The sequence below is a fragment of the Panthera pardus genome, unplaced genomic scaffold (genome assembly GCF_024362965.1).
Source record: "Panthera pardus isolate Hobbes unplaced genomic scaffold, ASM2436296v1 HiC_scaffold_11, whole genome shotgun sequence".
NCBI lineage: Eukaryota > Metazoa > Chordata > Mammalia > Carnivora > Felidae > Panthera > Panthera pardus.
In genome coordinates, this window is record NW_026526666.1 from 13,661,996 (window position 1) to 13,793,967 (window position 131,972).

Here is a 131,972-nt window from a genome sequence, read left to right on the forward strand (position 1 = left end):
GTTTTCTATTTGCCTTATAGTTCCCCCCCCCATCTCCTGCATTACTGTCTTCTTTTGTGTGTAGTTGACTTCTTGTCATTACAGTGTTTCTTTCCCTTCTCATTTCTATTTGTGTATATTCCATAGCTGCTTTTCTTTGTAGTTCCCATGGGGATTACATCCAACATCCTAAAATATAACACTCTTATTCGAACTTACATGAGATCAATTTGAATGACACTCAGAAACTCAGCTCTTACACATCTCTATCCCCTTTCTTTGATTATCAATGTCACAAAATTACATCTTTATGCATGTGTGTCCCAGAACATATAGTAATAATTTTTTTTAATGAACTAGTTTCTTAAATTATGTAGAAAACAAAAAGAGAGTTGCAAACCAAGGTTGTAATAGTACCATCTTTTTATCATTATCCAGGTACTTACTTTTACCAGAAGTCTTTATTTCTTCATATGGTTTCAAATAACTCTAGTGTCCTGTCATCACAATCTGCAGGACTCTTTTTAGCATTTCTTGCGGAGAGGTCTAGTGGTAGCAAACTCCCTCACCTTTCATTAATCTGAGAATATCTTAATTTCTACCTGATTTTTTGAAGGATAGTTTTGCCAGATGTAGGATACTTGATTGACGATTTTTTAAAAACCACTTTGAATATATCAATCCACTACCTCCTGATGTTAAAGGTTTCTGAGATAAATCTTCTGATAATATTTTGGGGGATCTCTTGTATGTGACCAGTTGCTTCGTTCACATTCCTTTTAGGATTTTTATCTTTGTCGTCATCTTTTGGGAGTTTGATTATAAGTGTCTTGGTGGGAGGGTCTGAATTTATCCTAGTTGGAGTTTGATGAGCTCCTTGGACATTTATATTCATGTCTCTGGGAGGTTTTCAGTCATTATTTCTTTAAAAAATCTTTACACCCTCTTCTCTCTGTCATCCCCTCTGGGACTCCCACAGTCCGCTCAGTGGTATCCTACAGGTCTCTTAGGTTCTGTTCACTTTTCTTCTATTTTTTTTTTCTTTCTTTTTCTCAGATTTGATCATTTCAGTTGTCGCTTCTTCAAGTTCCCTGATTGTTTGTTCTTCCTGCTTCAATCTTGTTTTGAATGCCTCTAGTGAATTTTTGATTTGGGTTTTCTATTCAGCTTTGGAATTTGTTTTTGGTTCCTTTTTATGTTTTCTATATCTTTGTTGATATTTCCACTTCATTCGTACATCATTTTCTTGACTTTGTCCAGGTCTTCTTTGAGCTTTTTGAGAATCTTTAAGACTGTTGATTTAAAGTCTTTGTCTAAGGGGGCCTAGATGGCTCAGTTGGTTAAGCATCTGACTTCGGCTCAAGTCATGATCTCATGGTTCATGGGTTTGAACCCCACACTGGGCTCTGTGCTGACAGCTCAGAGCCTGGAGCGAAGATTCTGTGTCTCCCTCTCTATCTCTGCCCCTCCCCCACTTGTGCTCTGTCTCTGTCTCAAAAATAAATAAACATTAACGTTTTTTTAATAATAAAAAATAAAGTCTTTGTATATTATGTCCACCATTTCATCTTCTCAAGAATAGTTTCTATTTTTTTTTCCTTTGAATGGACCATAACTTTCTTGTGGTTTATGTCTTGTGTTCCAAAAAAAAAAAAAAAAAGACCTGGACATTTGAATCTTATAATGTGGTAGCTCTGGAAATCAGATTCTCCCCCTTCTCCAGGGTTTTCTGGTATGTTTGTATGTGTGTGTGTGGGCGCGCGCGTGCACACGTATGTTTTCATTGTTATATTGTGTCCCTTTGCCAGAGATCATCCTGAGGCAGACACTGAGGGTCTATGTGGTACCTTTCTAAATCCCTCCATATATGTGGTTGCCTTTCAATGTCCTAAACCTTAAATGACTGGCTTCCAAAAGGAGAAAAAGTGAAAAATGAAGTGGGGAAAGCCATGGCAATGGCCCTTTCAATCTCCCAGATTTAAAGGACCCAGTTGGTGGGTCCAGGTAGCCAGGAGGCAAAAGACAAGACCCAATAGATGTGGCTCAGCCTGTACCTGGGGATCAGACATGTCTAGAGCTGGGACCAAGTCAGCTGCTACAGTGCACAGTAGTGAAGGGCCCACTTGGCCATGAAGCCTCCACAGTAGGTTGGCACTGTCCTGGCAGGGCAATGGAGAGGGGCCTCAGAGCTAAGTATAGCAGGTGAGAGGTCTATTTGAGTTCTTCAAAGCAGAGTCAACCACAGGATTTGCCCCAGCCCCTCTCCTAAGTCAGGGACCTATTCCTAGGACAAGGTCTCTACCCTTCACCTCACCTCAATAACCCTGACAGCAGAAGAGAACATCCAAATGGGACAAGTGCAGAGAAATGTATTGAAGGCAGTGGGCAGCTGAGGTCTCAAAGCACTCCTAGAACTCTCCAGGGCTCCAGGGTCAGCTATGTTCTGGCCTGGAAGGAGCAGCGGGCTTTCTGCAGGCAAAAATTCTTCTTTAGGCTCTGAGATTGGGGACGGGGAAGAGCCTGACTCAAGATGTGGAGCCCATCAGACTTCCAGCAGTGAAGGCTTTATGGAAAGCCCAGGGAGGCCAGTCACTTGAGCTTCCAACTCTTGATTTCAGCTCAGGTCATGATCCCAGTGTCGTGGGATCAAGCCCCATATTGAGCCTGCTTGAGATTCTCTCTTTCTCCCTCTGCCCCTCTCCCCTACTCAGGCTCTCTCTATCTTTCTCTAAAATAAGAAGAAGAAAAAAAAGAGTTGTGTTATACAATGTGGTATCCACCGGCCAGCCACATATGGCAATTCAGAGCTTGAGATGCAGCAACAGAGGAACACAAGTCTTCATTTGATTTAATTTCAATTAGTTTAATTTTTAAAACTGATACTCAATTTGGTTATTGAAAAGCTTTTAGGTATGTTTGGGACATGCTGGGTATGTGAATCAATTTTTTTAACTATAAATGTTTTGAAATCTAGATACAGGTCAACTATTTCCCATGAAAATGTAGGGTCCAAAAGGAGATATGCTCCAGATATAAAATAGACATCACATTTCAAAGACTTAACAGGGAGTGGGGGGGAAGCTTGTAAAATATTTCATTAATAATTTTTAAATTGATTTACATGTGGAAATGATACTATTTTGGATATATCAGGGTTAAATAAGATATATTACTAAAGTTACTTTCTTTTTTTTTTTCTTTGTACCCAGTAATGTGGCTACAAGAATATTAGGCAGGTGGCCAGCATATTTCCATTGCAGAGTGCTGGTCTAGAGCATAAGAAGATCAACAAAGAGCCACCTGGTGTGGCAGTGCTGGGAGGGAGCCCAGGGGGGTTGTGGAGCCTCTGGACATCACAGAGAGGGAAAGGAACAGGACTCATAAAAAGCGGGTACTTGGAGTTCCAGCAACCCCACTTTGGCTAGTGGGCCCTGGGAAACTACAGCTCACCTTCTTTATGGAGCATAAAAGGAGGACATGTGGCTACAAATACCTTATTTTATCGATTCTATGATGACTCTCTCCCCTCGCATTCTATCATCTAACACTCTAACGTCATCAAATCAAGTGATTTCAGAATCAGGATGTCTTACAATCAACAGTACGTTGTAGTTTACACGGCAGCATTATTCCGATTTCTTATTTATCCATAAAATAATTAACGCATCTTGCAATTGATGGACTAGAGTCCGTATGTATGCTTTCTTCCCCTGATACGGCTTTTTTGTCATAGTCTGTTTCTCAGAGCAGACTTGTTGTACTTTAATATTTTGTGATGCAAAGTGTGTGGGAGGTCTAGAACAACATTCCAGTGCAGCCGCAGAACAGCACATGTTCCTTTAGTGGACCTCAGGGCCACAATGGTCTCAGGAACACCAATCCAAGGTAGTGACAGTCAGTTGTGTCACATGTACCATCAGTGAGGCACCTCTACCCTGTCCCTTGACGGTACTAGGCAGCTAGTTGCTCAATCCCTTCACACTGAATAAAGAAGACTTCCTTCATCTGGAAAATAAGGATTATAATACCTATTGTTCAGATCAAGTGACATATCTTCAAGCCTTAAAGGGTTATGCCCAATTACAAAGTACACAACAAAGACAGAAAGCTGTTGTTTACATGGGTTAGACTAAGAACAAGAAGATGGAAACTATGTGAGAAAGACACAGGCAATCCCTGGCTGGCTCTTCAGGCATGGGCTGTGGTTGGGTTGCTTAACTTTTATTTAAAAAAAAAAAAAAGAAAGTCTGGGGCTCCTGGGTGGCTCAGTCAGTTGAGCTTCCACCTCTTGATTTTGGTGCAGGTCGTGATCCCAGGGCTGTGGGATCAAGCCCTGCATCGTGGGGTTCATGCTCAGTGTGGAGCCTGCTTGAGATTCTCTCTCTGTCCCTCTGCCCCTCTCCCCTGCTTGTGCTGTCTCTAAAATAAAATTTAAAAAAAATCAACCTTTCCCCAGCTCTGTTGACTTAAAAGTAGTAATTTTCAACCTTGTCTGCACATTAGAATCACCTGGAGAACTGTTTCAACAGTACTGATGGCCAAGTCCCATCACAAGCCAACGAAGTCAGAACCCCAATGAAGGCAGTGGCCTCTGTAGTTTTAAAAGCTCGCCAGACGATTCTTTCATGGGCCAGGTTGAACAGCTGTTTTACAGTACTTGCTGTCTCCTTAGCAGAAAGAGAATATCTGCACTCCAGGATTTTGTCAGAAGATGGAAACCTAAACCCTGCTACTTGATACTTGTCAAACACTCTGCTGCAAGAAATAATATTCCATATATTATTTCTGCCATCTGTTCATTCCTTTAGACACATTAAGTTGTAACCTTGGGTTAAAACAGACTTCGAGAGGGACGCCTGGGTGCCCCAGTGGGTTGAACATCCGACTTCCGCTCAGGTCACGATCTCACGGTTCATGGGTTCGAGCCCCGCGTGGGGTTCTGTGCTGACAGCTCAGAGCCTGCAGCTGCTTCAGATTCTGTGTCTCCCTCTCTGCCCCTCCCCCCTCCTCAAAAATAAGTAAGCATTAAAAAATTTTTTTAATAAAATACAATTAAAAAAAAACTAGACTTTGAGAAAGTGAGTCTTTAGACCACACTTTAAAAAAAATTGTGGAAAGACACATAACATAAAATTCTCCATCTCAACCTAGACCACGCATATGGGGCCCCTCACAGAATGGCTTTAATAGAACAGAGCTGTGGCATTTTGACACCTGCCTGATTTCTGGGGAGACCCTGGGGAAAAAATCCCTTTTAGGGACTTGAGCCCTCCTGACATCTCCACAAAACACTCAAGCAGAAGGGATTGATAGCCTCTGGCTATTGTTTATTGCTGTTACAAAAGGTACTCTGTGTCTCTTCCCAAACCCCGTAGATCCTTGGCAAAGAAAGAACATCAGAGAGTCCTTATTGTGGTGGATCCTAAAACACTTCCTTAGAAGGATGTTGCAAAAGAGAGTCCCTTGAAACCTGTCATTGGATTTTCCCTCATGGATAATATAGTTGGTATTCACTACATTTAGTGGGATCCTGCAAGAAACATTCTTCCAGGGGTCATTCCTGGAACAGGGTGACTTTCCCCAAGCCACTGGTTCACTTTCTTATTTCATAGCACAGAATTGCATAACACATTGTACTTCATTCTTGTCTTGAGTTCTAGGCATGCCACAGCCAAATTGTGTCATCTGGAAAGAACACAGGATCTCATGACGTTCAATCTGTGTAAATCTGGCCTCTGACCCAATGCTATTTCTTATCTTTTTATTTCACTTTTCCTCTGATTAACTCACTTTTTATAATTTTGTCTTTTTTTAAGACTCTTGAAATGCCTCTTGGAAAAAAAGACCAACATAGGAGAGAGACAGTCATGGACATCTGAGAAGTACAATTATTTTTAAATTAAAAAAAAATTTTTTTTTAATTTATTTGAGAGACAGAGAGAGACAGAGCATGAGCAGGGAAGGGGCAGAGAGAGGAGGAGACACAGAATCTGAAGCAGGCTGCAGAGCCTGATGTGGGGGCTCAAACCCACAAACTGTGAGATCATGACCTGAGCCAAAGTCAGACGCTCAACCGACTGAGCCACCCAGGCGCCCCTAAATTTTTTTTAATGTCTATTTTTGAAGGAGAGAGAGACAGTGCAAGCGGGGGAGGGGCAGAGAGCAAGAGAGACACAGAATCCAAAACAGGCTCCAGGCTCTGCGCTGTCAGCGAAGAGCCTGACGTGGGGCTCAAATTCACAAGCTGTGAGATCATGACCTGAGCCGAAGTCAGACGCTTAACTGAGAAATACACTTATTATGAAAGAAAGCAACAACCTGAACAACATTCACCGTCAGACACAGCATTGCTTTAATATATGGGCCAAGAATGTTGTTATTTTTATTTTTTTATTTGAAAGAGAGAGCACACAAGCTGGGAAGAGGGGCAGAGGGAGAGAGAGGGAGAGAGAGAGAGAGAGAGAGAGAGAGAGAGAGAGAGAGAGAGAGAGAGAATCTGAAGCAGGCTCCATGCGCAGCACGGAGCCTGACACGGGGCTCGATCTTATGACACTGGGATCATGACTTGAGGTGAGTCCAACACTCAACCGATTGAGCCACCCAGGCGCCCCTGGGCCAAGAATTTTAAATAAGTGTGATGGACACTGTCACTGCCCTCCAGCCAAAGACCACCAGGAACACAGAGGAATAACAAGCTGGGTTTATTGGTTCTTGCAGGCCAGGGAGACCTCACAGAAAACCGGAGTGTCTCACGAAGAGAGTGTGAGAAACACCCTGTTAGAGGATTCAGGTTCTGGTTGGGTGATTTGGGGGAAAATCCCAGGAAGCGGGGCTCACTCTAGATTGGATGCTGTCAGAAAATTACGGGGAGGGGGGGAGTTCTGTGGTTGGGTATTTTGTCACAGTGATCTTTTGTTTGTAAGTAAAATCATAAAGTGATCTTGTGTCATTTTATCATGGTCCCAGAGTAACTGGGAGGTTGTTACTCTGTGGGATTACTTGTCCAAGAGGTGAACAGAATGAAGAGGCACAAACTTCCAGTTATAAAATAAATATGTCCTGGGAATGAAAAGTACAGCATAGGGAATACAGTCAGTAAAATTTTAATCATGTTGTATGGTGACAGTTGGTAACTACGCTTACCATGGTGAGCATTTTGTGATGTATATAATGTGTCCAATCACTATGTCGTATATCTGAAACTAATGTCATCTTGTATGTTGACTATAAGTTTTACCACTAAACAAACAAGAGGAGAACAGAGTTCTGCTGTATCAGCACACCTCTGAAAGTCAGAAATCAGGAGCCACTTTATTTCTTTCTCAGGCCCCACCCCACCTTTGGGCCAATGACAGAGTCAGACCGCGGAGCACTAATTCATGAAATCCAGATTTCTCCCAATGCTGAGACTTTCCTAACCAAGATCAGAAGAGTGTGCAGGTAGTGTAGTGTTATAACTAAACCAGAACTCATCCTTCCTTCTCCCTCGATTGTAGGATGAGTCGTTGAACTATCTGACATGACAGTGGCCATGCAGTAACATTTAAGGGCATGATACATTTGCCAACTGTAAAATAGGCAATTATCAGAAACAAATGACGATGCATCCTTGTAATCGGTCTCCACGCCAGAAGGTAAAGGACTGATTTCCTTTTCATGAAAACAAAGTAATGAAGTTACCCATTTTTAAATAGGATTGATGCACTTAGTTTTTAAATTGACCTAAATCAAATCAGATTGTTAATCTCAATCCAAAGTCCTGAGCGGAAGCTGTCTACTTCTGAAGTAGCATTTTCTAGAAGATTCCTGAGAATCTCAGTTTCAGAGTTCCAATAGAATCGACATCCAGCAGTCAGGAGGAAGTATTGTGTATCTTTTGAGCTGGTAAATATTAACCTAAGGATGAATACTTGAAAATTTTGGTACCGGATCAGTTATTAACAGAATATATAAGATTCTTTTCATTGAAGCTCTCTAGGGCCGTTTACCTCAGGGGTCTTTTCCAGAACACAAAATCTGTTGTTGATCGTAAGTGAGCGGTTGGGAAAGGCAGCTCAGACCTGTTGATGATAAAGCTAGAGTTACTTTATGAGTCCCTTCCAGAATGTAATCATATCTCAATGATATCCTGTAATAGAATAGAATCTAAGATCGGAGGCAGGATTTTCAAACACATGGACCAGCCTCTTCTTAATTTATGAGAATATAACCTGTGAGTCCCAGAGGGGGTTGCTCTTATACACATTAATGCTAGTGGTAATATTTTAGGCCATGGAAGTTTAAGGAGGCTTTGCTAATTTGTTTTTAGAATTCCATTAGTTTTGTTTTTCTTAAGGACTATGGATGACAAGAATAAATAGTAAAGGTTTTTGGGTAAAAGGCAAACTTTATAGTGTTTCTTAGTAACAGTACCAGTAAAATGAGTGTCTGTCATTATTAGAAAGACAAGTGGAAATTTCCCAGGGCAGGAAAGGAAATCAAGCAAAAAAAAAAAAAAAAAAATGTTTTTTTGCTACAGTTAGAGCCATAGCTCCCTGGCAAGGAAAATCTTTAATCTTCTCTGAGAAGAAAACAGAAAATAACCAAAACATACTTCTAATCCATTGCAAGGGGTCATTGTATAAAGTCCATCTCCAGGCGTGAAGGGCTCTCAAGACTTCAGTTCTCGTCCATATGCCACCTTTATGTTTCATCAGGATCATATTGTCAACAGTGTGACATGTTCTTAAAACATCCTTGGCAACGCTTCTAAAAGACCCCACTGATGTTGGTTTAATATTGTTGCCAGTGTATCTCTATTATGAGTAATGTCATGAAGCATTTTTGCTAAACTCCGTTTAAAATTATCTATACATTTTATATGTCAGCTGATGTTATACATCAGTCATTCTGAGAGCACAAAAACTATCCTTATGCAATTTTTCCCACTTCTGAGTTTTTCCACTTTCCAGTTTTCCAAATCGAGGATTTGTCTATGATGGTGAAAAATAGCTTTGGGGCACCTGGGTGGCTAAGTCAGTTGAGTGTCTGACTCTTGATTTCAGCTCAGGTCATGATCTCACAGACTTGAGATTGAGCCCCTCATCATGCTGAGCATGAAGCCTGCTTAAGATTTTCCCTCTCTCTCTACTCCTCTACCCCACTCAGGCTCTCTCTCTCAGATAAAAAAATAAAATCAAATTTAAATTTTTTTAAATGTTTATTTAGTTTTGAGAGAGACAGAGTACAAGCAGGGGAGGGGCAGAGAGAGAGGGGGAGACACAGAATCCAAAGCAGGCTCCAGGCTCTGAGCTGTCAGCACAGAGCGCAATGCAGGGTTCGAACTCAAGGATCGTGAGATCACGACCTGAGCCAAAGTTGGACACCCAACCGACTGGGCCAGCCGGGAGTCCCGAGGCTTCTCTTTTCAATGTCATCACTGGAGCACCGTCTTGGGGAATGCTGCTTGTGGAGCAGGGAGGTCAGCCACAGCTGACTCTCATTACTGTGAGATTCCCAGTCTTGGTGTTTTGAATGATGTCCCGCTCTTATTATAGCTATTTCCTTAGGTAACAGCAAATCAGCTAAAACCTTTTTTTTAACTTGTCTAATTTGTATAGGTTTTGTCAAAGTTAGAAAGCTCTTCCTTTCTAAAGCATTCCAAACTTGCAGACTAGAGCAAAAGCACATCTACTAACAGCAGCTGGCAGGCCCAGGTAAGGGCAATTATCTTAGTCTTTGGAACTGATTTGATTTCTGGAACGGTCTATATTTCAAGTGTGAATTTAGGTCCTATGATAGCATTTTAAAATATGAACAAATACAATGAGTTCAGGGCTATCCAAGGGAATTTCTAATAAAATGATTTAAGAGTGTGGGAAAAGCGTTGAAGGTTATGAGAATCATTTGGTGAAGAAAAGGAACCTCTACTTACCTGCGTGTAACAGAACCTAAGCATTTTACATAAAGGACCCCAATACTAATTTTACTCCTAAGGTATGTTATTTTTGTTTTTTTTTTAAATTCTTTTTAATGTTTATTTATTTTTTGAGAGAGAGAGAGAGAGAAAGAGAGAGAGAGAGAGAATGAGCAGGGAAGGGGCAGAGAGAGAGGGAGACACAGAATCAGAAGTAGGCTCCAGGCGGTCAGCACAGGCTCCAAGATCCCAAGTAGTTCTACACAACAGAAGAAACAACAAAATGAAAAGGCAGCCTATGGAATGGGAGATAATACGTGCAAATCATATACCTGATAAGACAATAATATCCAAAATATATAGGGAACTCATACAACTCGAGGTGGGGAAATGCCCCAATAATCTGATTTTTAAATGGGCAGAGGACCTGAATACACCTTTTTCTAAAGAAAATATACGGATGGCCAACAGGTAAGTGAAAAGATGCTCCACATCACTGATCATCAGGGAAAAGCAAATCAAAACCACAATGAGATAGCACCTCACAGCTGTCAGAACGAGTGGTATCAAAAAGACAAAAAGTAACAACTGTTGGCAAGGATGTGGAGAAAAGAGAACCCTCGTGCATTGTTGGTGGGAACGTAAATTGGTGTAACCATTATGGGCAACGGTATGGAGGTTCCCCAGAAAGCTCGGGTGCCTGGGTGACTTAGTCGGTTGAGCATCTGACTCTTGACTTCAGCTCAGGTCATGATCTCAGGCTCATAGGATCGAACCCAGGATTGGGCTCTGGGCTGAGCATGGAGCCTGCTTACGATTCCCTCTCTCCCTCTGCCTCTTCTCCTGCTCGCACTCTCTCTCCCTAAAAATGAAAAGAAGGAAAGAAAAGTTAAGTATAGAGGTACTGTATGACTCAGCAATCCCATATATCTGACAGAAATGAAATAACTGTGTCAAAGAGATGTCTACACCCCCCTGCTCGCTGAAGCATTATTCACAATAGCCAAGAAATGGAAACAACCTAAATCTCTATCAACAGATGAAGACATAAAGAAAATGTGGTGTATTTATACAATGGACTATTACTCAGCCATGAAAAAGAAGCAAATTCTACCATTTGCAACAACTTGGATTATGTTATGCCATTATGCAAAGTGAAATAAGTCGGACGAATACGTATGATCTCACTCGTATCTGAAACCACCACACTCACAAAATCAGAGAACAGATTGGAGGTTGTTAGGGGCTGAGAGGTGGGGGAAATGAGATGTTGGTCACAGGGGACAAACCTATAGCTCTAAGATGAAAAAGTTCTAGGGATTAATGTACAGCATGGAGACCATAGTTAACAAAACTGCATTGGCCACTTGAACATTGCCAAGTGGATCTGAAATGGTCTCTCTACACCCAGAAAAAAATGGTAACTGTGTGAGATGATGGATGTGTTAACTAACCTTATTGCGGTAACCATTTCGCAGTCTCTAACCATGCACCTTAAACGTACACAATGTTATATGTCAGTTATATCTCAGTAAAGCTGGAGGAGGCCAAGTGGGCCCCCTTAGTGCCTTAGTTCTTTTCACAGAATCAGCGCCGTAATCCTAGATACATCTTGTTTCTTTTTCATATAACCCCGAGTTAAGGAAACCTAGCAACAGGAAGAGCAGCCTGTTAATCAAGGCTGTGCATCAGAACCAGTGGCGGAAGAGAAGCTATTATTGTAGGTTCCTGGGCTCTGCCCAGACCTGCTGCCTTTGAATATTGGGTGGATGGTGGTACAGGGCACTTGCGTGTACATTTTTTAGCCCCATAAGCACTGCCGTTGGGCAGCGAGGGTTGAGAGCCTCAGACTGGAGAAAGCATCCCTGGGCTGGGTGGGGTACTACCTGAAGTCCTCCAGGATCTTTTTTTTTTTTAATTTTTTTTTTTAGTTTAATTTTTGAGAGACAGAGAGAGAGTGAGCAGGGGAGGGACAGAGAGAAAGGGAGAAAGAGAATCCCAAACAGGCTCCACACTGTCAGCACAGAGCCTGATGCGGGGCTCACACTCACGAACCACGAGATCATGATTTGATCCGAAACCAAGAGTGGGAGGCTCAACTGATTGAGCAACCCTGGCACCCCCTCTTTTTTTTTTTTTTTTTTTTAGAGAGACAGCATGTGAGCAGGGGAGTAGGGCAGAGAGAGAGAGAAAGAAAGAGAAAGAAGGAGAGAGAATCGTAAGTAGGCTCCATGCTCGGCATGGAGCCCCCACACAGTGCTAGATCCCACGACTGCAAGATCATGACCTGAGCTTAAATCAAGAGTCGGGTGCTCAATTGACTGAGTCCTCCAGGATCCAGAACCAGAGAGTGAGCCTCTGGAGGTGAGGTGGGAAGGGAAATAGTGAGAAGTAGGTGGAGGGGGAGGAGGAGGAGGGGCAGAAGCAGAGAAAAGAGGACCTGAGCTGAGGCAGGGACCCAGCCACACCGGTGGCTGCTCGACTCCTGGCTTGTCCTTCTTTATTTCTTTCCAAGTTTGTTCTCAAACGGGTGACCCCTCCCAGGCTTCAGGGGGTGGGGGATGGGAAGAGCATGTTCAGACACCATCACATTCATTTCTCACACCCTCCCTAAACATGCAGAACATGCCTGGACAGTCCAGGACTTCTCACTTTGTGTAAGGGCTTCAACCGTGGAAATTGAGTTCCCTTCAACACCCTCTTTGTCTTGAAAAATCAGAGTCTGAAATACTAATAAATGAGGCCCTGAGGCTGGGAAATCAATATCGGGTGGAGCTAAGTGCCCCAGAGGTATTTTGTCTGGGTTATGCAAATGTCTACAGACAGCCAAGGTAAGAAAACTCCAAACAAGCTGATCAACGAGAAGGAAAAGAAACTGGTCAGACATTCAGTGAAATCAGGCAGGAGAAAGACTCGGAATCTGGAGGCAGCTTCTCATGGTGGCATGGGTTCAAATCCTAGCCCTGCCCTTTAGCAGCCAGGGGATCTGGGGCATGTTACTGAATCCCTGTACACCTGAATCTCCTCCTCCGTTTACAGTAGTACATACCTGCCTCGTAGGGTTTGTTTATTCACCACATTTTTACCAGGCACCTAATTAATGTGCCAGGCACTCCTGTGAAATTCAGCAGTGACCAAAATAGACAAAGTTCAGACTTTACAGAGCTTTCATTCGGTGGGAGTTGTTTTGGGGATTAAATCTGCTAAGACGTGAGAAGCAATTAAGAGCCACGCCTTGCACATAGTAAATGTTCAGTAAATGTGCACCATCTTCCCTCCATGTCTGGCTCCGCTGCCCTCCCACAGCTGTCAGCATATTTGGGCGGAGGGGTTCTCTTCCAATGTCCCTTGAGGCTCTGTTGTTCTCTGACATTTGACCTCACATTTGGCTGTGGGCCTTACAGCTAATACTTCTGGGAAAACACTGCCTCTGCCCAGAGGGCTCTGCTCCTCAAACCAGCAGAGGCTGGGAATGGTTTTTCTCGTGCTTTTTGCCTGAGGCTGCAGGTCCCTAGCACCAGGTGGTAGCCCCCTTCCCCTGGCCTCTGCTCCTGGATGCCTCCAGGAACGAGGAAGGATAACTTCCTGGCAACCAATTTAAGTGTGACAAAGGTGTTTAGGAAAGAGCACTATTCCTCTTTATAAAAGGGGCCTGTTGGCTGAGATGGCAGAGAGCATGGAAGTTCTCGCCTTCTCTCATCCCTGAAATGCAGCTAGATCAGCACCAAGCCATTTGCACACCTAGAAAATTGATCTGAGGATTTACACAACAATCCGCATAACTTGAGCCACAGAACTCGGCAGGTACGCGGTGCAGAGAGGTGAACTGGGGGAGAGAGAAGCCGTGGAGGGTAGGGAGCTGTTTTTGTGGAGAGAGAAGAGAGAAAGGGGGGAGAGTGCAGGAAAAGCACTCCCCCCGCAGGATAGCACTCCCCCCACAGAGAAAGAGAGAGAGTGGAAACGCCCACAAGCGACTGAACAAGAAAGGGAGAAAGGAGGAGAGGGTTTCAATACCATTAGGACTGTATAAACAGGGGAGCGCAGAGTCTGAAACCCCATAGCTCGATACCTGGTGGAGCTCTGGTGGGAAGGGCGAATCCCCAGGAGCAGGCAGCGAGGTCTGAGGCGTCCACGGGCCACACGGGAGAAGCAGTTCCCCCGCTAGGAAGGCATCCGGTAGAGGCCGTAAGGCCTCCCACAGGCAAAGGTCCCGGCAGACCCCGGAGAACAGCCACGTTTGCTGGTATTGGAACAAAGATGCGGTGAAACCGCCCCGGCTGTGTGTTGTGTTTTCCCATAAGCTCTGAACTTCCGCCGCCTCATGATCCCGTGAAATTTCCCTGGGGCAGGCAGGCACCTGGCCACAGTCGCTGAGGAGGCTCTGCAACAGCACAACTGCACAAACGTTCCCGGGGGGCAAGCCGGCACCTGGCCATTGCTTGGCGATATCGTCCCCCAGAGGGTCAGAGTGGGCCCGAGCCACAAGGCTCTCAGAGGTGAGGGGTTTGGAAACACAGCCCCAAATGAGATAGAATTCAAGAGGGAGGTGCTGCCTGGCAGGCTGACAGCTTGCACCTGGACAGTGTAGAAGCGGTGAGTGGACAGAAGCTGGCGTCAAAGGAGGAGTGCTTGATTGCCGGTCTGTGAGAGCACAGAGTTCTGATACCAGAGACTGGGAAGCTGGGTGAAGCCACTTTCACCTCTCCCACAGGTGCACATACATGGGCATGCGTACCACACTGATCCACCCCAATAAGCTAAGTAGTGCCACCTAGTGGAGAACAAAGCCATTACACCAAGCCCGGTCCAACTGAGTCAACCAAGTTCAGGACTTAGAGGACCACCACAAGTCTCCCCTCCTGCCTAGTGTACAGACTATAAAGGGCTTCATAGTTAGACTTCTAGGGGAAACTAATTTCTTTCGGATTTCATCTGTTTACTGGTCCATCTACTCGTTTCTTTTGTTTTCTCTTTTTCTTTTCTTATCTTGGATACAAAAAGAGAAAAAAAATTTTTTTATGGGGTGCCTGGGTGGCTCAGTCAGTTGAGCGACCAACTTTGGCTCAGGTCATGATCTGACGGTTTGTGAGTTCGAGCCCCGCGTCAGGCTCTGTGCTGACAGCTTAGAGCCTGGGGCCTGCTTCGGATTCTGTGTCTCCCTTTCTCTCTGCCCCTCCCCTGCTTATGCTCTGTCTTTCTCTCTCTGTCTCAAAAATAAATAAACATTCAAAAAATTTTAATTGTTTTTATTTTCCCTTTGAAATTTTGAAATTTTTTGATTAAATTTTTTATTTTTTGTAAATTTGTTATTCTATTTTACTTTCTTCACTTCATTTTATTCTATTTTATTGTATACTTTTTTATTTTTAAAATTTTTCTTCTCTTTTCTTTCCCTTTTTTCCTCTATTCTATAAAGCTTCTTTCAACAACCAGACCAAAACACACACCTAGGATATAGCTTCCTTCATTTGATTTTTTGTGTTGTTTTTAATTTTTTAATTTTAATTTTTTATTTTATTAATTCCTTTTCTTCCTCCAAAATGACAAAACAAAGGAATTCGCCCAAAAGATAGAACAGGAAGAAATGACAGTCAGGGACTTAATCAATGCGGATATAAACAAGATGTCTGAACTAGAATTTAGAATCATGATAATAAGAATACTGGCTGGGGTTGAAAAAAGCATAGAATCCCTTCCTGTGGAGATAAAAAGCACAGAATCCCTTTCTATGGAGATAAAAGAAGTAAGATCTAGCCAGGATGAAATTTAAAATACTATAACTGAGATGGAATCTCGAAAGGATGCCATGGCAAAGATGGATGAAACAGAGCAGCAAATCAGTGACATAGAAGACAAAATTATGGAGAATAATGAAGCAGAAGAAAAGAGAGAAACTAAGGTAAAAGAGCATGATATAAGAATTAGAGAACTCAGTGACTCGTTAAAAAGGAATAACATCCAAACCATAGGAGTCCCAGAAGATGAAGAGAGAGAAAAAGTTTAGTTTTTTAGAGAGAAAAAGAAAGCTTATGTGAGCAAATCATAATGGAAAGCTTTCCTAACCTGGGGAAAGACACAGACATCAAAATCCAGGAAGCACAAAGAACTCCCATGAGATTCAACAAAAACCAACTATCAACAAGGCATATCATAGTCAAATTCACAAGATTCACAGACAAGTAAAGAATTATGAAAGCAGCAAGGGAAAAAAGTCCTTAACCTATAAGGGAAGACAGATCCGGTTTGCAGCAGACTTATCCACAGAAAACTGGCAGGCCAGAAAGGAGTGGCAGGATATATTCAACGTGCTGAATCAGAAAAATATGCAGCCAAGAATTCTTTATCCAGCAAGGCTGTCATTCAAAAAAAGAGTTTCCCAGACAAACAAAAACTAAAGGAGTTCGTGATCACTAAACCAGCTCTGCAAGAAATTGTAAGGGGGGCTCTGTGAGCGGAGAAAAGATCAAACAAACAAACAAAAAGATCAAAAGCAACAAAGACTAGAAAGGACCAGAGAACACCACCGGAAACTCCAACTCTACAAGCAACATAATGGCAATAAATTCATATCTTTCAGTACTCACTCTAAACATCAATGGACTCAATGCTCCAATCAAAAGACATAGGGTAATAGAATGGATAAGAAAGCGAGATCCATCTATATGCTATTTACAAGAGACCCATTTTAGCGCTAAAGACACCTTCAAATTGAAAGTGAGGGGATGGAGAACCTATCTATCATGCTAATGGTCAACAAAAGAAAACTGGTGTAGTTTGATGTCAGTATGGCTACTCTGGCTTTCTTTTGGCAACCAGAGTAACCATACTTATATCAGAAAAACTAGATTTTAAAATAAAGACTGTAACAAGAGAGGAAGAAGGGCATTATATCATAATTAAGGGGTCTATCCATCAAGAAGATCTAACAATTGTAAACATTTATTCCCCCGATGTGAAGCACCCAAATATATCATTGATTATATAAATCAATGAATCATAAACATAAAGAAATGCATTGATAATAATACCATAACAGTAGGGGACTTCAGCAACACCCCACTTATAGCAATGGACAGATTTTCTAAACAGAAAATCAACGAGGAAACAATAACTTTGAATGACACACTGGTCCGGATGGACTTGACAGATATATTCACAACATTTCATCCTAAAGCAGCAGAATACACTTCTCAAGTGCACATGGTACATTCTCCAGAATAGATCATACACTGGGACACAAATCAGGCCTCAACAAGTACAAAAGATTGAGATCATACCATGCATATTTTCAGTCCACAATGCTATGAAACTTGAAATCAACCACAAGAAAAAATTTGGAAAGACAATGGATATTTGGAGATTAAAGAACATCCCTCTAAAGAATGAATGGGTTAACCAAGAAGTTAAAGAGGAAATTAAAAAGTACATGGACGCCAATGAAAATGATAACACCGCAGCCCAAAATCTCTGGGAAGCAGCAAAGGCAGTCATAAGAGGGAAGTGTATAGCAATCCAGGCCTTCCTAAGGAAGGAAGAAAAGTCTCAGATACACAACCTAACCTTACAACTTACAGAGCTGGAAAACGAATAGCAAATAAAACCCTAAACCAGCAGAAGACAGGAAATAAAAAGATTAGAGCAGAAATCTATGCTTTTGAAACCAAAAAAAGAGTAGGACTGATCAGTGAAACCAGGAGCTGGTTCTTTGAAAGAATTAAAGAAATTGATAAACCCCTAGCCAGTTTGATCAAAAAGGAAAAGTAAAGGACCCAAATAAATAAAATCAAGAATTAAAGAGGAGAGGGGCCCCTGGGTGGCTTAGTTGGTTAAGCATCTGACTTCAGCTCAGGTCATGATCTCACGGCTCATGAGTTTGACCCCCATGTCGGGCTCTGTGCTGACAGCTCAGAGCCTGGAGACTGCTTCAGATTCTGTGTCTTCCTCTCTCTCTGCCACTCTCCTGTTCATGTTCTGTATTTCTCTCTCTATCTAAAAAATAAATAAAAATTAAAAAAAAGAATGAAAGAGGAGAGATCACAACCAACACTGCAGAAATACAACCAATAATAAGAGAATAGTAAGAGAAATTAAATGCCAATAAATTGGACAATCTGGAAGAAATGGAAAAATTCCTAGAAACATATAAACTACCAAAACTGAAACAGAAAGAAATAGAAAATTTGAACAGACCCATAACCAGTAAAGACATCGATTTAGTAATCAAAAAGTTGGATGGCTTTCGGGGGGAATTCTACCAAACACTTAAAGAAGAGTTAACACATATTCTTTTGAAGCTGTTCCAAAAAATAGAAATGGAAGGAAAACTTCCAAACTCTTTCTATGAAGCCAGCATTTTGATTCCAAAACCAGACCAAAACCTCACTAAAAAGAACTACAGACCAATTTCCCTGGTGAACATGGATACAAAATTCCTCAACAAGATAATAGCCAAACAGATCCGACAATACATTAAAAGAATTATTCACCATAATCACGTGAGATTTATACCTGGGATGCAGGGCTGCTTCAATAACTGCAAATCAATCAATGTGATACATCATATTATCATATTAATAAAAGAAAGGACAAGAAACACATGATACTCTCAACAGACGCAGAGAAAGCATTTGACAAAATGCAGCATCCTTTCTTGATAAAAACAATCAAGAACGTAGGGATAGAAGGATCATCCCTCAAGATCATAAAACCATATACAAAAGACCCACAGCTAATATCACCCTCAATGGGAAAAAGCTGAGAGCTTTCCCCCTAAGGTCAGGAACAAGACAGGGATGTCCACTCTCGCCTCTGTTATTCAACATAGTATTGGAAGTCTTAGCCTCAGCAGTCAGATAACACAAAGAAATAAAAAGCATTCAAATCAGCAAGAAGGAAGTCAAACTTTCACTCTTCGCAGTTGGCATGATACTCCATATGGAAAACCCAAAAGATCCCATAAAAAACTGCTAGAACTGATCCATGAATTGCAAAGTTGCAGGATACAAAATCAATGCATACAAATCGGTTGCATTTCTATACACCAATAATGAAGCAGAAAGAGAAATCAAGGAATCTATCCCATTTACAATTTCACCAAGAACCATAAAATACCTAGGAATAAACCTAACCAAAAAGGTGAAAAATCTATACACTGAAAACTATAGAAAGCTTATGAAAGAAATTGAAGAAGACACAAAAAAGTGGAAAAAATATTCTATGCTCATGAATTGGAAGAACAAATATTGTTAAAATGTCGATATTACCCAAAGCAGTCTACATATTCAATGCAATCCCTATCAAGAAAACATGAGCATTCTTCACAGAGCTAGAACAAACAATCCTAAAATGTATATGGAACCAGAAGAGAACCCAAATAAACAAAGTAATGTTGAAAAAGAAAACCAAAGCTGGAGGCATCACAATTCCGGACTTCAAGATGTATTACAAAGCTGTAATCATCAAGACAGTACGGTACTGGCACAAAATCAGACACTTAGATCAATGGAACAGAATACAGAACCCAGAAATGGACCCACAAACGTATGGACAACTAATCTTTGACAAAGCGAGAAAGAATATCCAATGGAATAAAGAGAGTCTCTTCAGCAAATGGTGTTGGGAAAACTGGACAGCAACATGCAGAAGAATGAATCTGTACTACGTTCTTACACCTTACACAAAAATAAACTCAAAATGGATGAAGGACCTAATGTAAAACAAGAAGCCATCAAAATCCTAGATAAGAAAGCAGGCAAAAAAACTCTTTGACCTTGGCCACAGCAACTTCTTAATACATCTCTGGAGGCAAGGGAAACAAAAGCAAAAATGAATTATTGGGACCTCATCAAGAAAAAAATCTTCTGCATGGTGAAGGAAACAATCAGTAACACTAAAAGGCAACCGACAGAATGGGAGAAGATATTTGCAAATGACATATCACATAAAGGGTTAGTATCCAAAATCTATAAAGAACTTACCAAAGTCAACACCCAAAAAACAAAGAATCCAGTGAAGAAATAGGCAAAAGACATGAATAGAAACTTTTCCAAAGAAGACATCCAAATAGCTAATAGACACGTGAAAAAATGCTCAACATCACTCATCGTCAGGAAAACACAAATCAAAACCACAATGTGATGCCATCGCACATCTGTCAGAATGGCTAACATTAACAACTCAGGCAACGACAGATGTTGGCAAGGATGCAGAGAAAATGGAACCCTTTTGTACTGCTGGTAGGAATGCCAACTGGTGCAGCCACTCTGGAAAACGGGATGGAGTTTCCTCAAAAAACTAAAAATAGAACTACCCTATGACCCAGCAATTGCACTACTAGGTACTTAACCAAAGGATACAGGTGTGCTGTTTCGAAGGGGCGCACGCACCCCAATGTTTATAGCAGCACTATCAACAATAGCCAAAGTATGGAAAGAGCCCAAATGTCCATCGATAGATGAGTGGATAAAGAAGATGTAATGTATATAATAATATATAATATATATATAAATATATATATCAAAAAGCAATCAATCAGAAAGAATGAAATCTTGCCATTTGCAACAACTTGGATGGAACTAGATAGAGGGTATTATGCTAAGTGAAATTAGTCAGAGAAAGAGAAATATCATATGACTTCACTCATATGAGGAGTTTAAGATACAAAACAGATGAACATAAGGGAAGGGAAGCAAAAATAATATAAAAATAGGGAGGGGGGAAAAACATAAGAGACTCTTAAATACAGAGAACAAACCGAGGGTTGCTAGAGGGGTTGTGGGAGGGGGGATGGGCTAAATGGGTAAGGGGCATTAAGGAGGACACTTGTTGGGATGAGCACTAGGTGTTCTATGTAGGGGACGAATCACTGGATGCTACTTCTGAAATCATTATTACACTATATGCTAACTAACTTGGATTTAACTAAATTTTTTAAAAAGTAAAATAAATAAATAAATAAATATTTTTAAAAAATAAAGAAGGGTCATGTTTGTATTTACTAATAATCCCAGCTATATTTATTGAGTGCCTATTACATGTCTACTGCATATACTTTCTCACTGAATTTTCTTTTTTTTTTTTTTAACGTTTATTTATTTTTGAGACAGAGAGAGACAGAGCATGAACGGGGGAGGGGCAGAGAGAGAGGGAGACACAGAATTGGAAGCAGGCTCCAGGCATCAGCCCAGAGCCCGACGCAGGGCTCGAACTCATGAACCGCGAGATCGTGACCTGAGCCGAAGTCGGACGCTCAACCGACTGAGCCACCCAGGCGCCCCTCACTGAATTTTCACAACATCTCTTTTAACTACATATTTCTTCCCCCATTTTACAGGTGAGGAAACTGAGGCTCAGAGAAATTAAGTAACCTGCCCAAGGGCACACAGTCACTGAGGTACATTGGACTCAGTCAACCCCAAGGTCTGGCTCTACACGGGGCACCACACTGCCTACAAAAGGCTGCAGAGTGAACCCACAAGACTGGAGGATCCAGCAACAATCCAAGACTGTTTCCAAACCCCGTGGGAGCTGACATTAGATAAACTTGGCAAGTAAGCAAAAGGCCCTCACATGCCAAGCACAGTGGATGTTTCTTAGATGGCTTCGTGTCCTTTGCATTCATTATCTGCAACAAACTCAACTTCACAAGGCCAGAATATTTCAATGTAACATAGAGCTTATAAACACTCCAAGTGGTGTAAACACGGCAACAGATATGCCAGAGAGAGACTATAAGCCAGAAAGAATGTGCTGCAAACTTCAGAACAGTGCACCCGGGGTCAAAAGCATCACTGAGTTGCCAAGAGGCCCCTCGTATTAAACCTCAGGGCTTGTGGATAATGTGAGAAGATTAGCGGAGTACTAAACACAAAGAAATACAAAGAAAGTATGTAGAGAAAGGGTGGGGCCAGGTGCGGAAGGCAGTGAGCCAGATCTGGCAGGAGCACAAACCAGGTTATAGGCTTGGCCCCGGGAGACTGAAGATGGCCTCACCTACAGTCAGGAGATGTGACCTGGAGCAGGGGAGGAGCAGGGATCTCCAGGCGGTGCAGATGGTGGTGGTGGTGGTGGAGTTGGTGGTGTGGTTCGGGACGCTCTGTCCTGGTGGAGCATCAGGGGTTGGGGACCTGATCAGAGGAGAGGCCATGAGAGCTGGGGCCTCGCTGGGCCATCTGAGATTCCAGGCAGATTGCAGCCTGGCTGAAAACTGCCTGATGAAATATGAAGCAGAGGTCGTGTGAGCTCATGCAGAAGGGGCCGGGAGGGAAGGGGAGGCTGTGGCTTAGTAGTATGGAGGGATCAGGACACACTTTGGATCCCCAGGTCTCTGAACCTTCAGCTAGGAGACCAGGCCCCACCCACCAGCTGCTGGGTGGGAGCCTTCTCACACTGGCCCGGCCCTGAAGGCAGAGGGAATGCCGTTAGTGTAGCTGTTGGGGGTGAACTGTCTGCTGTCCCCTCTGAGCTCACTGCCTGCACAACAGAAGGTGCAGTAACCCCTTTACTCTGGAGGGAGCGCAGGCTAGAGAAGCACAGAAGAAGAACCTAGACGGATCATCTGGCTTCTGGTAAGCAACGTGAGAAGGCTGGGGAACCCCGACACATCGCATGTTTAGTAGGCTGCTCGGTTACCAGGAGGGTGCAAGCTTAAGTGTTGATACTCTGTAAGGCCTAAGTGTCCTCGCCCCATTCCTGGGCAGGACAGCTCCAGAAGCGCCCCCTTGTGGCAGGACGTGCACCAGCCCTATCCTCCCCCCACCCTCCAAGGCGGGGAAAAGCCCCGCTTCGCCCTGCGGCCCCAGAACCCTCCAGGCCTCTCACAGAGCCCTGGGCGGCTCCGTTCCCCATGCCACTCTGATCCAGGGAGGGGCACGCCCGTGTCCGCTCTACCGGGACAGCCCATTTGGGCGCCACCTGTAAACTGCAGCTCTTTGGGTTCTTTCGGGTTCTTTGCCCAGGTAGGTAAGCCTCTCCCCCAACCCCCGGCGTTGCAGGAAGACTGAGGCGTCCCTGATGCATCCCTAGTAAGAGGCTCTCAGGGGACCATGGCTGCCCTTTACTGAATGAAGACCTGAAGGCCAGCCACTTTGCACATACTGTTACTCCCTACCTCCTCCCATGCGGTGAACAGTATTATTGGCCTCTTTGCACCAGTAAGAAAACTGAGGCTGCGTGTTTCTCCTCACTTCCTTTTTCTACCAAAGTGAAATTCACATAACATACAAGTAAACGTTTTAAAGTGAGGGCTTCAGCGGCAGTCCGGACACACACAGTGTTGCGCCACCACGACCTCTAGTTCCACAACATCTTCATCACCCCTAAAGGACCCCGACAGCCATTAAACCGTGAGTCCTTCCCCATTATCCCTCTTCCTCAACCCCTGACAACCAGCCATCTGCATTTCGTCTCTTTGGATTTAAGTGTCCTGGGTATTTCATGTCAATGCAGTCACGTCCCACCTTTGTGTCTGGCTCCTTGCGCTTAGCGTAGTGCTTTTGAAGTTCACCCTTGTGGCCTGGGTCAGTACTTCAATCCTTTTTGTGGCGGAATCATATTCCGTTGGAGGGATAGAAGGCATTTTGTTTCTTCATTCCTCTGTTGGTGGGCACTTAGGCTATTTTCACTTTTAGGCTATTGTAAACAGTGCTGCTCTGAGCATGCTAGTGCATATATTTACTTGAGTAACAATTCTCAATTCTTTGGCACAGATCCTAGGAGTGGAATTGCTGGGTCAGATGGTCGTTTTATGTTTCACTCTTTGAGGATGCATCAAACCATTTTCCACAGTGGCTACACCATTTCACATTCCCACCAGCACTGTATGAGGGTTTCGATGTGTCCATGTCCTTGCCAATGCTTGTTATTCCACCCCCCCACCCCGTATCTTTTTTTTTTTTTTTTTTTAATTATAGCCATCCTAGTGGTTGTGAAGTTGTACTGAGGTTGATTTTTTTAAAGTGAATTAACTACATATTTAAAGAAAACTGGGACGCCTGGGTGGCTCAGTCGGTTAAGCGTCCAACTTCAGCTCAGGTCATGATCTCGCAGTCCGTGGGTTCAAGCCCTGCGTCGGGCTCTGTGCTGACAGCTCAGAGCCTGAAGCCTGCTTCAGATTCTGTGTGTGTGTTTCTCTCTCTCCGCCCCTCCCCTGTTTGCATTCTCTTTCCCTCAAAAATAAAATAAAAACATTAAAAAAAAATTTTTTTAATGAAAAAACTGTTAAGAAAATAACAGCATGGCAGTGTGTGGATAGGGCAGGTAAGACTGGCAAACCCAAAGCCTGTAGTTTGGAAGCAGAGAAACAGATGTTCGCCTGTGGGTCACACTCCTCTGGCCCACCCTGCCTCCCCCCCAGCAACCCAAGCCAAACCCAACCCTGACTCTGCAAGAGGATGGCAAATCTCCTCTATCCCCTGCATGAAGGTAAGTTCCAGGCTGAGGCAAAACTCTTGAGTTCAAAGGGCCCTCATTGTGTCTCCCATCTTAATACTGCAGAGAAAGCCCACACCACCTCTGCAGGCCCTGTGGTGGGCCTGTGCGCAAGAATGCCCGGATGTGGTTCACCAGCGCTCCCCAGTCAGGTCTGTGGGCTAGTCCCACCCTGACCTCTCCCCTGTGATTTTGGTTTTTAACTTCTTATCCAAGTATAACGTACAGAAACTGTAAGTCTATATAGTCTGATGTACTTTCACGCACTCAGATAATAACAGTACATTATCGATACCCCTTAAACATCCCCCCAAATTTGTACCAACCCAAGAGTAAGCACTAATTTGACTTTTTTAAAAAAGGGTTGTTTTTTTTTTTTTTAATGTTTCATTTGTTTTTGAGAGAGAAAGCATGAGCAGGGGAGCAGCAGAGAGAGAAGGAGACAGAGGATCCAAAGCTGGCTCTGCACTGACAGCAGAGAGCCCAGTAGGGGGCTGGAACTCATGGACTGCGAGACCATGACCAGAGCCGAAGTCAGATGCTCAACCGACTGAGCCACCCAGGCGCCCTACTGGTCTTTCATGGATGAGGTTTGCCTTGAGGCTTGCATAGATGGGACTACGCAGCACAGACTCTTTTGTGTCTGGCTTCCTCCATCAGCAGTGTTCATGTCGTGTCCCTTCATGCTGTTTTGTGTAACTGTAGCTTGTTCATTTTCATTGCTGTCCGGCATTCCATTGTGTGGCTGTGCAGGTGACGGGCATTGAGCGGTCTGCAGCTTTGAGCTACATGACTGGGGCTGCCGTGACATCCTACCTAGGGCGGGGTTTGCAGGGCGCCGGTCTGCCCGCCCGTGCTCTGCTTTGACAGGTGCGACCAGTTTTCCGTAGCCTCACCGATTTACGCCCTCCCCTGAATGCATGAGCATTCCCACTGCCTGTCCTTACCACCACTTGGTGTTGTCAAGCTTTTTCCTTTTGGCCATTTTGGTGGGTGTGGGGGAGTAGCTGTTTGAGGTCTTAATTTACATTTCCCCGATGGCAAATAAAAACGATCCCCTCTTCGTGTATGTATTGGTCATTTAGATATCCTCTTCTGTGAAATGCCTAACCAAGCCTTCTGTTTATTTTTTTTATAAATTTTTTTTAATGTTTAATTTTTTTTTTTTTTTTTTTTTTTGAGAGAGAGAGACAGAGCACGAGCAGGGGAGGGGCAGAGAGAGGGAGACACGGAATCTGAAGCAGGCTCCAGGCTCTCAGCTGTCAGCACAGAGCCCAGCGAGAGGCTCAAACCTCTGATCTGATCTGAAGTCAGCTGCTTAACCGACTGAGCCACCCAGGCGCCCCACTTCTGTTTGTGTTCGCTGTCTTTTCCTTACTGATTTGGAGTTCTTTATTCTGCATACAAGCCCTTTATTATCCACTCTCATTCTGTGGTTTTTGATAAATAGAATTTCTTAATCTTTTTTTTTTTAATTTTTTTTTTAACGTTTTATTTATTTTTGAGACAGAGAGAGACAGAGCATGAACGGGGGAGGGGCAGAGAGAGAGGGAGACACAGAATCGGAAGCAGGCTCCAGGCTCTGAGCAGTCAGCCCAGAGCCTGACGCAGGGCTCGAACTCACGGACTGCGAGATCGTGACCTGAGCTGAAGTCGGACGCTTAACCGACTGAGCCACCCAGGCGCCCCTAGAATTTCTTAATCTTAATAGAATCTAAGTGATCATCTTTCCCCATCATGCTTAGTGCTTTTTGTATCCTGTTTAAGAAAGCTTTGTATTCCATGGTCATCAAGATGTTCTTTTATATTTTCATCTAGAAGTAGACCTTTAGGACATATGGAATTGACTTTTGTATATGGTGTGAGGTTGGACCTGGCATTATTTCCATATGCATACCCGGTTGACCCAGCACCAGTTATTGAAAAGGCCATCCTTTCCTGACCTCGTTTTGGGGTAAGCGACGATAGCCGTTTCTCTCTGAGTGAAGGCAGGAGTGGGTGGAAGACATTCTTCTTTCTCTAAGTCTGGGAAGAGGATTGTACTTGGGACTATGTCTGTCATAGCCACATGAGTAACAAATAGTCCCTAGGAGAAAAGAACCCTGCCCAGGAGCCAGGAGGCTGTAAGGAAGTGAAGGGAAAGCACCAGGAACCGATAGAGACATATAGGTGGGACATTCGCAGGGAGTTCAGGGGATGGGGTTTGGGCTTGGCAGGTGTGAGACAGAAAATGGGGACCAAGAATTAACTAACTTTGGGTCACAGAGCCAGGGCTGCCCCAGAGAGCAGGGGTGGTGACCAGGGCCCAGAGCTGCAAGCACAATCAGGATGTCCCACATGTGGAAATCTACTGAGTGGAGCTGGTAAGGCCCAGGACATAAGCCAGCCTCCCCCCACCGTCTGAGGGATCAGTCCCCATCCTGCCCAGCCATGTTGGGCCCCTTGGCCACCTCGTTCACAGAACCCAAAGGAAGGAGGGTGGGCACAACGGGGAGAGCATTGCGCCACATCCTGGATCCACCACTTACTAGCTGTGTGACTGTGGGACGGTTACTAAACCTCTCTGTGCGTTTGTTTCTTTCCCTGTACATGGCAATAATAATAGTGCCTACTTCATGGGGCTGATCTGAGGATTAAGTCAGATCACACCTGGCATATGGTAAGTGCCCAATAAATGTTAGCCATTGTTATTATCCTTGAAAGCTAAATTCGGGCCCCCAAACTCCCTGCCAGTGCTATTTCCCGAGCACCCATGCGGAGCAAAATGGAGCGGGATCTAGAACAGCACAACCAAAGGGCCAGAATATGCATCTCCAGCCTTGTCCAGGAGAAACCATGTCCACATCAGTTGGCCCCTGGGCAGCAATCCTTCTATGGGAGTCCTGGCTTAGCCTAAGCCAAAACTCTCTGGGGGAATTCCTATGTGAGCCAGCCTGCCTACTGGATTGGTGGGGTGGGGCCCCACAGGTGCCCACTGCATGAGTTAGTGGATATGGGTGCCCAGAGAGGGTGCCCCAGCCCAGCCCCAGAGCCAGAACCTGCAGGAGGAAGCCAAAGCTGGTCTCACGAAGGTCTCAGTACCGTCACCCTGTGGACACTGCAGTTGGACACTGCAGTGGGCCACCAGTCCAGGAGCAAGTTCAGCAAGAAGCTGGAAGGGCTACAACCCCCTGGAGGGAGGGACACTCTTTTCCCTATCCTAAGATACCAGCAGTTCTGTGAGCGATCAGGGTCACATCTGCCCAGAGGGCCCACCTTTTCCTGACTCACACGAAGGTGACATTCAGGTGAGCATCAGCCCTGGGTGTGTGCAGGACCCAGGTGCCCGAGCAGCTACACAAGGTAGCTGGTGCACCAGGACAGGATATGCCAGAGGGGGAGGGATAAGAGCCACGCGCCCGGATTATTCACAGTGCGGACTCCAACGCCCCAGACTGCCCCAGGGAAACCTTGGCGTGATATGTGCACTCCCATAGCAGCATTGAGGCACCCGGACAACTCTGTGGGCGCTGAGCCTTGTTCAGCTACGGGGCAGGATTGGGGTGGAACAGAGGTGACTGTATCTTCATATGATTTATAAGCCTCTGCAGGATGCTGCTGGGAACTCCTAGACCCAGCTGGGGGACATCCTCCAAGAGCAGGTGCAAGAGCTGGTAATACAGTCGCTCGTACACCCTCAGGCTGCAGGCTCGGGGTCAGGTTGCCACCTAAGTTAGGGAGGCTTTGCACTGATAAGAGCCCCTGAGTGATCAGGGAGCCAAAGCAGACTGTTCTCTGCTCACCAAGCTGTTCTCCCCAGCACGAGGCTGTGTTGACCCAAGGGAGGGGCATCTTTTTCTAAATGCACAAAGGCACTCTATAAGCTAACATGCTCTGCCCGGGGGCATGTGGGTGCAGAGGAGGAGGCCTAGGGCCAGTGAGGCGGTTCAAAACCCTGCTTCCAACTCACTCTTCACCAAGCCACTGCTTGCTGACTTCTGGGAAAAAAAGAAAAAGAAAAAAAAAAAAACATGCTTGGTACTTTGATTCCCCTGTTACAAGCTGAAAAGTAGCTTGCCTGGTCTGGTGCACATTTCCTGTGAGCTGAGTTAGTGGGAGTCAGTTCCTGTGGACTGGTCATCTCTGGGGGCTGGGACAGACTGAGCATGGAACCTGCAGGACCGCCTCCCCCAGCAGGCTCTTAAACCCCGTCTCCATCTCCATCTTGACCTCTGCTAATACATTTCCCTGCCCGAGGCCCTCAGTGAGAACTACAACGCAGTCTCCCCTCCTTCCTCCTCCCCTCTTCCTCCTCCTGCCTCAGCACCAGCCTTCCTCCCAGGCAAATGTCTTTCCAGACTCTGGGATGTGAGTATCCATTATCCACCATGGATATAGAACATCTTTAAATTCCTGTTTGGATCCCACCTTATTTCAAAACAGTTTTAGTCTCCCGGTAGGAGTAAGCACACCCCTGTCCAACTCATAAGGCTGTTGCAAAAATTAAATGAGGAAAATTACAAAGCAAGTGTGATGTTGTTGCTATTTTCTCCAGAAAGGAATTAGCCCACCCTTCTCTGACCGCCCCCTGTCCCAGTGGAGTTGCCAGTGGTAACTCCATAATTTTCCAAGTCCTCTGGGCTGAACTCAGGCACCATATAAGATTTTCTCCTTCCCCAGAGTGGAGCATTAGTTTCCACTGAGGCTTTGTGAGTTTCATGGATGCACTGAGAGTTTTCTGTGCGCTGGCCACTCTGCTGAGAGCTGTGTATTTAGCATTCAATACCAACTCAGTAGACCCTCCTATCCCCATTTTATAAGAGAACTGAAGCTCAGAACTCATATAATTTACCCAAGATCTCACAGGGAAGAAGTGAAAGAGCTGTATCATGAAATGGTGATTTTTATCCCGGGGAACACAAACTCGGATACCTCCCTGGCAGTGTGTGGACTGGGTCACATGTAAGGCAACAGGGATTGGGGGTGGCCTGTGGCAATCGGAGCACACACCTGCCTCAGGGCATTCACAATCTCAGTCTTTCATCCGGCCATTCTGCCACACTTGTATTAACCACTGGTCCTAACTGCCTCCTCTGAAAAGCTGCTCTCCATCCCCGCTGCCACCACCCAGGTCCTTGTCACCCACACCTGGGATGTTGCAGGAGCCTCCTCCGTGGCCTCACTGGTCCTGCCTCTGCTCCCCAGAGCCAGACACCATCCTTTCCCTGAGCACCCAATCCTCCAGAGACCCACCCCCGCAGACACTCGGCACTCACAACCCACCCCCAGGGACCATCAGAGAGCGGAAGGAACAAGGACTTAACAACCAGGCAGTTCTGGGTTCAAATCTCAGCTCTGCTACTTGCTAGCTGGATCACCTTGGATAAATTACTTAACCTCCTTGGCCTTCAATTTTCCCTAAGAGGAGCGTCATGATGGTAACCAGCATGGAGTTTTTAGCCACACTAGATGTATTCACGATCGTGAAGAGTTCAGCCCAGTGCCGGCCCCACTGTGGGAAACATGTGGTGGACACACAAAGCTGGGAAGGGGGTGGTACCCTCTCCCCTTTGTATGTCACCCCCAAATCTTGGAAATCAGGGGTGACTGGGGACTTGCCCTGTTAATAAATGGAACACTCAGGTTTCAAACCCAGGGCAGTCTCTCATCGGCAAAACAGAGACAGAAACTCCAGCTACCTGTGGTCTTGCATGGATCTAGAGAAGACTGTGGCAGGAGTCATTTGCCTGTGGCAGGAGCAGGCGCCCCAAATCTGCATAGCCTAGTTAGGGAGGCAGGAGAGCCAGAGGGCCAGCCTGCGGCAGAGGTTGGGCTGATCCCTGGACCGGAACAGGTGCAGGGCGGGGCCGTTTCCAGCCCCTTCCAGACCCTGCCTCTGATTCTTGGACGCCCCACCCTCCACCACCAACTAAAACTCATCGCATCCCTCATCAAAGATAACACTGCTTTGCTTTAAATGTAACAGGGCTTTGACAAATTTGCTTTTGACATTACTTAATTACGGGTAAGTCATTGAATTTACTATTGGCTATGATTTCTCTTCAATCATTCTGCATATCCTGGAACTCTTGCCAAGAATCCAACTTACAAATTGTTTTCAAATATAATGACATTTGTACAGATACCAAAGTGAACAGATATTAAAGTTGACATGCTACTTTCTGAAAGCACTTGATTAAACATTTACCCATTTTGATACGGTCTATTTCATATTTTTGCAGCCCCCCAAAGCTTTTCTTTCAGGGCTTTGACATCTCCCAGGTCCCTGAGAGCCCGCCCCGGCCCCTGGGCAGGGTGAGAGGGTTTGCTCACAGAACCAGGTCACTCGAGTGCACCCAGGCTCCATATCCACAGACTGCCTTGCGTGTTCTGCTACAAGATCCCCAGGGCACCTGGGTGGCTCAGCCAGTGAAGCATCTGACTCTTGATCTCAGATCAGGTCTAGATCTCAGGGTTGTGAGTTCAAGCTCCCTGTTGGGCTCCATGCTGGGCGTGGAGCCTACTTTAAAAAATAATAATAATAATAATATCTGCCTGTCCAGGGCTACCTGATCTGGGCACGTTTATCTTCAGCTCCAAAACAAAATGACTTGCCAAACATTGGATTAAATGTGATTTAACACTAAAGCTTTTATTGGAGTTTCATAGAATGAATTTACAAATGAGGCAATACCTTGATGGGGCAAATGTTCTGACATAGGCTTTATAAATTAGGAGGACTGTCACCCTAACCAAACACTACCACCATCCCCAATGTGGGGGCACAGCCAGGACCCACCCTCCTCTCCATAACTCCTCTAGGGGGCACTGGGAAGGTGAATGCTTTGTGATTGGCAGGTCAGACTGGATGAGGTGGGTATTGCAGTCTGGGGCCTTTTAAAATAGACCAGCTTTGTCTGTTTGTTTTTGTTTTTTATGAAGTAAGCTCTGTGCCCAGTGTCGGGCTCAAATTCATGACCCCCAAGATCAAGAGTCACATGCTCTATCAACTGGGCCAGCCAGGCGCCCCTAGAGCAGACCTGTGTTTTAAATCACCTCCGCTGCCCAGCCTCATTCCCCACCTCTCTCTACACAAGGGGCAGGCACCCTGGCTCCTGACTCCTACCACTACTAGGCTACTCCAGAGCCAGGAGCAGAGGAGGGATGGCTGCCTCCCTCACAGAGACGTCCGCACACCCCTGCCACGCAGGGCACAAGGAGGGGTGTGAGATGATTCCAAGAAAAGGGAAGAAGGTGGCAGGATGACATGAGAGGCATCAGGGAGGCAAAGGGCAAGGAAAGGACTTTAAGCTTGGTTTACACACTTTCACTCATTTCTACCGAAAAGCAGTAAAAAATTTAAAAATCACATCTTGGACCTGGTCATTTCACTCATAGGCATCAAGACTGGGGAAGTATCTGTAAAGCATGTAAGGATAACAACGATTAGTATTTACTGAGCACTTAATGTTTTCTATCCAGAGATGGGATTGACTGAACGAATCCAAAATCAACACACGAGGACAGTGCTATTATTATTCCCATGAAATAGGTGAGGACTTGGAGGCACAGAGAGGGGAAGTAGTTTGCCTTAGGTCACACAGCCAGACAGCAGTGGAGCAAAATTCAAACCCTGGTCGTCTGACTCCAGAGCAAACACTGTTAGTCATGACATTAGGCCATAGCCATTCTTAAATTTTTTTTTTTTTTAACGTTTATTTATTTTTGAGACAGGGAGAGACAGAGCATGAACAGGGGAGGGTCAGAGAGAGGGAGACACAGAATATGAAGCAGGCTCCAGGCTCTGAGCTATCAGCACAGAGCCCGACGCAGGGCTAGAACTCACCGACCGCAAGATCATGACCTGAGCCGAAGTCGGCCGCCTAACCGACTGAGCCACCCAGGCGCCCCAGGCCATAGCCATTCTTAAATAGAGAAGAGCCGTGATGGTAAATTTTGGTGAGGCTTACCATAGGACAGCGTGCTGTAATTAAAATTTATACAGGTGTATCTCGTTTTATTGTGTCTTGCTTTATTGCACTTTCCAGATACTGCATTTTTTTACAAACTGAAGGTTTGTGGTGACTCTGCCTAGAACAAATCTATTGGGGCCACTTTTCCAAAAGCTTTTGCTCACTTGTATCTCTGTGTCACAGTTTGGTACCTCTTACAATTTTTCAAACTTCTTCATTAATATTGTTTTAATATTGTAATATTATCTTCATTAATACAGATCATGGTGATCTGTGACCAGTGATCTTTTATGTTACTATTGTAATTGTCTAGAGCAGCACAAACCATGCCCATATAAGACAGCAGACTTGATAAATGTGTGCGTTCTGACCTCTCCACCATCCAGCCATTCCCATCTCTCTCCCTCTCCTTGGGCCTCCCTACTCCCTGAGACACAGCCATATTGAAATCAGGCCAAGTGACAACCCTACGATGGCCCCCTAAGTGTTCATGTGAAAGAGTCGCCCGTCTCCCATCTTCAGTCAAAAGCTAGAAATGATTAAACTTAGCGTCGAAAGCCAAGATTGTCTGAAAGCAAGGCTTCTTATTAGGAAGTTGTGCATGCAAAGAAAAGTTCTTGAAGGAAATTAAAAGTGCTCCTACAGTGAACACATGAATGATAAGAAAGCAAAACAGCCTTATACATGGAGAAAGTTTGAGTGGTCTGGATAGAAGATCAAACCAGCCACAATATTCCCTAAAGCCAAAGTCTCCTGTTAGGGGCTACTGCAGCTGGTGACTTTGAGTGGAAGCCAGCGCTCATCTAACATTCCAGAGGTCCTCAGGCCCTTAAGAATTAGGCTAAATCTACTCTGCCTGTACTCTATCAATGCAACAACAAAGCCTAAATGACAGCACATCTGTTTACAAGACGGTTTACTGCATATCTTCAGCCCACTGTTGAAACCTACTGCTCAGAACAAAAAAGATTCCTTTCAAAATATTACTCACTGACAATGTGCCCGGTCGCCCAAGAGTTCTGATGGAGATGAACAATGAGATTCACGTTGTTTTCATGCCTCCTAACACAACTTCCATTTTGCAACCCATGGATCAAGTCATTTCAACTTTCAAGTCTTATTATTTAAGAAATGCACTTCGTAAGGCTGTAGCTACTGTACATAGTGATTCCTCTAATGGATCTGGGCAAAGTAAATTGAAAAACTTCTGGAAAGGATTCACTATTCTAAATGCCATTAAGAACATTTATGATTCATAGGAAGAGGTCAAAACAGCAACATCAACAAGCATTTGGAAGAAGTTGAATCTAGGCCCCATGGATGACTTTGAGGGGCTCAAGACTTCAGTGGAGGAAGTAGTGGCAGATGAGGTGGAAACAGCAAATGAACTAGAACTATAGGTGGAGCCTGAAGAAGGGACCGAATGGCTGCAATCTCATGCTCAAACTTGAACAGATGAGGAGCTGTTCTGATGAATGAGCAAAGACAGTGGTTTCTTCTTTTTTTCATTTTTTTTAATGCTTGTTTATTTTTGAGAGAGAGAGAGAGAAAGAAAGTGGGGGAGGGGAAGAGACAGAGGGAGAGACAGAATGCGAAACAGACTCCAGGTTCTGAGCCCTCGGCACAGAGCCTGATGCAGTGCTCGAACTTGGGAACAATGAAATCATGACCTGAGCCAAAATCAGACGCTTAACCGACTGAGCCACCCAGGCATCCCAGGACAGTGTTTTCTTGAGATAGAATCTGCTTCTGGTGAAGATTGTTGAAATGACAATAAAGCATTTAGAATATCACACAAACTTAATTGATAGAGCGGTAGAAGCGTTTGAGAGCATTGACTCTAATTTTGAAAGTTCCACTGTAGGTAAAGTGCTATCAAAGAGCAGCACTTGTACAGAGAAATCATTTGTGAAAGGAGGAGTCAGCCAACGGGGCAACCTTCACTGTTGTCTTATTTTAAGAAATTGCCACAGCCAGCCTAGCCTTCGGCAACCACCACCCTGATCAGCCAGCAGCCATCAACATCCAGGTGAGAACCTCCACCAGCAAAAAGGTGATGCCTTGCTGAACGCTCAGATGATGGTTAACATTTTTTAGCATATTTTTAAATTAAGGTGTGTAGTCCGTTTCTTAGATATAATGCTATTGCACACTTAGTAGACTGTAGTATAGTGTAAACATAACTTCTATATGCACTTGGAAACCAAAAATTAATTCAACTCACTTTATTGTGATATTCGAGTCCTCACAGTTGTCTGGAACCCAGCCCGCCAAATCCCTGAGGTATGCCTGTATTTATAAAGAATATTTTAATAAAATGTGGACTTACATTAAAATATTTTAGGAACACAAAATTATACATATTATGATCTCCACTTAAAAATTCCTTTTTAGAAAAGAACCTAAAGGAATATATGTATATATATATATATATATATATATTCAAAATACATAAATAGATCACAGACAGATGATCTGTATGTTGAAACTGGTGGATTGTGAATGGATTTTCTTCTTCCCATTTTTCTAGATTTTCCAAATTTCTCTAAATGAAATTTTTTTCAGATAGGAAAAACTATTAAGGCCTTACTGTCTTAAAATTACTTGCTCTCAGTAAATGTTTAAAAAGAGAAATTTCTGAGAAACTAAAAAACCAGAAACAAGTCATTTTTTTAAAAAAGTGGACAGGTTGCTAAGAAACTCTTTAAATTGGTAGTATTCTTGGGGCACTTGAGTGGCTCAGTTGGTTAAGCGTCTGATGTCACCTCAGGTCATGATCTCACCATCGTGGGGTTGAGCCCCACGTTGGGCTCTGTGCTGACAGCTCAGATCCTAGAGCCTGCTTTGGATTCTATGTCTCCCTCTCTCTCTGACCCTCCCCTGCTTGCACTCTGTGTCTGTCTCTCTCTCTCAAAATAGTAAGTAAACATTTTAAAAAAAAATTTTTTTTTTTTTTTTTTTAATAAATTGGTAGTATTCTTAGGGCTAGGCCTCAGCACACACTCAGAATGTACCAGCAGTGAGAAAACGGAATGGATTCTGTTATATGGAAAAGCATCGTTCCTTGGGTAGACGAGGCCCAGTGTGGGGTTGGGGAGCCCTAGACCATGAGCTCCCTAGCTTCCAATCCAGGTTCTGCCACAGACCACTTGCACCTCCTGAGCCTGTTTCCTGAACCAGAAATCAGCCACAGTGGTACAGTCTCTTGCTCATCACTCTGCTCTAACATTCGATTTTACCATGTGTAATGGGTAGAATGAACTAGTGAATGACGCCTTCTAGAGACTGATGGACCCTTGTCCTTGTCTGGGAGCAAGGCTGGTGGCTAACGGCCCTCAGGAGCCAGGGGCATCAGGAGAGCTTCTGCCCAGAGGCCCCGGGTGAGGTGCAGATGCACTGTCTGCCAAAGGAGAGGCAGGGCTGGGGCAGAGCCAGCTAACAGGAGGGGAGGAAGCCAGCCTCCTGCTCCCTCACCAGGCCCTCGATTACACACACTCTCGCTGTTCCAGGGCTAATTGTTTCTGAAGTGCAAGCCCATCCACTCCCCACTTGGCAGCAACAGCATCCATAGGCTTCTCTGTCACTCACCCAAGACCCAGAGCAGCACAGGGCACATTCCACTTTTCTCCTTTACTTGGGCAACACACTCCAGCAACCTCTATGCCTTGGAAGGTGGTCCAGAGAGTGTGCATTGAACATGGACTGAAGCCAAGTTGGTTAAGCCTGGATCCTGAAGGCACAGGCTTGCTCCAACCCTTCTAAGAAAATGTGCCAGGGAGCTTGCATATGTCTGTGCCACACCTCCCACCCACGGACAGAACCTCTGAGGGTAGGACCTGGAAATGGCATTTTATTTATTTTTTAAAAAATGTTTAATATTTATCTTTGAAAGAGAGAGACAGAGCGTGAACGGGGGAGGGGTAGAGAGAGAGGGAGAGACAGAATCCGAAGAAGGCTCCAGGCTCTGAGCTGTCAGCACAGAGCCCGATGCAGGGCTCGAACTCACGAGCTATGAGATCATGACTTCAGCCGAAGTCGGACGCCTAACCGACTGAGCCACCCAGGCGCCCCTGGACATGGCATTTTAAACAAGTTGATGTCCCAAGTTCGAGAACCACTGGCCTCAGGTCTGCTTGGAAATAACATGTTCCCACATGTACCCGGCTGTCCCAAAAGGCTGGAAGTGAGAAAGTAGGAGGTGGAAGGGGATGCTGGCCCCCTCAAAGTGGTACAACAGGGGTGTGCCCTAGACCTGGGGTCAAGTGTCTACTTCAGGGGGGACAGGCTGGATGAGAGCCTGGGGCAGCAGATGGGTCCCTGGTGGACCTCTCCTCCCACCCAGCTTCCTTCATCAGTTTCCACGTGTGCAAATACACATCGGCCAAGCCCAGTCACCCACTTTAGGATTCGCTGTGTACCTCTACCCACAGTGCTCCTGGATCTACCCTCAGCCACCCCCACCATGACTCTCCCTCTCCCAATAGACATCCCACCTGCCTCATTACTTAAATAACCTTTATTTCTCATGCACTAGGAAAGATGGGATTGTATGAAACACTGCATTTCACAGCAAAGACCTCAGTCCAGAACACAACACAGGGGACCAAGTGGATTCAGGTCTGGTCAAAACTCTGGGGATCACAGTGGGGATACCACCTCCAGGGCTGGTGACAGATTCAGGACCCTCCAGCTGCAATGGCTCCAGATACAACACAGGGCAGCTGCCCCCTCCCACAGAGGCACAGGAAGCTGACACCAGAGGAGCATGTAGACCGGAGGAAGGACGGAGAAGGCTGCTAGGCAGTGACTTGGTGGAGGCGGTGGTCCAGCACCTCCGAGGCCCGAGTCCAGGCAGCGAGGGCTGTGACCGAGTTCAGCCCAACTGTGCTCACCACAGAGCTGCTGGAGCTCCACGGACCCTCAGCAGGTATGCACGGGCCCCACCTGACTGCTCCCCGGACACACACACACGACAAGATCTGCCCAGGCAGGACCCCAAGGGCTAGAGGGGCCAGCCCCCCTCAACCATCCCTAGCCCCTGTGGACACTTAGATGCCCACAGGACAGCCAGGCTTCAGAGGGTCCTGGGACAGGGCCATTGGCAGGGCAGCCAGCAAAGCCAGGCCTTCAGGCCCAGACAAGGGCAAAGCAGATTCTGGGCACCACTTTCACAGAGGTGGCACAGGGACAGATCCAGGCTGGAGACATGCGGGACAGAACAAAGAACAGACACATGCAGACACAACAGGGTGGGAGGGGTCTGAGAATGAAACGTGGTCGAGGTGCTGAGATGCAGGGGGCCCTGTGTGGGCCAAGCTCACTGAGGCCCCGGGCTTGTGGTGACACCAGCCTCCTCCGGGATGGTCTCCAGCGTCTCACTCTGGACAGCCTGTGTGATGAGCGCCAGCTCCTGGCACAAGGTCTCATAGCGGTAGCCCACACGGATGTCCGGCACGTTCGTACGGCGAATATCATTGCCCTCAGGGCCCTCCTTGGTATAGTTGGGTCCCAGCCAGTGGCTCTTCACCTGCGGTGGGCACGGTTATCAAGCAGGGCCTTCAGGGGCCACGCCCCAGCCCTGAACCATCCCAGGGCCAGCACCCCTGGGACCTCCCCAAATGCAGAGAAGGAGAGGAGAGGGTGTCTGCCAGGTTCCGGGCGGGCGGCTGTGGTACCTTGTGGGAGAAGCCGCTCATGAGCACACTGTTGCGTGCCAGCTCACACATGTCGCAGGAGCTGAGCTTCCACACCTGGGTAGCGATGCTATATTCCTCCATCAGTGGCTCCTGCACAGGCCAGTTTCCCTCAGACAGGTGCACCCGGGCCTGCCACCCAGTCCCTGCCCACCCCTACCCTCATCCTGTACCCGCGCCCCACTCTCCCCGGAATTTGCCATGACATGCTGCACATTCCACCAGCAGGGGGCAGCACCAGCCCTGAGGCCCAGGCGGTGGCGGGGGAAGGAAGGGGGGGACCTTTGCAGCCTAGAACCACCGCTGGCCTGGATGCCCTCCAGATTCTGACCTTGGTGAAGTGGAACTGCAGGGGATCGTCAGTGGACAGCGAGACCATGAGACCACGAGACAGGTACTCAGGCAGCGGGTTCCGGTGATAGCTGAGGAAGAGGCTGTTATTGCTGAGTGGGGACATGGCGATGCCAATCTGGGCCAGGTAATACAGGTACTGCAGGACTGGGGCCTGGGCAGGCAACAGGGAGGGAGGACCTGTCAGAAGGCCTCAGGGCTGGGGAGGATACCCGGTTCTGGAGGGCACAGGCCACAGGAAGAGGAGATGGGGGAGTCCGGGCTCAGTCTCATGTACAAAGAATCATTTATGGCCAAAATCCAAGCTGGGGCCTCCCTGTGGAGGCTGGGGTGAGGCAGAGTGCAAACTGAGGGTTTGGTGGGAAGGAAGATAAGCTGCTGATGAGGCCCAAAGGGTTGAAAGGAAGGTGAGCAATTGGGAGGGGTGGCTGCAGGTGCACACCCTGACCTTACGCAGAAGCAGCCCGTGAGAGATGTTCTCCGCCAGCATGAAGGCCGACACCAGGTGGTGGATGGGCCCGGCTTCCCCACAGTGCGGCCTCAGCACAAATGTGTGGAAGCCCCTCTGCCTGGGGGCATAAAGATAGTGTCAGCTCCCGAGCCTGGGCCCCTGAGTCCCCACCCAGTGACCGTGTGGGTCTGGGACAAGGGGCCAGGGGCAGATTCTTGGCTCTGAGAGCTGAGCCATGGAGCCCTGAGGGCGTAGAAAGAACGCACTGGGTCCAGGAGTTGGGGCAGGAGGAGGGTCAGGGCTCTGGTGGCCCCAGGCCAGGGAAGCGGGAGAGACAGTGGGGGGAGTAGAGACCCTACCCTGGTGGAGCACGCACCTGCGCAGATGGTTCAGCATGGCCATGTTGGCAAAGGTGTAGTACAGGTAGTAGGCATAGGGTGGATTGTCCTCCTCCACCCAAGCCTCGGGGAGAGGACTCTCCAGGTTGAAGACGTGATTCTCGGGCTTAGACTCATCATCCACACTGTCAAAGCCATCCACCTGACACAGGACCCCAGGGTCAGGCCCAGAGCTACAGCCGCACCTGAGGCCAGCAACCCTCCCCACACCCCGCCCTGTGCCGCCCCCTCACGTGCTCCAAGAAGAGGTGCAGCTCGGGGTGGCTGGCAGGGTGCACAGTGGCCTCAAACAGTGGCAGGAAGATGTTCTCCAGCATCTCTTGGAAGTTGGCCAGCTGGCCCTTGGTACGGTACACGTCACTGCAGGCGGGACGTACGCACACAGGACGTGCAGGTCAGTAGGCACCAGAGCTTGGCCCAAAATCAAAGAAGCACTTTTGAACCACACTGGGTGGGCCAGGCTGGACAGACCATGAGTGGAACCGGGCAGTTCCTCTTCTACTCAGAGGGCTTGGCTGGGACGGGGGGGTCAGCCATCCCTGGCGGGCAGGAGGTAGGCCCTGGCCCCTGGAACTCTGGCCCCCACGCTCCCTCCCACTCCAAGGGCCACTCACAAGAGGCGGGGCACTTGCACGAGCCAGCGCACGTTGGGGGAGTGTACTTTGTGCTTCACGGCCCAACAGGCCAGCTTGTCCCACTCGTCCCTTGAGCGCCCATAGATGGAGAGTCGCAGCTCCGCGTTCTGGTATTTGCTCTCCTCCAGGTCTGACATCACCTCCTGAGAGACACACATGGGGCAACCATCACACTCAGGCTCCCACCGTCCCTGTCTCTGCACCCACCATGTGTGCTCCGTCACACGTCTTCATGCCTCTTACCCACCTTCCTCACCTGCCTCCCTGACACCAGACTCCCACGGTCTGGGGAAGGGCTGCTCAAGGCTGCTGCCCCTGCACATGGGCCCTGGCAGCCACTCCTCCTCACCTTGATAATGTGGGCAAAGTACTTTCCAGAGACCCTGTTGTCGGTTTTGATGAAGATCTCTCGGAGGACAGACTCCCCAATGGGGTTGTATTTGGCATTGAACTTGTCAAAGCGATGGAAGGTGTTTCTGTCCTGGGGAAAACAGGCAGGCCCAGGTCACCCCTGCCCCTGGTTCACATACTGACCCGGCCCCCCCGCCCCTGGGCCACCAGGACAGACCGCGTGCATGTCCAGCGTGTCCACACTCAGGTCATAGGCAGTGAGATTCATGCTCTCAAAGACCTCCCGCAGCGTCTGCTCGCGGCCCTGCTCCACGTGCACGATCTCCTCCAGGTGCCACTTCATCGCCCGTTTGATAAAACGCAGCAGGTGCTTCTGGTTCATGCAGGACGAGGCGTGGATGTGCGTGTCCACCTGGGGTGGAACGGGGCTGCTGGGTTCCCTGGAGGCCAAGAGAGCCTGGGGCTTGGGCTAGGAGAGGACTCTGCACAAGGAATGCTGGGCAGGGGGTCCAGGCCCTGCAAGGGAGGCCAGGCAGGGGTGCAGGACCGGACATGGTGTGGGGGCCCACCTTGCGGATGTTGTAGAAGTCTCGGTGTGGAACCTTCTTCTGGGCGGCCAGCTCCTTCATCTCGTTGAGCAGCACGTGCATCTGGAACTTGGAGCTCAGGTACTGTAGCCGACGGTAGCAGAAGGACTTTCTGGGCAGGAAGAGAACACGGCAGGGCTCTAGAAGAGGCACCTGGGGAGGGCCTGGGTAAGGAGGCAGAGAGGGAGGGGGTGGGAGGGTGCAGGACTGAGACTGCCCAGGGGGCAAAGACAGAAGGAAAGTCTAGGACTCAGTGACTGAGAAGGGGTGAGAGATGGTGGCAGGTGACTGGGGCAGGGCTGAGGCTGGAGAGTCCAGGCTGGGAAGGGAGCCAAATGTCCGGGACAGGCAGGGACTCACATGGGGCCATTGATAATCAGGGCCATGAGCACGTTGACATCTGCCACAAATTCCTGCAGGTCAGGGTACGGCAGCTCCATCTCTGAGCAACTGACACATAGTGAGAGCTTAGGTGAGAAGAGCACGTCGTGCCCCATGGAACCCCCTAAGCCAATGCAGCCCCCACACAGCTCCCCCCGCCCCAGCACTCCCCACACCGGCTTACTGATCATCAGGTTCCCTGCGGGTGTAGACGTGCACCACGCCCTGCACCATGCGCAGACCCAAACCCAGGTCCCCAGGCATGGTGCTCGGCTCACAGTGCTCATATGGGTGCTGCTCCAGCGCAGGGGGGTGCACCGGGGCATCTACAGGGATAGGGAGGGTGGAGTCAGGGCCAAGGCTCCTCCTGGCCACCCACTGCCCAGCCCAGAGGCTCCATAGAGGGCGAGAGCTCCTGCCCCTGCCTCCACCCACCATGTACGGAGAGGCTGGAATGAGCCTGGGTGGGAAGAAGCAGGCAGGGTGGAGGTTTCTAGGCACCAGGCTCAGGGAGCCTGGGACACCAGGGCACTTAGAGTAGGGCATGAATGGGGGTCCCACCAGCAGACACAGGGGTGTCAGGGCCCTGCTCATAGGTCCGTGTCTCCAGAGGCTTCTCAGCCAGCTGCTGCAGATACCGCCGGGTGGTAGGGCAAAAACTCTGCAGTGACAGGGCCATGTACTTCTCCCGGATAAAAAGTGCCCGCACCACACTCTTGGCTGCATCCAGCAGGTCTGTGAATGGCACCTGGAGACAAGGACATGGGGTCACTCTCCTTGGTCTCAGACCCACACCAGGCCCACCCTCGCCTCTTCCCCAAGGCCTTGACCCTAGAAACAGCACATCAACTAGCTAACAGCCAGACCCTCTGCCCCTCCAGCTTTTGAAACAAGAAATGCCCACGTAGGCCCACCCAGTTCCCAAGCTGGGGGAGCCGGCCAATGGAACACCGTGGAATTGAGGGGAGTGAGACCCAAGGCCCTGACCACACTGACCCCACACTTCTCCTCGCCGGAGATGGTGACCCGCTGAAATTCCCGCTCTAGCACCACGTCTCGGTCCCGCAGGCCCCGGTCACCTTGCCCCTCGCTCTGCTCCTTGAAGAGCCTACAGGGGGAGAGTAGAAGGGAGGGGGCTGGAGCCAGCGGCAGGACAGGCCCCAGCCCCACACCCCCACATCCCCTGTGCCCCTCTGCCCTCCTCACTGGAAGTCTGATTCACTGTCTGTCTTCAGGAAATCTTGCTTGGCCCGAAGCAGGATATCTGGCTCCAGCCTAGAAGTGAGAAGGGCAAGAGGTCAGGCAGATGACAAGAGACAGCCCTTGTTCCCAGGTCCGCAAACCGTGCTGGCTGCCGTGCACATGTTGTTCCTCATGGCCTCGTGGGGCTGTAGAACCCTGCACTGTGGGTGCTGGCTTGCCCGCATTAGATATGAGAAAGCACACCCAGAAGTTGAGCAGCATGTTCTAGGCCACTCTGGTGGGTAGAAGACAGAACCAGAATTCAACAGCCTAACTCCAAAGCCTGTGTTTCAGACCGCTGCTCTATGCTGCTCCCTAGTGGGCCCCAGAGAGAGGGACAGGATGGGAGAGGGACAGAGACAGGGCTCTGAAAGTGTCCCAGTAGAGACGGAGGGACACTGGGCAGATTACCCTGTGCCCCCTACCCCCAACCCTACAGCTGTCAGGCTGTGCCCTCTCCTACTGCTACCTGGCTGTGTCCCCCTACAACAGTGGCTGCCAGGCTGTGCCCCACCCCCCCACCCCTGCAGCTGACTGTGCCTGGTCCAACCCATAGCTGCCATAGCTGGGGCTGGGGGCTTACTTGACATCCTGGCTGATCTGCCTCTCCAGGCGCTGCCTCCGCTCCTCCAGCTGCTCAATGGGGCTCTCCTCAGGGAACTCGTACGGGGCACTACGGAGCTCGCTCTCAGCCAGGGAGCGGCTGAACAGCTCCTGGTGGGAGGGAAGGAAGGGTCAGTGTGTCCTAGCCCTCAGCTGCCGGGCCCTCACTTGCCGAGTCTAGGGATGGGGTAAGGGCAGCAGGAGCTGGAGGTACCTGGGAGAGGCTAGGGATCAGGGCACAGCCAAGCGTGAAGTAAGGGGACAGCTGAGATGGAGGGGTGTGGGGAGCAGAGACAGGGCATGGGGACAGCGGTGGAGGGACACAGGGTGAGGTGTCAGGCGATACCTCGGCAATCTCCTTGCATTTGTCATCCATAGACGTGCGTAGGTCGAGTGGGAAGTGCTTGAGGCAGGGGGCAGGGCCTGGCAGGGATCGGGCAGACTGCAGCGGAGGGGCCCCCAGCCCACCCCGAGCCTCTGTGGAGACAGTGATGCCAGGGTCAAAGGGTGGAGGGCAGGGCCTGTGCGCACTAGAAGCGCTGGGTCCCCACAGGCCCCAGGCCTGCCCCAGAGAGAGGCCAGGGCTTGGAAAGTGGGCAGTCCCCCCTCAGAGACTGAGGAATGGGCCTGCGTGTGGCTCCCAAAGGATCTCACCCTCACAATCTAGCACAGGGCCCCTCACGCATTCCAGGCTCAGGAGTGGGGGTCCTGAGTCTGCCCCTAGAGCAAGTGGATTCCCTCACTCCAGGAATAAGACTGTGAATCCTGGACTAGAAACCACTGCCTCAGTAAGCAGGAGACCCTGTGCAGGCAGGCACACGTACACACACACACACACACATACATACATACACACACACACACACACACACACACACACACACACACACACGGTGCTCATTAAGGACCCGGTGGTCACGCTAGCAATCCCCAGCCCACAGCTTCCAGGCCGGCCAGGCCAGGAGCAGACCTGCCCCTGGCCTCAGCAATCCTCCTCAAGAAACCAGGGCCTGCACCTGATAACCCAGACCTACACAGCCCAGGCAAGTCACAGCTGCCACTTAGCTCTGAACTGGAGACCAGACCCTAAGGGAAGAGGAGGAGAGGAAGTGGAGGACCTGGTTGGCAGCAGTAACCCTACCTCCTCCCCAGTGGCCTGCCTTCTCCCCCAGGACCCCAAGGCTGCCAAGATGTGGCCTGGCCCCGGCCCGCCCCTCCCACTGCTGGCTGCCCCTCCAAAGGGAGCTGCCACAAACAGTCTGCGCCACTCGGAGGCCCCAGGATCTGGGCCGGAGGCCCCAGGGAGGGCCTGGGGAAGGGAGTGTCAGAAGCCAGGGCCTCTCCACATGGAGGACAGAACTCCTCAGCTGTACCACCAGGAGGCTGGCACTAAAGGCCTTGAAGCTGCTAGTCTACAGGGGCTGCCTGAGCTCCCAGCCAACCCCGAAGGACCCTCCTTGGGCTCACCAGCCCCACCCTCCCCACCAGGAAGCTCTCCACACCCTACTGGGCTTTCCCAGCCAGCTCTGAAGGATATTCCCTTCCAGCAGCCTCCTTTCCCCTCTCCACCGTGTCTCAGGGACAGATTGGAGGCTCTGCCCAGGTAGCATGCTTTAAAGTCTGTGGACCCACTTCATGATCCCCCAGAGTAGGGTCCCAAGGCTGGACAAAGGGAAGAGGAGGTGCCTGCGCCAGATCCAGGACCCAGCCCCTGCTCTCCCGGGTGCCTGCCTGGGTCCTACCTGCAGAGTTCAGGCAGCTCCAGCCAACGGCCCTGTGCCCCTGGCCCGCTTGTTTGCTGAGTGGAGCTGTAGCCAGTCCCCCAGGACAGCTCAAGGGGCCGGCACGGGCTGTACCAAGTGCAGCAACATGCAGGGGAGACCCTAGGATGACAGCAAGCAGGGGGCTAGGGAAGCCCAGGGGAGCCAGAAATCAAGGAAAGGAGCATCAGAGTTGGGAAATGAGAGGAACTGGAGAAGTGAACAGGGCCTTAACCTCTACAGTACCAGGGCCCAGCCTAAAGTGGAGCCCCCAAGGGGGTGGACCAGGGTAGGCTGATAAGGGCTGGGCAGTCTGGCTGGGAGAGGCCAAGCCTCCTTAAAATGCACTACCATTGGGGATAGTGAGTGGATAGGGCCCTGCTGGCCAAAGGGTAGGAGGGGAGAAAGGTAGGGGTGAGCAGCCCTCATTTCCAAACACAACAGCCCCAGGCCACTTCATCTGCCCAGAGGCCTTGTTTTGCTCCCCACAGTCCCCTGGGTCCCCTAACTATGGGGTTCCTTGAGACAAACAAAGCCTCTTCTAGGGAGAGAAGTTGGGTGGCAGTAAGAGAAGTGACTCACTCCAAGTAGGGACCAGTTACTGAGTTTCTCTGCGCCCAGCGGGGCTGGTTCACAGCTGCCCAGACTGCTAACCCCCCGTTTCAAGCTTATCACTGGGGACGAACAATCCAGGAGAAGCATGGGAGATAAGGGACTAGAATTTGGAGAACTTGAGTCTGACTGTTCCCACTTATAGCATATCTCTGCCTCCCAGAGGCCTCAGGTCCTATAATAATGGGGTGATAAGTGGGTCCTGCCCTGCCTAGCCACAAACTGCCACAAGGCTCAAAGAGATACGTTTCTGCAAGTGTTCTGTAAAACACCATAATCTGTGATTATGAACTCCAGGGGCCCTCCAACACCTCTCACTTTCCCACCTACTAGAGAGGGTGAGAGGTTCTGAGGCCCAGCTCAGACCAAAACAACCAAGCAGTGAATGGCAGCAAAGAGGACAGAACTTGATGGGGGTGGAGACGGGTGTGGGGGCGGGGGTGGGGTGGGTGGAGAGACACAATCTCATACTTGGAAGAGGGCAGAGCAGGAAGAGGAAAGAAAACTGGGCACTTGTTCCACACAGAGGGTGTAAGACAGAGCTCAAGGTTCTTGCCTGCCCCAAAACCTTGATCCTACACAACTCCTCACCATTCTAGCCCCCTGCAGGAGAGGCCAACCACAGACCTCCGGGGCTGGTCTCTATATCAGGTCAACAGGAGCTGAATCCAAGGTCCTAATCTCAACTTCCTCTCTTAGCAGGGTGGCCTAAGATCTACACTGAAATGCAGGGGACACCAGGACAGGTTCCAGCAGCCAGAGCCATTCGTCCAGGCTGCAGGCCCCTGCACAGGGCTGCTGGGGTTCACTAGAGGTATATACTCCCTGAGGCCAGGCCTAGAAGACCCAGCTGCCTGTCTGCTAGTCCCATCCCCTGAGTCTGTGCCACTGCAACACACACACACACACACACACACACACACACACACACGCACACAAGCGGAGTCCACCAAAAGCCAGAAGGGACTGCTCCCATCAACTCCAAGATCTTGTCACCTCATCTACCCTCTGCCCTGGAGCCCCCTCGCTCACTGCCAAGACTGCCTTAGTAGGCAGAGAGGTGTCCGAGGCTTTGACCCATAGATATCAGATGCTCCCACCGAGTGACCACCCAAAGGTGTACAGATCTAGCTCCAGGGTACACACTGTCTGGATAGCCCAGACCTGGACACAGAAAACACAGACCCTCAGGACTACTTTCCTCAGGTCAGGATCTTCAATGGCATAAGAAAACAGAGGCGGTGGATGATTAGGCTATAGGTACAGACTGCTGCTGAGGGGAGGGGGTGAAAAGACTGGCTTGACCAGGTCACCAAAATGGGGGCGGTCCTTCCTTAGTCAGGAAGCCTGGGGACAGCAGACGGCAGGTAGATATCCCTCAGCAAGCACAGACTCAGGCAGTCTAGCCCTCGGGGAGATGGGCACAGCTACTCCACGCTGCCTGCTCCAAATGATGCAGAGATGTCTATCAGAATAGGAGCCAAACCAAAGGGTGTAGGAGCACACACAGGCAGGCAGTGGCCCCAGCCTGAGCCCCCAAACAGGCCTGGCCCGAGGACACCCCATACTTATGAGGAAGCTCACAAGACAAACCAGGAGAGAGCAAACAGCAAATAACAGATACCATTGAGCCCCCAGCCCTGGGATGCCTGGTAGCAACAAGCGTGCCCTAACATCAGACCCCCAGGAAGGGGAATACGGACCTCGGGTCCTAGGAAGGGGCACTAACCACAGGACAGCCTGAGACTGTCTGGTGAAGCCACAGCTGCCAGCAGTGTGGCCAGCCCACAAACCAGTCAGTCCCACACATCTCCCTCTCCATTCACACACACTCCACATGCAAACGGTCTTAAGCACATCCACATGCTGACACGTGTGCAAACACACCTCTTGCTGCACCCACACCCGCACCCACTCCTCATTACAGAGGGCAGCACCCCCAACATAGAACATAGAGACCTGTCATCTTCCACCCCACCGCCCTCTCTGCACCACCTCCCAAGCCAGCCGTCCCTGGGATAGAGGACAAGGGGCACCACCGCAGAGAGGGCGCAGGAGAAGGGGTACCCCCTCTGATGGGACCAGTAGCCAGGGCCAGCGGTGGTGGAGTAGAGCCAGTGGCTGAGGCCAGGAAGCACACACTCACCTGGTACTGCAGAGGAGGCCTGCAGGCTGGCCAGCTTCTTAAAGGGATATTTGGCCTTGGGACTGCCGGCGCCAGATGGGTTGGATGCCATGGCTCGCGCCGCGGAGATGGCGGGGGGAGTCTGAGCCGCACCAGCTGGGCCTGGCTCTGCCACATCCAACCCCTTCCTCCGCCCCGCCCTCAGCGGGAGTGACTGATGCAGGAAGCAGAAGCCCCGCAGGCGGAAGAGGCCCTGGCCACGATTTCTGATGTTGTCTAGGCAACCTCGGGGAGGGGGACCTCCATCCCCGCCTCTTATCCCTTCCCTTCCCTCCTCAGACCCCGGAGTGACGCGACTGATGGGTGCTGGGCCTGGGGGGATGGAGGTGAGCAAACAAGATGGGGAAGGGCCAGCCCTTAGCACTCCACTGACCCTTTCAGAGCCCTTGCCCCTTGTCAGGGATCTGGGGCAAAGGAGTCAAAGTCCCGGCTAGCTGGTCCAGCCAGCATGGGAGAAAAAAATCATAATAAACAGGAATCCAGCGCCAGCTCCAAGCTCAGAACACACTTCTTTCAGAGCAGGCATGCTCCGTGAAAACCCAGCCCCTCTGGGACACAGTCCCCTTTTCTCTTCTCCGTCAGACACCCAGCCCCAGGGGTAGCCCAGCTCTGGGAGGATGGGGTAGAACAGAGAATCCCAACCCAGTAGGGAGGAGCCTGTCTTGGGAAAATTCCACTGGTCGGCAGGCGCTACCTTCTAGGAAGGCAGAGAGGCCAGGAAGCAGGGGCGTCTCTGGGGGGTCTGGGAAGGAGACCCAGCGACTTCTGACTTTTCTGTCTTTTCCGCACTCAGGTTCTGCTTTCCCAGGCCTGCCCCAGGAGGAGACGGCCACCTTCTCTAGGTCTGCAGACTGTGCTGAGACCCCCACCCTCTTGTCTCCCTGGCCATGTACTTCTCTGTCCCAGAGACCCTCCCCCCCCCCCCCCCCCCGACACAGGCACAGACACTCACCTGAGGCCATACTGCCGGAACCCGGAGGGGTATGTGGGAGACTGCCCGCCAGGGTCCGCACAACCGGGAAGCTGGGGTCGCAAGGGAGGGGAGGAGGGCTGAACCCAGACCCTGGCCAAATCGCTCCAAGGATCCCTGGCTCTGGCACCGAGATGGAAGAAGTAAGGCAGTCTTTCAAAATTGCCCGCAGGCGGGAGACGGACCTCCGCGGACCTCGGCCGCTGAACTAGCCTCGAAGACCCCGGGGAGTCCCGACTTCCAGCTGTCTGCTCAGGAGGCGAGCAGGCCACGTGCTCCCCAGAGAGCAGGACCCGGAACTCGTCTGTGCTTCTTTCAACACTCTCTGGGTGTTCAGGATCGGACTATCGTAGCTGGACTGTGGTGGAGTCACGCAACAGGTGCGACCCCACCGAAGCCTAGCCAGCGCCTCAGGGCGTCTCAGCCGCCCCAGGCCCCGCTGTGCCCGAGGCCCCGCCCCCTCCGGGCAGGCCCCGCCCCCGCCGTGTTCCTCTTCCCCTCGCCACGTGGGCAGCCGCCACTCCGCAGTTAGCCAGGCGGGTCTTGGGCAAGCGTTGTGCGTCAGCTTCCTCATCAGTGAAATGGGGCGGTGTAATTGCACTCAAGGGAGTTGTTCTGAGCATGAAACGTTAAGCACCTTTGCACGATGCCTGGCACAAAGTCGATGGCCCATAAAAGATAACTAGTATTGTCTCAGGACTCATTCATTTTGTTTTTTAAGATTTTATTTTTAAGTAATCTCTACACCAAAGGTAGGGCTCGAACTCACAACCCCAAGATCAAGAGCCACAAGCTCCACCAACTGAGCCAGCCAGGCACCCCCATTCATTCACTTTTAGAAGTCATTCCTGGGCATTCTCATTCCGGGTCCTCTGCTTTCTTCTGGCAGGCATAGATAAAACAGGGTGTGTCCTGCAATCCAGGCTCTCCTTCCTACATTTACTTATGTATTTATTGGTTAAAAGCTTAGGCTCTGTAGCCAGAATGCCTGGGTTCAATTCCAGACTCTTCCACCTACTTTGTGATTGACGGGGAAGTTACTGGACTCTCTGTGCTCCTATTTCCTCTGGAAAATGACTGTAAGAGACCCTGCTTTGTATAGTGGTCGTTAGGATAAATGAGTTAATATAAATTAAGTGCTTAGAGCAGTGCCTGGCCTGTAGTTACTACTCAGTTATTGTCTGTGTCTTATCATTGCTATGTCCTTGTCCTTAGTTCCCTGTTGACAACCTCATATGGTGATGATTCTCTTGGTGGCCTAGAAAGAAGTGGAGTTGGGATGTTTGGAGAACTGCAGACACCCCACCCAGCCAGCACCCCCACTCCCAAGTAACACAGAATCCTACCTAAAGGGAACGGGGGGGAAAGGGGGGAGCTAAGACTTCACTAAACATAATCAAGTGTATTAGCAGTAATTAATCTTTTCCCTATTTCTCCACCTGTGGGAGCCCTTTGTTCCCCACACCCAGTTGTATTAATGCTGTTTGTCCAGCTCCTCCCAGTTCTCCCCTACAGCCAAATTCCTTCCCAAACTCTGCCTCCCCCACCTCTCCCCAAGCTGGATTCTGGACCCTGGACCCTACTATCTGTGTGTGTCTGGTGTCACATCTATTGATTTCTGCCTGCTGCTCCTCCTTACCCTGGGCAAACTCAAAAAACTATGGCCTCCATAAACATGGCGGTGGGGGAGTTCACCTCACAAAGAAGCAATCAAACCAATAAAACAAAGGAAATAACGATGTTTACCCATCAACTTAGCAAAGATTAAGGGGAAAAAATCCTAATACACGCAAGGGTGTAGTGAGATGGGACACACATACACTACTGGACACGAACATCAACATAATCTTTCTGAAAGCCATTTGGTAATACATAATCAAGAGTCTTCCAAAAGTTCCTATTATTTAACCTAGTAATTCCACTTTCAGGAAATTGTTCTTCTAAAGAGCTGCCAGAAAAATATGCACGAATTTGTTCATCACTGCAATGTTTATCATATAGAAAGGCTGGAAACATAAAGGTCCAACAATAGGGAAATGTTTCAATTTTGTCATATGCATGCAATGAAATACAACAATTAAAAATTGTTCTTGGAGAATTTCTTAATGAGGTGGAAATGTTTACAATGTAAAGTTTGGTTTCAAAAAAATGAATGTAAAAATCTGTACATACAGTATGGCCCTAATTATATGACATATATGCATAGAAAACAGACACACCAAAAAGTTTACAAATGATTATCTGTGGGTGGTAGAATTGGGAATTATATTTCCTTCTTTATACTTAACTGCATTTAAAAAATTGTCTACCATGCATAGCCATTACTTTTATATAAATCAAGGGAATAGGAAACAACAAACAAATCTGTAACAGCCTCCACACCCCACTCCCAACAGACCCTCCTGGGTCTTAATCCCAGACTAAATTGGTCTTGGGATCTTTAGGAATCTTGAAGCTGTTGGGCTCTCAACAATGAATGACAAAATAAATCTCAAAATTAAAAATCAAGCAGCAGGTAACCATGTAGAATGTCAACTGTACTCTGATAAAATGCATATTTTGACATAGTTTTAAGGGGCGGTAGCTTGCATTGGGCTAGGTCTCATTCGGATTCTCCCTTAATCCGGACCTACTTACCTAACCAGCCCATAGGTGGCAATCCCTGCCCTCCACCCTACCCAGGCAAACCGGTTCACTAGTCCCTTCATGCTCCTCCCTAGTCCCATCTGCAACACACCCTTCACCCCACAACCCTCCCCTATTTCCAGGCCATTTGGTACACAGTGCCTGCTAGGAAGTGTGTCCTGATTACAGCTAAGCATCGATCTCTCCACCTACACAACACCAGTAAGAATCTAAGCGGGGTTCACTGTCTACGCAAAAACAGTTTGGAAAGTGAAGGAGTGAGTCATCCTCTTTGGCCTCCAGCTTCTTTCATGTTGGGGCCATAATGTTGTCTTTGAGCCTCTGAGATCTTCCCTAGCTCTAAATACAGCTCCCTCCCTCCTACTCTATTCACCAGATGGTTCCTTAAATGGCCCTCCCTGAACCCTGGGCCCCCACTCAAGTATGCTCCTTAATTCTCTGAAGAAGGCTTCTCTTAGCCCCTGGCCCGCAGCTCACTTGTGATGTCAGCCTCCCCACTAGGCCAGACCACTCTGCAGACACCGGACTCTGGAGAGAACACCTCCAGCCTCACAAAGATCCTTGGCCAGAACAGTTTCCCAAAGCATCCCCTATGCTTAGATCCTTCTGGAACCAAGCTACTCGGTTCTGGTTTCTCAGCTTGTTCAAGCAACCTGTCCCCCAGCATTGTTTACAACTCCATACAGCTGCATCCACCCATACTAGTTTGTAAGTATTCAAATGGCTCTAGCCATGCCCTGTCATTCCAGGCCCTCACTGGCTAGCCCCAATGCCCCTTTGTTGTCCTCTCCCAGCCCTCCTCTCCACGCACCTTTCCCTGCACCTTTCCCTCTCCTGCCCCACCAGTCACATCTCATTTCCCAGTCTTCCCAGAGCACACGTTGCACCTCGGGCCTCCATGCATTCTCTCATGCTTTCTTTCCTCTCCCCAAAATGCCTTACCTCCGTTTATATTGTTGTTCTGCTTTCTCTGTTGCAAGTCTGTTCATTTTAGTTGCTCCCTCCTTTCTTCTACAGAATTTTTCAGTCTGACAGTTAAATGTGTTTATAATGGTCTTTCCTACCAGGGGTGGAGGGTAGGTTTTAAACAGCTTTGAATTCTCCAGCACTAGCACAGTGTTCCTTCAATTCAGCTGCTTCTCTGTGAATTTACCCCACCTCTTCCTTTGGACTGGAAGGTCCTGAGGGCAGTTCTTCATTCATGACCTCCCTACTCCAGCTGAGACAAGGCTTTCTCCACAATCCCCATCACTGAGGGTAAGACAGATCCTGAGGTCTCCCCTTAGCTCAGGAAACAGGACCAAATTTGTTGGGAAATGGTGAGTCTTTCTTCACTCAAAATGATTGGTTATCAGGCTGTGAGTAGGACTCCTGAGCTCTAGCTGATTTTTTTTTTTTTTTTCAACGTTTATTTATTTTTGGGACAGAGAGAGACAGAGCATGAACGGGGGAGGGACAGAGAAAGAGGGAGACACAGAATCGGAAACAGGCTCCAGGCTCCGAGCCATCAGCCCAGAGCCCGACGCAGGGCTCGAACTCACGGACCGTGAGATCGTGACCTGGCTGAAGTCGGACGCTCAACCGACTGCGCCACCCAGGCGCCCCAAGCTCTAGCTGATTTTGATGCTAATTTGTTTATTAATGTGAGGATCATATTTCTGTGTTTCTAAATGGGAATAGCACGTACATGCTTTTCCTACTCCACCAGGTCACTGAACCCAAATGCAATAATAAAGTAGAACAGTCACAGTTTCGAAAGGCATCAGAGCTGAAGACGGCAGGCAGGAGGTCACTGGCATCAGGATGGGTCAGCACAATTAGAGGCCAGGCAAGGGTCAGGAGCTCTCTTACTCAGCTTAGTAGTCGGAATGGGAGCCCAGCAAACTACAAAACAAGTAGGAGCAGCACAGAAGTTTGCAGAGGTGGTAGCTGAAAAAGGAACAAGCTCGAACATTTTCTTCATGCGTCAAACAAGTTAGTGGTTCCTTTAACATTGCAAGTGCTACTGTTTTCGAGCTCATGCATGTTGCCTGTTTCCTCCAAGTGTTCTTTCACTGGCTGCTTATGTGGGGGTCGTGGGAAGAAGGATCACTTGATTTGCTCATTAAACTATAGGACCTTGAACAGGTTACTTACCCCTCAAGTCTCAGTTCTCTGGTCTGTAAACTGGGGACAGAGCACTTACCTTGAAGTTAGTGTGAGAATGAACTGATAGGAGCCACATTAACTCGGCCAGCACAGTGGCTGGCAGTCCCCTGCTCTGAACACAACAGGCTTCAGCACAGCTCTGGCCTAGGTGTAGGTTACCAATATTGTGGGTAGGCTAGGGCTGGGCTGGGGAGGTATAATTACTGAAACCTTATAGCCAAGATTCCAAGACAATCACAATTTCAAAGACACTCTCCTGTTTTAAGTCAAGAAGCACTTGCCAATTTTTGATTGGGAAAACATGATCACTAGGGAAGGCACCGTGGCGGCTACCTATTTCTCCATCAGCCCTGAGAGTCTGGGCTCCAGGCCCAGGGCTTCTCAGCCAGATGCTCAGATATGCAGCTGAAAGGTGGTGGAAGGAGGAAGGAGCTCAGCAATGGCTCAGGGTACCTGGTAGGTGGGAGGCCCTGGGGCTCCCTCCCAGCTTCTCAGTCCAAATGCACAGGCCACTACAGTGCAATTCCACTCTAAAAGGAAAGAACATGTTAAGCCCTTCAAGCTCAGGTTAACTCCTCAACTCCTTGGCTGCGCATTAGAATCACCTGGGGAAATTTGGAAATCTCCACACCTAGACTGTATTCCAGACCAATTAGATCAGTATTATTTTTTAAAGCTCTCTGGGTAAATTCCAAAGTACAACAAAAGTTGAGAACCACTCTTCTGGATCAGGTTTTTCCAAACTTGCCAGATGATGATAATCACTTGTATTAGTTTAAAAGAGTTTCTCAGGATCTGGAATTAGCACTATTGCTGGAACTTAATGATTCTAAAGCACACCCCTTTATAAAAACATATAGGATATTTTAACATCTTTGAAATGTGAGTGATCTTCCAATCAGTGAGACCTAAGATTTGATAACACACAGAAACAAGCATCTCAGGTGATCCTCATGATTAGGCAGGTTTGAGGAAAAAACAATTCCCTAGTACCTCCTAGGGCAGCACTTCCCGAACTTTAACATGCTTAGAGTCACCTGCGATCCAGTTAAAATGCAGGCTCTAAATCAGATCTAGGTTAAAGCCTGAGATCCTGCACTTCCAAGAAGCTCCCAGGTGATCTAGGCTGGGCCTTGCACCACATTTTGGGTAGCAAAATCCCGAAGTACTGAGGAGGCTCCACCAGCAACCCACTTAATTAAACGGAAATAACTGGCATAGAGAAATATGACCGATGGAGAGAGTCTTCCATAGGTCCAAAAGAGAACTCCTGGGTTCCTCTCTGGCATTTCTTCCCAGGAAGGGGCAGCTGGAATGAGGGCCAGAGGGAGGGCTGCCCCAACCTTTGCAAAGCCAGAGGCTAGAGTCCAATTTCCCAAGGAAGCAGTTTCCTGTATGAGGCAGCACAAACTCCCACTCTAAACAGCAAAGTTCACTCACCAAGTAAGGGTAGGCCTCAGGTGGCTTTACAGAGTTGGAGGCCCGCTCTCTCTGTGTATACTTTTTCTTTCATTCATTCACCAAACTTTTACTGAGGGTCTGCTAATAAACCACACGGTCTAAAGGACTCACATATGAATCAGATTTGGTCCCTGACCTCCAGCGGAAGCAATTCAGCCTGGGAGAAACCCATTCATAAAGCAAAGTACAGTATGAAGGGATAAGTGCTACAAAGAAGCACATAGAGAGATTACCCAACATAGCAGAACAATGCTAATAACTTCCTGGTGCAGCAGCCACTGGAGGAGCTGGAGGAAACATTTCTAATTTTTCCAGGAAGGGCACCACCCTAAACAAGATTTCCTTGCCAGGACCAGCCTGGTATGATGGAGAGGGTGCTTTGATGCCTTGAAGCCCTTGAAAACAAGACTCTAAAATCTGGAGTCTCAGGACAGGCAGAGCTTCCTATGTTTACACATCTAATCTCTAGAGCTAAAATGCAAGTGAATCCAAGGAAGAAAGAGACTTTTAGGAGATCAGCCCCTCAAAAGGATGGGACAGCTGTGATCTCATTCCAGAAAGCTCCAGTACCCGCATTCTGTCCTCCTGTGTCAAAATCCAGCCATTTTCTTAGTTACAGAAACACATGTCTTTGCCCTTTGTCATACTGAGCTCTTAATTGGCTTGACCCATCACATTGCTAGATAAAAAGGCTACAATCCCTAGACTAAGTAGGTCTCCAGCTGGGGTAGAAAGTCTCACCCAAGACAGGCAGGGGACGAGAACCTAGAGCCTGCTCCCTCACCAAGCCCCTTATCGACCAGCTTTTGAGGAAGACTACAAAACTGATACTCGATCCCAATTTACTTTTTCCTTATCTTCCATCTCACAGATAGGAAACCCTAGAGAAGAAGCTTAAGGGCCAGAAGAAGCAGCGGAGAAGGAGATAGCAGAAAGATGGGGAGTGGAGTCAGTGCTGAGGACAAAGAACTGGCCAAGAGGTCCAAGGAGCTAGAAAAGAAGCTGCAGGAGGATGCTGACAAGGAAGCCAAGACCGTCAAACTGCTACTGCTGGGTGAGCGAGATGGGAGGATGAGCCAGAGAAGAAGGTACTGCTCCTTCCTGCTTATCCTGAATGGTAGATGGGTTCTAGCCCACCCCATGGGGAGGACGGATGGCCGGTCATTTTCCTCTCCCCATCTGGTCTCAGGCTAAGGGATCAGGGCTCTAGGGCTGAGCATAGCCACCCCAAGGAGATGCAGAATACCAAAGCTACCTTGGAATAGTTCTGCTCTTCCTTGAACCAGGAAGTGTGCAAGGGCTGGGAGAGACCCATCCATCTCCAAATCTAACCAAACCCCACACCTCACAGCTTGGTAAATGCCGTGAACCCTGGGCTTAGAGTTACCTGATCTGCAGTCAGAAAGCTCTGAGTCAGTGGACTCAGAAGTCCTGCCATAGCATCAGTGCCATGTAGTCCCAGAAGCAGGCCCACTGGTTCTTGCCACATAAATGGGTTCCTTCTCCTTGCCTCCAGTAAACATTCTGTATACATTTTATAACTAGGGAGCCAGTCCTGAGGGAGGAGGAATGTCTACGGCAGTCCTTTCCTGGCTTTCTGTTCAGTAGCTGCCTTGAAAGCCCCTTCCAGATGGGAGGTTCATCAACTTGATGAGCCCTAAGCAGATCACAGGTCTGTGCTGAAAAACGACAAGCACCTTCTTCTGTTGGTCAGAGAGATTGGTCACAGCTGCAAACAGAACCTCTTGGTTCAATAAAGAGTTTGGGACACCTGGTTTAGGAAAAAAAACCCAACAGTAGTACAGAGATAGGCTAGCTGGAGGGTCTTTGCAGCAGCAGATTAGCTGGCTGGGCCGTTTCCAAGCCCATGAGGAGCCTGTGAACTGGAGCCCCAGGCGGTGGCACCTCCTTTTGCCCAGCCAATCTGTGAGCATACCACTGTAAGCTGGACTCAGACTCCAAGAAGCCCAAAAGCTACAGAAGGGGAAAGATATAGCAAGGCCACTGAGAGATCTTTTAAGCCTAAGCAGCTTTCTTCTACATTCAGGATAAGCAGCTTAAAGGGAACCAGCATAGACTAAATGGGAGGGAGATTAGGGCATCAGGGCAGTGCAAACTGGGGGAGAGAGTTGAAGGGTATGTGGAGGGAGAGCAGAGTGTAAATGAGAGGATAGCAGGGCATTTTAGCCAATAAGGGAAAAAGCAAGATGATGAAAAAAACTATTTCAGTGAAGTTATCCAGCTCTCTGCAATCCTGCTCCAAGATCACTCTCCTGAGTAAAACTGGGCAGAGGAGAAACGTGTTAAAGGAATTCCCTGACTCTATCGGTGGTTCTCAACGAGATTTTGCCACCACCCTCACCCCTCACCAGGACACTCGGGAATGTCTGGAGACATTCTTAGTTGTCACAACTGGAAGAGAAGAGTGCTACTGGCCTCTAGTGAGTAGAGGCCAGGAATGCCACTAAACACCCTACAATGCACAGGACAGCCTCCCACAAAAAAAATAATTGTCCAGCCCAAAATGTCAACAGTGCAGAGGCTGAGAAACTCTGCTCTAAATCCAGACTGAATGGCCTGAGCTCAAGGCTGGCAGAAATTGAGGGCAGCAATCATCCCTACAGGTTGTCTCCTAACAAGACTCCCAAGCAAGCCCTGGCTTAGACTTCTCACAAGCCATCTACTGGAGGGTTGGGGAGAATTGGTGGAAACCTGAAGCATAAACATTTCTCCCTGCAGGTGCTGGGGAGTCAGGAAAGAGCACTATCGTCAAACAGATGAAGTGAGTAAGAACAAAGCCCCCCGAGGACTGAGGTAGGGTGATGAAGTCAGTAGAGCCAGTAGAGGCATGGAGGGTGAAGGGCTCTTCATCCTGAAGGCACCCAGATGTAAAGGATATAAAGAACCTGATTCCCAATGCCCCTCATCTGCATGCCCTTTTCCCCTCACCCTCCACTTTGGGACAGCAATAGGAATAGATTGTGTTCTTATGACCCTTTCAATCCTTCCAGACCCCCAATCCCTTACGGCTGGTTACTCAGGTCCAACTATGGGCCGGGTGTCTTGCAGGATCATTCATCAGGATGGCTATTCGCCAGAAGAGTGTCTGGAGTACAAGGCCATCATCTACGGCAATATGCTGCAGTCCATCTTGGCTATCATCCAGGCCATGTCCACACTGGGTATTGACTATGCTGAACCAAGCTGTGCGGTATGTGGTTAACAGCAATGCGGTTAAGGTTGGAAGGAAAGGCTAATGATCTGAAAACAGGCAGCTGACAAGCTATGAGGAAATATGGGTCAGAAAGGAGTTTCATAGAACTAAGTCCTACCTACTGAGCTTCCAGTCTTTTTACTTCAGTCTTGGAGAAGTGTGCAATCCCTACCTTTATAATACATTACCAAAACCTGTTCTCAGCTTCCTCTGCCTTTTTGTTTTATCTTACCATCTAAAATGCTCCCCTGGGCTCCTTGCCTGGCTATGGAACTTTTACAAGCTAAATCCCTAGTTCTGGCATTTGTCTTTTCCTAGCTTTGGATCATTGAAAGAACAAAGGTGATGGTTGTCTACCATCTGATCTATGTCATGGTCAATCTGGTCTTTAAACTTCCAACCTCCCTGCGAGCAGAGGGCCCACATTTTGTGGCGGTACTCTTTTGAACTAAGGATGGGAGACAGAAACACCACAGAGGAAGCCCCTGGAAGCTATTTTCCCCTAGACATCCTAGGACTGGAGAAATTGCCACCCTCTACATCTCAGAAGCACACTCAAAATTAATCCATATGTTTTCTTAACATCTTCACTGGCTGCAATCTCCATCTTAGGCTTTAGTAGCAATGCAAAATGCTTTCTTTTCAGTAGTATTCCCAGGAGCCTCCTGGAAAGCCATTACTCCTGTGTAGTTCTCAGCCAGGTTTCTGCCTTACAGGATACTGGGCGACAGCTCAACACCCTGGCTGACTCCACTGAGGAGGGCACCATGCCTCCCGAGCTGGTTGAGGTCATCAGGAAGTTGTGGAAGGATGGTGGGGTGCAAGCCTGCTTCGAGAGAGCTGCAGAGTACCAGCTCAATGACTCAGCATCTTAGTAAGACTCTGACTGGGGAAGGGGTGGGATTAGCTATAAACAACCTTCTAGGAGAAATCACAAGCAGACTAAAATTTCAGGCATGAAAGCTGGAGTCACAAAGGACTGAATTCAGCGTGGATACCTGTTGTGTTGGGCTTAAGCAGTGTTTTACTATGCTTTGAACTTAATGCCTTTAGAGAGGGACACACATAGTTGCCACCACTCTGCTGCTTCAATCTGGCTCACTGCAGCCTATAGAGCTGAAGACCCCCAAATTAAAAACAAATGTGCCCTGCTTAGTAGCCCTCAGACTGCTGTCCTCTTAAATTCATGCACATAGTCTCTCCTTTCAGAACCACAAACACAAAGACAGACCTGCAGTTCTGCCACATGCCCTCCCAGGAAACAGGTGATTAACGATGGCCTTTTCAGGGTGGAATATTCTAGCTGGTAACCTAGGTGTATTTACTTAGGCCACCAACCAGAAACAAATGCCTCCTTCACACGTAGCATTTTACATCAGGGTGCCAGGGCAAGGGACACAGAAACTTCCAGGGCAAACCAAAGGAAGTAGGTCAGGGATTTAAAAGAACCAACTTTGCAAAGCTGATTCCGAAAAGATAAGGTACAGAGAGTTTATCAAGCCTACCTCAAACAGCATGGTTTCATAGATGGGCATGAGCTCTGTAGTCAGACAGACCTGGATTTAATCCCTCTTCTGTCATCTAATTTTGTAACACAGTTATCATTTACCATCCACAGAGCACTTACTCACTAAGGCCCAGGCATTGCTGGGTGTGTGAGGTGCACCACCTCGTTTGATTATTCGAGGTAGATAGTACTTTTTATTAGTCCGATGAAAAACTGAGGTTCAGAGAAGTTAACTAACTTGCCCAAAGTCACATAGTTAAATGGCAGAGGTTGAAGTTGACTCCAGGTCTATTTGACCGCAAAGTTGAATGCTTTTTACAATATACCATAGTGCCTCTTGACCTTGGACAAGTTATTCAACTCTTCTGAAATTAACATTCATCTGTAAAATGGGACATGAAACTTGAAGGTGTATGAGGTTAAATGAGAATTTAAATGTGAAAATACTGGCATATACTACACACTTGTTAATTTTCCTTTCCTTCTTCTCTGTCATCCCACTTCTCATCTGCCTTCCTCTTGTCTTTAAAAAAAAAGTTTTTTCATGATAACTGTCAAACACATATGAAAGTAGAATAATACAGTGAATCACCTGACTTCAACCGTTACCAGCTCATGACCACTCTTGTTCCATTTTCTCTCCATCTCCCACTGGATTATTTTGAAGAAAGTCCCAAATATCCTATCATTACATACTAAAAATTTCACTATGTATCTCTCAAAAAAAAAAAAAAAAAAAGAGAGAGAGAGAGAGAGAGAGAGGCTCTTTTTAAAAAAAGAAATCACAACATAACCATCACACCTAAATATTTAATAATTCCTTGATGTCATCAAATATCCAAGCCAGTGCTCATTTAAGTTTCCCCAGTTATCTCAACTGTTTGCCCCTCAACTTGATTCAGGATATAAACAAGGTCCATGTATTAAACTGATTCACGTCTCTTATGTCTCTGAAGTCTCTTTTAGTCTACTCCTGCTTCTTGTTAAATTTATTTTTATTTTAAAGAGAGCATGAGTGGGGGAGGGGGAGGAAAAGGGAAAGTGGGGGAGGAGAAGAGAGAGGCGGGGGGAGAGAGAGAATGAATGAATGAATCTCAAGCAGGCTCCACGCTCAGCACAGAGCCCGACACAGAGCTTGATCCCACGACCCTGGGATCATGACCTGAGCCAAAATCAAGAGTCGGAAGCTCAATCAACTGAACCACCCAGGAGCCCCTACTCCTGCTTCTTGTTGGAACTTTTGACACTCATTTAAACCACCAAATCTTACTGAAGGATCTAGAAAACTTTGTAGCCAGGCAAAACTTAAGGAAAAGTTATCTGATTTGACTTAAATGCGACAGAACCCCTGCCACAACTGGGCATGCCTCTCAGCCCACACTCCCTTTTGTAAGGACACATGAGGGTTTGAAGGAAAGAACCCTAGATTTAACAATATGGACTCTAGTCCTGATTCCATCACCAAGTTAGTTATATAACTTTGGGTAGGACCTTTACCTTTCTTGGCCCTGGCTGTGTAAAGTTTAATCCATTCCAATCTCTTTTCTCTAGCTACCTGAACCAATTAGACCGGATTACAGCCCCCGACTACCTCCCTAATGAGCAAGATGTGCTACGATCCAGAGTCAAAACCACAGGCATCATTGAGACCAAGTTTTCCGTCAAAGACTTGAACTTCAGGTGAGTACACAGCTCTCTGGGGGGCATCACAGATACACACATGGTTCCCTGGGGTCACCTCAGATACCAAAAAAGGGGACTGGGGATGCCTCTTGGCCTTCACTAAAGCCCAATCTGAATAACTATCCTATTTGTCCCTCTTTCCTCCCCATTTCCCATCTCATTGCCGACTGGCCCCAAAGTGGCCACCCCTCTGTAAACACCAAGTACATGTGCTGCTTCTTCCCTCAGGATGTTTGACGTGGGAGGGCAACGATCAGAGAGAAAGAAGTGGATCCACTGCTTTGAGGGAGTCACCTGCATCATTTTCTGTGCGGCCCTCAGTGCCTATGATATGGTGCTAGTGGAAGACGACGAAGTGGTAAGTGGCCCTTACAGTAAGCAGCTTTGATAGACAGTCCCCCTGTGACCCTTCCTCTAAGCTTTGTGTCACCAATTCTTCAGCTTGGGTGATTTCAGCTAACATTGACAGTCTAGCAGTCCTCTGGCACACAAATCAATGCCTCAGTAAATAATTCTAGAAAAACTTTCCCCTTTTGCAGGTTCCAGGTTAGCACTTTGGAGGTCTAGATTTACTAGAGGTGAGCTTGGTCTCAAATTAGACATCCAGGAATCACCTGGATATCACACAGCTCACAAGAGGAACGGAGTATTAAAGGGACAAGGGATCACAACTGGCCAAAGCGCAGGGGTTACACTTAGGACTCTTCCAGGCCACCTATGGAAATAAAGGATAGGAGATGAAAATGATACAGCAGAAAAACAATGTATGATGTGCATCTTTGTGCAACAGGATAGAAGGGTTGGACTACTAACCTCACTTGGAAGCCTAAATATGTACTGTCAACAGGACTAAGGGGAGACCTGCAGACCAGGTTTCTCACATGCCACTTAAATTGGCACGTGGAAGACTACCTGAGGGGTGAGTCTCTTGAGCCTGCAGAATTTAACAAGATAGGAGCTCTGCAGACCAAGCGTCAGCCCGCCCAGTCTTGGAGTCTGAGACAGAGAATATCAAGGCATGGAACATGCTAATGGAGGCCCATAGCTTATTGATAGGAGACAAAGCTCCTATACTCCCATCCCTGTCTCAGTTGTTCTCCCTTCTCCTTAGTAGTTCAAGTTCACATTAGAGCACTATGAATATCCTCTAGCCAAAATGTCTTATGGGGTCATTCATTTTTCAAGATCTCTTCCACCTTTAACCCTGAAGTCTATGAAGTCTTAAGGGGTTCTACAGGAGCATTAGCAATGACAAAAGGCCACAAAAAGTAGATTTGTTTTCTTTCTTCATTGGGTGAAAAGATTGAGCCCAAGTCAGATAATAGCATACTTGAAATCCTAAAGGCCCTGCTCCCTAAAAACAGGCTGGTCTGGGGCACTTGGCAACATCTAGACTCTGCAGATACATAGCACCACTTCTCACCTGCTCAGAGTGGCAATCAGAGGAAGAAATAAGGGAGAAGGGCTTGTGGTATGGCGCTGAGAAATTCTCTAGTCCTCACCATTTGACACTGGGGCAATAATTCCTATTACGTTCCTGCCCACACAGAGATCCAGGACTCTGTAACAGAAGCTTATCAAAATCATCCTGAAAAGAAAAATTATCATGGAGATGCAAATGGGCACATGACAACTCAGGCCTAGTTTCAACTCTGTATAAGCAGCACTTACGGAGTCAAAGTCCTTTGCAGTGCCCTGGCTGCCAAAGATTGACCTAACATTTATTGTACACCTATATGCCAGCCACTATCATAGACACTCATACATGATCTCATTGAACTTCCATAACAACCCTATGAGACAGGGAAACTAAAACTCAGAAAAGTTCAGGGATTTCCCCCAAGTCACACAGCTATGACAGAAAAAGGATGAGAAAGGCAGCTAGATTTCTTTGGCCCTATCCCACCACACTAAAAAGAGATAAGCTATTCCCCAACTTTCCTCTTACATTTGGAGCACTAGTCTCTCCAAGGGGAACAAGAACAGGAAGTAGACAATAGCCCATAAGCTCAGTCTGATATCTCTGATGGTGTCTCCTCTTACTAGAATCGCATGCATGAGTCATTACACCTCTTCAACAGTATATGTAACCACAAGTTCTTTGCGGCTACTTCCATTGTCCTCTTTCTCAACAAGAAGGACCTCTTTGAGGAAAAAATCAAGAAAGTCCATCTCAGCATTTGTTTTCCAGAGTATGATGGTAAGTGTCAAGGGATGGAGATAATGGTAATGCTTTCTTGGTAACGACTGGTGATTGCCTCATTTCCTATACCAAGAAGACATAAAGGAACCTGTCTTTAAGAGGTACTAAGTGTGAAACTCCTTTGCTTTGCCAGGCTGATGATCCCTTATCCCTTAAAAAAAATTTTTAATGTTTATTTATTTTTGAGAGAAAGAGAGAGAGAGAGAGACAGCATGAGTGGGGGAGGGTCAGAGAGTGACACAGAACTCAAAGCAGGCTCCAGGCTGTCAGCACAGAGCCGAACATGGGGCCCAAACTCACAAACCATGAGATCATGACCCGAGCTGAAGTCAGACACGTAACTGACTGAGCCACCCAGGCGCCCCCCCACCCCGCCCCGCCATATCCCCTTAATACTCAGTTCCTCTTACGCGCTTTGTGATGTCCAAGTGATACTTCGATGTCTAATCTGAGAAACTTGGGTATTCAGTCGTAAGTTTAAAATCAAATGTCCCTGGAACAGAATAGACAGGATGCAGGAGAGCCACAGACTATTTAAATGATACCTCCCAGAAATCAAGGGCAGAGACAAAGAGATCCCTCTCCTCAATTCTGTTGCTCAACTCAAGTGATAAACACTGGAGTACAATAGAGAAGAGGACCCTCCCTTTAAAATTATGTTCCCAACTGCAGCTGTCCAACACATTTCAAGGATCAAGTGGGTCACCTAAAAAGTAAGTGAGCAGGGATGCCTGAGTGGCTCAGTTGGTTCAGGGTCTGACTCCTGATTTTTTTTTTTTCAACGTTTTTTTTTTTTTTTTATTTATTTTTGGGACAGAGAGAGACAGAGCATGAACGGGGGAGGGGCAGAGAGAGAGAGGGAGACACAGACTCGGAAACAGGCTCCAGGCTCCGAGCCGTCAGCACAGAGCCTGACGCGGGGCTCGAACTCACGGACCGCGAGATCGTGACCTGGCTGAAGTCGGACGCTAAACCGACTGCGCCACCCAGGCGCCCCCTGACTCCTGATTTTGGCTCAGGTCATGATCTTGTGGTTCGTGGGATCAAGCCATGCATTAGTGTGGAGGCTGCTTGAGAGTCTCTCTTTCCTCTCTCTGCCCTTCCCCCAACTTGTATGCAAGCACACCATGTGCACCTGCACTCTCCCTCTCTCAAAATATATAAATTTTAACATTAAAAAAAAAGCCAGCAGCTAAAAAGGGTTAATTTATCCCATTTCTTCACTATTTTTTCTGGAAAACCAGGGAACAACTCTTTTGAAGATGCAGGGAATTACATCAAGAGTCAGTTCCTTGACCTCAACATGCGAAAAGATGTCAAAGAAATCTACAGTCACATGACCTGTGCTACAGACACACAGAATGTCAAATTTGTATTTGATGCAGTTACAGATATTATTATCAAAGAAAATCTCAAGGACTGTGGGCTGTTCTAATCCTCATCACTCCTCAAGTATACATTCCACAAACAGGCTTGGAATCTGGTTCATTTCAAGCAGAAAAATCATAGATCAATATACCATGGCATGAAGAGTGAATCCATTCTCCCTTGGAGACAGACTCTACATGATCACAACTGTGTCCCATATATTCTTTTCAAAGTGGGGTAGCTAGTGCAGTTTAAAGAATACAAACCCAAGAGTCAGAAGACCCAGGTGCCAGTACTGGTTCTGCAATTTACTACAAAGTATAAATATTTCATTTCTCTGAGCCTTGAGTCCCTCATCTATAAAATGAAGGTAACTTTTCTACTACTTCACAGGGTTATTCTTAATGATCACAAACATAACTGAAGGGAAGGAACATAAAAGCTGTGTGGTCAGAGTCACAGAAAGAAATCCTATGTAAAAGCAGCCATTTATGAAATTCAAGACCAAGTTTTTAGATGAACTATCCCAAGCACAATAGCAACTTTCCCTACTGTCTGGAAAAAATTAAAAAATAAAAAATGAGATCTCAGCAAACCTTACCATCATTTTTTACTAACAGACCCTATGTGCCTTAGCTCAGAGATCTGGATCACTGAATAGAAGATGTAAGTTTGTTAGTTTCTAAGGCACATGTCTAAAAATGATCATCTTTATTAAGCAGACTCTCTCTCTGCCCCCCAACTACTGTAAAAACTGAGTTTCCTTTATCTCTGTAAGTAACTGTCTCAGGTGCACAAGACACTTTCTGAATAAATTTAGAAGACTTCAACACACTCCCACTTGGAGTATTAATGATTTTTATTGCTACCACTTCTCGATCACAGAATTTAGAGTAACTGAGCAAACCTAGAATTCTCATTTCAACTGCTACATGTTTCAGAACAAAAAAAAGCAGCTGATCTTGCTTTGGGCATTGAAAATCTTTGCAGTTGGATCCATGTGATGCCTGGCTGAAAACAACATCTCCCGATACAGGACAACAAGTAAATTATTTCTCTGAACTCCTTTGAGGGGAAACAAAGCTTGCATTTATCTTGACAGGAGGTGGCGAAGTCAAGTACAGATTTAGCATCTACAACTACTAGTGAGGAAAGCTCCTGGCGTCCAAGATTTAGTATATAAAGGAAAGTGTCAATTAAAATGAAAATCTGTTCCTTGCCAGAAACACATATTCACACTTAGCCTGTTACTAGCAATATTGATACTAGAGAGCCATATGAGCTTGAAATACACTGAAGAATAAATTTGCAGCTGTTAAAATTGGACTCATTTAATCGTCTTTTTGATTCCATGAAAAGAAGTCAACTTGGGAGAAGTACCAAAGAAATAAGGGAAAGTACTCTGACTATTGCCAATTATAAAACTTTACCACATAAAAAAAACCTGGGCAAGACTTCATGCATCCAAGAGCTCTGTTCAGGGACTGTTTCTAAATGGCATATTCCAACTATCACTAACCTGTTTTGCTTTAACTCCATATACAGGGGTTATGAGCCTTTTTTTGCATGATGGATCCCTCCAACAGTCTGATGAAACCTATAGACCTCTTCTCAGGATATTTAAAAATGCATAAAATTATAAGGGAAACCAACATACTAGGAATAAATTCTACCTTTGGAGCCCTGAAGTCCCAGGTTAAGAATCCTCACTCCAGCTAAGATCTTGTCTATTCAGGCCCCAAATCTAATTTATCTCACTTATCCCATCTTCAGATAGGGTAGCCCAACTTCCCCACAAATTGTATCAGATTGTTTACTTCTTTTATTATCTTCTCCTTGCTCTTTGACTCTAAGCAGGACTTGGTTAGAGGCCAAACTATAAAAGCCTACCCTAGGCTTCTTGGCTACGGATGTTCATATAGAACCGGCCCTATAGTCCAAGCATGAAAATAGCCAATGGGCCTGGTCTTCTGGTACTCTACTCACTCTGCTGTCTTTGTCTTCTTTTGCTTCCTTTTAAATTTACACTATAATGTTGAATTTTACCATCAGAAATTCTTTCTTGTAACAAGGTAGGTCAGAAACAATTCGACCTGATTTTCATGAACTGCAATCTTAATTCTTAAAATGGTAAAGCTAGAAGGAAGTTTAAAATAGTCCAGGCCCATCACTAGTAATTTATAGATAAGAAACTGAGGCCCAGGGAGAAGGAGTGTCTTCATCAAGATCAAACTGCTAGGAAGTAGCAGAACTAGAACTCCAAAATAGGTCTCCTGAATCCCAAGCCAGCATTCTATATATGTACCATGCTACTGAAAGCCCACCATACACCACACTATTCAGTCAATTTTCTCATTTCCCTAAGCTCCTCCCACTCCCAAATTCTTGGTTATTTTTAAATTATGCCATCTCTAAACCATATTTAACAAAATCATCTCCAAACTGAATACAAATCAGTCTCAAAGTGGAATGTGAAATTAGCATAAAATAACAAAAATATAAATAACTTTAAGTTTGTTCGTTGAAGGTGTAATTAATATCTCGTTCATATCCTTAGAGGGCAGAGATCTTAATGTAGTTCCCTTGCAGCGCATTTAGCCACTGATGACAGTAAGCCAAATGTGAAGTATGTTCCACTTCTTGTAGATCTGATGACAGTTGCTTTTCTTTATCTTTTTTACAAAAATACAGTACAATTAACACAAAAGGACAAATACTATACGATTGCACTTACATTCCCAGGGGCTGGGAGGAGATGGGAATGGGGAGTTAGAGTTTAATGGATACAGAGTTTCAGTTTGGGAAGATGAAAAAGTTCTGGAGATGGGCAGTGGTGACAGTCTGCACAACAATGTGAATGTGCTTAGTGCCACTGAACTATGTACTTAAAAATGATTAAGATGGTAAAGTTTATGTTATGTATAGTTTACCACAATAAAAATATAATGGAAAGAATACAACAGAATCGGAACTGTGCTTTTACGTTCTGTGGATAAAAGCAGCACAAAAATTCAGTCTTAAAAGCAATATAAAAGACACATTTACTTGTAACACTTCCTACTCTGATAAAAAAAAAATTCACGCAACATGTACCCCAAATAGTCCAAATCAGGGTAGCCCCATTCCCGAGGTAAGAAATAACAGCATTGAGAACCCACTCTATAACTGGAGATGTGCCGTAGACCAAAGTGTGCTGGCCATGCTGGGTGGAGAAGGTGGTGAAGGGTGAAGAGCTCTTACCTCCCACTGCCCTCTCTACCCGGCACAGCCCCCGGAGCACAGATTCCAGCAGGCTTCAGTGTTGGCCCAGGGATTGCAAGTGTGCCAGAGCTTCTGGTGATCCTGCTAGGTAAAAGCATGAAGACATTTCTGTGAGGTCAGACAGACATAGTGCAGACTGCAAAAGGGAACTTTTCTGCCATCTGGCCATGAAAAGGCAAGCACTAGTATGAACAGAAATAAAGAACTGAATTTAAATGCAAAACAAAGACCTTTGTTTTTACCCAGCTGCACAAATTTTAGAGAAATTTACAGTTGAACTTCATTTCAGGTATTCAAAATGAATATGGGAAAAGTGATGCTGAGAAAAGACGGCCAGCTACAATGAATACAACTGTTGGGACTGCCTTATAAGATTACTTGTTTTGCAGTATAGTATAATCTTGAGTATCATAAAGAATATTTACAAAAGCACTTTTAAATGTTATTTCGATTGCCTCAGGATTACAGAATGTCATAGCTGAAAGGAATAATTTAGTCCAACTTTAAGTAACAGATGAGAGATGTTAAGACAGAGATTTCATAGATGATTGGAAGCAGGGAAAAGACCAGAATCCAGAGTGACAAACAACTCTCCATAAGATTCTGAGAGATCTCAGGACCTTTATCCTCCATGAGCACAGATGAACAGTTTAGGAAGAACAGAAAGAACAGGTAATTTCTTGTGATTTTTTATGTCTACTGGGAATCTCTCTTACATTTAAACAAGCCTCTAGGTAAAAATGTTTGGATAACTGAAAGGAGTATGGGGGCAGGAGACGAGGTTGGTGGGGTGGGGGGTAGTAGAGGATAGGAGATAAGCCACATTGTACAAAATTTAATATTCCAGCTGTCAAAGATCTTACATCTGAATGCTAATACATTGAGACGGTGTATCCCAGCAGTGTTATTTGCTAATATTGGATTATTTCTGCTACCTTGTTGATTTCCACTAGCTTTCAGGAAGAGAACACGGGGTTAGCAGCAAACATACATAAGAGTCTTCTATTTGGCTGCTCAAACAGTCCTCTTATTTATCTTTTCCCTAGCCTTGTTTCAAAAGGACTTTCCAGTCTGTAATTTAGAGCTAGCTAGCTTTGCTCTTTATCCACCAACTGTAAATGAATATTCATGTTATTTCATATATATAGTTAGACCTCTGTCACAGGATTTTGTCTTTACTTTGAGGTAGCTTTCCATTTTCACTGAATAAATGCAGTAAAAAAAAAAAATTAAACCAATGTTTGGAAACTTCAAGTGTTTTGTCTTAATTATGTATAAAGATTAAATACTCTGTATCAAAAGTGTAAGAATGTTCTTTGACTTAACAGTTCTCATACTAATTTTTTTGGTGGACGGCACTCTAAGTCACATACAAAGGTGCTTCTGATTTCTTGGCAAATAAAAAATGCCTCAGTCGTTTACTAGTGATTTTTTTAAGGTTAAATCTGTCTACTGTTTGTGTTGATCTTTAACATTGGGTCCCATTCAGTTATCCCCCAAATGTTGGCCCAGGTTAGCTTCATCAGAACCACCTGAGAAATGTATTTAAAAATACATGTTCCCAAGACCTGTAGACTTAATTTAGTAGAGTTTAGCCAGGGAATCTGTATGTTAATCTTGCACCGCAGGTATCTACTACCATATAACCTTCTTTATTATCTCTCACTCCTTAGAAGACTGGAGTTGAGCCAGGTATGTAAGCCTGACATAGTATCAGAAAAAAACTGTCCTGTCCCGACTTGTTCTGGAGTATGTTCTCCTAGCAGAAGTAATTCATATAAGTTATGAGAAAATGGGGGTGGGGGTTAAAACTTACACAAAGGTAAAGGAACACAGATCTTGACCATCCAGGAAGTTCATTCCTTGTACCTCACCTAAATCTTTTACTTCCTGCTAACTAGCTCCTAACAAGCTAACTAACTGCTAACAAGATCAACTTTTTATTTCAGTCCCCTAAGCAGCCTGGTTTTCTCTTGTGCTTAGACAGCCATAAAGCTATGTGGAGAGTTGTGGCTGGTCCAGGTCAGATCTCTGACTTGTACTGTGAAGCCTGGAGAATGAGCTGGCAGTACTAGGAAACTGAAATAACCTTGTTCTTCAAGTTAGTATAAGAGGAACACCTGGGTGGCTCAGTCAGTTGAGCGTTCAACTTCAGATCAGGTTGTGATCTCACGGTTTGTGGAGTCAAGTCCCACATCAGGTTCTGTGCGGACAGCTCAAAGCCTGGAGCTGTTCCAGGTTCTATGTCTCCCTCTCTCTCTGCCCCCTCCCCAACTCATGCGCACGCATGCTCTCTCTCTCAAAAATAAACATTAAAAAAAAATTGAAGTCAGTATAAGATATGAAAGATTTCATAAGTGGTAAGAGTGAAGAAAATTAGTGCTGGTTTAGTTATATTTAAATGAGTAAAGGACTGTGGTTTATTTGAACATCTGGAAGGCGACGGGCACCTGGGTGGCTCAGTTGGTTAAGCGTCCTACTCTTGATTTTGGCTCAGATCCTGATCTCATGACTCATGAGATCGAGCCCTGCATTGGGCTCTGTGCTAACACGTGGAGCCTGCTTGGGTCTCTCTCTCTCTCTGCCCCTTACACACGCGCACACTCGTGCTCTCTCTCTCAAAATAAATAAACATTTGAACATCTGAAAGGGGTAAAAAAGATCAACCAAAGGGAGGTTTTTAATGGGAATGAAAGACTACCTTATATGTAACTGCCAATACAGCAACAAGCTGTGCAACGCGATTCTCCAGAGCTATGCTAAACAAATGTATAAATATATGAAACAACTAGTCAGGCTAGACAAGCAATGTACAAAGAAAGTCACAGCTACAAATAGGACAGTGGCTAGGATATAAGAATATAAGGTGGGCAAATGAATTAGAAGAACCAGCAGTTATTTTTAAATGCTCTAAAATGTGTATATAATAAAACACAAATAGAACACATAAAAGAAGAAGAAACAAGGCAAGAAAATAGTTTTTAAAATTTGGTCCATCTATTCTTAGAATGCAGCACTTTATAAAAAATAACAATCCGTCATTGGAAACAATAATAAAATGACACACTGAACTAGAGACTTAGAATTTAAACTGTCCAAGATGAAATGTCATCCCAAGATCCACTTATGAATAACTGTAAAAGTTTTTGGAATTTTTGTGCCAGGAGGTGAAATCTGCTGCAAGGCTGAGTTTGTAAGGTCGGGCAAGACTGGCCTTTAAGGAGACTATATCCTCTTTAAATAGAGCCTAATGAATGGCATTTCTACAGCCCAAGGTTTTAATCAGGTGAAGATGGAACAAAATGAACAGCAAAATAAAGCTATTGTTCCAGTCCTTCCTACTAGGGTCTATTTACTGTTCTTTATTCATTAAAATTTAATTTTCTTAGATGTGCTGGTTTCTCAGATGGTCCAAAGCCTGGCCACATGAATACTGAAATGCAGTCCATCACAAACCTCCAGCATTCTCCACAGAAAAGACACAAGGCAACTTTTAGTTTCTTTGATTACAAATACCAATCCTTTTTTCTCCAGGCTAGTACACATGATGTTTCACCCCCACACTCTGGCTCTGCTATTAGAAAAGATCTTTTATTTCAAAACACAACAGTGATTTGCAAAGCTTGTAAGAATCACCTTTTTAAAATGATAGATCACTAGGCCCACCAGCCAAGAGTCAATCTCTGAAATGGATCCAGGTGATTTTGACTTAAGGCATATCTGAAAAACAATGACTTGAATTGTGTCCCTGTGTCCTCCAGGAATGTGCATTTAGACAAATTACTTGGGATGGTAGGGTAGGGGGTGATCTTCATGTAGATAAAGAAAAATGTAAATGGCATGGGGGCAAAAAAATCAGAGAATTACTATTTTTTCATTAACAGAAAAGCTAAAAAATGAACATATCAGATAGACATATTCAAATGAAAATACAAGGTGCATTTCAAAGTAAAATTAATGCATTCAGATTATTTGTTATTTTGGATTATCATCAACACCATCCCATTAGCCCTGACTATAGAAAGACTACAGTTAAAACAATATTCCATGAGTTCTCATTTCCAGATGATTCTAGATCACAAAATACAATAAGGAAAAGATTATTCAAAATGAACAGGAACTATCGGTCCTATCTACATTGTGGGCATAAACTAATCACCAATCGAAGCTGATCATTTTTTCTTTCTTTTAGATGCAGTTTTCCCAGCCCTAAAGAAATTGTTTAGATAGTACCGTTATAGCATCTGCATAGTTATACTTTTCCAAAAAGAGTAAGAAAAAAAATTCCAATAAAGGCACTGAAGTGCTGTGGCTTGCTTTCTGAATTAGCTTTGCTGACCATCATTCCTTTTTCTTTTTTTTTTTAAACTAGTAAAAGGTCACATCAAAAGATGACATAGAATCCAATCTGAAAAGACTGGACCCCAAAGGCACTGCTCAAACTGCTGATTTGGAATGCTCACAATACATTCTCTTCATCTGCCTTCCCCCAAAGGCCCATTCGATATTTAAAGACATTTGCTGTACATTATACAAAAGGACCTACAGGCCGAGGTGAATAAAGCTCTCCACAAAACCAAAATGTAAACCCGGAAAATGGATTATGACTGCATGTCACTGACACAGATATGACATAAGACCCTCAATCAGGCCAAAATAAAACAATACTACTACACCAAAAGACTAGACCTTCAGGGAACCCTCTACCTAAACCCACTCTCAGACAAAGGCCAAAGCACATTCAGCAGGAACAAAAAGAAACAGAAGAAAATATTTCCAGAAAGGACTAATTACAAACAGGAACAAACCTGGACTCTTTACTCACCATTTTAATACTGCTGCCAACTATAACAGATTAAAATCTGTACATACAACATAGTGGAAAAAGTCCCAAAATGCAGGAGTTTCGGCAAAAGAAGGTACTGACTAAGGATTACTACAATTAACATTGCTACAATAAAAACAATGGCAAACAGGGATTTGGCACCACATTTACAAAGTAAAAGCATGCACTGTTAATACACTTTAGATGTTTCCCAACAGAAAAGGCCATGGAAGATGGAAAACAAGGGGCATCTTTTACAGAACTCCCTATGACTGAGACAAACAAGCAAGAACCAAAGTGGTCAATTTAGTAGATATGTAGCAGCAAAGTCACGGTTTCCATTTGGAATTTTGCAATTTGCATTTCTAATTGACAGCTGCCCTGGGTGTGTCCGTATCCAAGAAACTAACTTTACATCCTACATCAGCATTTACCTAGTAATTTGGTAATCAGCATAAACCAGGTTAACCTTAAACCATAAACTTAAACAAAAGTTAGAGAGTGAGAATCTTATTACAGAACTCTCCAATGTAATTACCACTTAAAAACCATGATGGTACTTTGAGCAGGAGAGTAACATAAATTTCATCCAAAAAAGCTATAGTCATAGCCCCAATAACCATAAAGAATTAAGTAATTATGGAAATATGATGTTCTGACCATACCAAAAGTTAAAAACAAAGAGCTCCTACTAAGAGGAGTATTTTCAAGATGATCTGGTCACATCATGTGCATAGTTAAGATTGTGTTTTAATAAAGATTCTCTTGCAAACAAAGAAATAAAATTTAGTAACATTATTCTCTTGATGAAAAAAAAACTTTAAAAATGAACTGGTGGTTTGTTAAGAAGGAAAAAAAAGAGTAAGCTACATATTAAAGTTCTGGAATGCAGCACCTCAACTTCACATCGGCCCTAAACATTTGAGATTATGAAATCCAAGTGATGTCTTAATGATCGAATCATACTTTATACAGTCGTTCCAATTCCAATGTCTGACTTTAGCATCTCATGTCAATTAAGAGTTCCCTAATACAGAAGATTGTGCTAAAGAGTGCTAAGATTCTGCATGCTGCTGCCATTCCCTGGTCCCGTTCATGCTTGCAGCTGCCCAATGAGACAGCAAAAGAAGTCTGGTCTCAACACTCCACACTGTAATAACTAGAAAAGAAGAACATTCTTAATTAGAATAGTTTACAAAGTCCAGGGACATCACTAGAGCACTATAACTAAATTGTCTGAAGTTTTACCTTTCATTAATCTCCAACCCTCTTCAGTAAAGTCCACATTCCTTTAAGTTGTTTTTAATGATGACATCCGTAACAGCATCAAAAACAAACTGCACATTCTTGGTGTCTGTGGCACAGGTGAAGTGAGTATAGATCTCCTTGGTGTCTTTTCTTCTGTTCAGATCTTCAAACTGGCACTGAATATAAGCAGCTGCTTCTTCATATGTATTGGAACCTGAAGCAGACACTCAATATTCTCAGTTTAAATTATAATAGCTGCCTGCACTCAACTAAGTCAGGCCATCCCCACTGACTGATGAAGAGAGGGAATAACCCAAATGAATATAGACAGATTTCTTTAATTCTATAATCATTAGGCTTTCTTGAGAGCAGACTCTAAGTAAAACAAAATCGTCACACGAAAAATCTAGGGAAACGAGCCTTTTCCTTTTTCCCCTTTCATTTAGACTTTTCAGCTAAAAAACCAAAAATGTATAAAAGGAAACTAGGGAAGTAGGAAGATGCGCTGCTAGGACACAACTGTTGAAAAGGTCAGAGAGCCTGTGCTCCTTGGAGTGATCTTGACATAAACAATTCAAAAGAGTTAGTCATGCTTCTTTTCAAAATCATACCAGTTTTAAGGAAGCTTAGCTTCAGAGCCTTATGGCAATAATTTAATGAAAGGTAAACTAGTACATGTGAAAGGGAAAGGGGCCTGAATTATGCCCTTTAAAATGTGTTTCTGTGGCATATAAATTATTAACTTATCTCAGTTAAGCTGTCATTTTTTAAAGGGGAGGGGGCTCAAAAGAAAACCTTATTTTCAACTCTTAACACTTACCCACACGCTTCTACACCATCTTAACTGCCTGTGAGCCTTTAGAATTGCCCTAGAAACTGACTACAGAACCGGAAAAACTCAACAACAAAAACACAATACTTTATTCTTGTAAACCAGAGGCTGTTTTCCACAAATAACATTTGTGAAATTAAGTGACGTTAGACACAGCAACAAATACCAACAAGAAAGGAATGTTATTTAAGCAGAATATTTAAAGAAATAAAGGAAGACAGCTTGGTAGGTGCTTGAAATAGGTTTCATGAGCTCTGCAGAACTTCTGTATATTAAAGGAGAGAGGGGGACTGAAAAGCGAATTCTGGCTGGTAGAACAGATACTGACACTTGGGAAATGAGGACCGTGAGACTTCTTAAGAAGAACGAACCCAGTGCAAGACAGGCTTACAAGTTCACCACAAAAAAAAAAAAAAAAAAAAAAAAGCTATGATATTGAGGGCTCTTTGCTATGTGGAAGATTTTCAGCTAGAACACTGTCAATCCTTCGACTTAAGATTTCTCTCCACCTTAAAACCTGGCAACTTTTCTACTCACCTCTCTCCTGATTCTGACTACATTTGCAAATTCCCAAAGAAAGGCCAGAGGGCTTACGCTACATCTCAACTTTTTAGCCCACCACCTCACTTAAAAAGTTACCTGTATCTCCACTTATTTATACCTTTGGTCTTAGAGAGGTCTCCCTTCTGGTTCAAAATTTAACTGCTCTACCAAGACTTTTAACTTGAGGTGAAATTTACATAACATACAAGTGCACAATACAGTGGCATAATGTATTCACAATGTTATGCAACCACCTTCTCTCTCTAGTTTCAAAACGTCTTCACCAACCCAGAAAAACAACCCATTCCCAGTAAGTAATCATTCCTCATTCTCCCCACAGTACCTCCCCCCATCTCCTGGTAACCACCAACCAATCTGTTGTCTCTATGGATTTGTCTATTTGGGGAATATCACACAAAACAATCACACAAATGTGACCTGTTGTGTTTGGTTCCTTTCACTTGGCATAATGTTTATGAGGTTCGTATAAGTTGTAGCATGTATCAGTACTTCCTTCCTTTTTATGGCCGAATAATAATAATAATAATAATAATAATAATAATAATAATTCCATTGTACGGAATTCCTTGATTCCTTCCTTTCCCACCTGCTTACAAATCTTGCTCCATCAATTACATCCAATTTTTACAACTTCTGCTATAAAATCTTACCTCCAAGCTTATGAACATTCTTAAATCTTTCCTTCCCCTGTAATCCAAGTTACAGTAGGCTATACCTATCTTCATTTCTCCACTTCCCACTCAGTAACTCACTGTCCTGGCTCTACTCTTACTGACACTGCTCTCAGTAACACTCACGATCTCCTGGATCGCTAACTCCAGAGGCCATTTTTCAATGTGTATCTTACTTTGTACACAACATTGCTGACCACCCCTCACTCACTTCTTAAACTCCTAGCTTTTGATACCTTGGCTCTCCTGGTTCTCGTCTTTATACCTAATACAAACCTTTCTTTCTCTCCTGCCAAAAAAGTCTGAAATTCTCTCTCATTCTATCCATGGTCCTTTTCTGTTTTCATTCTATATCATCACCCCATGTCATCTGATCCATTTCCATGCTGTATTTATACATGATCTCAAATCAATATATCTAACCCCCAATCTCTCCCAGAACTCCAAGGCCACATATACACCTGCCTATTAGATACCGCCATCTGGATGTTCTTCAGATACTTCAAAATCAATATTCCTAAATATCAATTAGAGACCACAGCACCAGCAGCCAATCAAGACAGAACTCTGGGAGTACCTTTGACTCTTCTGGCTTCTTTACCTTAGCTACCCTCTTCACTTTATTACAGAAAGCATTTACAGTGTCTGCTCAGCTAAAAAAAAGTTCTCCTTCCCTGAAAATATCCAATTCTGATCTAAAGGTTATAGTGGTGCAGCCCTGGCATTTCGTGTTTGCATCCCTGACATTAACTGGGCTAAGTATTTTTACCTGGCTTAACCTTGGCCAGAATCTGTCCCCTAGGAATTTGAACATGGGGCCAACCATTATCAGTTTAGCCTGGTCTTTTATTTAAAAAAAAAAAAAATTGTTTTTAAGATTTTATTTCTAAGTAATCTCTCCACCCAAACTTACAACCTTGAGATCAAAAGTCACATGCTCTACCAAATGAGCCAGCCATGTGCCCGAGCCTTACCTTTTAAATGCAGGAGAAAAGGGTGCCTGGGTAGTAGTTCAGATGGTTAAGTGCCTGACTCCTGAAATTGGCTCAGGTCATGATCTTATGGTGGTGGTGGGATCAAGCCCCATGTCGGCTCCACGCTGACCATGGATCCTGCTTGGTATTCCCTCTCTCTTTCTGTGTGTGTCTCTCTCTCAAAATAAACATACATACATACATACATACCTACCTACCTACCTACCTACCTACCTACCTACCTACCTACCTACCTAACTACAGGAGAAAGACCATGGCAGGGCCATCTTATATCACATAAACTGAGTAGCACAGAAAGTTGGTAAGCAGAGAAAAATAAAGAAGATATACAGAAGGAGAGAAGAGATGGGGAAAGAAGTACTTCCAGGATCCCTGACACTTTTCTATTTCCTAGTTCTAAATGCATTCTTAAGATATGTCTGCGTTCTTGCCCTTGGCTTCTATGATATATCCCTGTATCTTCACCTGAAGTTTTTATTTGTATCCTAAGTGACTCCTTACTAATTCAACTCCCCTACTATCCATCTTTATTGCCATTTATTATATCATCTTTCTTTTCTTTTTCATATTTTTTATGCTTTATTCTTTTTAAATTAAAAAAAATTTTTTAATGTTTACTTTTGAGAGACAGAGTGAGAGTGGGGAGGGGCAGAGAGAGAGGGAGACACAGAATACAAAGCAGGCTCCAGGCTCTGAGCTGTCAGCACAGAGCCCGATGTGGGGCTCAAACCCACGAACCGTGAGATCATGACCTGAGCCGAAGTCAGATGCTTAACCAACTGAGCCATCCAGGCTCCCTTGTATCATCTTTCTAAAGCAGTTTCTCCTACATCATGTATCCGAATCAAAATCCTTGGACAGCTTGCCCCTATCTCAGTATGAAATACAAAGCCCTCCGTGAGCATCCCACCCATCACTTCAACAACTCCCTCCCATCACTTTAAGCTCTGACAATACCAAATTCCTTCTAGGTTCCAAAATGCATCATGTTTGTTTTTTGTTTTTGTTTTTGTTTTTTTAAACCTCCATTATTTTCCTACAGGTTATTCCTTCTTCCTAAAATGCTTTTATTCCTCAGTCTACCTCGTCATTTCTAATTCATCCTCTCGTTATCTCACTCCAAGTGTCATTTCCTCTGGCAAAAAGAGGACACTGAACCCACAGCAGTAACCACGTCTTCTGTTAATGAGCATTTCATACTATAATGAAATTCTTTATGTGTGCCCCTCTCTCTACAACTACTGTGTCTTGAGTGCAATGACTGCATCTTCTCGTATTTTTTTAACATACTTACACCAAATTTTGATTTTTATTTTTCTCTATTTTCCTCAAACAGTGAGGAAGACAGAAATATAAAATAAACACAGTAAACTCAATTATGTCAGGAACAGCACTTTAGACTTAACTGGTCTTAATCACATGCTTAATGTTAATACCACTACCAGTGAACACTCCATAAGGTTATACATGCGTTGTTTAAAATAAAAAGGCAGGTATAGGAATGCCACTGAAGTGTGAACAAAATCGTTCATGATCTCTTACCCGTGTATTCTGGATAACAGATAGTTAATGGACTCCTCTTTATTTTTTCCTCAAAAAGATCTTTCTTGTTGAGGAAGAGAATGATTGAAGTGTCTGTAAACCATTTGTTGTTACAAATGCTGTCAAACAGTTTCATGCTTTCATGCATTCGGTTCTGAGGGGGGAAAAAAAGGATGTCAGTAACAGAAAGCAAAAGTGGATTAACTGTTAATGAAAAAACAGACCAACAAGTTTTAAAAGCACTGAATGGCATTCATGGAAATAAACCAGAGACTGACAACTCAAAAGTTAATCCAGTCCTCATTTTTGTAATTCTTGGAGGTTGGGAGATGGGAAGAAGAATGGCTACCAAGAGCACTTAATCCTGCCCACATACTCAGTGTGCTGTCATATCTCTTAAGAATTAATAGAGCATGGATCAGTATTTTAAAATTCTAAACCCACTGACAGGGAAAAAAATTAAGGAATCAAGTTTTGGTCCAAAGAGCAAATGTATGCACTGAATCTTCCTAAGTTATTTTCCATTTCCTGGCTGCATTAGACTGCCTTTTTACCAGAAAACCCAACATACCATCTCCTCATCCTCAGCCAGAACAAGGTCATAATCACTGAGGGCCACACAGAAGATAATTGCTGTCACTCCCTCAAAACAGTGAATCCACTTTTTGCGTTCTGATCTCTGGCCACCTACATCAAACATCCTGAAGTAAAGGGAAAGAAAGCACAAATTCAGCAAGGTCACAAACACACCTCTCCCTAAACTGAAATGTTTAGGGAACCTCCCACTATTGCGTGTGGAACACCCCATTTATAACAGAAAAGACAAACAAGCAGCAGATAAAATGTAGTCGAACTAATAATCCATGGTCAAAAGAGAATAACATGAGCAAATAAAATCTAGGGATAATCAAAATTCTCATTGTAAATAACTAGCTGAGCCTTCTCTATCAAAGCTTCTATCAGATGAAATTATATCTCAAAAATCAGCAGAATAAGCACTGAAATGGATTAAAGGAAGACGGGGAAAAAAAGACAGGAAAAATGAAGAGCTGAATAATATAACTTAAGATAACAGCAAGAATAACTAATATTTACCATTTACCATGGTGCCAGATACAATCCTAAACATCTTAAGTACATTAACTCATTTGACCCTCACAACACTCCTATAAGTACAATTATCATCTCCAGTGCACAGCTACGTTAAGTAATTTGCCCAAGGGCACACTACTAACAAATGGGGACTGGGGCTCTGAACCCAGGCACTCTAACTCCAGCGCCCTGGCTCTTACCCACACCACCACTCTACCTCTCGAAATGGTTTACTCTTTAAAGAGAACACTGAAAAACTAGAAATCTCCAACTTGCATTCTGCTTCCAAAATGTTTGTTTCCCTTACTTTGTAAAAAAAAAAATTCTTCCTTTTTTAAAGCCGAGGTTTAAAGCTGAGGTTTTTTAAAGCTGAGGTTCCTTATTTTAAGGAAAAAATATTTTAGAGATTAATTATGGAGAAGGCAAATTGTATTTCAGGGTAGGACTCTAAGAACCCAATATCTAAAAACCAAACTTATTTAGCCAGTGTTTCCGAACTCTTAGGTCTCATCTAAAGCTAATTCAGCTGTTGACAAACTTTATGTTCCATTCCAGATGAGTTTCAGTCCATCACTCCCTTTTGGGGGACTTACTTAATATCCTGGCTCAACTGCTGTACTTCTGTCAACAGCATCCTCATCTACTTCCTACAGTAAGGGGAACACCTGCAGTGCTTTGTCTGTTAGTTGGTACCAGTGTCTGAGGAGGTATGCAGGTAGGTTTGGTATGTCAAGATCGACAGTGGTGACGAGGGGTCTATTTCCAAAGAATTTTCCCCGAGAAATTGAGAGAAATAAGACATCACTGAGTAATTTCTCAATGTACATTTGAAAAGAACAATCATATTATCTCTTCATGACTCAGCCTTTTCTTTTGGTTGATTTAGCACCTTTTTTTCGTTTGTTTGTTTTTCCAGCCTTTGGTCATGACAACTGGAATGATACAATCACAAGCTGGCTTTGATACAGGGTCATATTATAGGTTTGAGGAAAGTGGACATCATATATATCACCATAAAAGTCTCTCAAGGGGAGACACACACTGGTACACCAATAATTTCAGCTTACCCCTTCATTTTCTTCTACAAAGTCCATGAAACTGGAAGAATATTAAGATGTCCCCAAGGTGGGCTTTTAGCACATATTAACATTTACAATATAATTTACTAACAGATGAACATTTTATAAACATTACCTCATAACTGAGAGGCAAGTAAGCAATTACACAATGCCTTGCATATAGCAGATGCTCAATAAATGTTTGAATGAATGGATAGTGGTTTTGCCTAGAGAGAAGAGGAAAAGGAAGAAGTGATAGTACTTCATAACAAGATATCTACATGCCAACAATTAAGTGGGTACAGCACCTTAACGAAGCCTGGCTACTGATCCTGACGTAAGAAGACCAACAGGATTTACCCAACTAAAGATCAATCCATGACATCAACAAGAATGTTTCCCGCACTAAATAAGGTTCACCGCATTTAATTATAAATGGATTACTAATCTTACTGTACACAAAAGGCATCTCATTCTTATGGCTTCATGGGTGATAGATAAATCCATATGGTCTTTGCTACTCTAGTTAGATAAATTCATCAGTGCTAAAGAGAAGTACCTCTCCTATTCTACCAATATTCAGCTGAACTACTATTTTTTTGCACCATGTTTCAAACCTGTTTTGGTTTATTAAGATTTCAAGACCTCCACTGGAATCTAGTAATACCTAAACTCCGTGTGGATTTCACAAATCCTGCGAAGCAAATATTTTCAGAGAGAAAAAAACTGAGAAGCTCCTAGCTAGAAGTTACATTTGCGTTTGACACTGCGGAGTATCACAGGCTACATACAAGCATAATGAAGCAACTGGAAAGAACATCATATAGTGAAGGGGAAAAGCTTACTCCTAATCTCAAAGGTCACAAAAGCAGAAAGTGGGAACCAAAAAGACAGTTCTAGTATTTACAAAAGACCATTAACACACAGATAAGCTGAAGCCTATTTTAGAATAACTAATGCTAATGAGAAAGTCCTTTGTATTCATATTCTAGAATTCTCTCTCTCTCTAAAACAACCACTTTTTCTATATCATCATAGTTCCCCAAAATACCTCTATCTCCAGATTGATTTTCCATTCTATACTACATTAAAAACTCAGTTGTGCATGATACTGTGCACAATGCAGTCCAAGAGCCATGACAGTATCAGCTCCATTCCATTAAACTTAAAGGGAAATGCACTCCAGTAAGGAAGGATTGACATGGGTGAGTAAAGCATTTCTATTTTAATATCAAAATGGCAGAACAAAGCCACACGACTAAGCCAAAAAACTAGTTTTCTAGCCTTAGTATTGTTGTTACCTTTCTAAACGACAAACGTTCAATACCTGTTTTGATGATTCCAACAAAAAAGCAGCTGAAAAGAATAAAAATAAAATAAACCGATAACCATATGATTACTTTTATTGATATTTACACTTTAATTTTGAATTTAAATTCCTCCAAATGGACAAAAATATTTGATGTTATCTGGACAAAGAAGAAAGGTTTGGGCCCCCATTCAGTTAAAACATTCAAATACTGGCTGACGAACATGACGGTAGGTTTTTAAACCAAAGAATATTGCCTAGAGAAATTTTACCCTGATTAAGAGATTAACTAAAGGAAAGATATCTGTCTTTGGCACATCTAGCAAAAAGGCGAATTGAGGACTTACTTGAAGTATAGGTCTTTGAAGGTGAAGTGCGTTTCCACGATGCCTGTGGTCTTCACTCTTGTCCGCAGGACATCTTGCTGAGTTGGAATGTAGTTGGTTTGGGATATTCTATCCAAATCATTTAGGTAACTAAATAAAAAATACATTTATTTTTACCTGGTGAAGCCAACCACGTGCACAGCAAGTCAACAGACTAAACTATAAACTCGTTCCTTACCAAAAGTAGATTCTGAACTTGTCACTAAAGTGGCAGAACAAAATCAGACCTGCAGTATCACAGAAATCATCATGAGAAAAAGCATGAACCTAGCACAGAACAATTAAAGTTCTATACATACCACACAAAAGTGGTTTTAATTCTACCAAAACTATGAGGGCCAATTAAAAACAAATATCGAGATGTTATTCTTATTAAAGAAAGATTCCTGAAATTTAATGCTAAATACTGAATCAACTGTGCATTGCACAGCACGAAAACAAAACCAAAACAAGCCCTCAGACATTTACAGTCAATGGGTCATTTGTAGGCTCTGATGTTTGATAGGACATTAGAGAATGGTGTCTACATTACTAAACTTAAAATGAGAACTATTTTCCATTTTTCCATATTTCCTGTTTTCATTCATGAAATGGAAAACTTGTGGTTTTCTTAAAAATCTAAGTCCAAAAACAAATTGTAAGTATTCAGTGAAATAATTAAAAGACTGCTTCAAAGCTAAATTAAAATTCTGGTAATTTCAGGGTTTCTAAAGATTTTTTGGCTAGGGGCACCTGGGTGGCTCAGTTGGTTAAGCATCCGACTTCAGCTCAGGTCATGATCTCACACATGGCTCGTGAGTTCAAGCCCCACATCAGGCTTGCACAGGCTTGCACAAGCTGTCAGCACAGAGCCTGGAGCCTGCTTAGAATTCTCTTTCCCTCTCTCCCTGCCCCTCTCCAGCTCGCACACTGTCTCTCTGTCTCTCAAATAAAAATAAACATTGAAAAAACATTTTAAGATTTTTTTGGCTAGAAAACTGAAGAACAGGTGGCACCATTATAAGTGAATCATTAACGAGCTTCTATAAAACTAAGTACTACTATTAATGTTAAGGAATCAGTCAAGCCTCAACCAAAACTCAGGGGGAGAAAACTCTATAAATCACATGTTCTCTGGTGTAGTTAGACGATTCAGAGCTCAATGAAGTATGATTTTTTTTTAAAAAAAGGTAATAATTACAATCTACCTTTCATGACTATTGGGAGAATTATTGAAACTACCAACATTTGCAACTAAAACATATTAAAAGATCCTTGTTTCTAAAGTTAAGTTTTCATTTAAATAATAACTAAGTTTTTCAAATATAATTTAACTTCTTTCAGGGTGCCTGGGTGGCTCAGTCAGTTAAGGGTCCAACTTCAGCTCAGGTCATGATCTCAGTTTGTGGGTTCGAGCCCGGTGTCAGGCTCTGGGCTGACAGCTCACAGCCTGGAGCCTGCTTCAGATTCTGTCTCCCTCTCTCTCTGTCCCTCCCCAACTCACACTCTGTGCCTCTCTCATTTTCTCAAAAATAAACATTAAAAAATTTTTAATTTAACTTCTTTCTAGAACAAATTAGAAAAATATGAAAACAGATTATTGAAGAAAATATCTTAATGCTCAGAAGTGCCTTCAATTAATACAGAAATGCATACAGGTACCAAGAACTCACAAAGCCCCCAAAAGACACATTCAAAAAATACATTCTGGATACAGGTCGTATAAATAAACGTAAAAGAAGCAAAATAGGATAGCATGTAATAGCCTAGCATAAGTAACAATTACAAATTCTCTAAATATGTAACATTTAAGAGAATTTCCTTGACAAATAGACGCTTTGACTTCCTTCCAAGACTCAACATTCTCTTTCTGTACAAAGTCTACTATTGTGATCTGGCAAAAGATTTATAAGTGATGACTAGTACCAGAGAAATCCATAGTGCAGCCCAGTCACAGAGCTGGGTGCATAAAAAGGGATATCACTATTCTAATTTCCCTCACTAGCTGGCAAAGTCCTTATGCAGAGGGAACTTAAACTGCATTGGAAGAGATCCCAGATCCAGCTGCAAAAGATTTCTCTATTTCATTTACTTATTATAAACTACCATGGAGTTACTTTTCATCGTGCCAATTCTCCCATTTACATTTCAAGAGGAAACATTTTTCTCCAAGTCATACAAAATGACCACGGGCTATATAGCCCTAAACTGAAACCATCTTTACAAGGGATACTATAGACTTCTAAGAGTGTCTGTTACTTAAATGTTTCCTTATGAACAATGAACTTTGTTAGGGTCACCAAATTATTTTCTGTTATAGTTTCACAGGGAAAAATTACTTACTATGAAGCAGAATCATTAAGCTGATACTCCCTGGATCTGCTGAAGCAAGCTTGCACCCCACCATCTCGCCATAACCGTTTAATCACTCCTGCTAGTTCTGGAGTCATGACTCCTTCTTCAGCACTGCCAGCCAAAACAAATAATTGTCGAGCATCATCCTGAAAAAAGCAATTAAGAAAGAGAGACAAATGATTCTCCATTTCTTAAAGATCTGACAAGAGTCTCTGTAAAACACACACATACACAGGGCTGCTTGGGTGGCCCAGCGGTTAAGCGTCTGATTCAGCTCAGGTCATGATCTCATGGTCTGTGAGTTCAAGCCCTCTTCAGATCCTCTGTCTCCCTCTCTCTCTGCCCCTTACCTGCTTGCTCACTCTCTCTCAAACACACACACACACACACACACACACACACACACACACACACACACACACAGTATGTTACGTTATTTTAAGAGAGGTATTAAAGAGACCTTTCCAGGCAGGGCAGTCTGAGAGAATTTACAATGAAGTCATTCCCCCTATTCACTCCACTATAGTTAGAGGTGCAGAGCTAAGCTGAGGAATTATTTCAGTCCCTCTACCACATACCACCATCCCCTGAAAAGATCTTCTGACTACCCTACAAATCACCCTGGTTAATCATGATTTTTCACAGAAAAAACTGGTCTGTGAGATGGGCACATAGAACATATTCCCATTCTGTTAAAGGAAGCCTACAATAAAAACAGAAATGAATAAACTAACATGTAAGAGGTAAAGTCTAAACACGTCAGAGCAAGTAAAACATTAATTGCATTTAAGGAAAAAGTGTTCTCTTCCCCTCCGGCTCAGACAGAAGAACAGGAAGAAGAGGAAATTGAGATAGTTAAGAAGTCTGGAAGCCTAGGGGGGGAAATAAATCCCTCAGAGAAAAATTCAGTTTCTAGATTCCCCAAGGAGTAATAATCCTCTGAGAGAAAGGGGAAAAAAAATAAAGAGGGAAAAAAAAAGTTACAAAGAGATCTGATCAAAACTCATGAGTCAAAGACAGAGCTTTGTAAGTGGTTATAGTTTTTAAACCTGAAACATGTGAGCTGTAGAGAAGACAGAAAAGGGCTATGAGAACTCTTGATTGTTTTTGCTTGATTCTACCCACCCTTACTTGTTTAAAACTCAACTAAGTTTAGGGGCGCCTAGGTGGCTCAGTCGGTTAAGCGTCCGACTTCGGCTCAGGTCACGATCTCGCGGTCCGTGAGTTCGAGCCCCGCGTCGGGCTCTGGGCTGATGGCTCAGAGCCTGGAGCCTGCTTCCGATTCTGTGTCTCCTTCTCTCTCTGACCCTCCCCGGTTCATGCTCTGTCTCTCTCTGTCTCAAAAATAAATAAAATTTAAAAAAAAAAAAAAAAAAACTCAACTAAGTTTAACACTAAACTAAGGTCTCAATCTTTTAAAAAAAAAAAAAAAAAAAAAGATTAAAAAGAAGAATTTGTGGAGTGCCTGGCTGGCTCCATCAGTAGACCATGCAACTCTTGATCTCGGGGTTATGAGTTCAAGCCCCATATTGAGTGTAGAGTACTTAAGAGATAAAATTAAATCTTAAATAAATAAACCCAGGTCTCATGGGATGCTTTTCCCACCTCAAATCTCACATTTATCTTCCTCAAGAGATTTCCAAATAACTATTAAAATCAGATACTAAAGAACACATATACTGGTTAAAGAAAAAATAAAGGGGGAAGAGGAGCAATCAATTGTATCAATAAGTAGTCATTATGAAAATAAACTAGCAAGCAAAAAAGCATTTCAGACCACAGGTGAAATCACAACCCCACCCAAACTCCTAAGACCTCTGTGTTCCCAAAACTCATGCACCCACCTAAGCAAAACAAAACAAAACCAACCATGCCAAATTTGGGATCTTCAGCCTTAAAAACTTTTGCCAAGTAACAGCCCTCCTCTAGAAGATGCTTTCCTGCATTCTTTCAGTAATACTTTAGGCCCATCCCTAAGAAACTTCATCTAACATGTATATTCCCCTCCTCTCTTTTCAAAGATAAAAATTTTATTTTTTTTTAGGTTGATTTCTTTTTGAGAGAGAGAGCGAGGGAGCAGGGGAGGGGCAGAGAGAGGAGACAGAGAATCCCAAGCAGGCTCTGTGCTATCAGAGAAATAAAGGCACCCCATTTATTTAAAATTTTTATCTTTGGGGAGCCTGGGTGGCTCAGTCAGTTAAGCGTCCAACTCTTGATTTCCACTCAGGTCAGGATCTCATGGTTCATGAGTTCAAGCCCCATTAGCCTGCTTGGGATTCTCTCTCTCTCTCTCTCTCTCTCTCTCTCTCTCTGTCTCCCTCCCTCCCTCCCTCTCTCTCTCTCCCCCTACCCCTCCCCTGCTTGTGCTCTGTCTCAAAATAAATAAACTTAGGAAAAAAATTTAAAGAAACAAATGACTGAGGGAAGTTGAAAAAGTACACTGATTGGCAAACATAATACTGAGCATGTCCTTCTACGTATATATAGTATTGTGCTTTATTTAACATGTGAAGACTTTATAGTCTATTCTGAAATTTGAACTATACTCATGCAGGTATTCAAAAAGATCAATAAGCATTACTTTTTTTTTAAATACTACAATTCTAGCTTTAGAAACTTTATTAACAGAGAGACAGCGAACACTATAGCTACATATTTTTGCTGTCCTGACTTTGTAAACACTGCTTTAAGAAGCAACACTTTTTCCTTACCACTTGATCTCTTCCACTGACCTACTCTTGCTTCCCCACAATAAACCCTCTTTATAGGACTTTAAGGAGACCTCTCTTGGGGCACCTGAGTGGCTCAGTCGGTTGGGCATCCAACTTCAGCTCGAGTCATGATCTCACAGCTCCTGAGTTCGAGCCCCACATCGGGTTCTCTGCTGTCAGCATGTAGCCCACTTTGGTTCCTGTCTCCCTCTCTGCTCCTCCCCAGCTCAGGCTTTCTATCTCAAAAATAAATAAAAAGATCAAAAAAAAAATTTTTTTTTAAAGAGGCCTCTCTTTACAATGAACTTCATATCTCTACCCTTAAGCAGATATGAAAAAGCAACCTACCCGCCATCCAGCTCCATTCTTGTCCATTCACTCTCTAACCAACCAAAGAAACTGGACAAGGATAAGTGAGGAATTATAAATATAAACCTTTACATATGGAAGAAAAAGAGAAACTTCAAAAAAATTATGTAGGTTGTTGATTAGGATGGGTGTATGCTGGAAAGCTAGGTGATTCAGGAAGCCTTAACAGGCATTAAGATGTCAACTACGTCTGGTGACACAGGAGTGTTAGGACCAAAAGATGAATGACACAGATCTGACAAAGGAAAGAAATGAAAGGAGGTCATTTAAACTATGGTCTGAATGTCTGTGTCCCTCCAAAATTCATGTGTTGAAAACTTAACGCCCAATGTCATAGTATTAGGAGTTGGGGCCTTTGGGAGGTACCTCGGTCATGAGGGTGGAGGCCCCACGAATGGGATTAGTGTCCTTATTAAAGGGATGCCAAGTAGTTTCCTTCTTCTTCTGCCATGTGAGGACACAGTGAAGTCTGCAACTGAAGAGGGCCCTCACCTGACCACGCTGGCACTCTGATCTCACACCTCCAGCCTCCAGAAGTGTGTGTGATAAATATCTGTTGTCTATAAGCTACTCAGTCTGTATTTTGTTACAGCAGCGCAATTGGACTAAGACACAAATCATCAACTGTATCTGGTGACAAAGCAGTGTGAGGACACAAACATTAATAACAGCTAATTTGACAATGGAAAGAAAAGAAAGGAGGAAGGATGATTAAGAGATATAAAGGACAGATGGTGATAGATAAAGGAAGAAACAAAGAGAAGGAGTAAATAACTGAGATGGAGTAAAAGCCAACAAAGAGAGGGAAGGGACTAAACACAGTAGTACTGACCAGTTATCGGATATGGCAAACATGACAGAGATGGAGAGTTAGGTGACAGGAAGGGATGACAAAAGGGAGGGAAAAAATAAGAACACTGGGGAGAGCTGGGGGGAAGAGGAAAGAAAGGAAAAGAAATGAAAAGCAGGAGGTAGAGAAGGGATGGAAAGATGTAAGACAAAAATGCTTTGTTTACTCTTGCAGTCACTAGCATACTTTTCCCTCTCAGATGCTTAGAGAAACAAAGTCTTCAATTTTTGTAATATGGCACCTTTTTACAAAACATAAAAGTCGTGCCTCACACATTTCCTCATCCCCTCTTTTGCTACTCTTGTCTCCAATCATTTTACAACCTTTTCCCTGGCTCCTCTTCCCTTACTCCACTTCTAAGATTCCTAGTCAAATACCATCCAATTATGACCATCCTTTTGTAATTTCTCCCATCAACAATTTCCCCACTTATTTACTGAATATTAATCTGCATTAATAACTTATTATTTGGTAAGTTGAGAGTAGATAAGAATTCCTAAGCTAGTTCACAGACACAGAGGCTTTGCTTTTCCAGGCAGAGCCTCCTTTTATTGTCCATAGCGCCTAGGAATAACACTCTGAACACAGCGAATGTCTGCCTTAGGTCTAGGGAATCATTCTATACTTTACAAGCCTTCTCTTAGACAATATAGACTTGGACTATATAAAAGATCTCCTACCTTCATTTTAGCCCTCTCCCCACTGCACCAAACACTCTAATTGACAAACAAGAATTACATAGTACACGAAGTGTTATAATTAATCAACATAACTTTTGAATATCTGACATGTGTAATTATCATCATAGGATGTCGTATCATCCAATTCTATAGGCTGTAGTCCAATGTAGTATAGGGATATAGTACCTTTGAATACCTAAAAATCGCCCCTAAAATTTTGACTTAGTGTCCATGTCCTTATCAAGTTTACTTTGGGAGACTGATTTTGTCTTTTATCTTTACACCTCAGAAGTCAGAGGCACCTCTTTTAGATTATTTCAACTTATTAGCATTTAATACTATAAAATAAAAGTAATCAGTGCTATAAAAGAAGTGAATAAAAGAGTTATCACAGAAACCTACAGTATACCCACAGAATCCCATTTCCTTGACTCCTCTTTGTGGCGGTAATCTAATATCTTCTAAAGCTGGTTGCTAATACTTCTCAAATGAGCAACCGTATTTTGCTACATCTTATCTTGTTGCTTACGTTCATTTCCCTAAAACATGAAGCAAATTTTGCCTAACTGCATCTACTCAAAGGGAGCAAGTGAAGAGGAAATGAGAAACACTTACTGCTCTGGCAGCTTCCCCAAAGTCAATCTTTAGCCGTCCCATGGCTCTTATGATTGCAATGATGGACTGTATGGTATTGCTGTAGACAACTACTTTATATTGTTTACATTCTTCCTCCGAATAGCCATCCTCATGAATGATTCTTTAAAAAGAAAACCATAGATCATTACCACGGACATAAAATAAAAAGATACTACAGACTTCCATGCATTATGAGGAAGTGTAGTTTTACAAAAGGCCATGTTCCAACTTACTTCATCTGTTTCACGATGGTGCTTTTACCAGATTCTCCAGCACCTGAAAGAAACAAAAACCAGACTTTGAATTCACTTGTAATTGAACAAAGTATGAAATCGACACGAGGGATAATTCTAGACTAATGGAAACCACAGGTCCTAGGGCAAACTTAGGTGAGGCTTTCTGTCAAGAAAAACTACTAAACTGGGGTGCCTGGGTGGCTCAGTCAGTTAAGCCACTTCCACTCAGGTCATGATCTCCCGGCTCAAGGGTTCAAACCCCACGTCAGGCTCTATTAGAGCTGACAGCTTGGAGCCTAGAGCCTGTTTCAGATTCTGTGTCTCCCTCTCTCCCCTGTTCATGCTGTCTCTCTCTCTCAAAATAAACATTAAAAAAAAAAAAGAAAACTACTAAACTGTCCTATTAGAGTTTTTTACTTTCTTAGCATAACTCAGCAACCAAATATAATCACTGAAAGTAATCCCAGGACCTATTTGATATCATTTGTGTAAAGTAGGCATGCTCAAGGAGATAGGGCAACGTAAACACCTCTAGGAACTCATCCTCTACACAAAACATCATGATGTAGAAAATAAACACAGGTAAAAATGAAATGATTAGTTTTTGGCCTATTAGTAATTGGCCTATTAATTCCTCTGTCAACATCCATGGATCTGAGGAATGTTCCAAGAGCAATCCTCTCAGCCATGTGACTAGAGTTCAAAATAGAAACACAGGAGCCGTCACCTCCACTGCTTTTTTTCTCTATATATGCTCTCAAAACCACATTTCCCCCGTCTGCAAGCTGGAATCACTTTAATGATCACCAATGTCAGATGAGTCCTCTGAACTTGTTATTTCACCTGCATTTCCCACCTTTTTAATTAATTAATTAATTAATTCTCCCACCTTCCAATATGCCTATATAATACCACCTCTTCTCTCTCTCAAACCTTACAAACTCTTTCCCACTTCTGACTCTCTGGTGATGATCTTTCCTCTCCCTTCTTGGAAAAATTAAAGCACTCAAGAAACTAGTTCATAACCAAATCCCATAACCAAATCCACCAATCTACCTGTACCCCTACTAATATTCTCTATCTTCATCAATGGATGAACGGTCTCTGCTAATGTCTAAGACAAATCCCTCCAATTGTGCCCTAAACCACCTGATTTTACCTATTGACAGTCTTGGCTACTGCAATTATCCCATGTCACTCATATGTGAAGTTCTCTCTTCCCACTGGGACACTCTCATCAGTATACAAACTTGCTGTAGTATCTTCCATTTTAAATCAACACACACCCCCATTCCAGCCTTTCCTGGACTCTGCACATATTCCTCTAACTACTACTCCATATTCTCTTTTTCTGAGTTGTCTATATCCATGTTCTCCGGTTCTGTACTTCCAATTCTCTCCTTAAGCCACCCCAACCAGATGTTCATATCTACCACTCTACTGAAACCACTTCTCATGGTGTCTAACAGCTTCCATTTTAACAAACCCAATGGTCAATTCTAGGTCCTCATCTTACCCAACCTCTTGCACAGAATTTGTCCAATGATGACTTCTCCCCTTGAAATATTTTCTTCACTAGGCAGGCTTCCAGACCCCATATCCTCCTCGTTTGACCCCTAACCCACTCCTCAGTCTCCTCCCTCTGGTCTCTGAATCCGAAAGGTTATAGTGTTTCAGCACTTCTTCCTTGGGCCCTTTTCTCTACCTACATTCATTCTTTAGGTTATTTCATCAAATCCCCTGGTCTTAAACACCATTTATAAATCGATAGCAATAGTTAATATCTAGGGTACACTGCGTGCCAGACGCTGTTCTAAGCACTTTGCTTTTATTAACTCGTTTAATCCTCACAATAACCCAGTGAGGCAGACACTTATTTTCTCCATTTTATAGATGAGGTAAATGAAGCAGAGAGATGCCAAGTTAACTTGTCCACAATTAAAGCCAGTAAGTGGCAAAGCTGAAATCTGTATTCACACAATTAGGCTCCAGTTGTTGGATACTGCTTCTATGCTAATGATTTCCAAATTTATATCTCTAACCTTGGCTCCAGAGTCATACATCTAAACCACCTACCTGATAAATCTCATTAGATTTTGAATAGGCACCTCAAACTTAAGATGCCCAAAAGTGAGTTCCTGCTTTCTTACCCTTACCTCCAAACAAACCCTGCTCCACCCTGTTCTCATCTTAGTAAATACTAGCACTTGCCCGGTTGCTCAGGCCAAAAATGGTAGGTCACATGGAACTAATACACAGATGGAATGTAGGTACCAGTACCAACATGTATATCAAATATTAGTAAAGCTTAATTTTTGAAAAATAAATATATAGTTGTAACAGTTTCTTCTTATACCACATAGATTATCATAAGCACATTGGAAACCACAAGGCCTGGATCACTATAAAAGCTTCCTAAATGGTCCAATGCCTGAGACCTTGCCTTTCCTATGGTCAGTTTTCCACTCAGTAGCTGGAATGAACTTTCAAAAGGTAAATCAAATCATGTCGCAAATCTGCCCCAAAACTCCTATGGTCTCCAATTACAGCTGACCCTTGAATAACACAGGTTTGGACTACACAGGTCCATTTATACACATTTTTTTTCAATAAATGCAATACAGTACTGTAATATTTAAAAAATTTTTTTAACGTTTATTTATTTTTTGAGACAGAGAGAGAGCATGAATGGGAGAGGGTCAGAGAGAGGGAGACACAGAATCTGAAACAGGCTCCAGGTTCTGAGCTGTCAGCACAGAGCCCGACGTGGGGCTCAAACTCACGGACTGCAAGATCATGACCTGAGTCGGCCGCTTAACCGACTGAGCCACCCAGGCGCCCCAGTACTGTAATATTTTAATAACATTTTCTTTTCTCTAGTTTACTTTATTGTAAGAATACAGAAAATAATACACATAACACAAAAAATGTGTTTATTATTTGTTACTGGTAAGACTTCCAGTCAATGGTAGGCTACTAGGGAGTGCCTGGGTGGCTTGGTCAATTGAGTATGGGACTCTTGGTTTCAGCTCAGGTCATGATCTCACAGTTTGGGAGTTCAAGTCCCACATCAGGCTATATGCTGACAGTGCAGAGCCTGCTTGGGATTCTCTGTATCCCTCTCTCTATATCCCTTCCCTGCTCTTGCTCTCTCTCAAGATAAATAAGTAAATAAATTTAAAAAAATAGTAGGCTTTTAGTAGTTAAGTTTTGGGGGAGTCAAAAAGTTATACACAGGTTTTTCAGTATGCAGGGTGGGGTGGGGGTATTAGTACCCCTATGCCATGTCATTCAAGGGTCAACTGTACACTCAAATTAAAATCCATGGGCAGGGGCACCTGGGTGGCTCGGTTGAGCATCTGACTCTTGGTTTCAGCTCAGGTCATGATCTCAGGGTTTCGTGAGTTCAAGCCCCACATCAGGCTCCACGCTGTGGCATCATGGAGCCTGCTTGGGAGTCTCCCTCCCTCCCTCTCTCTCTCTCTCTCTCTCTCTCTCTCTCTCTGTCTCTCTCTGCCCCTCCCCAATTTGTACTGTCTCTGTCTAAATAAATAAATAAATAACTTTAATTAAAAAAAAATTTTTTTTAAACGTTTATTTATTTTTGAGACAAAGAGAGACAGAGCATGAACGGGGGAGGGGCAGAGAGAGAGGGAGACACAGAATCCGAAACAGGCTCCAGGCTCTGAGCAGTCAGCACAGAGCCCGACGCGGGGCTTGAACCCACATACCGCGAGATTGTGACCTGAGCCGAAGTCAGACACCCAACTGACTGAGCCACCCAGGCGCCCCTAAATAACTTTAATTTTAAAAAAATCCATGGGCAAGAAGGGAAAACAAGCTCTGGTCCCTGCCTACCACTTTACCCTCAATTCCTATCATTCTCCACTTTGTTCTCTCTGCTCTTGTCAGACCAGCTTTCTTGCTCTTCTTCCAACATACCAAACTGGTCCTCAGTGAGCTAGATCCTGACTCATGCTCCCTGGCATTTACTATTCCCTCTGACTGGAAAGTCTTTGCAAGAGTTTCTTCTTCCCTCAGAACAGCCTTCCCTGATTAATCCATCTAAACAGTCCCCACCCCATCACTCTCTCTCTTACTCTAGGTTATATTTTTTCAAAGCACTGATCAGTTCTTCACATCACAGATTTGTTCATTTCCTATCTCACTAGACTATAAACCCCATGAAGGTTTAGTCATCTCTGTATTTCCAGGACCTAGAACTGGTCATGACATAAATTGGCTAACAAATAAATATTCTGGAACAGATAAATTACTAATGCTTAATAAGCACAATCCTTTACTAAATATTTCTCAACTCTACCAACCAAAACTGTTAGTTAAAACAAAATTCAAATTAATTTGAAAATTCCAGGAATCTACATTTTTACATACTCAAAAAGGACATTTCTGTCCGACTTTATCTCTGCTCTTATCATAGCAGAGATATTAGGGGTAGCACTAAATATTCATATAACACAAAGAATTTTTTTTTAATTTTATTTTTTTAATTTACATCCAAATTAGTTAGCATACAGTCCAACAATGATTTCAGGAGTAGATTCCTTAGAGCCCCTTACCCATTTAGCCCATCTCCCCTCCCACAACCTCTCCAGTAACCCTCTGTTTGTTCTCCAATATTTAAGAGTCTCTCATGTTTTGCCCCCTCGTTTTTATATTATTTTTGCTTCCCTTCCCTTATGTTCATCTGTTCTGTTTCTTTAATGACACTGTTAGAAAAAAGTGCTTTCTCCCATAGATATCTAAAAAAAAACCTGAGGCACCTGGGTGGATCAGTCAATTAAGCATCCAACTCTTGATTTCTGCTCAGGTCATGATCTCATGGCTTCAGGACTTCGAACTCTTGTGTAAGAGCCTGGGATTCTCCCTCTCCCTGCCCCTCCCCTGCCTGAACTCTGTCTCTCTCAAAATAAATAAATGAACTTAAGAAAATTAAAAAAAAATTTTAAATGATTCAATTCTGGAGAAGAGAATACAAAAGCATACCAGGTATATTTTAAATACTAGTTTAAAACACAGAATTCCTAGATGACCCCATGTTAGCAACAGCTACTAAATTAACTAGGAAAAATAGAAATAAATGAAGTAATGTGCACATTTTTTAATATATTGAAAGCAGGATTTCTATCATTTATGTTGGACTGAATGAAATAATCAATGAGTCTATTATTCTCAGAACCAATTTCTACCCATCTCATTAAGTTCCACCCTATGAAGGTGGTGATTTTATTTATTTTTTAAAGCTTTATTTTATTTTTGAGAGAGACAGAGACAGCACAAGTAGGGGAGAGGCAGAGAGAGAGGAGAGAGAGAATCCCAAGCCAACTCTGTACTGCTAGCACAGAGCCCAATGGGGGGCTTGAACTCACAAACCGTGAGACCATGACCTGAGCCGAAACAAAGAGACGCTTAACCAACTGAATCCAGGCACCCCTGAAGGTGACGATTTTAAAAAAGTATGTTGCCCTGCTTCTCATGTTTCCAAGGTTCCCTGATAAAATGTCAGTTTGTTCTTCTCTTTACTATCACACTACATATATTCACCCAAGCTTTTACTAGGCATTCAGTTCCACCTCTTAAAGGCACCTCTTACTGACCACAGAACTAAATAGAAGATGTATTTTATTGGGTGTTCCAGGGCATTTTGTGCAAAGAATGAATTGCTTTATACCAAAAGTCTTTGACCATTCAGCTTCTAGATCAGCAAGAAAAGTGCCACCATCTTACCTGTCTTCCAAGTACGAAATCTAAGAATCATCTGGAACCCACTCACTCTTCTCTCCTTACATCAAGCTGTAACAAAATCTCTCTTCTTATGCATTTCTCAAATGAATCCTTTCTACTCCTCACAGGGCTGAGCCTGACAGTGTTACTATTATGTTACTGCTGAAATTTCTCAAACTTGTAGCTCAAAGCCCCTCTTTCTTATCATTTCCAAATGGCACTAATAACTCTCTAAATTCTTCTAACATTTTCTATAACCCTTTCTTATTAGGTCTGAACTCTTAATTTTTACCTCAATCCTCTTGTGTTCCATTGCTTTGGTAGTAAGTTTCCTCTCTAATAACATCTTGCTCTTAGGCCTTCCCAAAACTGCTTCCCATGTCTCATCTCCCTCCCCCAATACGTATTACATGATGTTTGGAACTTTCCTAATTTTATTCACTTTTTTTTTTTTTAATCTATCTTCCTTTAAAATTCATCACAAATTTGGAGCGCCTGGGTGGCTCAGATGGTTAAGCAGTTCACTTCGGCTCGGTCACAATCTCATGGTTCATGAGTTCAAGCCCCACATCAGGCTCTCTACTGTCAGAACAGAGCCCACTTTGGATCCTCTGTCCCCTTCTCATTCTCTCTCTCTCTGTCCCTCAAAATAAATAAACTTAAAAAGAATTCACAAATTTAAGCAGATATTCATTTTCCCATCTTCAATCTACCACAGTAAAAATATTAAAGAAACAAAGAATGGAATAGATACAAAGGAACTGCAAAGATACAACCTATAGCTTGGAGAGGGAGGAAGTAAAGAAGACTCTGTAGGCAGGAGGGATAGAAATGGTCAGGGTATAGGATACAGAGGGGAGAAAAGTCAGGAGGGAATGGAATCATTTCGACTTAGAAGACTCATCCTTAAAACAGTATGTATCTAAAGGACATCTCCTATAAAGAGGAAGAAAGGATTGGGGAGGGGAGGGAAGTATGGAGATTTTTGAGAGAAAAAGGAGAAAAGGAGCCAAATTAGATGGTCTTACTCACAATAAAAGGAAGGCAATCTGCAGAGGATAAAGGGGTAGAATTAATTTAGAAAATCTTATAAACAATCAAATAGAACAAGGTCAGATGAAAAACAATTCACCAGTATATACTCTACCATAAAATCATTATATTTACCTAAATACATCCCACATTTCATTCTTAAGGAGCTCCTGGTGAGGAGACACCATCACATGTTCCCCCTATTTCTTCCCATAACATAAATTATGGGCATGAAAAATGAGAGACGGTGACAATGTCTTTGCAAAACTTTTAAAGGCCAGTGAAGTGCTAATATAAGTAAATAATTATCATGAGCAAATACATTCAACTTACATACGCACTGATTTTAAAAAATTAATTAACCCTAGGGCACCTGGGTGGCTCAGTCAGTTGGGTATCCGACTTTGGCTCAGGTCATGATCTCAAAGTTTGTGGGTTCAGGCCCCACATCAGGCTCTGCGCTGGCAGCACAGGACCTGCTTGGGATTCTCTCTCTCTCTCTCTCTCTCTCTCTCCCTCTCTCCCTCTCTTCCTCTCTCCCTCTCTCCCTCTGTCCTTCCCCCACTCTCAATCTCTCTCAAAATAAACTTAAAAAAAATTTTAAAGAAATTAACCCTAAAAGATGGTTGATATTCAAAAACACAGTCACTCGATGCCTTCTCTTTCTTCTTTCATTTTGACTAAAAGAAACCTTACAGCCAGTCCAAGCAAGGTACCGGAGTATATTATGCTTTTTTATACTCCTGTGCCTTCAGGCACAATGAATTTCCTTATCTGTAAAACAAGGGTCAATAGGAGATGTTCAGAACAGTACCTGGTACATAGTAGGCACTCAATAAATGTTAACCAGCTATTATTTGTGAATGCTGTTTTCACTGTTTGGAATACTACCAAGTAATATTAAGTCCCCAAAAGTTTAATTTAATAAAAACTCCCTAGATAGTGTATGTTGGTTCAAAATCCAGCAGAAATGGTAAAACTACTTAGCAGCTATTTCACAATAATAAAACCCTAGATGGAGGCTGGATTCTCACACTACAACCGAAACTTAGAGCCTAAATGCCACAGCAAACTGTGTCAAAGCATTAATCATTTTCTCCACCCTACCATGAGGAACAAAAACACTCTCTTCTTTAAATATATTTTCAGCCCTTAGATACTCCTAACTACCTCTCCTCCCACACTTCTCACCCATCTGCACTTCTTACAGCTTTTCTTTGAACGTTCCTCAAAGGTTTTTGTACCACTATCATGGGTACTAGCAGTTATTCCAATAGCAACCCAAACATCTCCTTTTCCTTTTTCCTTTGTGGAGAAATCTTGAACTCCTAGAAGTTCAGCATTTTAAGTAGGGCATAGCCCCCTTTCTAGAGGTCTGCATAGCTAAGTCCCAATATGGCACTATTTTTAGACAATCTTCTAGCCAGTGCTAAACCAAGATACTCTTCTTGGTCTTTCTACAGCCCACCCATGCTCTCCCTTCCACCCCTTCCAGACACATGGGAGCATACGACTAGATCACGCATAGACAGCCTCCCACCCACAATAGGCTGAAAGCCTGATCAGCAAATATATTTGATTTTTCTAACTTCACTTAAAAAGATTTTTTTAGTCAATGATACCATGTCGTAATAAATTCAGTGGAAAAGCAGATTTTAGTGCTAGCTCTACAATGACTAGCTGTGTGACCTTGGGCAAGTCACCTAACTTCACAATGCCTGTCTATCTCCTCATACATAAAATGTGAAGGGCTTTGGCCTAGATTGCACTCTAACATTCTATGACTACAATTATTATAATGCTAAAAGTAGATTAAAACTCTACTTCTGACACACAGAGGCTTCAGATCAAACCACAGATCCACATCTTCCTATTATCCACATCTTCCTATTTAACCCAACCATTCAAAATAGCTGCCATAATACAGTGATCAGCATGCTCTCCAATCACCCACTCCTGCTCAAGACTGGACAAAAAGTACAAAGAATTAAAGAGTGCAGCAATGTAAAGAAGTAAGAGTTATCTGGCAGCCAACCTTCTATATTTGTTTTTCAGGGTATTCTATAATTACATAGGCTCAAACTAACAGAACATTCAAGTTAGCAATTCAAGTTACATTGCTTTTCTTAAAAAAAAAAAAAAAAAAAAAAACAAAAACAAAAACAAAAAAATATGAGTACCTCTAACTAAAGATCACAGCAGCAGTCCATGCTGTTTCTAATAATAAACTTATCTACTGCTCCCATTGATTTCTTTTTATTAACAGGCATAAGTAACTAACAAAATGAAAATTCAGATTAAAGTTAAAAATGACATTCGTTCAAAATGCTTTTCAAAGTACCATACTTAATACAAAAACCAGTTGCTCCCGAATCAGTAAAAGAAAAGGTTAGCAGAATTACAGACAGGAAAAACATTATGTAGCAAATAAAGATTGTTATTCATTCTTTTTTTTTTTTAAACAAACATTCTCTCAAATGTGCCTGGAACTGGTGGACACAGAGACTTCAAATACAAAAAAGGAATGTGTGGTCTCATGGAAAAGTTAGATCTATTTTTCTTATGAAATTAGTAAGTTTCCATAGCCTAAAATATCAGAATAATCACTTCACCCAGCCCCTGTCCCTCCAAGCAAGCCATGCCTCTACATATGAACACCGTTGAAAACCTACTCAATTCAAACTACAGCTCTCTGCTGAAGCCGTCTTCATTCCCTCTCCACGGAGTTACTACTCCCACTCTGATGGCTGACACAGATTCTACCCTTTCGGCATGAGTCCCAGAGGTTAATTTCCAAAACTAAGTCCCAAACTATCATTCTAAGCCACTTCACCTCATTATCTCTAGCCAAGTCTGTCTACTCTAAAAAAAATTATTTGCTTGTCTTTCCAACTCCTAATCTCCTTGCTTTTCATAAACTGCTAATTGGTTTTCTTGATTTTGATTAAAATGGTAATGAAACTCTTTCTAGTAGGATCTGAAAACCCTTCCACATCTATGTACTTCTCCCTTAAGGGCATGCAACGACGCTCAACCTGGCCCTACGGCTTAGTGTCAAACACCATAACACTAATATTTGGTCAAACTACTGTAATTACTTGGGTTTGAACCTGTTTAGGACTCCATTAGTCCTAAACTCAAAAGCACACTCCTAGAAAGCACAAAACAGTGCCTTCCTTCTTTTTGTGTTTCTACTCCCCCACCCCATCTAGGACAGAGTAGGCACATAATAGCTGTGGGATGAATGGCTTGAGTTTCTGTGAGATTCAGTAGTTGCCTAATCACATTTTGTAAATGCCAGCTGCAATGGATGGAATTTTCAATGTGGGCAGTTAACAGAAGATTTCCATTCCTTTGCTATCTTTACTCAGCCCTACACCCATGCCTGGCTAGGCCTTCAACTCTCACCCCACAAGTATACCTGACAATAAATATGGACTCACCCACAAGGCTTCTATTCTTCTTATTCCCCTCTAAACCTTACTCTCAAATTCTACCCCAGCACCCTTGCACCCACCATCCACTTCAGTGAAATAAACTGCTATGAATATGTCCTGAACATCCTGTGTCCCAACATCTAAAAGAGCGCATGGAACATAGTGAGTACTCAAATATTTGTTCAGTGAATGGATGAATGAATATCTTAAAGGTAAGAGATGACAGTAAGTTGTGACTGGGACAGAGATAATGGGTCTCATCTGTGAAAAAGATTTTTCTAGGAAGCAATCACATACCCACAACCAAAAAGGCTTAAAGCACATTTAAGAAGTTTCTGATAAAACTAAACTGACATAGTAGACATAATTTCAGAATATATGCCTGCCTATATCCCCTAGAGATATCCCCACCTAGCTTCTTCAGTGGGCAATTGCCTACAAGACCTAAGCCACTCCCCAATCTGTGATTGGATCAGGAGTAAATACCTGACACAGGAATCACCCAGTCACAGGCTGACAAATGGCCTACACCCTGTGTGACCTAGCTCCAAAAGATGAGTAGGACCAATGAGATTATCTGAGGAATCTGCACTAGAGGATACAGAAAAAGTCATCCTAAACTATAAGATCACAATGTGTAAGTAAAATCCTAGATTAATGAGGGGGAAAAAAAAAAAGAGGCAGCTCACTCACTTTAGAATATGAAAATGGTAACTTGAGTGTTGCTAAAGATCATGTGTCCCCTTTGGGCAGCTGGCCAATCAAGGGGGAGAAGTGGGGTTTCTTCTACACTTTTGTGGAATATAAAAAGAATGCTTAAGGGAGCAGTTATTTGTAAGCAAGGAGGGGAGGATTATCATGACTGCCTCAATGTTCTGATTTTGGACCTGGTGAGTAAATTTCCTTTTATTTCTTTAAAAGCAGAGCAACAGGAGCGCCTGGGTGTCTCAGTTGGTTGGGCGTCTGACTTCAGCTCAGGTCATGATCTCACAGTTCGTGAGTTCAAGCCCCACATCGGGCTCTGTGCTGACGGTTTAGAGCCTGGAGCCTGCTTCAAATTCTATGTCTCCCTCTCTCTCTGCTCCTCCCCCACTCATGCTCTGTCTCTCTCTCTCCTTCAAAAAATAAATAAAAACATTAAAAAAAATTTTAAAGCAGAGCAAAAATTGTCATTTTAGTGCTGATGCTAAATTATATGGTATGTATATCTGACATGATTGAAAACTATTTTTGCAAAGGTGTATTTCTTTCTAGCTCTGCCTCAAAACTTTTCTTGTGAGATAGAAAATGTAAAATACTCATTTTTAACCCATACAGAAAATTTTTTATATATAGTGATGTCCTCCAAAATTAACTGGAATATCACATCCATTCATCAAAACCCACATTTTACATTTAAAAATTTTACATTTAAAAACGTTAGAATCAGATCCCTACTTAAGTCTCCTAAACATTGATGGCACATACAGCACTTTTCTACACGTCTATTTAATCAAATATAAATGCCACATCTAAAAAATTCACAAATAGAGGGGTGCCTGGGTAGCTCAGTTGGTTAAGTGTCTGACTTCGGCTCAGGTCATGATCTCATGGTTCATGGGTTTGAGCCCCAATCGGCTCTGTGCTGACAGCTCAGAGCCTGAAGCCTGCTTCAGATTCTGTGTCTCCTTCTCTCTCTGCCCCTCCCCTGCTCACGCTCTGTCTCTCTCAAAAATAAATATTTAAAAAAAATTTTTTAATTCACAAACAGTAAAATACTATCAACTGAGTTGTCAGGTCACAAAGATGCCTACAATTCCAATTTCCTCTACCACATAAATGTTCACCAATACTGAAAGTCAAAACTCAAAAGTGTGGAGTTCATATATATATTTACTTTTACTAACCTTTTGCTACAGCATGAATAGCAGTGGAATGGCAAAAAAGGCAGCTAAGAGGGAGGAGAATGCAAAGTCCCTAGATGATTTACCTCCAAATTATATCTATATTCACCTCTATAAAATAAAAATATGGCTTAAAAGACAGCTACTAAAATTTAGAATCAACCTCTCCAAAGCCCTTGCACACCTTTCCAGCTTTTTCTCCCACATTCCTCCTATACCAACCCTTCATCCCAGGCAAATCTAACTAGTTGCTCACTCATGTTTCTGAGCCTTTGTATATACTACTCCCTCTGTGTGGATGCACTTCCCTCTAGTCTTTGTCTTAAGAGTTCCTATTTATCCTTCAAGGTCCACCTCAAATGTCGCCTCCTCTAGGAAGACTTCCCTGGCATGTTTCTTTCTCCTCCTCCCAAAATTGGTTACTCCCTCTGTAACCACATTCCACGTATATTACCATGGTTTACTTGTATATCTCTACAACTTTAGCTGCTTAAGAGTTCTATTTCTCATTTATCTCCAGGCTAAAAAAGTACCTGTGCACATAAAAGATGATCTGAGATACCTAATCATAAATAAGCTCATAAATGAGCCTCCTCTGGATAGTGCAACACTAAAAACCAAAAAGTTCAATAAAAAGCAGCCTTGACTAAATGCAATGCAGTGTCCTAGATTAGATCCTGGAGCAGAAAAAGAACATGAGTGGAAAAACTGATGTAATCTAAATAATTATGTAGTTTAGTTAACATTAATGCACCAATACTATGCACTATTGTGCACCAATATTATACATTGTTGACCAACATACCACAGCTATCTAAGATGTCAATATTAACAGGAACCAGGTAAAGAGTATACAAGAACTCTAGGTACTATCTCTGCAACTTTCCTATAAATGCGACATTATTCCGGGGCATCTGGGTGGCTCAATCGGTTAAGCACTTTTCTTCAGTTCAGGTCATGATCTCGCAGTCTGTGAGTTCAAGCCCCGCATCAGGCTCTGTGCTGACAGCTCAGAGCCTGGAGCTTGCTTCAGATTCTGTGTCTCGTTCTCTCTCTGTCCCTCCCCCACTCCCACTCTGTCTCTCTCTCTCTCTCTCTCTCTCTCTCTCTCTCTCAAAAATAAAGGAAAAAAAAATTTTGAAATAAAATGTGACATTATTCCAAAATAAAAAGTTTATTAAAAAAACTTTTAAGTAATCTAGAAAAATCCAAAAAAGTACAAATATTAATGAGAATGTGAATGTGGATTTTAGTTATAACCACAATAAAAAAAATAAAAGGAGAAATATACTTCTCAGAAGCAGAGGGAGGAAGGACATTAGTTTTTAACAACCTGTTATGAACCAAAATACGTGATGATTTAGTAATGCTGAAAAATGGTCTAAGAGATTGGTATTTTTAAACTGAAGTAATTCAGTGTTTAATTTCAAAAGTACATAACTCAACATTGAAATAACTTCCATGGAAAGTTTAAGACTGCACTATCCTAACACATACATCAGAACTACATTATCTATGAAAATCATAATAGTAATTATATCATTACATCAAACAGAACCTTGTTTTGAAGTTAATGATTCCGACATTCTAACTTCAGGAAATGGGGGAATGTTCTATCAAAAGTGTGTCACTTTAAAACAATCCTTCTGTAATTTACAGTAATCTGTAAAACATATTTCCAAGAGCCTGGGCAAAATTCATTTCCATATGACACTATCTATTTAATAAAAAAATATAAAAACTAGAGATATCAATATATGACTACAACAGAAATCCAAACATAGTGTAACATAGTAAGTTCTTGGAATTCAATGGAATACTATTTAATTTTAAAATCCAACCACTGGGGCACCTGGGTGGTTCAGTTAGTTAGGCGTCTGACTTTGGCTCAGGTCATGATCTCATGGCTTGTGGGTTTGAGCCCCATGTTGGGCTCTGTGCTGATAGCTCAGAGCCTGGAACCTGCTTCGGATTCTGTGTCTCTGTCTCTCTCTGCCCCTACCCCACTCTCTCTCTCTCTCTCAAAAATAAATAAACATTAAAAAAATTTTTTTATATCCAACCAATACAGGAAATTATAAGATAACAAGAATCAAACTACCTTGCTAATTAATTTTAAAGAAGTCTGATTTAGGGGTACCTGGGTGGCTCAGTCGCTTAAGCGGCTGTCTTCAGTTCATATCACATTCTCCCGGTCTGTGACTTTGAGCCCCACATTCATGAGTTCAAGCCCCCTATCAGCGCAAAGCCTGCTTCAGATCGTCTGTCTCCCTCTCTCTCTCTCTCTGACCCTCCCCTGCTCACTCTCTCACACTCTCTCTCTCAAAAATAAACATTAAAAAAAAAAAAGTCTGATTTAAATGGTCCCTATATCACAAGAGTAATAAGTGTTAACAGCAGGCCACATAAATAAAAGTAGGAGATACAAGCACAATTTAAATGTAAGAGTGTATGTTTTAATCATGGTGAGACACCTGACTGTATAGCTGTAGATTTATATGAGCAACTAAAGAAATTTTTGAATAATATCTACTTCAAAGTTAAGCAACAAAAATTTTTCAAGATATAAAACACTAACATCATCCAAAAAACTCAGTCTTTTTGTATTAATATTAAAAATATTTACCCATTTGTGAATTAGACTTGGTGACAAAAAGAGGCCTATAACAGCAAAATAGTAACGGAACAATGAACACACTAACGTCTCTACTAGCCCTGAACAAATCTATTAAACTTTTAAGTATCTTCCAAGTCTAACTTGAAAATCAAAAGAAATCCATGTGTAAAGACTATACCCTTCTGAAGCTTGTTTGTAAGATCAACCAGGCCATTAGTCATGTACAACAAGTCAAAACAAATTTGGTCTTTTTGGTCCTTCTTGTTTGGTTCATATCAGATATATTCATTTCTGTTACAACTTAATAGTAGTAAGACATGAAAAATAGGATAGTTCCCTTACATAGAGCACTGTATAAAAACTGGGACAATTAAACAGTGATCCTAACACAATGTTATACAGTTCAAGCAGCTTGAATTACAGATAGGATACAGACGACTGCTAAGCAGGTAACAGGATAGCCCAGGTAGATAAAGGCTTAAAGATAACTCTAACTTGCTAAACACTGAAAAAGAATTTTACCAAAATGAAGACAATTAAAACTGGAGGGGAAATCAATCACTACAACGCTTTTCCTAATATTCTCTTGAAGATTTACATTATGGGCACTTTATGAATTTATGTCTTCCTAAACAGCTTTATTACATTAAACTAATTTCAGTCAAACTCAAGAATAAGAGAAATGACAACAAAAACAGCCCTCCTTATAACTCACTAAAATATTTTATCTGGCCGATAATATTAATATCACAGACAAGAAACCCCTAAGATTGGACCTCATTGTACAGAAAAAGTAAAATGAAGCTCAAAGATTAGGATGAATCCCCAAGTTTCAGTATCTTTGTTCTTTAACCCTACACTACATGGGATCATCTATTTATGAACTCAGTTACCAGTTCAAAGAACTGTCTTTTATTAGTGCTAGTCTATTACATTCTGCTGACTAGAAAACAAGCTTTGAAACAAACTTCAGTTATCTGAACCAATTTAGTGTCCCCTGCTCTATACACTTCTTATGAGACCCATATTTCTATTTTTTGGACTTTACTGCTAATCTTCTAGTTCCTGAGTACTTAAAATATCTTTTCCTCTCTACTTTCCCTGACAAGCCCCATTCTCCAATAAAATAAAACTAAACTAAACATAAGAAGACAGCATGGACAGTTGCAGCAATGATTCAAAGGTTACATGCCTTGTCAAATCTATTAAGTACTAAGACCCTACTCTAAGGTTATCTCTGTACTTACTTCAGAATTAGCATATATAGGGAAGATTACAATATTGTAACTCCTGAAAAGGACCATAATTTCAGGCTGAAGAAGTGATAAATGCATTTAAATAAAAGACACAAGAGACACAAAAAAGTGCTTATAAAAAACTAACCTATTTTTGAAATAGGACTTTTTATTTTTTATGCCAGTTTCTTCTTCTTCTTCTTTTTTTTTTTTTTTGTACTGACACAAGATGCATCCTCACAAGAAATGAAATAACGGTCTATGAATCTTATGCCAAAAAAATGGCAAACATTATAAAGAATACCATCCTATGAGAATCTAATGAAACTATGAAAGTATTACTGTTATTATTAAAGCAAAATGAATGCTACAGATTATAGGTACTAAGGAAATTCAAATTAAGAAGCTAGTGTAACCTAAATTAAAGGAAAAGTTCAGTATTATAACTCTCTAATCATCAAAAAACACTACTTTCAATAATAAGCATATTCAGCCAGTAAATGCAGGTATTTAAATGTGAATAAACTGTATAAGGTTTAAGTGAATTAGATGATTCCAATCCTCTGCATGCAACTTAATTTTTGCCATACCACCCCCAGCAAAATCCTAAAGAACAAAGCATTAATCTCGTTTTGTATAAAACTATTTTCTCAAGATCCGCTAAGGGATCTTGATGTAAATGTAAATCTTTCTTTATATCAAGAAATAAAAATCTAAAGATAACACAAAACTAAATAATTCAATAACTTACAAAACCAAATGATAATATTTAATTTCTTTTACCACAAGTGTTATTTATTAAAATTCCTTGAAGACCTCTGAAAACATAGTATTTGAAAAAATCAAATTAACTGTCTGAAACACCCCTGAAAAAAGTAGCATTTTAAAATGATAAGCTTTCACAGACATTACCATAAAAAACAGAAGTTACCAATATCGAATACTTGCTTGCTAAGGATTTTACATACATTACCTTAGTGCATATTATGAAACAGGCATCATCATCCCCACTTTATATATGTGAAAAATAAGATTCATATAGTTAACTTATATGCTCTGGGTCTCACAACTAGGAAATGAAAGTGGGAATTGAATTCAGTTCTCTGTGACTCTGTAAGCAGTGCTCTTACCCATTCTTACACTAATGCTTCCTAACTTTTGTCACATGATGGCACACACTAAAAATTGTATTTGTAAGCCTTACTAAGGTAAACTGGTGGAGCTTGGTGAAAATAATATATATTTTCCTTAGATCAAACACTTATGACATGAAAAATAAAATGCCAAGTATTACAGATGATATTAAACACTAATTGGCATAATAAAATATTTTCATGTGCCGTGTTTCCAAAGTTTACAGAAGGAATCATACTAAAAATGTTCAAATATCATTTCAACTGTTGTGAAATTTTTAAGTTATGAAAATGACTTAAAGTTTCAAAACTATAAAAAAATTTACAAACAGCACACTTATATGCCATCCTATGCACTGCACTCTGGTTGGGAAGCTTTGCATAATATAATTTGTCTTTCCACAGAATATTATGATTAATTTGGCATTATCAAGATCTTCCCAATAACACACCTAAAGGAAATTCAAATCAAAGGTAATAAAAAAATTTTAACATTCAAGTATTCCTTCCATTGAAGTATAATTCTTCCATTGAAGTATTACTAATTTGGCCCACACCAGGTTCTTAATTTGAATTTCTATAGTACCTATAATCTGTAACATTCTTTTTGATTTAATAATAACAATAATAGCTAGGGGTGCCTGGGTGGCTCAGTTGGTTAAGTGTCTAACTCTTGATTTCGGCTCAGGTCATGAACTCAGTTTAAGGGATCCAGTCCCACGTTGGGCTCCAGGCTGAGCATGGAGCTCTCTTGAGACTCTCTCTCTCCCACTGCCCCTCTTCCGCACTCACACTCCTCTAAAAAAATTTTTTTTAATAAATAATAGCTAATATTCATTGAGCTAATCCTATGTGCCAGGCTGTGTTTCACTTCACATTATCATCATATTTAATGCTCATAGCAGTCCTATGAAGTAGCTCTATTTTCTCCATCTTACAGATGAGGAAACAGAGGCAGAGAAACTGAGTAAGTAACTTCCTTACAATTAGTAAATGGGAACTAGAATTTGAAACAGTTTGACTTCATAGCCCTGGTTGTTAATCACTATACTAAACTACATTCCTCCAGATAGAAAATACCGTAATATTTAATGAACACATATTACATGCCAGGAGAGACAAAAGTAAGTAAATATATCTCAACTTAGATTAAGTTTGACAGTTTCACAGTGATGAAGTAAAAATGACTACATCAAAAGAGGTATTCTACAGAAAAAGAAAAAAAAAGGTATCTGCATACTGTGATGAGTGCATTCTGCTTACAGAAAAGAAGGGAAAACTTTAACTTCTGCTCATAATGATATGCTTCAAGCAAGAGCATCTGTGTCTGCAACCTATTTGAATTTGTTGATTTAACTTGCTCAAGAATATAAAAAAATCTTACTTAAAACAATGAAATTGATAAAAATTAAAAGCAAATGTTTTAGTACTTTGATTTTTACTTCCTGCTTTTGAAGTCCCTAAGTCATCATGTATTTAATGTTTTTAATTAAATGCACTATTTATAAAGTTCTGAACAAAGATTTTTCCAGACATTTGCTTGCCTAAATTCTGCCTGCCAAATCCTGCCATTTGGAAGAAAGCCTCACAGTTTACAACTGTATTACACTAGGCTAATGTCCTAAGGGGATCTCTGATGGCCAATGTAAATCAAAACTTATAAATACACCTTTAATTTCATAACCAATCAATCAATACAGACAACATTAATGCCTTGGGTATAATGGTTTATATTAAGTGTCTAAAAAACCCCAAAGAGCCATGTCCAACATTAGCTGGTTCATGCTAGTTAATAGCGAATATTTAAGGAGCACCTACTATATGCCATGGACCATGCTCATCCACAAAAGATACCTGTTCTATAGAGAGTGGCAGTCTAGAACTACAATTCGAATTCATATGTTTTAAAAAGTCAGACATTGAAACCAAAAGCTCAAGCTCCAATGCATAACTTTCCCCCTAGACCCAAAGAGCTGTTCCCAGTTGTCTGCAATCGACAAACCACTAGATACATTAACATCAAGAGACTAGCATGGGCACCCAGCACATCCTGGAATACAAAATATGCCTTGGGTTATGGTGGTGCATTCTGCCCTCTGGAGCTTTACACCCTGAAAATCTGGCAATTCTCCTAAAGCGACTCATTTTCCTCAAAAACCAATTGTTTTAAAAAGTTCTTTTGTTTACAGAAACCAATACTCCTACTTACTCTTCTCTAAAAGAATTGTAGAAAATACTAATAGTAAAGGAATCATGGCTTAACTTATCAGTAAGCTAATACCAGGGTCTATGACTTACTGAGTCTCTAAAAGCCAGTCTCCAAAATGTTTAAACTAATCGTGCGGAGCAAAATGCATCTGACTGTACCTAAAAACTGCTCAAAATGAATGTCGGGTAAAATAAACAGTAGTTTTCTGAAGCCAGTATTTTTAGTTTGAAGAAACCAAAAAAGATTAAAAAGTTCACCAGAAGTTTGTCACAGCTTTTATACTGTGTCCAATTCCATAATTTATCCTAAGATAACTCCATTCCCACTGCAGTCACCCCTAGCAACTATTCAGCAGCTCCCAAGTATGTAATCTTTTGTCCGCTGTATCTTTTGCCACAAACCTCAAACAAGCCAGTCCTTAAATTTCCTCAGCTCACACCACCTCCCCCCTTTATAATAACAAAGGAAAGAGTTATAAAACCTTAAGGGAGTAAAAATGATAGAAAAAGGTGGAAAAGTATAGACAGCCTCTGTACCCAAGCTCTTTTATATCTGAGAACTTATAATTTTATCTCAACCACACATCTTCACGTTCCAGGATAATCCAGGGTTCCTTCACCCTACCAACAGTTCAAAATGTCCACTCGCTAATAAATGACAGGGCCATTATGTGACCACTCGGTCCCTGCCCCTTTATTTACATTAATCATTCAAGCATCCCAACTACATCCTGTCAAAGTTATCACCACGCTCCAAACTCATAAGCCATTCTACAACCCCAACAAACTCTACCCCGTCTTCTTTGCTATGAACACACTCTAACCCTCTGAAAAACCTTCCCTAATACCAGCTCTTCCTTTATGAGCCTTTCCCATACGCCTAACATGGGTCTCAATGTCCTACTGCCCCACACTCCCAAGCTCTCTTCAGTAAACGCAATTCCAGCACGGAGTCACACCCTCCCTCCAGCCTAATTCCTACAACTCCAAACCCCACCCCCTCCCCTCATCACGCCCTCCAGAGCTTCAGCCACCAACGAACACCCCGCCCCACGGCCGTCACGCCTCCAGATCCCTTCAGGGTCCTTTCCGCCGACTGGGCCCGACCCTCCTCAGGGCTCCCGAGTGCCTAGGCCCTCCCGTGCACCCTGCCAGCTCCGCCCTCAGCCCCTCACCGAGTAGCAGCAGCTTCACTTCTTTGGCCGCTTTCTCCCCGTCCTCCCGCAAGTTGCGGTCGATCATCTTGCTCCGCTCCACCGCCGCCTTGTCCTCGGCGCTCAACGTGCAGCCCATGGCGGCGGCGGGAGAGGGGACAGAGCCCGGGCTCACTCACACACCGCGGAGACTGCGACTCGGCTCGCTGAGACAGCGTCTACTGCTGGGCGGCGGCCCTCTCCGTCAGCTCCCTGAGCGCCCGAAGGAACCGGATATCCGGCGTTTACGACACTTCCGGAAACGCCCCGCGACGGTTACTGCTCAAACCTGTCCAGCTGGGGTAGAGGAGGAGCAACGAAAAGCGGAAGTACGGGGAGAGGGCCGGTGAGGCAGAGCGGCGTTTCCGCGGAGTAGCCAGGTCTGATCGAGCTTCTGTTACGCCGCTCGACCTTAGTGCCTCTTCTCCTTTTCGGCTGCCTTATTTGGATAAATGGAGGAAAACCAGGGACTGGCTTCTCCCGTTCGTGGCACCCTCCTGAGGTCACACAGCAGGCTTTGGATTGGAGGTTGGGGAGGGTCCCAAATTAAGAGGCCACAGCCCGCGCCGGAATTTCTGCTGGGGATTTCTCACTGGTCGGAAAGCCCCTTTGATCTCTGGCTATGGAGACCCGGAGCCCCTTCCCAAGTGTAGGAAACTTTCTCTGCCAGGGTTGTCTCAGCCCGATCTACGGGATGAGAACAAACTGCAGAGCCTGGGGCCCGGCCACGCTTCAAATCTGAGGTCTGTAAGACTGACCATGCCTGGGACCTTAGCGATCCCTTTCTGCCCTCCTTTGGCCCACCGCTTCCTGCTCTCAAAATGTACCTTGGTCCTTGTGCCGTTAGCTACGAGTTGCCAAGTGACTATGTTGGCAAAAGGCCACTTGAAATCGCCAAGATATTCTGTTACCTGAAAGGTAAGCGTGTAGTTCCTCCAAAAAATTTCCATGCCGCCTTTCTCCAATATGAGCCAGTTTTAGTGCCGATAGATGATCCTGCGTTAAGGGGCTTCGGACTTCTACCAAAATCAGTTAGCCTCAGTCCCACACCCCGAAACAAACCAGTGCATCCTGCGAAACTCCTACTAAAATTTCCCGTTGTAGTATCACACAAAAAGGGAAGTTCTAGTAGATTTGTTTCTCAGCTCTCTCATCACCTGAAAATAAATCCACTGCAAAAGCTGGAGACTCAGCCCTTTCACTCCGAATTCTGGGTACTACCGTGAAAGTGGTCCTAAATCACCCTTACTACCAAATAGCTGCACAAATACTCTCATCATACATTCTAGAGAGGAAAACTCTCGTAGTCCCCCAAACTTTCCCCTGGGATTAAAAACTATTTCCTTAATAGAATTTAAACCTCAGAAGATAAGGCCCCACCAGAAAGCTCTCTGTGTTGATGATTCATTAACTGGGGGGATTTCTTGAGAGCCACAATAAACAACTTCATCCACTATAATTCAGTAATACAGGTTCTTCAAAGTTTAAAAAGCCTCCTACTCATTCCCAAATGACTGTTAGAATAAAAGGGATGGCTTTCTCATAATCAATACTTATGGGGGAATAGGGCAAGAGGAAAGGGAAGAAAAACCAATATTTATTGAGTACCTATTTGCCAGGTATGGCTAGGTGCTTCCACATGGTCATCTCTTTTAATCCTCACAACAACCCTGTGAGGTAGGTAATGTTACCCCCATTTTACAGATGAATAAATAGGCTCAGAGAAATTAAGCATCTTTCCCAAGGTCACACAGTGAGTAAGTAGATGTCTGCCTCCAAACTCACCCCTTTTCTACCATGCCACTATAAGATGTTACTTGGGGAGCCCTGATGACACAAGATTTTCATCTAGGCTTGAGGGTTACCCCAACACCACTGGGGTCCAGGAAAAGTGACAGGAAAGTTGTCTCAACCTGTTGATTCTTGAGCTGACTAGAGAAGTCAAATTTGGTCCAGGAACAGCTTGCACAGTCAAGGATTAAATAGCCAACTTTACCAAGCGATCCTGGTGACTAGAAAACAACTGGAAGGTGGTCATGGCAGAAATTGTTGGGAGAATTCTCAGCATAATAGAAGAGAAATTTTTGTTTCCTTCATGATCCACTCAAGCAGGGAAAAATAAATGGCAAATGAACCAGCATGTGTCAAATTCTGTAATAAATGCCAGTGAGATCACAGTGTCAGGAGATTTCAGCCTGAATTAGAGATATCCTTGCACTTAAAATTTTTTTGATATATTTGAAGGAAGGGTTGGAGGGCAAAGTCAAAGGAAAAGGAAAAATAAATTAACAAAATGGCTGCCAGGCAATGTTTAATGTCCTCCCCTCTCCCCATTCCCTCTCCCCACAGCCCCCGTCCCCAACACACACCTTTCCTGTTTCCATTGGACTCACACTGCCACCTGCTGGCAATGCTTAGGGCCTACTAGCTGATCAATGATGTTTGAAGAGGTTTTTTCCTGTTATCTAGGAATGAAGTTCCTCCCTTAACAGGTTTATCTTAAAAGGGAGGAAAGCGAGGAGAACTTGTTTTTCAGTCACAAAAGATTCTCCTTGGTATATATACTATCTAAGGGATTTCCTCAGTGTAATGGGTCCTAGACTAGAGTAAGTCTGGTGGTAGGGAGACAGAAACCTGTAAATTTTCCTAGATCTAAAGGGAGATTTGCTCAGTCTCAGTAAGTAAATTATTTTCCTCAACTAGGGTTTCATTTACAACCTTCACACTTTCCACAGCCCACAGGAAGTTTCCATGTAAGTATCTTGCTGCAGTGGACTGAACTGCAATGTGTTCTTTAATATATTTCTCCAACATTCTTTAGTGTTTTACCAGATATAAATGCTCTGTAAAAATACAAGGTGCCTGATCAAATTAGACTATGAACTCCTCAAAGGCAGTGACTCTGTGTGGGTCCCAGAGAATACTGGGTATTCAACTATTATGTACTGAATTGGACTAAAATAGGAAATGTTGATATCAGTATAACTTTTTATAATAAAAATTATTTATTGGCCATTCAAAGGGCCCACTCCCACCAGCCCATCTTACCCTTTAATGTTCAATGAGTCAGGAATTTGTTCAAATACAGATCAAACCACCCTCTGGTCCTGCCTCAATCCTTTAGTGTTATTTGATTCAACAGAGGGAAGTGGATGGACAGGTAGTCCCAGATGAGTGTCCTGTCCAATTTTCAACTATTCCCCCTGCTTGAAAATACCACCACCAATACCAACCAACAAGTTCCTATAGTCTCAATCAGTAAACAGCTGACCCCAACTCTTGTGCCCTCTCTCCAACCCAGGGCTTCGGGTAGGAGAGAGATTTAAGTCTTTTGTCACTGAAGCTAATTTTGAGAGCGATGAATGGGAGAAGGGAGGCATTTAATGGACCATGGAAACCCCACCCTTCCCATTCCCAACCTTAGTCTCTTGTACCCGATTGTCCAGGGGGCTGGAGGTGGGTCACTGCCATGAGGAGAGAGATCAGGGAGGCCAATCCTAGAAAGGGAAAAAAAAAAAAGATTTACAGTTTTATTGGTCAAGGTGATTATCTGGCCTCTCTGTATCCAACCATCTTAGCCATTCAAATGCTAACCCCCACCTTCAGCCATCCAACTCCCAATCTTTCCACTTCTTCATTCTAAAAAAATGAGGAGAAAGAGCCATCCTGTCATATCCTTGCCTTTGCTGAGATCAAGCCCCAAGTTTGATCTCCCATGTGAAGTAGAGCGACAGAAGAATAGAACAGAAGGGCTCTTCCTCGAGGGTGGGAGAGAGCTACAGTCAGCTTTCCTGCCTTCTACTCTCTGTACCCTGGCTGCTATTTCCCCCTTGCTTCTGGCCAAACTCAGGAAAGGAATAAATCCAGCTGGCCCTCAGGTCTAAAACTAGAAAAAGAGCCATTAACTCAAATGGAAACATTTGGCTGTACTTTATTTCGTTCTTCTTAAACCTAGCAAGGAAAGGAGAAGACAAAGATCATTTTCTTACCTTGCCTGAGTGGAGTTACTGCCCTGGACAATTGCACTGAAAAATGAAATATCCTAAAGGATCCCCAGTTTAACTCCAAACCTGGCCTGCTGCTCTATACCCTCCAACTCCTACGCTTAGAGAGTTTCCCTGCTTCCTGAGGCATGGAAAGTTCACTGGTTGAAAGGCATTATCTCACCTTGGTGACCGTTTATTCTCATTACCATCTCACCAGGTTCCCTCCCCCAGTAGTCAAGGATCAGAGCCATGTCCAAGGCTTTTGCCACACATTCATCCTGTTGGCATTGTTCCTGACCCAGAAAACGCTAAGCAAAAGCTGTGTGCAGAGACCCCAGCCCCAGCCCCTGCTAGCTGGGAAAAGGTGATCCCACAAGATGTTCCTTCAGTCGTCAATGGCCCCAGCCCCATCTCCCTCCAAGTGTCCAGAAGCCCATCAGGATTCCAGTCGAGGTGAGGGGGCGGGCCGGAGGTAGCTGTCCGACATGATGATGTCGCTGGTGAGTTGTTGCTCCAGGAACTCCGAGGTCTCCTCAGCTATCTGGCCTGGAATTCGAAAGTCAACGGCAGGTGGCTCCTGCTTGGGGCTGGGTACGGGTCGGGAAACCCAGGACTCGGAAGGACAACCAGTACCCTGAAGGAACTGCAGGAAGTTCTCCTCAATGGAGCCCTCCCGGCTAGGTAGCCTCAGCTCCTCCTCCGGAGCCGGCTTGAAGAAGCAGACAAACTGCTTGCTGAGCTCGCCCCGGATCTGCCGGTTGAGACATCCATAGAAGAAAGGGTTGGAAGTGAAGCAGAAGTAGCCGATCCAGGTCACCACGTTCTCCACCTGCCCGGTCGAAATGGGCTGAGCACTCAGGGCCACGTAGAGGTGGAAAGAAAAGTAGGGCAACCAACAGAGCAGAAACTGTCCCCCCACAGCTAGGAGGACCACCGCAGCCTTCCCTCCCCCGAACGTCCGGTGCGGAGTGGTCTGGGGAGCCCCCGAGCTGGTGACCATGGTGGAGCGGCTGCTGAGAGACTCGGAGCGTTGCCGGGGCGTCTCCATCCACGTGGGCAGCGGTCCGTGCTGCATGGCAGCCACTCGAGCTACTCGGAACATGCTGCAGTAAACCACAAGGATAAGGAGCAGAGGCAACAAAAAGTAAAGGGCAGCAAAGACCACCACGAAAAGCTGGCAGTAGGCACTGTGGCTCCATTGGAGTGAGCAGCCTGGGGGGGTGCTGGGCGCTCCCTCCTCCCGGGAGACCCTTCCCAACACTGGCACAGAAGCCATGGCCAAGGCTTTCACCCACACACCCACCAGCACAGAGGCCACCAGCCCCAGCGTCATGCGCACCTCGTAGCGCATGGGGTGGACAACGTAATAGTAGCGCTCCACGTTGATGGCCGACACCGAGAGAATGGCCAGGCTAACGAAGCATATGCTCAGGAACAAGTAGAGGCGGCAGGCGACCTCCCCAAAGAGGTCATGGTCAAAGAGGGCAGAGCTGGAGAGCATGGCCAGGGGCATGAGGGTCAGGGCGGCCAACAGGTCCACCAGGCACAGGTGGAAGACGAAGACGAATTTTCGGAGGGCAGGTGTCTTGGCGATAACAGCCATCACAGCGGCGTTGCCAGCCACAGCGATCAAGTCCAGCAGGAGCATGAAGAAGAGGGCCACAGATTCTGAGGCCACGTCCCGCAGCCCCACCTCTGGGACCCCACTGGCAGTAGAGGGACCTGGTGTTTGAGGGACCCTCCCCAGAGTGGAAGAGTTCCCTGATGACTGGGGGATGGGAGAGGACTCCATGGGGCCGGAAGAGGACACCCAGGGCACCTCCCGTCACAGGCCCATCCCCCATCCTAGTCCAGTGACCCTGGGATGGCCAGCCCAGGCCCAGGCTTCCCAATTTGGTGTGTGGGGATAGGGGGGGAGGGCGCCTCCTGCTGGAGCCTCCTGGACAGGCTCTTACCGCCAGCCTCCCAGGTCAGACTGTGAATAGAGAACGGAGGGCTCAGAAGCTCATCTCTCCTTTCTGGAAGATGGTGGCTCTGGTCCACTTTGGTGACATCAAAGAAGCAGGAGATGTGAGAGATGCTGGAGCCTCACTCACTCAACACTCCACCTTCTGAGTGGTCTCGGGCTCCTTGTTTCTTTTCCTTTCCTCTGTTCTCCATACCCTTCTCCCCTCTCAGGGATTGTTATCCAGAGATTCTAAATCCTCTTTCTCCCTCTCCCGGGGTCCCGCTGAGCTCCAGGATAGTGCCCCAGTTTTAAAGTTGCTTATGTAAATTTCCCGATCTCTTGACTCTCCAAATGGCAGGAGCTGTTGGGGAGTAGAAGGGACACAGGATCTGGTTTCCAGTTTCAGGTCTGGGAATTGCTAACTCTGTGACTCTTGTGAACTTCAGTTTCCTCACAAAGACATCTGTAAAATGAAGAGAATAATATCTACTTCACAACTGTGTTTGGAGGGTCCGGTGAGACTTCATAACAATACTACCAATAAGCATAACATTTACGTGGTGCTTTCCACATGCCAAACCCTGTTCTAAAGCACTGTACGTAAATAAACTCATTTTAATCCTCACACAACCTATGAGGTAGATGCTATTCTTATCCCCATTTTGCAATTGATGAAACAGGCCTAGAGAGGGGAAATAACTTACCAAAAGTGGCAAGGTCTGCATGTGTACCCGCAGCCCAAGCACTCGGGCTCCAGGGCCAGTACTCTACCCACCAGACGGTGCCCCCCACGGCGGCTGGAACGCAGTAGGCATTCGATGAATAGTCGTTGAACTTGAACCATCTCTAAAAATGTCTGTCAGTGTTCTGGGGCTCCCATTTGGAAGAGATCACCTGAAAGGGGGAAGGACCTTGCTTTAGTGTCCTGTGACATCACCATCCCCCCAGACACAGAGTTGCCATTTGGGGAGTGTTGAAAAGGAACAGTGAAAACAAAATGTCCCAGCTGGAAGGAAGCTGGGATGTCAGCTCATCCAGCCTCCACTGCCCCCCAAGCCAGAAGGGGTAAGTCACTTGACAGCTGCCCTTCCTCACCCACTCATTAGCTTCTCAAGGCCACTGTGCCCCTGCAGATGGGAGAGGAAATGCTCCCAACCTCGCACTCCCCAGGTCCCAGGTCTCTGATCACTGGAGCACATCCCTGGCCCAGAGTCCTCCTGGTCCTGGACTGTTAGCAGAATCCAGAGTAAGGAGGGAGGAGTAGGTGTCTAAGAGGGGCACAGGGGTGAGAGAGGCTAGGTCACTGTTATCATGGAAATAGGGGAGCATAAAGCAGAGAAGGCAACTGAAGGAAATTGGGAGAGGACGAAGTCTGGGGTTTCAGCGTCCCTCGTTTCTGATCAAAGTGCAGATCAAATGTTTTATGTGTCTCGTTATCCATATTAAGTTTGCATATAATTGAAATAATAATGCAATTATAAATTATTTTCATTTCCATATCCTATTCTTACAGTCTCTCAGTATAATGTGTGAAGGTATGCAAATTAGAGGCAAACTATGGACATGCCAAGTCTGATGGTCTGTCTGTAGACAAGTCACAAGTTCCATGGATCACAGTTTCTTCATCTGTAAAATGGGAAGGTTGAACTGGACGACCGCCAAGATTCCCATATCTGACAACACTTAATGACTCTGTGAGTTCCTGGGCTATAAAGGGCCTTGTGGTTGCTCAATTAAAAAACCCATCGTGGGGCATCTGGGTGGCTCAGTCGTGACTTCGGCTCAGGGCATGATCTCGTGGTTTGTAATTTCGAGCCCTGCATCAGGCTCTGCACTGATGGTGCAGAGCCTGCTTGGGATTCTCTCCCTCCCTCCCTCTCTCTCTCTCTCAAAATAAATAAACTTAAAAAAAAAACAACACATCATTTCTCTGACCGTAATGAAGTGGACCATGTAAGGCAGACAGGCCCCATTCCCTCTCCATAGTTACAGCCTTACAACCACCCTTGGGTTTTGGCATTACCACCAACCTTGCACTAATGCATGCAATAAGTACTCAATATAACTTTGTCAATTATATCAAACTCAAACTTATCTGTTAAATCCCTGCCCCTGAGTACGTACTCCCAAGTACACTCAGTAGATCAACTATGTGTCAGCCAGAGGACTCTGCTTTGGAAAGGGTAACCTGGGCTCCTGGACTTGGGGCAGCCCTAACTTTGGACAACTGCCTAGAGAGATGCCTTTCCCCAGGGATAACAGAAAGCTCGTTTCACAATTAAAATGGCCACATAGGCTCAGGGTCTACAGAGAAGGTGAAGAGAGGGCTCAAAAGTGGAGACATCAGCTTCTCACAAGACAGTCTGACAGGAAAAAATGCAGAGAGCAACGCTAGGGGAGGTGTCCTTGCCCCTTACTCTCCAGGCCGTGACTTCTTCGTCCCTTCCACCTGGGAGTGGGGCCCAGAAGATGTGGCTCTGAGGCCTTGGGAGCTGAAGGATAGGCCTCCCGTGTTTGCATGGACATCAAGAGTCTGCCAGCAAGGTGCACCCAGGGTCCCAGACTGAGGGAAGCAGACATGGTATCCACGTGGAGATGGAGGGGAGTCTGTACAGCCATGATGGAGCCCTAGGCAAGAAGGTATTGGACGTTTCTCGTTTCCATAGCCCCCTCGGCCTTGCCGGTATCTCCACACTGACTCCTAAATACCAGGATTCCAATTTACCTCCTAACAGATGGACCAACATTCCTGCTCCCCAGCACCCTTCTCACTGATGGGGGGGGGGGGGGGCGTTGGGGATGAGAAGGTTGTGCATGACGGTGTCAGAGGGGAAGCCCAGAGAGCCTCACTCCACCCCTAGCTCACATCATCATGCCTTCTCACATGCTCTCGTCTTCCCACTGCTTCCTTCCAGCAAGCCCTCCCTCACCTCCAGCACCTCTCAGTACCTGGCAGGCTTTGCCACCACAGGGGCTAAAGTCTGGTCTCCCAGCAAGGGCATGGTCAAGTTACAAATATCCTTGTTTCAGGATGCAAGATGTGCATAAGTGCCGAGCCCAAGGCCACAGAGGTGTCGTTGGGATTCGCATGCACCTGTTTCCCAAATACAGAGCTTCCACCTCAAGAACCCGAGCCCAGCCTTTCTTCAGACAAGAGCATGCCCCCTCGTAAGCCAGGGGAGATTTCCAGGGGGCTACCACATCTCTCCCCAGCAGAGTTGCCCACGCCCAGGACACAGAGTTGCCCATGAGCGTAGATATCAAGGGACCCACTCCAAGGATGTGGGGTACCCATCTCTATGACATGGAGCAAGACAGATGGGGAACCCTGTCTGCCCGTGGGATGTGGGTACTCCCGCTGGCAGGAGATCAACCCCCATCTCTAGGCTTCAGACATGCCCACACCCCAATACTGCCTTTGAGATACCTGGGAGCCCATCCCTTGACAAAACTGCCCACTATAAGGTAGGGTGGGCTGGGTGGGCTGGTCCCTGGGACACAGAGCTACCCTCCTGCAGAGTACCTCAGCACTCACCATCAGGCCATTGGACCGGCCCCCATTCCTGGCCTAGTCGGCAACTCCTACCTTTGCTGAGCAGCTCCCGGCTCCCATGTGATAGCTCCTCTCAGCTGATGCTTCTCCAAGGCTGCTGAAGCCTGAACCACTGCAGTGAGCAGTGAGAGGCAGCCGGCAGAGCAAGATGCTCCACGAGCTTCTGGGTCCTAATGGCCTCCTGCTTCCCACCCAGCCCCTTGGAGCCACTTCTGAAGCAAGGAGCCAGGCACCAGTGCCCCCAGGGAAGACACCCAGGGGTGGTTCCAATCCTCCTCACTTCTCTCAGGCTGCTGGACTGGCATCTCAAAACTCTAGTGGGACTAAGTGACCGTAGGCAGGGGAGACACTCCTGGCCAGCTTGATGAAGTATAAAGGGTATTTAGCATCAGAAAAATCCATTTTGTATTTTTTTTAATACAATTTATTGTCAAGTTAGCTAACAGACAGTGTTTATAGTGTATTCTTGGCTTCGGGAGTTGATTCCCATGATTCATTGCTTGCATACAACACCCAGTGCTCATAGAAAATCCAGGTTTAAGGCCTGGCTCTGGCACTTACTAGTTGTATGACCTTGGGCAAGTCACTTGCCATTCCCAGCCATAGATTTCTTATCTGTTCAAAGAGAATATAGGAGAGATGATCCTGAGGCTCCTGACAGCCGTGCTTCCGTGTGACATTAGAACAAAGATGCCCTTATAGCAGGCCAGTTAGTGCAGACACAGGGTGCCGGGGTTAGGCCTGGCAGCGGCCAAGACTTCAGGGTCTGGCTTCTTTGGCAGATACCAAATATGTACAAAGGATAGGTTTAGGAGTGACATTCAATTTTGTTTTCAATTTTTTTTTTTTTTGAGAGAAAGAGAGAGAGACAGAGCAAGAGCAGAGGAGGGGCAGAGAGAGAGGGAGACACAGAATCAGAAGCAGGCTCCAGGCTCTGAGCCCTCAGCACAGAGCCCAATGCGGGGGCTCGAACTCACGGACCATGAGATCATGACCCAAGCTGAAGTCGGACACTCAAACGACTGAGCCACCCAGGCGCCCCAGACATTCAGTTTTGAAGGGGAGCTAAAGGCCTTGTCCTAACCCTGCATTTGTCCCTCAAACAGGCAAATTACCATTGTTTTCTTAGATTGTAAATTTCTTTGGTGTGGGCTGTGAAAACTTATGGGGATGGGGGGGGGGGTGGGATCCACAATGCTTCTCCCTGAAGATAAAGCGGGCACCAGGGACTAGGGAAGGCTCAGGTTAATCTGGATTTATAGGACTGGACTGAGCTGGGGTACATTATCCATGGAGGGTCCAAGGCCATGTTGTTAAACCTTTGCAGGTGAGATGGAGAAGGTTGGCTTCCCACTATGAAGAAGCGATCACTTCCCTTAGGTATATGACTGACACCCAAGGATAGGATCCTAATATTGCAGAGCTCTAAGACATCCTACAGGACAAAGCATCCATGTTTCTGAGGCCCAGAGAGGTGAAGAGATTGTCCAAAGCCACACATGGCAGAGACATGAGATCGGACCAGGAATTCAGACAGGATAACCTACTCCAGAGCCCTCTGCCCAGAGACTTGCTTATCCAGAAATTCCTTTTTGTCCTCAAAAGGGAAGAAAGAGAGTTCTGGAATTGTTTACCAGACCTAACCAACAGAGCCATAAGAACAACCCAGAGAGAGCAAGGTGGCTGCCCCAGGCCCCAGATCACCTGCAAAGAGGCCCCTGACCATCCCAGAGCTGGAGCAGTGATCACCAGTATCCCCCCCACCATTTCTTGAGCTCTTACAAGTGCCAGGTCCTTTACATACAGTACCTCCACTCCCCACACAAGTTCTATGAGGCAGCCTTTATTCCCCTTACTTTATGGATGAGGAAAGGGCGCCAGAGGTTAAGTGACTTTCCGCAGATCATACACATAGGAAGTGCCAGAGCCAATATTTGAACCCAGGTCTGTTTGGAGCCAAGACATGTACTCTTTCCTCCATGCTCCCTCTGGAGACCTAACATGAGACTCTGGGCTGAAGCCCTAAAGCCTATTCCATAGAAGTGGCCACTACCTTTCAAGCAACAGCCTAAAACAAAACGACATATACCTTAGTACAGGGAAGTGAAATTAAAATATCAAACGTAAACCTGTAGACAGCCAAATGATTTTTATCAAACCCTGTGCTGACATGTTGGCAGGATCATCTTGAGATCAGTCAAACCCTCTGGGATCAATCAGGTAAAACCTAATCAGCACCCACATGCTTCCTACAGGGGCCCAGCCAATGCCCCCTTCGAAGGATTGAGAAAGAACCAGGGCAGACTCAGGCTCATCAGAACAGGATTATAGAAAGAGCACTGGATCGGGAAGAAAACCTTGGTTCTAGCTGAGCTCTACTCTATTGGTTGGTGGTAAGACCTTGGCCTGTAAGTTGACCATCTGTGCCTTAGTTTTTCTATCTATAAAATGGGCAAAAATTGGGGCACCTGGGTGGCTCAGTTGGTTAAGCGTCCGACTTCGGCTCAGGTCACGATGTCACAGTTCATGAGTTCGAGCCCCGCATCAGGCTCTGTGCTGACAGCTCAGAGCCTGGATTCTGCTTCCGATTCTGTGTCTCCTTCTCTGTGCCGCTCCCCCACTCATGCTCTGTCTCTCTCTCTCTCAAAAACAAATAAGCATTAAAAAAAAATTGTTTAAAATGGGCACAAATTCTTAACACCCCCCCCCCAACCCCTAGTTTATCGAATAGGGATAGGAAGTCTGAAATACAAACACAGCCTTATTTTCAGGCTTGGGGGAGCTAGCCAAACAACTGGTGTGGCAGCCAGCAGGCAGAGTCTCCAGGCCCTGAGGCCCCTCCCAGAGAGCTGTTAGGACAGGTGGTTCCAAGGAGGCAGTGGACCTTGGAGCATCCTCTCAGCTGCTGAAAGCCATTTTGGTTTGGGAGTACAGAGGGAGGGAAAACTTCCTGTCCTGGCCCTGGGGCAGCTGATGACAATAATAATAACAGTGATGATATGATGATGGTGGTGGAGATACCACTTTTCGAGGGCCCGGCCTGCGGAGGCACTTCTTACGCTGTATCTCGTTAAATGATCGAAATCAGCATTTGGAATAGCTATTGACATTACCTGCTGCCGTCCCATCCTGCCAATCCTTCTTTTTAGAGTTTAGCGCAATGGAGGATGGGGCAGACCAAGGTGGAGAAACTGGGGTGGTCACACAGACCACGTCAGAAATCCACTGCCCACCATGCCGCATGCAGGCCCAGAAATGGGCTCCTGTTACACTGGGGGCAGCGGCACCCCTCTCCTCAGTATTGTGATGGGCTCCCTGGTCCTAAGGTCTAATTTCTCCATCCCATACTTGCTCCTTGGGGCGGCCCTGTCCCACTCACCCTTGCCCATGGGCACCCTTTGACAGGGTCACATCCACCCTATGCTCCCCGGCCTCCCCCAGCCCTTTCCTGCTCCCTAAGGAGGAGACCTGGAAGCGAACCAAGTGTACCTTTCATCTGTCCATCCACCTAGTCAATAAATATCTATCAAATACCTTTTATGTGCCTACAGCTCTCTCCCAGTAACTCCTCACCTGCTTAGTGGCACCCACGGCCCTCCTCCGTTCTCTCCGCCTCTGTTGAAACCTGCTTTCAGGAAAGAGGCTGATAAATCCACTCACACTGATAGCAGCTAATGTGTTCCCTCTCCCAGGGATATTAACAATTTAACAGGGAACAAAGGGAAGAAGCTGAATGCTGGGATTCCAGCATCGACCAGGGGTGTCCCTGAGATCCCACAACGTGGACTGTCAGTTCAGCCGCCCACTCCCCAGCCTGGGCTTGCCCCCCAGGATGCCAGCATTGGATCCTCTCTGCACCCCCCACATCCACATGGACACCCAGCTCTCCCCACACAGACAGCAGGCTCACAGCTGGGACCTCCCCGTCGTGGCTCGTGGCTGGCTGTCCAGATCCCCTGTACCAGCACCAGCCATGCCTGCTCCCCGGGCACCCACCCCTGTGCCCACGATCTGGGGGCCAGGCTGAGGGGCTGAAGAGGAAAGCAGAGTGAGAGCCTTTCCATTCCCTTTATTCCCCCCACAGTCTGGCCTACACCCCCTGCCAGGAGCCAGGATCCAACGGTATATTCAGCCTGCAGCTGCCACTGGTCATGTGAGCCCATTGCTAGGTTACAGGGACCCAAAAATAAATCCTTCCCAACCAGATTAGAAACTGGGGGCCTTGGATGAACCAGGCTCAAAAGAGTGGCAGGAACACCCACAGTGCATGTGCAGGCCAGGCCTGCTAGGAGACAGGGGAGCCTTCCCCATACGGCCCACCCTTCTTCCATCAGTTGGGGCTCAAGGCTGGACCCCCAAAGAAAAACTACAGACAGTTCCTGGGTCCTTGACAACTATACAATAAGTAGGTCTACAGGGGGAGTGGGTCTTCCTAACAGTCAGGGATTGCTTGGGCAATGCCCCCCTCCCTGTTCTTCCCATCCAACCTCCCCACCATCTGCCTACCCTCTGAAAGCCCCATCCCACCCCCAGTGCACCCACAGGGCACCATTAACCATTTTCCCTGTGGCCTGTGAAGCGATCTGTATCAACTGCCCTTCTCCAGGCTCAGGAAGGGAGATCCAGCAGGGACACAGTACTGGGCACTTTCACAGAGTTCCACAACAATCTTCTGAGTTAGATTTAAGTAACTCCATTCATAAATGTGGAAACTGAAGCTCAGAGAGGTTAACTGACTTTCTCAGAGCCACACAGTTGAGCAGCTGGGCTTCACATCCCAGATCTGTATCTACTGAGGATGGGGATGTGGCAAGGAAGGAGACAGGGAAGCATAACAAAGGAAGGGGAATCCTTGAAAACCCTTCCCTGTGGTCTGATAACTGGGCACTCGACTTGCTCGGAACTGGGTACACCCGTCTGCTATTGCCACCCACCTCCACGCCCTCTAAGCCAGGCTACCACTTGGGCTCTGTCACCTTCTCTGAGAAACACTGTTCAGGACCTAGTTAGGGTCATTCCTGGTGCTCAGGCCTGGGGGGAGGGAGCATATACAACTCCCCACTGATCAGCACCCCTCTACTTCAGAACCTTGACATGGAATCAGAATAGCAGAACTCAAAGGGTCATAGGTAGCCAGGTACCTATTTTATAGATGAATAGGCCCAGAGAGGGGAAGTAACTTGCCCAAGGCTACCCAGCTGACCAGTGAAGGAGATGAGAATCCAAGCCTCCAGATTCCTACCTCCCTTTTTGTTTTTGGCCTGTCATTAAGGATGCAGCCAATTGGGGTCCATCAAACCTGATGCTGAGGTCAACCTGTGGTTCCCCTAACACCCGGTGCCCTTTTAACCCCACCCAGCCCCCTGTTCTCCCCAACAAGGATTTGAGGATGCCTAGACTCCCCACTCACTTCCACACTCAGGTCCTGGCCTCCCCATTCTGAACACACCCCTATAGTCTCCTAAAGCTTTGGAGCACCCCCTCCCCACCCCCTTCAGCTCCCAACATCCCAAACTGCAAGCTCCCTTTCACCCAATACAAGAAGTGTTTATTGAGTACCTACTCTATGAAAATGTCTGTGTAGGGGGTGAGAGGGATGAAAGGAAAATGATGCAATGATAATGAAAATGATGAAAACGAAACTTGCCCTTCTGGTGCTTACCATCTAAGATAGGGATGATGCAGGTTATAAGCTTCCAGAAAGAATCTGAGTGCTGTGGAGATTTAAAGGGAAAAAAAAAAAAAGTGAACCACTCCCTCAGGAAATCTGGGCAGACTTCATGAAGGAAGTGGCATGGGTCTTAAAGGGGAGCATTGAATTTTCACTGGCAGTAAATGAAGGGGGTCAAGGAAGAGAAGAGTCAAGGAGGAAGGAGTTGGTCTAGAAAAAAAAAAACATGGGGACAGACAAGTTTAGGGAATATCAGGGCACTGTGACTTGTTCAATTTGACTGAAAAATAATTCACATGAAGGGAAGAAGTGAGAATGGAGAGGTAGATTGGTCAGGCTGTGGGTAAGCCGGACTGAAAGGCCAACACAGCAAAATGTTTTGAACAGGGAAATGAAGGACCTCAGATGTGCTGTCTCCTGTCTTTTCAGTGAGTCAGTCAATAAGTATTTACTGAACTCACAAGTTCCAGAGTGAGGGGTTGAACTCAAGGCTGGGAATTTTCCTTGTCATTCAGGCCCAGAAGGAGGGAAAACATACAGGTCACCAAGGACATGGTGTCTTCAAACACACAACAGAGTCAACTCAGAGGAAAGGGGAGATCAGAGACGAAGAAATGAGACCATGTGACATTCATGGCCCCAGGTGGGGCTCTCAGAGTGACCTGTGTGTCCATTCCGTGCGGAGGAGGTAAAATGTGGAGCGGTAGGATAATTTGAGTGCCTGGAAATCCTCCCATCTAGATTCACGGTGTCATAAGAAACTGCCTGACCTGATGTGCAGGGACACAGCACCCTGGACCTCCCACTGCTCATTCCTGTGCTGGACGGCCAGCTCACAGTTGGGTCCTCCGCTCTGGCCTAAGAACAAAGAGCTAGGCTGGGTTTCCCAACTTGGGCTCCACAGAGCACACTAGCAGTGCCTGCTTTCTGACTTGGGGTGGGGGGGCACCCCTACTCTACATTTCTGGGTCAGTCCCAGCTAAATGAGGGGCCCTGATCCCATCGGCCCCACCGAACCCTCAGGCAGCCTGACCCTTCCTTCTGCAGGCTGGATGCTGCTAGGCACAGGGATACAGGCCCTGTGGCCTTTTTCCCAGACATTCTCCTTTTCTACAAAGTCCTCTCCACGGATTCCTGATCCACCAAAATACAGGACCCTCCCTAAATTCAATTCTTATGCCTTTCAGTCCAAGGAAGGCCAGGGCTGCTCAGGGATTTGGAGAGATGGCCCCTCAGAGGGTGGCAATGGTCAGCCTGAGGACCATATTAGAGAATGGTAGGTGAAAGCTCGGTCTCTCAGATGGCCTAGCCTGGAAGGGTAGCCCTGCAGGGTCTTCTAAATCAGCCCCACACTGGGGCAGGGGTCCTGGGATGGTGAGGACCTGGGCGGGAAGGAGGAAACTTCCCCCAGGCTGCCCTGATGGCCAATAGCCACAAGAGGGCAGTGTTGGCCACAGAGACTGAACCCTCAAGGGGACAGGCTGCTGCTACCTTGGAAATAAATCCCCACCCGTTTTGTCTTTCTTGGGGGACTTGCTGTCCTGAGTCCTGACCTTTTCACCTCTTTGACTTCCCACAATCTCTGCTGGGGGTTCAGGCAAGAGGGCCAAGCCTCTAAGAGAACCCCCCCCCCCTGCTCCTAGGAGGTGCTTAGGAAGAGACGGACAGACTGGCATCCTGGAAGGAGCACTGAACTTGGAGTCCAGAGGCTGCATCTGCATAAGTGAGCAGTGCATTTGGGGCTACTCTCCTAATTCCTCTGAGCCTCAGTGTCGACTGAGGGCTTGGGATAGGCTTGTAGATGTCTCTAAGGTCCTTTGCAGCTTTAGAGTTTGAGTCTGAGTCAGCAGTTGTCCTTGAGTGGCTTCTCTCTCCAGGGCCCTGACAGCTTGAAAGATTCAGGGCCCCAGGGGCAGAGGGCAGGTGCAGGAAATAGCAGAGGGCACTTCTGCTCTGCAAACTGGTCATGCCTCTGGGAATCACAGTCAGGAAGAAATGCAGTGCTAGGACTGGCAAGAGACCCAGGAAGGGCCTCCTAGGGTCCGCTGGGCCTCAGAAAGACCCCTCTAAGGGCCTCCATCTGACTGACTTGTATATGACTGTGTGAACAGTAAGAAGGCTGGAGGCTGCCTGAAGGGTATCGCCCGCTAGGCCCAGGCTACCCAAAAAGCCTCAGGGCCAGATTGGGCTGCCTAACGTGGAGACTGCAGAAAGCCTAGATCCCCTCCCTCTCTGGCCTTTGCACGCCAGACTCTCCAGCAGCTGCCTCCTCTCCTCCCCCCCACATTACTCTGACCTCTGCTTCCAGTTCCCCACCCGCGCCCTCACCCCCAGAAAGCAGAGCTCACAGCCCGGATTCTAGGGGAAGATCCTTGCCCAACTCCAGATTCCCTGTGCCTCTCTGACCCCAGCCATTCTCTCAATGCCTATAATTTCACACCAGGCCCCTGGACACACTGGCCAGCACCTACCCTGTTGGGGCATCTGATCTGGCACCTGGGGCTTGACCCCACCCAGCACAGGGTGTATCCTACTTTTTGTGTCCCATCCCCTCTTTCTTCCCCGTGGCCCCATTTCTCACTTTTCTGTCTCTTATTTGGCTTCTCTTCTTTGATCTCTCGAGAATTCACTCTCAGTTCTTAGGCTTCTCCATGCCCCAGGACCTCTTCACAATGGGCCTCTGCTGCCCACCTCTCTGTTTCTTTGCCTCAGTGAACACCTTTCCCTTTCCATCTCTCTCTCCACCCTCACTTCCTCCTCTGCAGTGAACACATTGAGAATCTGATCCATCCTTCCCTGGACTGAGGGTATAAATAGCAGAGGGAGGCCGGGCCAGGAGCCAAACTTGCTCCCAGCCTCTTCCTTACAGTCCCAGGGTTCGGCATCTGGGACCAGTGGTGGGGAGGGTCCTGGGCAGGGTCTCAGGGGCAGGGTGTTGCAGGGTTGGAATCCAAGGCCAGGCCCAGACACTGAGGTGTCACAGCAACACAGCAAGCTGGGTGTCACAGGAGCTTCCCTTGCAGGCCGGGATCTCCCCACCAGCCTATCCGCCCCCTTCTGCTGTAGAGAAGGAGCTCTGGGTCAGAAGACTCCCCAGGGCCACTCGAGGGCCCTGCCCCGCCCCCCCCCCCCCCCCCTCTTCAGGGCGCAGATGCACGGGCCCAGGTGGCTGCCAGCAGACAGCAGCTGGGGACTGCGGTGGGAGTGGTGCCCTCAGGAAACAGGCCGCACTCTCACCCCAGCCGGCTCCCAGGCCTAATTAGACACCGGAACGGGCATTGATCGTCCCTGAGCTCATTATGTCACAGCTGGGGAACAGCTGGCCAGTTTTTTCCAGACCATTAGCTGCACCATGAAGTGAAGAGAGGGAGGGGGTGTGCAAGTAGGATCAATACCCCGTCTGTCTGTGGGGGAAGCAGCCCAGTGCCTGCCTCCTTTGGCACTCACAGGGCCGGGGCTCTCCGGGGCTGGGCTGCCAGGAGCTGAGCTCCTTGGAGTTCTCAAACAAAAGCTCAACTCCTTCCAGCCTGGAGGGACAGAATCGGGGTTGCTGGGCTGACCCTGACCTGGCCCTCTGAGTCTTCTCTCTCAGAGCATGAGCAGGGCAGGACAGAGGTTCAGGTTACCCACGCTGGTCTCAGAGGAGACCTTCAAAGTCCAACTCCTCTCCACCCCCACAGCAAGAGGACACCTCAGGCAGCTGCCTGTGCTGGCCCTGGGCCCACCTCTCTGTGCCCCTGGGCTCCGCCCGGCTTGGTTTCCTCTGGAGTGAGGAGATCGCAGGGGATGCTCTGCTCCTTGGGGGTTCCAGGTGGTAGAAGGAGGGAGGAAAGAGGTGATAGCTCTCATTCTCTTTCTCTCTCTCTACCTGGCCGGGAGGGAGGGGGTGGGGGGGGTGGAGGCAGGTCAGCTGGGGGGCACCCAAGCAGGAGGAAAACTACCACACTCCCTGACCCCAGGAGGCCCACTGTCAGAGGAGAGTTCAGGGTGAAGGGAACCAGCCTTTTATTTATGGAGTCATAAAATGTCAAGGCTGGAAGACACCTCCAAAATATCCCAAGCCATCCTCCAGAGGGGGCAAGCAAGCTCTAATATGCCTGAAGCTCTACTATGCCCGGCTGACTGCCATCAAGTGGCCCTAGTTTTCTCTGTTCCTGTCCTGTTTGTTCTATACTGAGTTCTAACATGCCCCATGATCTCTTGGGCACATGTCCTCAGGCCACTGGTGAAGGCTTCACTTACCAGGAGAGTTGTGAAGACTGATGGACCCTGGACTCCCCTCTACCCTGCCTCTACCCCTGCTCCTAGCCTCACCTTGGGGAATAGCACCAATTGGAGGAAGTCCTGTTGGGTCCAGATGCAGAGCTCCTGGGCAGTTCCCCTGCCCTGCTGAACAGAAGTCAGGCAGTGCCCTCTGCTCCCTAAACTTCCCACCGTGGCCTTGGTTTCCAGAATCAGCAGTGAATATAGAGCATGAGAGTCAGAAGGTCTGGTTTCCAGACCTGGGTTCCTTCTGGCTGGGCTCCAGCCCTGAAGAGCCAGCGGACTGATAGTAACTAGAGGTACAGAAAGGGCAGAAAGGGCCTTTAAAATGTATTCCTCATTGGGTCGCCTGGGTGGCGCAGTCGGTTAAGCGTCCGACTTCAGCCAGGTCACGATCTCGCGGTCCATGAGTTCGAGCCCCGCGTCAGGCTCTGTGCTGACGGCTCGGAGCCTGGAGCCTGTTTCCGATTCTGTGTCTCCCTCTCTCTCTGCCCCTCCCCCGTTCATGCTCTGTCTCTCTCTGTCCCAAAAATAAATAAAAAAACGTTGAAAAAAAAATTTAAAAAAAAAAAAATGTATTCCTCACATTACAGATGAGGAAACTGTGTCCCAGTGGGGAGAAGTGATTTGCTCAAGGACGCCTAGCTGGTTAAGGCAAATCTGAGACAGGTTTGCCAACTCCCAAACCATTCCTGACCGTGTTTTGGCCCATTCCACCACAGGACCTCAGCTACAAGTTCCAAAAGCCACTGATCAAGATGTAGTGGGTCACTCTTGACCCATCCAGCAGGTCCAAACAAAGCCAACAAATCGATCTCTAACAAACCCAGAGCACACCCTCTTTCTCACAGGGCTCTCAGAACACAGAGGGGACCTGGGGCCCGTCAGAATGCTCCTTGGTCACACCACCGCCACCAGAAGTAGCCCCTTCTCCCACGAGCCTCCATCAGGTCAGCAACAGCTGCTACTCATGGGATCAAGCAAAGACCAGCTGGGCTCTGCTATGTCTGATGTTAATCTGTCTGCCTGTCTGTACAGGTGCAAAAGGTGCTTAGGGCAGAGGGAGCCTAGTGATAACGTGGCATTGCTCGAACTTCCTCCAGCGTGATTCACAGGGATGGAGTGAATTAGAAGAAATCAAGTATCGCTCCTTCTGCTGGCACCGTGAGGAAAGAGATGTCTACATGGGCCAGAAGACGACCCAGCAACTGGCCTGGGAATCAGAGAGGGCACTAGGTGAGGTCCCGGGGACCCAAAGCCACTGGCAGGACAGCCTCATCCTTATTCTCTTCTCTCTTGGCTCTAGACAGCAGGTGCAAAGACGCCGAATCCTTCTGGTTCTAGCAAAACCAGGGGGGAGGGAGTGGCCAGACAGAAAGAACTTCTGGCATAGGTGGCTTTGCTGTGGACCGTTGTATTAGAGAGCTCTGAGAAGCAGAGCAAGCAGGAAGCAGCGCCTCGAGGCAGGAAAGGGGTCATGAAAAGGGAGTGAGAGAGGTGCCAGCGAGAGACCATCTCCAGTCAGAGTGTCATGGGAAGGAGTCCCGGCGGGATGTCCTATCAGTATCATTTATTAGCTCTGTGAACCGGGGCCGGTCCCGGCCTCTGGGACCGTCAGCCTTTCCTGACCTGTGAAAAGATACAGGGAGGAGTTTGCTGCACGGGTTGCTGTGGCTCTAAGGCCCACATGAGGGAATATCAGTGAGAGGCTTTGGAAAGTGTACAAACAGGAACGATGATTTTTATTACCCCATGCTGCTGTCTGTC

The 131,972-nt window shown here is 45.1% G+C and overlaps 4 protein-coding genes and 2 long non-coding RNA genes across 12 annotated transcripts; 2 read left to right on the forward strand and 4 right to left on the reverse strand.

The window, feature by feature from the left end:
* Positions 1 to 36,754: 36,754 nt before the first annotated feature.
* AMPD2 (adenosine monophosphate deaminase 2) lies at positions 36,755 to 48,935 on the reverse strand. 5 transcript variants are annotated; one of them, XM_053891432.1, is made up of 18 exons: positions 48,455 to 48,935; positions 43,292 to 43,422; positions 42,926 to 43,056; positions 42,307 to 42,375; positions 42,097 to 42,208; positions 41,662 to 41,848; positions 41,285 to 41,426; positions 41,080 to 41,169; positions 40,702 to 40,831; positions 40,350 to 40,544; positions 40,131 to 40,262; positions 39,761 to 39,924; positions 39,380 to 39,506; positions 39,125 to 39,288; positions 38,746 to 38,866; positions 38,278 to 38,451; positions 37,929 to 38,039; positions 36,755 to 37,780 (listed from the first exon to the last, which is right to left on the reverse strand). In XM_053891432.1, the coding sequence occupies exons 1-18, from the start codon at positions 48,462 to 48,464 to the stop codon at positions 37,571 to 37,573; spliced, it is 2,400 nt and encodes a 799-aa protein (XP_053747407.1). In that variant the 5' UTR covers positions 48,465 to 48,935; the 3' UTR covers positions 36,755 to 37,570. The 5 variants fall into 5 exon arrangements, with proteins under 5 accessions (XP_053747407.1, XP_019313307.1, XP_053747419.1 ...); XM_019457762.2 differs by lacking the exon at positions 48,455 to 48,935 and adding an exon at positions 47,464 to 47,707; XM_053891444.1 differs by lacking the exon at positions 48,455 to 48,935 and adding an exon at positions 44,688 to 44,800.
* Positions 47,717 to 49,165, forward strand: LOC128773810 (uncharacterized). Its single transcript, XR_008418204.1, has 2 exons — positions 47,717 to 47,828; positions 48,296 to 49,165. It is a non-coding gene; the product is annotated as an uncharacterized LOC128773810 (long non-coding RNA).
* A 6,259-nt stretch (positions 49,166 to 55,424) lies between these two features.
* GNAT2 (G protein subunit alpha transducin 2) lies at positions 55,425 to 66,028 on the forward strand. 3 transcript variants are annotated; one of them, XM_019457760.2, is made up of 8 exons: positions 55,425 to 55,781; positions 57,467 to 57,509; positions 57,797 to 57,938; positions 58,658 to 58,815; positions 61,000 to 61,128; positions 61,360 to 61,489; positions 63,178 to 63,331; positions 64,579 to 66,028. In XM_019457760.2, the coding sequence occupies exons 1-8, from the start codon at positions 55,664 to 55,666 to the stop codon at positions 64,767 to 64,769; spliced, it is 1,065 nt and encodes a 354-aa protein (XP_019313305.1). In that variant the 5' UTR covers positions 55,425 to 55,663; the 3' UTR covers positions 64,770 to 66,028. The 3 variants fall into 3 exon arrangements, with proteins under 3 accessions (XP_019313305.1, XP_019313304.1, XP_053747428.1); XM_019457759.2 differs by having other exon boundaries at positions 55,701 to 55,781; positions 57,467 to 57,938; XM_053891453.1 differs by lacking the exon at positions 55,425 to 55,781 and having other exon boundaries at positions 56,520 to 57,938.
* Positions 66,029 to 72,774: 6,746 nt separating this feature from the next.
* Positions 72,775 to 111,027, reverse strand: GNAI3 (G protein subunit alpha i3). Its single transcript, XM_019457761.2, has 9 exons — positions 110,767 to 111,027; positions 90,299 to 90,341; positions 90,045 to 90,186; positions 84,808 to 84,965; positions 82,447 to 82,575; positions 79,212 to 79,341; positions 78,641 to 78,794; positions 74,037 to 74,250; positions 72,775 to 73,947 (listed from the first exon to the last, which is right to left on the reverse strand). The coding sequence occupies exons 1-8, from the start codon at positions 110,882 to 110,884 to the stop codon at positions 74,060 to 74,062; spliced, it is 1,065 nt and encodes a 354-aa protein (XP_019313306.1). The 5' UTR covers positions 110,885 to 111,027; the 3' UTR covers positions 72,775 to 73,947; positions 74,037 to 74,059.
* LOC128773811 (uncharacterized) lies at positions 74,935 to 78,108 on the reverse strand. Its single transcript, XR_008418206.1, has 2 exons — positions 77,328 to 78,108; positions 74,935 to 77,287 (listed from the first exon to the last, which is right to left on the reverse strand). It is a non-coding gene; the product is annotated as an uncharacterized LOC128773811 (long non-coding RNA).
* Positions 111,028 to 112,360: 1,333 nt separating the features above from the next.
* Positions 112,361 to 120,400, reverse strand: GPR61 (G protein-coupled receptor 61). Its single transcript, XM_053891446.1, has 4 exons — positions 120,305 to 120,400; positions 117,423 to 117,612; positions 114,952 to 117,181; positions 112,361 to 114,281 (listed from the first exon to the last, which is right to left on the reverse strand). The coding sequence occupies exon 3, from the start codon at positions 116,560 to 116,562 to the stop codon at positions 115,207 to 115,209; it is 1,356 nt and encodes a 451-aa protein (XP_053747421.1). The 5' UTR covers positions 116,563 to 117,181; positions 117,423 to 117,612; positions 120,305 to 120,400; the 3' UTR covers positions 112,361 to 114,281; positions 114,952 to 115,206.
* Positions 120,401 to 131,972: the final 11,572 nt, after the last annotated feature.

What these genes read in the sequence shown, in the direction of transcription:
- GPR61 (XM_053891446.1), bottom strand. Translation starts at nt 116,562, where the DNA reads ATGGAGTCCTCTCCCATCCCCCAGTCATCAGGGAACTCTTCCACTCTG.
- GNAI3 (XM_019457761.2), bottom strand. Translation starts at nt 110,884, where the DNA reads ATGGGCTGCACGTTGAGCGCCGAGGACAAGGCGGCGGTGGAGCGGAGC. An exon ending in TTGGGGAAGCTGCCAGAGCA is followed by an intron (nt 84,966 to 90,044) that starts GTAAGTGTTTCT and finishes TGCTTTTTTCAG; the next exon opens with GATGATGCTCGACAATTATT. An exon ending in TTCAAAGACCTATACTTCAA is followed by an intron (nt 79,342 to 82,446) that starts GTAAGTCCTCAA and finishes CCTTTACTTCAG; the next exon opens with GATGTTTGATGTAGGTGGCC.
- GNAT2 (XM_019457759.2), top strand. Translation starts at nt 57,576, where the DNA reads ATGGAGGGTGAAGGGCTCTTCATCCTGAAGGCACCCAGATGTAAAGGA. An exon ending in CTCAATGACTCAGCATCTTA is followed by an intron (nt 58,816 to 60,999) that starts GTAAGACTCTGA and finishes TCTTTTCTCTAG; the next exon opens with CTACCTGAACCAATTAGACC. An exon ending in TAGTGGAAGACGACGAAGTG is followed by an intron (nt 61,490 to 63,177) that starts GTAAGTGGCCCT and finishes TCCTCTTACTAG; the next exon opens with AATCGCATGCATGAGTCATT.
- AMPD2 (XM_019457762.2), bottom strand. Translation starts at nt 47,554, where the DNA reads ATGGCATCCAACCCATCTGGCGCCGGCAGTCCCAAGGCCAAATATCCC. An exon ending in CCGGCGAGGAGAAGTGTGGG is followed by an intron (nt 41,849 to 42,096) that starts GTCAGTGTGGTC and finishes CCTTGTCTCCAG; the next exon opens with GTGCCATTCACAGACCTGCT. An exon ending in GTGCAAGTGCCCCGCCTCTT is followed by an intron (nt 39,507 to 39,760) that starts GTGAGTGGCCCT and finishes TCCCGCCTGCAG; the next exon opens with TGACGTGTACCGTACCAAGG.